The sequence below is a fragment of the Dermacentor andersoni genome, chromosome 10, assembly GCF_023375885.2.
Source record: "Dermacentor andersoni chromosome 10, qqDerAnde1_hic_scaffold, whole genome shotgun sequence".
NCBI lineage: Eukaryota > Metazoa > Arthropoda > Arachnida > Ixodida > Ixodidae > Dermacentor > Dermacentor andersoni.
The window spans coordinates 24,861,751-24,999,868 of NC_092823.1; the positions used below are offsets into that span (position 1 = coordinate 24,861,751).

At 47.4% G+C, this 138,118-nt stretch overlaps 2 protein-coding genes across 4 annotated transcripts in view; both read left to right on the forward strand.

Moving 5' to 3' along the window:
* The window catches only part of LOC126519155 (acetylcholinesterase-like), a 20,237-nt gene extending 7,763 nt beyond the window's left edge, over positions 1–12,474 (forward strand). Inside the window, exons 2-4 of the mRNA XM_050168763.3 lie at positions 6,547–6,828; positions 10,163–11,385; positions 12,242–12,474. Coding sequence (XP_050024720.1) covers positions 6,547–6,828; positions 10,163–11,385; positions 12,242–12,383 — 1,647 coding nt within the window. The 3' untranslated portion in view covers positions 12,384–12,474. The remainder of the gene's footprint in view (positions 1–6,546; positions 6,829–10,162; positions 11,386–12,241) is intronic.
* A 21,030-nt stretch (positions 12,475–33,504) lies between these two features.
* On the forward strand, positions 33,505–97,043 carry LOC126519157 (acetylcholinesterase-like). 3 transcript variants are annotated; one of them, XM_055065147.2, is made up of 4 exons: positions 33,505–33,656; positions 75,776–76,077; positions 91,007–92,220; positions 96,779–97,043. In XM_055065147.2, the coding sequence occupies exons 2-4, from the start codon at positions 75,817–75,819 to the stop codon at positions 96,918–96,920; spliced, it is 1,617 nt and encodes a 538-aa protein (XP_054921122.2). In that variant the 5' UTR covers positions 33,505–33,656; positions 75,776–75,816; the 3' UTR covers positions 96,921–97,043. The 3 variants fall into 3 exon arrangements, with proteins under 3 accessions (XP_054921122.2, XP_050024723.2, XP_050024724.2); XM_050168766.3 differs by lacking the exon at positions 33,505–33,656 and adding an exon at positions 35,831–35,914; XM_050168767.3 differs by lacking the exon at positions 33,505–33,656 and adding an exon at positions 53,015–53,117.
* The last annotated feature ends 41,075 nt before the right edge of the window (positions 97,044–138,118 follow it).

Below are 138,118 nucleotides of genomic sequence, written 5' to 3' on the forward strand. Positions count from 1 at the left end.
TACATTGCATCAGAAGCCGATTCATCCTATTCTTTCCCATGGATATAATGGTTGCGTTATCCCAATCTACGTGGGGACGATTGTGACTATGGACGTGCTCGGCAAGGGCGTTGAACGCTTTCATTCTGTTGCAGGTGTTCCTTAATGTTTCGTGTTTTCAGACCCGCCTCGCCGATGCTGTTGCAATAAAGCTTCGACTGGGGGGGGTGGGGGTGGGGGGGGCTAGTTGGTATGACATCGTTCTGCTTGCTGCGCTATACTGTTATACGAATAACAATAAAGAGACAGACACGCGTGTGGGCAGATGCGCACATGTGTGTCTGTCCCCCTTTTTTGCTATTCGTATAACAGTATAGCGCAGCAAGCAGAACGAAAAATTGCTGTTGCAGTCAGGTGCAGTACAGCAAACCGGGGTAATCGTTGCTCTCGAGCCGGTCTTTTACATTCACTTGTTGGTCGCTTCGTTCGCGGGATAGCACGTATGCGATTCGTAGATCGTATCTTAAACAGGCACGACTCCTTGCCTCGCTGACACGGCAGGTATACGTGCAGAATGTCATTGCGTCTTCAGAACGATTTCGCTATAGACAGTGGAGGACAGCAAACGCGGTGTTCAATACGAGCGACAATTTCTTAGGGCGCCCGTTTGTGCACAAGTCGTGGCGAATTGTCTTCATTTCATTCTCCACTTCGCCGTCGTTCGAGCAGATGCGAGTGGCCCGTGTCACGAGCGACGCGACAAGAGACTGTTTGTGTCACGCCGGGTGGCGCAATCCAAAATTCACATAACTGCCTGTATGAGTCCAGTCTTCCTTTGCCGAGGAAAGGAGAGCTCTGCATCGATCAGTGTACGAGGACCTCCAGGAAGCAAAGGTTTTTGTCACACTCGCCTCCGGTTTTGAATTGTATAGCCGCGTCTACTGAGTGGATGCAGAAAGCGTGGGACATGCTAGCAACCTGTCTGGGCACAACGCAGCTGCCTTTGTGTACAATAAGGACGAAAATATTTTGAGCAGGAGCAAGGTCAGCACCTCCTCCTTGACTTGATCAGTGAACGAAAATATTCATCAACAGAAAAATAATTTGCAACAGCTCGTCAAATGTCTTAAAAGGTGTACTTCCTTGGACGTTTTTTTTCTTTCCATGCATGTTTTTTTTTTGTTTAGTTTCTTTCAGCGAGTTATTCTAATGCATTACTGTTACTACAGTGTTATTCAAACACGGTGACGTAAATAAAGTCTCCAATTACTGGCCAATATCTGTACTACCAATGTTTTCCAAAGCACAAGAAAAAATATTTTCTACACGCCTAACAAAATTTCTAGACAAACATGACGTTATAACAAATTCGCAATTTCGCTTTAGAAGGGAAGATCTACGGAGACAGATCTTTTATCCTTGAAAGAAAATATTGTGTTAGTTACAGACCATGGGAATTTCGCCCTCGGGATTTTCAGACTTCAGCAAGGTGTTTGATTGCCTCAATCATAACATTCTTATAACTAAACTTTCTATGTCTGGAGTTCGCGGCGGTCCCCTCGCCTTGATGAATTCATACTTGAAAAATAGAACTCCATGTGTATGTATCGATAATGTCCAATCTTCTTTCTTGTCAACTAAAAACGGGGTGCCACAAGGAAGTGTTTTGGGCCCACTATTATTAATGTATACGTTAATGACTCAGCAAATATTGATGCTACAGTTGATTTCTTTATATATGTAGATGATAGCACTTTAGTCTTTACTGGAAAGGATGCGAACGAACTAATTATTAGGTGTAATGCATTGCTACGTAATCTGTCTGAGTTGTCACAGTTAAATGGAACAAGCACCCGCCGTGGTTGCTCAGTGGCTATTGTGTTGGGCTACTGAGCACGAGGTCGCGGGATCGAATCCCGGCCACGGCGGCCGCATTTCGATGGGGGTGAAAACACCCGTGTACTTAGATTTAGGTGCATGCTAAATAACCCCAGGTGGTCGAAATTTCCGGAGTCCTCCACTACGGCGTGCCTCATAAAAAGGAAGTGGTTTTGGCACGTAAAACCCTATAATTATACAAAAATAGAATCAGAATTAAGCCTGCTAAGACGAAAGCTGTTCTTTTTAGAGCAAGAAATAAAATTTTTGAACTGGAACATTCAATAACTTATTTAGATAACAATATTGAGCTAGTTAACCAACATAAAATACTTGGTATAACTTTTTCCTGTCATCTAAGTTGAGGTGATCATTTTAATTCACTTGGCAATAAATTTTCAGCAGTAGCAGGGGTGCTGGCTCGCTGTAGAGCTCTCGTGCCGGTAAAAACCAAGTTACGGATGTATCACGCATTGTTTACCTCCCAATTTAATTATTGTAGTTCCGTATGGGGGACACAACACAAACATGATTAAAATAATTACAGTACAAATGGCGCTCCTCCGACACATTGCCAGCACCAATCCCCTATCGACCACAAAAACGTCAGAGAAATACCAACTTATATGGGTAGACCGCTCTTACGAAAATCGTGTTTTACATATGTTTTATGTTGCAAAAAAAGTGTTAAGGAATTGGCTTACATCCATAGCGGCCTTGCAGCGGCATAATATACCAGTACATCTAAGAAACCCTGATCCTTGGTATGTACCACGTTTTCGCACTGAATACAAATTACAATCAATTAAACACAATTTACCAAAAAGTCCTTAATAATAACGCTGACACTGCTAATTTTTCTCGCATTGAATTGAAGATGTGTTTTGTTCACATGTAAACATATATATTTGATTGATAATGATTCTAACTATGTGGTGCCCTTGGATGATTTTTTCTTAATCTTATCAAATATCTTCGAATCTTGTTTTTTGTGTATCGCAAGGCAATTATCCTGTCAATAGGTTTATATTTTAAAATATTACAATTGTTTTTGTTTGATGTTATAAGTTTGATGTTATAAAGTAATCTTTGTTATCGCCCTGCCATGTACAACAACGTCTCTTCGGTCCAGTCAAGCTGCTTACGGCAGCTTTTAGCCCAGGAGGACGTTTCTAGCGTGTACTAGAAGAATGAATAAAGTTGAAGTCGAAGTTGAATGTTGCCGAATTTACGGTTGTAGCTGTCAACTAGATAGATACGCTGTTTTTAGTTTCTTTTTTTCATAATATGGTGGCTAGGCGAGAGTAGTGCTGGCCTATGTCTGCTTTTCGAGGCGCTTAGTTCTGAAGAGAAAGTCTGAAGATTCACGAAATCAGCCGCTTTGCGACTAATGCGGCTGTTTCCGACCATCGCTTTGTGACAAACTTCAGTGCGTGGTTTCTGCGTCTCGCTGGTGTGAATGCGATCTGAAAGAGAGTCATTCTATTCAGCAGCCAGCTTTCCTCTCGATGAATGTCAAAGTCGATGGCGGCCCGCCCGTGGTATCCCATGGGGAAGCGCGCCGTGTCTGGGCAAACTGCCATACATGCAAATGGAGCACTGAGCTCAGGCAGCACAAGCATTACGTAACTGGAAAAAAAAATGAAAAAAAGGAGGAGTAGACTACGTATTTTCCTCGTTTCCAGCTGGCTCAAGGACCCATGTCAGAAGAAGCTCAGTGTCTTGCTTTGCTTTATCTTATGAAGTCGCACGCCAGTTCCTTTTCAGTGGAGACAAACACTAAAACCTGCTTCAAAGTGAGCTTTAGCTAGGGAGCTTCAATCTAAATACATAGAAACGAAGAAATCGCTTTCTTCGGCAGTTACTTCATCAGTATTGATAAGGCTTGTTGCATTTAAGGAAGTTGAAATGTAGTAACTGCTCGTAGTAGATTTTCATTTGATGCCGTTCATTTCTAAAAAAAAAAAGAAACTAATGAGAATGGCAGAATTAAAAAAAATGTAAGCAGTGTCAACTATAGTTTACATCTCAGTAATTTAAATAAATGGCGGGGTTTTACGTGCCAAAACTACGATACGATTATTAGACACGCCGTATTGGGCGACTCCGCTAATTTGGACCGTCTGGGCTTCTTTATGGTGCACCTAAATCCCAGTACACGGTTGTCTTCGCATTTAGCCATCTAAGTAACGCGAAGCATTAGGCAGGTGTCATTCCCTAGGCGTTGTTTTTTGTTGTTGTGACTGTTTCGATACCCAGGGAACCAAGTTGGCATCCAGTGTATTTATCGAAGGGCGGCACATACCCACCTTGGTGTCGAAGGCTTCCTTTAAAGAGCTGCCAATACGCAGTGATGTTACTGGCAAGTCCCCAGTGACATATAGCCAGCGATAGAGGCGCGTGCGCAGTGGTACGCACCCACGAAATCATCAACCTTTCTAAATTCATTCCTCCATAAAAACTCATGATTAAGTGCTTTGGCGCTTTTTTACCATAACTGGCCCTTGCACCATTAAATCCCACGCATCATCATGAGATAAAGAGTTACACATACGAAGTGGACCCAGTGGCATTTACTCAAGTTGGCGACAGAGACATTTGTTGAAGAGTGACATACAGCGAGTGGTTGGCACATGCAAACGGGAGCAGCAAATAGTCTTGGGCTGCACGACCTTCCGGTTTGGCCCACGAAAACGACTTTACAGATAGTCGTTAGAGAAAAGTGGGTGGGACTGTTCAAGAGTGCTGCTAATTTAAACCTGAAGTACTAATCTGACGATTGTGAAATTCAGCACAAAAGAGCATGCCAGAATTTAGTGAACTCCACCTAAGAATACATCTCAAATGGGCAAGAATAATGTATTATGTAACGCTCTGAAATATGCCGCTAATTTGTGAGTAGCTTTCCGAAGCTTGGTAAAGATTTTAATAAACATTCTTAGACAACGTGGTTTTAGGGGGCCAAAAACACACGCAAGGGAGAAACACTGGCTCTCCTCATGTCTGTTTGTTTCTCTTGCGTGTGCCTCTTTAGTGCCCTAAAATCGTGTGTTGATAAGCATTGCAATAATTTTACGTAAGCTGTACATTTATGTATAACCTTTCTCCACTTGAGATGCTCTAACAGATGCAGATTATAAAACTGGGAGACGCTTTCGGCGCAGAGTTACAGAATTGTAGAGTTCGGGCTTCTAATTTTTTAAGCCTACCACTTTTGCGCAATTATCGTAAAACACTGGATATCGGAAATTAAAGTTCTCTTTTCGTTTCGTGAATATGAGTCACCATCAGTCGATCATTCAGTTTCGTACAGAAATGCTATTTTAATGCGTGACATCTCCGAGCGAACTGTAAGCAGTTCATTCCGAGAAAATAATATGCTCTACCTTCTCATAAGGAAACTTTCTTCTTTTGATGCTGTCAGAGCGCTACTATTTTCAGAACAGATGCACTTGCAGGAGAATACGCAGTTCTCTAAATGAGGCTCTTCGCTGATAAGCCGCACGAATGACCTTAAACGCCCATACAGGAGTCCAGGCCAGTCCCGTTTTTACTCTCTGTATTAGGGTTACTTCCTTGTGGGGAAGTGTCCTTACAGCGCAGGTCTCATGCGGCACTGCCCAACGTGGGCAAAAGAGGTGACTAAATGCTTCGTTAGGGAGAGCTATCACTGATGTATACCTTTATACTGCTTTATTAACAACAGCATAAGCTCCTTCGTTACCAGTAACACCAACGTGTGACGATATCCACACAGACGTCACTTTATTTCTCGTTTTATTTTCGACTTCCTTATCTAAGGCTAGCGACGCAAAGCCGAACTAGTGTGCGAATAGGCCACGATATAGTTGCTGAATTGCCCATTTCAAATCAGGGAATATGATTGCACTCTGCGTGGTTACACTCTTCAGTTCGTGAAGGGTGCCAGAAATAGCGGCACTCTCTACAATAGTCCAAGAGGCGGAACAGTCCAAATGGCCAGACCGTGCAGCGCCCAGGGATGGTATCAATTATGCAGCCGCACAGCTATGACTATTCGCGGAGACCGATCTCGGTTTCGCTCAACAATGTTGTTCAAGTAGGTAAAAAATGCGTTGGAAGCGGGAAAAGCTTGTGCCAACTATGTCTTTGCTGTTACTCGCCCTAGGTTCTGGCTAGTTTCACAACTAATAGCTTATGAATGCCGTTTTCTACAATATATATATTAAAAAGGCTATGAGAGGCACACAACACGACGGAAGTGATTAATCCTGGCCGCGTTTACACGTGTGCACTGTGCGCTTGTAGTCATGCAAGGTAGTTATACGCCTCAGTATAACGACACGACGTGATTAAGAAAGCAGTGAAAGTGGTATTCGTTTGTTTCGTCAATATTGTTATTTATCATTATCTGACCATTCGAGTGTGTGACGCCGAATGTATCCTGACTACCCCAAAAGAAGTATAAGTACTACCGGTGCTGATGTATATATATAATTTTGTTATTCGAAATAGGCGTGAATTGACTAGCTTATAGTCAAGAGGAGCGAATTAGGTGATCGTGTTAAGTTTTGTTGGCATATAGGATGACGTATTATGCTTATGCCTTTCAGATCGATTGATTCGGCGAATTGCGAATACAGAGTGCTTTCATTGATTCTCGAGTGAACGTGTGACCTTATTCTTACCGCTACTGTCAAACTCACGCAGATGGAGCTACCAGGAGGCATGGCGGTGAGAGCAGCGCTAGGCCTGCTTATAATAGTCGCGCTCACCACTGCGGCTGACGACATGCACGTGGAAAGGGTAACCACCGAGGGACGTGTCCGTGGGAAGGTGGTGCACGTCCTGGACAACAAGGCCGTCGAAGAGTACCGCGGCATTCCGTTTGCAGAGCCGCCCGTGGGAAAGCTTCGATTCAAGCCTCCTCAGCCAAAGACGCCTTGGCGAGACATCCTCGACGCGACCGCGGGATCCACGGCTTGCCCACAGGTGAGGAACACGCGGTGGGCGACTGCCGACGTGTGAAATGCGGAAGCGGCAGTGCTGCATTGGTAATCAGCAGAAATTCACTTCATTTATATTAAATTTTAACATACTGCAGTGATAAGCGGGCTGTGGCAGTAGCGGTAATCGTGGAAGATGCAGAAAGCAACAAAATAGGCACAGCTGCGAATATATAGTGGCCATTGTCAGAGTGAAACACGGCTATTATCAATTACCATCACCAAAAAGACGTGGTTGCTCGTCCTAGTTTACAATAAACGCCTAGGTAGCACGTGAAAAATGGAAGGACGATTCACAGGCTACAAAGAACGATGTTCAGTGCCCCTTTCTTGGATACTTTAAACCAATAACTTTAGGTTGGACTAGCACCCCTGCATGTAGCTAAATACATCGATCAGGAATGAAGTAGTTCTGTCATTACCGTAGAATTTGGCTTGTTTCAGCTATCTTAAAAGGTAAGTCAATCTAGATGGCAGAGATAGCATTCCTCTGCAGCAAATATAAGGGGCGTTCATTCGCCCCCCAGGAACCACAACGCTTACAAGTGGAGTAGGCTCTGACTTTGATATGGGTTTGATTGTGAAGAAGGGCATGCATAGTGATGTCAGTGCCATATTATATCTCTAGAATGACGTCTGTGATGCAAGGTTCGTGTACTCAAAGGTTTTAACGGTTCTCTTAGGCGGCGCCTCCGAGAACCTAAGTGAGGACAAAGCCGTTGGTTTCGAAAACACAGACACACTTTTAATGGAACTAGAAAGAGGCTTAAAATAAATAGAAGGGAATAGAAAGCATAAAATAAACACTCAAATAGACATCACGGCAATAAGAAACACTTGGGGCTAGTATGACGTTAAATAGTGCCCGTGTCCGGGCTTGCCACGACGGCAGGGACACATAACAGTCTCGACGCGGAGACGCGGCGACAAGTTGATGAAAGGAGTTGCGCCGGTCTCACCAAAGGTCGGGGTATGGGATGGTTGACCGGGCAACGGGAGCGCCCTTGCTAGCTTGAAGATAGAGGCAGGCGGCTAGGCGGCACGAGTACATGGCGGGGGCGTTCTCGCCGGGCAGCTGGGCGTAGAACTCGGGCCCGTAGCCCGACTGCTCTCGTCCTGCCCACGGGCACAGAAGCTCGAACGCCGGCCTCGGGCAGCAGGCGCCGCGACAGACGGGGGCGGCGTTCTGGCCGGGCAGCTGGGCGTAGAACTCGGGCCCGTAGCCCGACTGATCTCGTCCTGCCTACGGGCGCAGAAGCTCGCTGGCCTTGAGCAGCTGGCGGCACGCTCGGGTAGGCTGGCGACGCACTGGAACGGGCTGGCAGGAGGGCCCGGTCGGATGAAGTCCTGGTGGCTCGGGTCCGGAACCTGACGGCCCGTCTTCAACTCCCGGTCCGGTGGTTGACCTTCTCCTGGCGTCGCTTCCTGGAATTCTCCCGGCGACTCCCGGCGCCTCCCCCGCGTCTCCCGGCGTCTCCCCACTTCTGCCAGCGCGCCTCGCTTTTTCTCCCGCTCTGGCCGATTCGTCGTTTTCTCATTGGTTGACTGACGCCCCGTGGTCTTTCCTAATTGGCTGGCATTTCTTCTTTTAGTTCCTTATCTTGCGCCGCGCGTTCACGTGCCGGACGCTCGTCGGCGTTGTCGTTTTCTCCTTCCAGCACGGAATTCACCTCGGCGCGCGCACTCCTTGTCTGCGTCTGTCCGTCCCGACCACCGCACCATGTCGCGCACCACACACCTCACAATGTCTAAGGAACCCCTAGTTTGCCAGTACAGAATATTTAAAAAGCTAGCTCACTCAATTTATGATCGGGTTCACGCAATAACGTCTGTTATGACATGTCACGCAGTAGCATCCCAACTGCAGCGCGAGAAACGAGTACAAAAGCTCTATATCAAGACTTGCGAAATAATTTCTACTCAAGGTTCTGCCCCAGGCTTGTAATGCTGGAATCGGCATTAGAAATACGCTACAGCACGTCCAACCTTGCATTTACGTTTCACATGCTTCAAACATTTACATTGTCGCCCGTGCCATTGTCTATTACATTGTTCCCCCTTCCTCCCCGGCCAGTGCGATAACATCGGAAGGCGCTTGCTCGCGCCAGCTGCAAAATTCAATATAGCGGCCGGAGGCTCTTCTTTTTCTAAAAGATAACGAAAAAAAGAAAGGGTGGTCGTTGGCTGCTCAGAGAGTTATCAGAAACATTGCTGAATCAATGCCTTAATCGTTCTCAAATTTAAATGGGGTGTAGTCGGCCCACGGCAGACCAGAAGGCAGACGCTCCGTACGCGTTGTATTCAGGCGTCTTTTGACTATTGTTGGTAGCCTGGTGCTTAGAGACGCCAAAACGCTCCTTCCTCCTTTCAGTGTAGTGCCTGAAGGTGCCTGAGTTCCCTAGCTGGAGGCTTCTGGCTATGCGCCCAGCGTCTTAGAGATCAGTGATGCCTGTTAATAACAGCGCGCACTGCGCTACACTCTTGCTCAAAAAGGTCAAACAGGACGACGTCCACTTCACTGAAAAGTGGAGCGCCATTGCTGTACTTGCATGGGAACATTGCACTTGAAGAAGTTTTGTTGAACAAAGTATTCGAGGGTGTTGTCCCATTCATATTGCTAGAACATGTGTTTTGCAGTTCAGATTTATATGTGGAAGGTGTATGAAACATGGTGTAAGAAACCTTCCGCAGTGAATTCGGATCTGAATAAAATTAACTCCTGAACGTCTTAATACAATAATTGTACCGCTAGTGGGAAATCCTTCTTAAATTTATATCTAGTTATCTACATACGGAGTAGTTCTTATACCTTGCAAAACACAGCGCAGAAGTCTTGCGGAAGAAGGACACCAAGGCGGGAATGACGCTCATTTGCAGAAAGAGAATACTAAGAGAGGAAAGACCCTCTTGTTTGTGAGGACATTCGCGTTACATTCTATAGGTTTCACATGAAACCTAGTACGTGTTGCAACTGATCTGCAAGGACATTGGCAAAGAAAAGAAGGAGCAGCGAAACATAGTTGTCGTAAACAATGCATCTTAGCAAGCTAGGTACTTATATTTATCCAGGATTAATTGTGCTAGTTGGATTACTTCAGTGAAAGTAAGTGTAGGTATATAACTCGTTAGGAAAGAAGCATTTTCATTCTGAGGTTTAATGTATATTCAACTCGATTTTTTATCTTATTGACTTGTCTTCAATGTGCGATTACAAAAGTCCCTAACTTCATGGGTTTCTTCATCCAGAGGATCTTCATGGACTTGTTTCACGAAAGCTTTCTTTTCTAATTTGCCTAACGATTTTGATAATTCTCTTCCAGGTAGAGTTGCCGATGTACCCGATTGGCAACGTAACGTTCACAGAAGACTGCCTCTACCTCAACGTTTGGGTTCCCGAGATAGCCATGAACTCGGGCTCGCACCAACCCGTGCTGGTATGGTTCCATGGAGGCGGCTTCACTTTTGGCAGTGCCAATCAGTGGGAGTATAATGGCGCAGTGCTCGCCGCGACTACGGGCGTCCTCGTGGTATCCGCGAACTACCGTCTCAGCATTCTGGGCTTTCTGAGCGCTAACTCACCCGAGGCACCGGGCAACGCTGGTCTCCTGGACCAAGTCGCGGTCCTGAAGTGGGTGCAGCGGAACATCGAGTCCTTCGGAGGCGACCCGGATCGCGTGACTCTGTTCGGGGAAAGCGCGGGTGGAACCAGCGTGCACGCGCACGTCATGTCTCCGATGAGCGAGGGCCTCTTTAAGAGAGCCGTTTTGATGAGCGGCACCATGTACAACATTGACTTGTGGGACATGGTCCACGAGAGCATGGTCAAGGGCAACAAGGTGGCCAACATTGTGGGCTGCTCCAAGGGCAGCAACATTGACCTCTCGTCCAACGCGGAGGACATCATTGACTGCTTCCGGAAGAAGTCGGCCGACGAGCTCGTCAAAGCGGCCGCAGAGAGCGTCGCCCCCAAAATGCTCCCTTTCCTCCCGACCTACCACGACGCCTTCCTGCCAAAGATGCCGTTGGTGGCCATGAACCGCGGTTTCTTTGCGCCGGTCGACATTCTGGCTGGCGTCACTTCGGACGAGGGTGCAATAATCCTTCTGTTCCCGCCGCTACCAGATCTCCTGCCGGAAGACCTCGACGCGAATGGTCCCGATAACCTCGACCATTCCCTTCGCGCTGTTGTGTCCAAGTGGGTAAAGGAAAGCATACCGGATATCGAGGACAAGTACACCAATGATGCACCTGAAGGCGACAAGAACGCGCTCAGGCGTCAGCACCTGGACTATACGTCCGACCGGATGTTCAACTGCCCCATACTGTTCACTGCGGAGAAGCACAGTGAGAGGGGCAACAGGGTGTTCGCCTACGTCTTCGGGCACAAGTACGACGCCTTCAACTTGCCGGCCTGGATGGGAGCGCCTCACGGAACTGAGCTGCAGTTCGCGTTCGGTGTACCCTACGCCATGCAGCCAGACTCTCCGGATGGGCGCATGAGTGAGGCCTTCATGCGGATGCTGGCAAGCTTCGGTGAAAGCGGGTTCGTACCTTTCTCTGTCTTCTTTAATTACATATATCAGTCAATACTTCTGCAATGGTGTAGATAAACACAGTAGAGAGCTCAGCCAGTCGCTATGTGCGTAATTACAAAAAAACACAGTGCTGAACATGGTGCACAAAGGAAGCCATAAGATAAACAAAAGATCCTAAACATAAAGGTATTCAAAACAACCTATACGTCTTCTATTAGCCCCGAGAACGAACTATAGGGGCGCTGCGACCGCCGCTCGCGTGACGTCAGGGCACGGACTCGCGCCTGTTGTCTGCTACAGTTCGGGCGGTGTCCGGGCGCTTTCTGCGGTGTTTTCGCTTGTTCGCCGTCGTCCTCTTTGCTTGTATAATTATGGCGGTTGTCTCAAATATATTTTTACGACGTCTTCATTCGCGAAAATTCGCGATACCTGCTTACCTCAGCGCAGCAGCCCGATGTGCCACCCATAGACAGTGTGACCTAACTGGCAGGAAAGCAGTTACATTGGAATGCATTATGTAACCGCGCAAACGACAACGGTCGAAGAAGGAAACACACAGGGCTTCTTCTTCCGTTGCTGTTTGCGCGGTTACATGATGCATTCCAATATCGAGCATCAACTAGTCCGCCTCTCCCTGTTAAATAAGTAGTTACAGACAGACAGGTAGATAGCTCGCAAAAATTCTGTGAAGTATCCTAAAATGCTAATTGCATTAAAATAGTGCACGAGGCATGATTTATGCTAGGTTGCAGCTCACTTTGATTTGAAAGGGCGTGATGCTGCTTGCGTTTGTTCGTGTAATCACCTTGTATGTCTGATTGCTGGTTCTTCCCGTGTAACGTGAGACCCATTCTCTTCCAATAGGGTTCCCGAGCTGCCCAACAAGCAAAAGTGGCCGAAGTACACGAAGCGCTCACCCACTATGGTTCTCATGGATAACAACCACTTCAATGAGACAAAAGGATTCCGTGCGAAGCAGTGCGAGCGCTGGAGGTCACTATTTTAGGATGGTGAAATTAGTTGTATCTGTCTGCTGTTATATATTGCTTATGAAGCTGTACAGTGTTGCAGAATAAATGATTTTGTACGTATATAAAGTTTTTTTCCGAAAATTAGTACAGCGCGTGGCCCTCTACACTCAAATCAATACGACTTCATGTGTATCAGGCAGCTGGGAGAACGCCAAAATTATACAAATTCATAAAGAAATAGGACATTAAATAATTGAAGAATTATAGACACATTATTTGCTTTCAGAGCTACCGCACTCCGTGACAAATTACATAGACATCACCCAAATATACAGAAGCGGCAGATGTAGGCTTCCACGTCCGCATCCGCAACTCAGCCGAAGGCAGCAAACGATCGTGCGACGCACGCAAGCGGGGTCGCTTGCGCATCCCGTGCTCTTGCACAAGATGTTCCCAACAGAGTATGACACTTCATGCCCGTTTTGCAGGCGATCAGAAGGCACTCTAGCAGACATCCTTGGAGAGTGCACTAAGCTCAAGAACCGCCCACCATCCCTACCCCCCGCCTCCCCATCCCCAACCCCCCCGAGCGATGGGAGACCTTGTTATCCAGCGCCGACCTACCGACCCAGCTCGCGCTGGCGGCTAGGGGCCAGAAACTGCTGGACGCATATGGGACCTCAGAAGAAGGTTCGACCCGTCTGGTGCCAGCGTGCACCAACCTTTAATAAGGGCTCACTAAAAGTTTATTCTTTCTCTCTCTCGCTATTGTATGGTGAGCGCCCGTATAGTGAGTCCCCTTCTTAGCGTAACTGATCGCTAGCGCCACCTCGGGCGCCTTCTTTACGCATACACGACACCAGGCCCAAGCGAGGCTCAGGCTCGTAGGCTCGCTCTCTTTCTCTCTCCCTCTTTCCCTCCACCGGCACGGACGGACGAGTTTCGGCTGAGCAATGTAACAAACGTGTTCGGTTCGTTCGCGTGTTTGCCGCGCTAACGACCCTAGCCTTCACATGCAGCCCTCACATCTGGCGCAGTCGACGCCCGAGCCACTGCCCAGCCATTCAGCTACGCCAGTGCACCAAAGGCCCGGCAACCAAGCCCGCCTTCGCTAGTTTGTCTGTCATTAGACAGCTTTAGTATAGCGCAAGTGGCACCACGCCAAACACTAAAATATAGCGGGACCCCACGGCGCATGCGCAGAACAATACAGTAGCTTTGCGCATAGCGTGCCTCCGCTATTTTCGGAATTTAGCGGGAGACGGTAACGCTCGCAAAGCACGGACGCTAAGAAACAGCGTCGTCAAACATGGCGGCACCCATGGCTCCCGCTTCACCGTGAATTCTCGTGATGGCTACGCACTCGCTCTCGTTGATCGCCAATAACTATTGAAATGAGCTTTCACTTCCTGTAAACTCGCCTGAAACACCCGTTATGAGCGCATAGCGCATCGAATTTCTGAGATCGTTCGCCGATTCGGGTGTCCGTAGGCCGGACGAGACGCATCGGCATGGCAACGAAAGGATGGTTGCTAATGGATTATCTTGGCTTGGATACGCTTTTCACAAGGCACCAGAGAGCGCCCCGTATTTTAACGTAGCGTCCCGCAAAAGTGCTTGCGTTTAACGTGCGTAAGGCGACAAACGCTATTCTAGAACGGTCGATTAAGAAAAAGTGCTGTTTTGGCTGGCCTTAACTAGATGGTGAACCAATCCTATTAAGAGCTTTGACTACTCGCACATAGATGGCGTGGTGAAATTCTGCACTTTGCGGCGCGTCGTTATTTCACGCTGTACTAACACTCTTTCGAACAGCGTCCCGCAAAGGTTTAGCGTGCGGAACACGCTAACGCTAACGCAAGCATTTTACGTTATCCTAAAACTCTCTAATTCCTGGCCAAAGCTGTTCCCACCCTTCGCTCGGCTCTTACTGCGCTTCTGCGTGCGCTTCCCTGTGGAAGCGCTTATATCTAGGCCAAGACCATCATTTCTCGGTTTAATCCTTCGAGCGGTGGTGAATTTTCTCAAGCGCGAAGAAAGCCCACTGTGTTTTGTTAGTGAGCGCCTGCGTATAGCCGGCTGTGCGCAATAAGCTGCCGGCAATTGTCTGGAAGCATATCGACCCACTGACAATGTCGCGCGGCGGCATCGACCTCGTACGGAAAGAATTGGCACGTCGCCAGCGGGACATCACCGGTTCAAAAGCGGACCTAATCCAGCGATTGGAAGCTAACATTCGGCAGCACCGTGAACTGACCCCACCAGCGGAAACCAACGTGTCCACCACAACCGGTGCACGAGTGTTGGCCCTCGACCAAGTCTTGGTACAGAGTCTTGCCTTGAATTTTCAATAGCTACCTCGTCCAGCAGCAACGGTGACTAATTACACTACCGGATTTGTCATCTTCCATCCCGCAGTTTGATGGCTCACACAACCACATCATTAATATAATTTATGGCTTGATGAAGTGCGACGAGTACAGCAGCTTTCTTCATGAGATGTCACCACATGCCTGATAGCTACTAGCAAGCCGAAAGGTACTGCATGAACCTGGCTTCTTGCGTTTGCGAACTAGTACGCCACCTGGAACCACGTGGAGCGCGGTCCTCAACGACACTTTTTGCACAGAATTGTCCGGCATTGAGTGGCAAGAACAGGTTATGAACGCATCTAAGAGCCCATTAGAAAGCTGGAACCAGTGTGCCGTTGCACAGTACGGCGGTCCAGCTTTACGTAGTGCACATGACCTGGCTCAAGCTGTCTCCTACCAATGTCATGTCTCGGAGCATATGACATCCAAAGGCCTTACGCGTGCCAGCTGTTTACCACAGCCACTATCGTCAGCGACTCCGACGACATTCAAAGCAACGGCCTCCGGCCTTGCACAGTGTGCCCATTACGCTCGACGGCTCGTAGCAGCAGTGCCCCTTTTTCAACGGAGCTGTTATGGGAGCCGGTGAATGCAAAGTGTTTCCTGACTCTGGATCCAGAGTGACATCGATATCTAAAGCCTGTATACCTGTTAGCATGGTCATCCCGTAGACTGAGCCCCCTCTTGCTGTGGTCAGAGAAGGCACAGTGGTTGTTGTTGGTGCTGGATTTTTTAAAATATCAATTGGCCCAATCACAGGAGTTGTTAAAGCTGCTGTTCTGGAAGATGATGTTCTCCCTCACATTCTTGGTGAGGTCTGGTTGTCGGCAGCATTGGGACGTCTCATCTTCGAGCAACTGAATCTGACCCAGCTGCGGTATACAGCCACGAACGTCGCTATTGCCGCAAGCCGAAAATTGGTCCTAAGAATGGCAAACGCTGTAATCCCCCAGCTTGGTCAAGCCTTCTTTCTTAAGCTTAACCCAGTTCCAAAGACTTCTTGCGACGAGATTCCTTGCCTTTGCCAGAACCAACCCTTAGCAGTCAGTACGTTGCCCTTTAGTAGCCACCCCTGAGACGTCACATGCTCTCGCTTCCGACACCAGGCGCGTATGCATTCATCCCGGCATTCCACCAGGCAACATTGGCAGCCAACTCACTCTCAGACCACGGTCAGTTATATAGTGGCCGAGCACTATATGCCACGATGACGATCGTAGCAACTTCACAATGGATGTCCCTTTTATATCCACCAATCAACAGACTTTATCCGGTGACGTAGTGCGCACGACCCTCATGGTATAACTTTTCAAAAAAGGGATCGGAAGCCCCCAAGAAAACGACACTATTCTTTTTTTTTTTCTTTGACTTATTGAACCTGGTTTAGGAGGTCTTCTACATCTGCATGTTCTTGCACCGTCTTCAAGTTGGGAGAAACCATGTGCACATAAAACATAACGGCAAATCTTGTTCAGTTTTCTCTGGGAGCAGCTTTACTGGCTTGCCGACTGGAAGGTGAATTGCTGAGCAACGAGTCGGGCGACAAACAGAGGAATCTGGTGAGGGCTTCGCAGTTTTCATGACCCACAGCAACTTGAGCAAACTATGGCAACTAGCGACCCAGTGACTCATACGGAGACAACGCAGTAACGAGAAACATGGGAGGTGCTAGGGTTAAAATAATATTGCCGCGTGAGAAAACGTCTGGAGAACCCGACTTGTCTTTATTACAGCTATAACTGACATCAAGGCAAGAACTGGCCACGAGAAGCTACCGTGTTGAAACAATAGCTTCATAGGATGCGCTTCGTTTCTTGCAACGAAGGTGTTGATCGACACATGTCGCTTTCTGGCAGTGTTGCCACACCAGTGTTGCCGCACTGGATTTTGGCTTGAAATGTCAGTAGAAAGTAGTAGCATAATGATGCTTGCAAAAGCGGTATCTAACACGAGGATGTTTTCGCGGTACGGAACCAGTGTTTATTGTTAGTGATACGAAGCAATAACGGAATGCCATTACCGCCAAAGTTTTTGGTGAATTGTATGGTTTCAAATGCCACATGGCTCACACCTAATGTAGAACACCATAACTATTTGAAAGACGCCTTGTTCTAACATTCAAAACTGTTTTTGAAGGTGCTGAGGTGCCATCGGGAACCTCAAGTTTAAAATGTTCTCTCTGGTTGTGCACTTCAGTTCAAGAATAAATAAAGAACAAAGCGCTCATTGTACGTACGCAGTAAAAGCGTCATTCACAATAGCGCGGGTTGATTCGGCAGCGGCGGTTGGTGGGACGGAAAGTAGTTGCACTGACAATGAGGCCGGAAAGTTATGGATGCAGTCGGCTTTATTGACTATGCTGCTTCATCCAGCGTACCTTTAACTAGAACTGAGATTACTTGTGAAATCTAAGAATATCGTCTCATATACTCATCTGTTTTAGCTTCTTTTCATTGCTTCACGTCATTGAGCGATTCGATATGGATATGAAGCATCATAATATTTACCAGCAATGATTGAATCGTGTATGGCTTGTAGCTAAAGTAATCATTAATCTGTTGTTTCAATTACGTCACTGTGAGCTGCTTCAGTACTAGCTCCTTCATTCCTCGGAACAGCTAGGTCATCGTGAATCACACAGTGTGCCATAGGGACACTAACCTCGGATGCAAGAGGTCGTTGTTTACTCTGGGACGCTTTCTTGTCTTGTTGGTGGCAATAGAAGTATAGCACCACAGGGTTGCGTCGTTTATGGCGTAAATTCAGTGCAAAGCACCGAAGAACAGGAAGATACATGTGTGGTTAGTTCAAAGAGATTAGAGCACGAACACCTCTCTACGTGAACAACACACCGGTTCTTGCATTGGTCCTTTGGGCGGCATTAATGCCATGAAGCTAAACCAATTCGCCCAAAGCGCTATCCTAATTGAATGTACCTCAATAAAGGTCACGCTCATGCATCCTCTTGAAATATCTCGCCTAACATGAGACACACCTGTGTTGTGATTACTTTCATTAACTCTCTGTTGAATATTTCATTAAGTAACTGCTTCGGTAGAAAATTCGTGCTTTGTTGCCTGCTGGCTTCATCTGTACGTGATTAACAAAAACGTCGAGCTCATTTGTTTCCCCGTTCATTCATAGCGAAAGTCTCGAATTGTGCAGCTTTGATTCCATTTGGAAGAACACGACGGTTTATTAGCCACGTGCCTGCTATACTCGGTTGATCGCTGTAACTATTGGAGTGTATGTTTTAGAGCGCAGCTCTTTGGCGTCCGTCCCTGGGTTTCGCGTCGTCGTCGGCGTTGTCGTCGGCCTCGTAACCAGCTCCGCCCCCCTTTCATCCCCCCAGCGCTAGCAGCAACCGACTGATACCGCTGCATGCCGCTGACGCCGCTAGAGAGTCAAGATAACGTGACTGCATAGAACACCGTCGCCGCCATGCAGAAAGAGGAGGAAAGGGTCCCCCCCCCCTGTTCTTGTGTGGCGGATAGGGTGCTCTTCAGTTGCCGACGCGCCGGTTATTTCACGTAGGCCCCGGCACGTCGACGAATACGTGCCCACCTTCCCACGGCTAGACCTGGTTCTTAGCGCTGCGGAAGCGAGGGTATCATATTGTTTGTGTCGGCATCGGCGGCGTTGTCCCTGAAACCAACTCCGCAGCTGGGGTTGACTCACTATCGGCGTCAGCGGCATCAGTCAGTCGCTGCTATCTCTTCCCTCCTCCCTTTATCGTGTTGTCCGCTTGCTGCGCGCGCTTCTGCCCCCATCGTTTGCCGCTGGGTGTACACGCCGCCCCCCTCCCCCCTCTTCCTGCGAGTCTCCGGTTGTCAAAGCGCCGGCTCGAACTTAATTCCTTTCTTCGCTCCTCCTCCAATGCAACCCCTATGCGGTGGCAATCAGAGAGCCAGATCGGTGGCGGCGGATGTGTATATGTGCACCGCCCGAGCCGAAATTGCCGCTGCCGTTCGCCCTGTGCGGTGGCAATCAGAGAGCCAGATCGGTGGCGGCGGATCTGTATATGTGCACCGCCCGAGCCGAAATTGCCGCTGCCGTTCGCCACTGCGAAATTATCTTGCTGGTAGTAGCTGCCTACTTCGCCCCTACCGCACTCACGAAAGACGTCGTGCACTTCCTGCAACTCGCATTAACCGTCCATCGATCCACACCGATGTTAGTAGTGGGGGACTTTAATGTTGACATAAAGACAAACAGCAATTTCCTAACACTTATGCGGGAGAACATCGCGTTCCTCTCGCTTGTAACGCGTCCCACGGCTGTGACAACCTCGCGAGGCACTTGTATAGATCTCGTCTTTGAGAATCAAGCATTGGTGTACCAAGTCGAACATATATCAGTCTATTTCTCCGACCACAAAGCTTCCTTCATGACTGTCAAGAACTGTTAGTGGAGTCTTTGTTAAAGGAATACGTGTGAAAAATAAAAAAAAAATTCTGTGATACCGCATACATGTGTTGCTCGATTTCTTTGCCTCAATCTATCGAAAAGGTGAAACAGCTTATTTGCTGCGCTCAAATTTCGCATTAGGAAGTAACGTAATCGTCGGTAATTTTTTTTTATCATGCCTCAGACAGATGTACGGTTCGTCGACACGCACCACTGAATGTTCTTTTTTTGTCTCGCTTGTTTCCGCTCGTACGGTATTATTAATCGATGCGCGCAAAAATAAAATCTAAAGTTGAATGTAGCACTGTGTCTGTGTGTCTGTTTCTCTCTACGTCCTCGTTCAGTCGTGCTTGCACATATCAAGGATTCAAACGGACTAGCCCTCCAACGTGTCTTAAACGGACACTAAAGGCAAATACTAAGTCCACATGGACTGTCTCAGTACAATTCTCGAAACCTCTCAATGCTTGTTTCCATGCGAAGAAAAAACTTACAAGAAAGTTGCATGTGAAGGGTCCGAATAACTTTTTTGAAATTCAAATCTCCCGCCATGCAACCGGGGGAGTGGTGGCCGTGCGTACGCCATCGGCACCTTTTGCTGCCGTCGGCGAGTAAAATGGCGCCCGACAGACGGCGGTACCGAGTCAAGACTGAGCGGTGGATGCGCCGCTGTAGCTGCATTTTGGTCAAGTAGCTCAGACCGTTCGGCCATCCCGCGACATCACATGGAAGTTGAAGTCTCTGCTACTTGCAATTAGTGCGAGTATCGCGAGCCAGCAAAACCAGCGTAAGACTACGCGATCGCGAAAGTACTGAAACGCGAAAGTGTGGGCGTGCAGAGTCGAGCAAAAACGAAACTTTTCGACCGCCCGCGTCATTCTCAACGGCAATTTCAATGACTTCATTTTTTCTAAAATTTAAATAAAACTTGGCAAGTAGCATTTTATTTCATCTTGTAATACAATACAAGGATGTTTTTTGCAACGAGTCGGTAAGTACTAGGGACAGAATTTACCTGAGTAGTGCTTTCGTCATCCGGCAAGTGCTTGAATGTTCCGGGGGAGTCCTAACCCTGTCCTGCATTTACCTCAATTTCTGAATTATTAAAGTTTTGTGCGCGATAATATAGATGCTTTAGAGATTCTAGAGCACTAATCTATCACTGGAGCCTGACTTAGTATTTGCTTTTAGTGTCCCTTTACCCATGCTCTCCTAAGTTTCCTTCTTACGCGACGCTATCGAGCCAAAGTAGCATGTTCCACATCCGCCCGCCATCGTTCTGGGTCGCGCTGGCTAACACAGCCAGGGATAGATCGAGTACACATAAATACCATAGTTACTGAACAGGTTAATGGTCATCGCTGTACATTTGGCAATGCATCGCTAGCGTGAAACCCAGGTAGTGGGTTCGCTCCCCACTGGCGACAATTTTTTTCCTCCACCTTCATTTGCGCTTTTCTACATTTTCTACATTTCAATTTCAACCAGAACTTTCATAAGATTTCCTTGGCATCATTGCCTGCTATAGTATATTTCTTGTATTAACATGCAGAAATTTAACGTACAGGGTAATATACAGAAGAGGGTGCCAAATCAGAGGTGGGATCGCGACCCTCAACAGCAGTTATAATGAAAACGGAACAAGCAGCCTACAAATATTGAAAATCTGAATGTAGCATATTTTGTAATGCCAATATGTAGGGCGATTCACAAGAAAACTGAGGCTTCAGTGGATGCGGTACAATGGGAATACTGCTGCAGCAGCAGCATTTGCACATCTGTAGCCTATTGTTTCCGCTCTCCGCCGGAAGAGTATCACCTGGCGCATGATGACCTGCTATATTATATTTTTCTGAGGTCTATGACATCTCGCTCTCGTATTTAGAGTATATGGTCAGTTTATGTGCGTACACAGTTTCACTGCTACGTCCTTGGATTCACCTTCTCAGTAAATTTACATGAGTGGGACTTCGATGCTCCGGCAGCATTGTGTTTTTTTTTTGCGCTATTTAATTGCTCAAGAGTTGACTAGCGGGCTATACTTACACAAAACTTCGTCTGGCAATGAGGGGAAGGTAGACAATTGATCTTCAGCACTCTGTGAACGCTTTCGCAACTACTGCGTTAGCTCTTGGTTCCTTGGAGCAGATGCTAAATCATCGTACGTCAAAGTCTTAATGTATTCTCAGTATCCGGTCAAACCATAGAATCCAACGTGCCGAAACAACACACTACCCACGAGAGCCGGCGGGCCACGTAGCATTCTTGAACATGCACACAAATCGCAATTACCCGAACGTGCTTGCATTTTGCTTCTGTCAAAATGAGGCTAGCACAACACAACAGCTACTGCGGCATGGGCGCTCAGCGACCCGTCGTAAAAGCGAGTGGTTCTCTTAAACCATTATCTAGTCAGGCACTTGTAGGCGCCGTTGTGGCTGGAATCTCGGTTGTCAGACAAAAGTACTGCCATTTCGACTTTGTGTGGCAACGATCATTTCATGACGCACGCCGTAGTCGGGGACTCCAGATTTGTCTGGATTACCTGTCGATCTTAAAGAACACCTAAAGCTAAGTTCACAAGCGCTTTGCATTTCGCCCCCACAGAAATGCGGCGACCCAGCTGGGATCAAACCTACGACCTCAAGCTCAGCAGAGCAACGCCATAGCCATAACAAGCTTCGTTTTCGGACTGATGAGAACTGAGAAAAATACCGGCAGAACCCACCTCACGATGAATGTGGTCGTCAAAGCGAGAAACATTCAAGCTTTGTCGCGACACTCCGCATTGATGGAGACACCTTAATTTCGAATCTGTGGCGGTCATTATCAAAGCTCCATTACTTTGGATATTCACGACTCAAGTAAGTGCTTGTCACCTAGCGGCCGCGCCGAGAAACAGCCAACCCAGGTTCAGGCTTGAAGCGAAAGGGGGCCGCCTGTCATGGCACGTGCTGAATGCTTTGCAGTTCTCAAATTGTCGCGATGCCACCGCGCACAAGCGCAAGAATTAAAAAGACTGATGTCGAAAGATTGTTATTTACCATTATGCATGTGACCACGGTGGAAAGAAAGTAATGTATGATTTCAACGTTTTCCGAAAGAAGCAGACGACGCGCATTGGAGACCGACACGGATATGAATTTCAGCTTTGTAATAAGGTGACTGATAATATGCTGGTTTGTTAGCAACACTTTACTTGGCACTTCTTTATTCCCGGCAAGTACACCATTGCTTTCTAAAGCGAAGCTGTTTATGGCTAGGTTCTCCGTAGACATAGACCAACAATTTTTCATACGTGCACTCTAAAAATTTTAACACCCTTAGGTGTGTAAATTACTTGTCCCATGGGTGAAACCCTTTCTGGGTGTATTGCTACACCCCCAAAAGGGGTGTAAATTAACACCCCAGAAAGGAAACGGTGTTAATATGACCTCACCTTGCCTACGGGTGTAAAACAAACAACACCCTTTTTATATGGGCGTAACACAGACACCACCCTTTCCATATGGGTGTAGCATGGACAACACCCTTCCAAAATGGTGTTATCCCTGCAAGTATTTCAACGTTCACTAAAGCCATGTAGTTAATGGACAGACTAGCTGTTGTGAATGCTGCCTAGCCTTAGCTATGGTATTACCTTGTTGAGTATGAGCTAGAATGTGTGAGGCGTCTTCATATTGCGCTTCTGGTCCGTCAGGTGGTGGCATATATAACTTGCGACCCTTTCAGGCAAAAAATTCAAGTTTCACGATCGCAGCAATGCACATACCCTATGCTTTTCATAATCTTCCTCTGCAGTGACAGTACACTGCCGGCAGGATGCAAAGCGCAATAACAACGCGCGCTGCACTAAGGACATAGGATCTCCCGCACCTTGGTGCACCAGTACTTATCACTCCATGGAAACAGCACACAGCCAAAAGCATGATGTTACATGCATTTTAGAAATAATCGAAAACCTCCACTTTTCTCGGTCAAAAATTTTCGCAGCAACACCAGCTTGACCAGGAGGGAAAGACCCCACAGCTCGTTGTTGTAGCTCATATTGAATGCAATAAAGCGCAAGCAATGCATTGATGAGCGACGGTAACAAGTGCAGTACTCGAGAAGCATAGGTTTGCCTGTCAAGCAGTATTTTGCAGTTTTAAGCACATATTTTATACCTCTATTCATCAAAGTTGTCATTTATCTCCACGGGATGCTTCTACTAGTACCTTCACATATATAATGACTTAAAGGTAGCACTGAAAGCCAAACAACAAAGTGCAACAAAGCGCTTACACTTATAATAATGTTTCAGCATTTACAAAGAAAACTGCATGTGTAGCTGTGCATGCTGTTTTTTTGATAAGCATGCACTATTTCCTGAAATTTATGCATGCTCCATTTACCGCCAGTGACCTGCTTATACCCAATAATTTAGTTTATTTTTCACCATGTGTTTGTACTGAATATCTCACAGGCATTGTAAGTTAAGCTACCAGAATAAAAATCAGCTAGTCTAAGGTTACCTACTTAGCGAGGCAATCTCGGCACACTTCGCTCCGTTCAACATGCCGCACGAGACAGATTGTGCGCGCCAGCGAATATATCGCTAAATGAAAACACGTATAGAGCAGCGCTGAACTTTCGCATTAGAGAGTATCGTAATCGTCAGTGATCTTTTTTCCCCATCTCTCATTATTATTCGTCGCAACGAATGTCTTACACAGGCGATATTGCTGGGCGTTATCATTCAAGCCGATAATCAGTGGCGTGTGTGTAGTACACTGTGTATACATACAATGTGTAGTACACTGTTATAAAATTCTTGAATCTTAACTACATACCTTCGTAAAACTAATAATCCTGCATTAGCAATGCTTGAAAAGTATCCATTCCGCCAGTTTGGCCAATTGTGTATGGTCTACAGTGTGTTTGTGTGTGTGTGCGTGTGCGTTTGCTGCACCAGATTTTTTAAGGATAGTGTATAGCAGATAGCACAATTTTAACCCTTGAACAAAATCACTCGGTGAGGCGGTCATTACTTATAGGAGAAAGCTAAATGTTCAAGTTATTAATTACCGTAAAACACTAATTGACTTTTTAATTAAACACTTTACGCCACACATTTCCATCTACGAATTATAGCCACTGAGTTCGCACGGCGTATTCACTTGGAACGGATTCTCTGGACAGTACCAGTTCCGAGATATTAATTGGCAAAGTGCCCGTCGAAATGTATTGCTGTTCCAATGACTTTTGTACTTCAATGCATAAAGCAGCGGTTTCTTAAAAAAGTGAATGGAAGGCCACTGCATTTCGTCGGACACTTTCGAAATGAATATCTCAGAACTATTGCTGTCCGTAGAGCTTCTTCCAAGAGGATACGCCGTGCGAACTCAGCGGCTATAATTCGTAGATTCGAATATGTGGCGTAAATTAAACAATGAAAAAGTTAATCAGTATAACTACATTAATTATTCCATTAGACATTTTGATTTTTGGTAGAAGTGATGGCCGCCTCATAGAGTAATTTAGACCAAGGGTTAGAATTGTGCTACCTGCCTAGGCAACGTAAAAAAAATGTGTTGCAGCGAAAAAAAATAATAATAAACACCCTGTGTATCCGAAACGAATGCACAGCTGCTGCCACTATTTCGGGTTGAGTAGATTCGTCGCAAGAGCATAAAGCGAGCTCGTTACTGTCAATAAATAATGAAGCAAGTCAGCCCTGGGCCGGAAATACACCGCATTCATAGCCGGGTACCTTTACGCTTGTCTGGTGTAAGCACTTTGCGGATATGCGAACTGTAGTGTCCCATATTTAGGCGACGTCGGAAACATGTTGTACTAAGTGCCTTTCTTTTCGGGACGCAGTCACAGGGGCGTCAAGTTACTAAAATTATTGCTCTCTAAGATGGAGCCTCTCCGCCTGCACAATTAGGCATGGTAAACGCAATATGCAACAAGTGACGTGAAAAGCGCCTCGCTCAGTTCCCATGTGAGTACAGCACTTATCGGCGTTCTTGCCGGAAAGCTGTGCGCTCTCTAAATGAATGCTTATGCGCGCAGAGATTCCTCTAACAGCACATTATCGAACACAGACTATATGCATAACGAAGAGCATGAAACGCGAAATACCAGCTATCAAAATCGTCAGTAAGGGCCCCTCATAGCATATGGTCTCCCAGCTGCCGCTTTACTAGGGGCGTGAATGCCCAACGTGTGATTCGACGCTGCTCATGTATGCGCAAACCTACACATTTTGTCACAGTTTGACATCGTTTCATTTCAGTGGAGGGCGGTTTGGACTGTATTTGAAGCAACAGACTAGCAGTGAGCAGATGACAATCATTTAGCGAATATAAATTATTACAAATGCGCTTCCAAGTTTTCTGCCTATGAATGCATCACATTTTTAACGTTAAGAAATAACTGCGTCAAAAATAATTTACACTCTTAGGCAGATGAAGTAAAAGAAAATAGCTGGCCTTGGTAAAATATCAGTAAACATATTGTTAGGGACCATTATTCACGACGACGAAGAGGCCAGTGGTGTGAAGAGGACGACGACAACGTTTGGAGGCTAGGGCGGGCTGTTGCTTTTTGGCTAAGTGCAGCCTAGTCATTTGTAAATATACTTCTATACAGCGTCTCGTCTGTATCTTTCCGCATAACATCTTTGGTAGACGTAGACGTTCCCTGTCCTCGTCACGTAGTTTCGCATTGGATGGTACGTCGAGGCGATAGCTAGACTCAGCTGGCTCGGACCGCGGCTGCCACCCCGACGACTTACATCGCACTCTCTGCTTCCCGCAATCCTGGCGTATTATCGAGAAAAGATTGGGAAAACGTTGAGGACTGGATTATCCTGTACGAACTGGTGGGACCCTAGTGTCATGCTTGCAAACGTAGCATTTTATCTCGGTGGAACACCTGGAACACGAAGATGAGCTTAGGCGTACGCTCAAACAAAATCTTCGAGACTAGTTTGGCAGCCCTTGCGGTTACCAACTTGTCGCGAAGAAGGCGTTATCCAGCCGCTTGCAGACGTCCACAGAGCCCTACGTCACGTAACGTCGACTAAATAAATTTACAGACCATGGGATCTAAGAAACAGCTGAATATATCCGCAGCCTCATAACCCAGCCTGGTTTTCGTATGTCCAGCCTCTGTTAGTATATATGAACGACGTTCTGATAAAAAGTTTTACTAACTACTTATAGAAGCTACTCACAAATTCAACGTTTCCTGAAATTGACGCAGTAGTCCTGCGGTAGCCCGCAAGATGGAGGGAAGTAATTAATAAAGGGAAAATGAGATATCCACCCAAGCGTAACAATCGCTACAAAGGAAACTCACACGGGTTTCTTGCAAGAAAAGCCTCGAAGTTGATGAAAAATTCAACCTGGCCCGGGACTCAAGTCCAGGACCACCGCCTTTCCGGGGCAGCCGCTTTAGCATCTGAGCCAACCAGGCGGCTAGCGGATGGCAAGGCGAAGTCGAACTTATCAACAACTCGAAGCAAAGGAAATAGTTTCACGTAGTAGTTCTGCGGAAACCCGCAAGGTGGAGAGCAGTAACTAATAAAGGAAAAAAAGAGACATCTACGCACTCGTAGCAACTGCTACAAAGCAAACACATGCGGGTTCCTCGAAAGAAATACCTCGCAGTTAAAAAATTCTTCATTAGCTTTCAGAAATCCCATAGACCGCAAATTTTATTGGTCGACTGTACTTCCAAGAAGCCTTAACTCTGTGCTACAAAGTTGACGCGCGCATGAATGAGACTGACAAGGTTTCCCACATTCTCAAAGCTATCGCCGATGACGCTTTCAACAATGCGGCAATGGTGGACGCAATTATCAAAAGGTGCCGCGTCCTGGAACTCGCAAAAAGCCGACGTATTGACCAACAGTTTGCCCGTCTACCAAACACCACCACGAGAACTTCCTGTGCCGACGCTCCCCGTACCAGCAACACTGACGATGGTACCTAGATCGTGCGGCACGAGATTGAGGCTGCCTATCCGGCTGCCATCGAATCCAGCTCGTTCAACACGCCTGCAGTCACAGTTCCACTAATTTAGGCAGTTGTCCGCCAAGAGTTCGCCAACATGGGCCTTCACGCCGTCTGCTCGCCCTTACGCCCGCTTGAATTCTTCGATTCCTCCCCGTCCCACATCGTATTACCGACCACGTTTCCGCAACCCGTCTGAATGGCACTGTGCTGACGACAAGCCCATCTGTTTTCACTGCCGTCGAATCGAAAACATTTCTCGCCACTGCCACAGACGCTGGAATTGGCCCGCTCAGACCACCGATACTCATTACTCTCACCCAAGCGGCCTTTCTCGTCCCTAACCGCACGGTCCGATAATGCCACTGCTGAAACCCCTGCATCCAAGCAACCCGGTGGCTGTCGCCCCAACGGGGGCTTTCGCCCCAACGGGGACAATATCGCACGCCCATAGACTCGTCGCTAATAGTCCCCAACTGCCTATGAATGCTCCCAGCCGGAAAACTAGACGATGGAGCGCCTCGAGGATCAAGTGCATTTTGGCCGAATGAGTGCTGACCTTCGTAGCCACCTGAAGAAATAGTACCAGCCTTCACGACGCCTCTTGTCCGTATCGCCGACGGCGGGACAGCTCCCGTAATTGGCATGTGTGTCGCCCGAGTTTGCTTCGCCGATCACTCGACTATCGTTCTTTTCCCCATCATCGCCCACTGTCCCCACGACACCATTCTTGGCCTGGACTTCCTCTCCGCGCGTTCTGCTCTCATAGACTGTTCAGACAGTACACTCACCCTTGACATACCTGCTTTGGATCCCGCTGGGTCACCCCTCAGACGCCTCATTTCTGTAGACTTCATTCGCTTGCCATTTACGGCACTACGGCACTGACTTACGTTCACTTTGTATTATCGCCACCAGTGCCAGACGGTCACCATCGCGACTCCCATGCAAGTCGTTCTCATTACAAGTGGTAACACACTACCTCATGCAGTTTTACCTCTCATGGCGAATTGCGCCTCCTTGCCAGTGGTTACTTTTGTCTTGGCGACACAAGTACTGCCACGCGGAATGTCTCTGGCCCATCTTTGCTCATTCGAGGCGCACACAGTAGCATCTGTTGTAGGAAACGACAGTTCAACCGACCCGAATCTACCATCACAGTCTGCAGCTTGTGGTATCGCCGACTTACAGAAAATTATGGCACCCGACTTGGCGTCCGAGCACGCTCATGAGCTCTACCGCATTCAGTTTTCATACCGCGATATTGTTGACTTTAATGACCGTCGTTTGGTTCAAACTACAACTCTTAGGTCTCGCATAAATAGCTACGATGGCCCTCCTATTCATCGCCGCTCGTACGGAGTGTCGCGGGCTGAGGGATAAGTTATTCACGAAGAAGTTCGCAAAAGGCTTGCCAAGAACATTATTGAAACGTCGCGTAGTCCATGGGCGTCACCCGTCGTCTTACACAAAAATAAAGATGACTCATGACGCTTTTGAGTCGATTATCAGCACCTTAACAAAGTTGCAAAAAAGGACGTGTATCACTACCTCACATTGATGATGCCCTTGACTGCCTCCATGGTGCTCGCTATTTCTGTTTTATTGACCTTCGCTGCGGCTACTAGCAGAATGCCGCGGGCGATGCACACCGCGAGGAAACCACTTTTCTAACAGCTGACGGTCGTTATCAATACAAAGTGATGTTATTCTGTCTATGCAAAGCTCCGGTCACTTTTCGGTGCATGAAGGACTCCCTTCTTCATGATTTCAAATGGTCTACATACCTCTGCTACTTAGATAACGTAGCATTCTTCCCAGCATTCGCAACACACCTCGAGCGCCTCTCAGTCGTCCTGGACGTTTTCGTCGAGCCGGTCAGCAAGTCAACGCATCAAGTGCCATTTTGGCCGTCGCCAAATGACCATGCTTGGACATCTCGTTGATGCCGACAGAGTGCAACCAGACCCCGGTTAATTCCATGCTGTTACGCACTTCCTCGTACCGAAGTGCGTCAAGGATGTGCGCAGCTTCACCGGCCTTTGCTCGTACTTCCGCCGCTTCGCGAAAAATTTCGCGGTCATAGCACGACCACTAACCGAGCTTTTGAAGAAAGACGCCGCTTTCAAGTGAGGCGATAACAAGGTCTCTGCGTTCTCGCATCTAATCGACCTTCTCACAACGCCGCCCGTTCTAGACATCTTTGATTTTTCTGCACCGATGCCAGCGGCCACGGAATCGGCGCGGTACTTGCACAACGCCAGCACGGCAACGACCGTGTTACCGCTTAAGCCAGGAGGCTCCCTTCAACCTCCGAGCGCAACTATTCCATCACCGAGCGTGAGTGTATGGCCCTAGTTTTGGCGCTTGCGATGTTCCGCCCATACTTATATGGCGGGCCGTTTTCCGTTGTCACAGTCTATCACGCGCGCTGCTGGTTGTGCTCACTGAAAGATTCTACAGGACGACTTGGTTACTATATAGGTGTTGAGCCTACAAGAATATTCGTATTCTAGCATCTACATATATGGCCGTCTCCAAAATGACGCTGATTGCCTCTCTCGCAATCCGGTCGGTCAGCCTGACGCCGCCTACCATAGCGCCGCCGACGGCATTTTCTTTGTGTCTGCCTTCGCTAACATCGCCGATGAGCAGTGCCGGGACCTATTGGTATGAGCACTCATCGATCATCAGCACTTTTCACTTATCGATGCCTCTATTCACCGATATGTTCTTCAGGGGCGCATTCTGTACCGAAGGAACTTCCTCCCTGGCGGACCTGATCTCGTTGTTGTACTCAAGCGTCTACGAGGGACTCTGCCCTTTGAGCTTCATGACGCACCGACTGCAGGACGCCTTGGGGTATCTCGCACGTACGACCGCGTTCGCCGCCGCTTCTGCTGGCCCGGTCTAGCTCGTTCCGTCCGACGCCATGTTGCTGCCTATGATTCCTGTCAGCGTCGGTAAACACCTCAGGTGTTGCCTACCGGTGATCTCCTGCCGATAACCGTCCCTGTGGAATCGTTCTTCCGTGTCGCATTATATATCCTCGGCACCTTTACGAAGTCATCCTGAGGCAACAAAGGGTAGCCGTTGCAACTCATTACTCCATCCGATGCGCCATTGCACTGGCTGTCCCGACCACTCCCGCCACTGCCGTCGCGGACTTTCTCTTGCACAACGTCATCTTGTTTCATGGCGCCCCGCGAAAGCTGCTTACTGTCCGCGGTCCTCACATTTTGCTGAAAGTTATCGCGGACATTGTGCGTTTCTGCTCCACTCAACACAAGCTGACCACCTCATATCATCCTGACGAAGCGGTTGAACCGTACTCTGAGAGAAATGCTTTCCATGTACGTTTCGAAGGACCACCACAAATGGGACATTGCGCTTCGCTAGGTCTAATTTGCTTACAATCCTTCTCGTCATGACAACCGGATTTTCTTCATTTTATGTATTGCACGGCCAAGAACGAACCTTGCCCCTTTATACTGCACTTATTCCTGCGGCGACCTCAACAAGTCAGTATGCGTGCGACGCCATCGCACTGGGCGACCATGCATGCCAGCTTGCCCGTACTCGACTGACGGCCTCGCAAACCACTCGGCAGCGTATACTCTTAAGCAAAATTACACCGTTTTCCACACAACAATAATCGTCATCTGTCTTGCCCGCATATCCTTTATTTAACGTGGCGAGCCCGGTACTTCCAAGTCACGAACGGCATGCCCGTTATCAGCATGAGAGAGCATTCCCGACAGGAAAGTAGCGAGCGCAACGTTTTCAAGGAAGGAAACGCAAGCAAGACAGATGATTATTGTTGTGTGGCAAATATACATTCCAAAGGGTGTACATTTGTTTATGAGTGTATGTACAACGCCCGCCACCATGACGCACTGCTTTTGCTTGGTGCGCTCCTGCTTCTGTTGTCACCCGCTCGTCATGTGGTACTTTCAAAGAAGCTCTTTTCAGTATACACAGGCCTCTACCACGTGCTGCGCCAGGTTACGCCTGTGACCTATGAAATTGCCCCCGTCTCTTCTACCTCACCCTCTACTACGGCGTACAATGATCTCGTGCACGTCAATAAGCCCACTACACTGCTTCCGAGTGCGGCCTTTCGTTGCTTAGGGACAGTGCTTTGGCCGCCGGGGCCAGCATTACGGGCCATTATTTACGATGTTGAAGAGACCAGTGGTGCGAAGACGAGGACGTTTGTAGGCTAGCGCGGGCTGTTTCCTTTTGGCCAAGTGCAACGTTGTTATTCGTAGATATGCTGGCATATAGCTGCTCCTCTGCGTCTTGAGATGGAACACTATTAGAGAAATATCGAATTTTCATGGGTACTAGTAGGTAAGATTCAAAATAAGCTTTCATCTAGGGAGTTCATCCACAGCAGCTGAAGGCACTTGATGAGACCGCAATTTTGAAAAGGGGCGATCCGAATGAGCTATCCTACCGTTGTGCTATTGCAGTTCTTCATGTAAAAATGCCCTGTTTGAAAAGCTAATTGGAAAGGGAGTAGTATCAAGTATAGAAAAATTGTATAGGAACTCCGAAGCAACGCCGTTTTAGGAAGCATCACTTTGCCGTAACAGCCGCGCATGAATTAAAAGAAATAGTTAATCAAGCCTTGAACGGTAATAATTTTCTGTTACCAATTTTCCTTGAAATCAGAAAAAAGCATTGGACTCAACAAATCACAACATCCTTCAGTAAAACCTACAACGGTATGCTTTTCGGAGATATGCACTACTGTTCTTTCGCAGTTACATTATAAGCTGAACACCATATGTAAAAATTCGTGACAATATATTCAGACTCCTATTAGTCAGAACTGGCATCCCATGGGATCAGTTTTGGGTCCCATATTTTTTCTTTTTTTATTAATGATTACCTTATATGCTATCGAGCGTGCGGGAGATGTCGTGTGCGCGGAAGATTCTTCAGTGTTTAAATCAAACCACTCACTGCCCGTCGAAGTGCACAGCAAATGCTTAGGTACAATACACTTTAGAATAATTCAATGCAAATAACTATGCAATGAACACCATAGAAACAATTTTTTTTTCATCCAGCCAGAATAGCGGCGATGAAATAGGCACTTTGAGTATAAAAAGAACCAGCAGGAAAATGTAGAGACCTACAAGTACTTTAGTATAACTCTTAAATTCTTCGCTGCACTGGCATCCTCATGTGGCTAAGCCTAGTAAAGAACTTACTTTCGATTGTTTATACGGTAATTAAGAAACTACGACATTTGCGAAGATAATTACTTCGTGTTATGTACTTAAGTGTGTCTCGCTGTCATCTGATATACTGTATTAAATCGTGTGGCTTTACATACGAACCGTCACGCGCTGTAAGTTAGCGTTTGTTGGAGCTAGAATGTGGAATAACCTGCCAACTCGCACCAAAAGTAGCAGAGGTGACAGGACTCAACATTACTGAACATAAGGGTTCACTCAAGTGCGGCTGGGTCCAGACCATGCCATTGTCAAGTGACTTTCCTTACCTACAACATACCAATCACTGTATAACTGGTCTGAAGAGCAGCGACGCCACAGCATTAACAATAAGTTTTGACGGTAGTCCTGCAGTGATAAAATGTTGAGGGTGGCATGCTTTTGATAAGGAAATCGTCTTGCAACACACGTGGTTAGAGAAGCTGTCAAGTCTTTGTACTGCGCAATGGAAAGACGTCTGGCCTAGTGGCTTCATGCGCTGTTCTTTCCAAGCAGTAGATAAACACGTTCTCTGGGTCCTTCATAACTGTCGCATTTCTGGCTTCGACGCATTCATTGCCTCCAGGAGATTATCCCCGAAAAGCAATGTGGAGCAATAGAGCTTCAGCCTACTCGAATGGCCCATCGCATTGCCTAAATAATTTTTTGGGCTCGCAAGGAAGTTATACATACATTGAACCACTCGTGCGTAATTATTTGGACTGAGCATACACGGCAACTTTCGTTTAGGTGTCGCTTTATATCAATACTAATCGCGTATGTATGTTGTCAGCGATTACGGACATAATCTTATTTGCATTACGTATACACCTGCCACTTGTTCCAAAGGTAGTTGGCAAAAATTCAACCAAGAAAAGTTTTATTGTAGTCTTAAGGTAGAAGAAGGGACGGTGCGCAGTCAGTCCGTCCAGCTGTCTATAGTTAGCACAAATAGTTAATAGGATGCACTGTGAGTAAAGTTTAAGTTCCACTCTATTCCATATGCCTTCAGCTGACACCGTAAAGAAAAGACCTGCAAAATCGACGTGACATGGGATCACGCGCTGCTTCTGTTTTGGGCGGCAGCCAGCGGCAGCCATGCGTACGACGTGGAGAAAACGACTCGTCTGGGGAGAGTCAGAGGAAACCAGCTCCAGCTGCTGGGTGGAAAGCTCGAAGAGTACCGCTGCATCCCGTACGCGCAGCCACCCGTGGGCCAACTGCGATTTCTTCCACCAAAGCCCGTGAACCCTTGGGAGGGAACGCTGGACGCAACGAGCAGACGGACTACCTGCCCGCAGGTAACCTTTAACTTTTTTGACTTCATTTCATTTCCATTTCAGCATTCTTTTTTACAACAGAAAAAGAATGCGAGGTCAAGAACGAAAAGGTGCAAAACTGCAGTTTGACTAGGGCCTTGCGCCTTTTCTTGGCAACACACACATATTCATGCATACATTCAGAGTACACATAATATACGTATACACACGCATACCAGAAACCTTCCTGCTATAGGTTGTCAATGAGAGAGAGAGAAAAGAAGAAGTGCGCACATATACACCAATAAAAACTACATAAGTACATATATAGCACTTTTTTGAAACATTGTTCTTGAAACATTCTTACAACATTCAGATTTCTCAAACTTGCCATTGTAACTCATACAGCCCCTCACGCAAGGGTACAATTAGTACAATAACATGCTTTCGTACAAAGGGCCTTCATCAAGATATGTAAGCAAAATGCCGTCAAATAAAGCATTTCAATCAAATCGCACAACCGCTTATGTCACCGGTGCCCCACACAAGCGCCGTATTCGGAAAGTTATGCTGTCAAAGTACGCTGAGAAATATTATTTAGGATTATATCAATATTCTGTAAGGAGTTTAGTCACTTCGGTACGTGATATTATAATCTAGTGAATCTGTAATTTCTTCTTGAAAATGGCGGTAGCCAAGCATACTTTTGCCTCATATTGTACGGTACATGTGTGGGAAAAGTTAATTTCTATAAATCTAAGAAGCCTATATTGTACAGAAGACTGCTTTGCACTTTAAGACAAGGCTTGTTTCGTACAAGTGTTGTACGGGTATCACATTGAGGGAGCGAAATATCGCAGTTGTATTAGCATTGTAAGATGCATTCGTAATTTTGCGAACGGCTTCTTTCTCCAGGACTAGTAGCTTATGAAGATTCGTCTGGGAAGTGGTTCCTCATATGGGGCTGCAATAATTTAAATGAGGAGCAAAAAGGCTGTTGTACTTTAAAAGTTTAATTTCAGAGGGTAAAACATGCCTGAATTTGCATAGCATGCTATAAACCCTGGCCAAAGGCGTTGAAACTCGGGCGACGTGATCATCCCACAATAAATGCCCATTAAAAACGACTCCTAAAATCTTCACTGTGCTAACAAGCTGTACCCTCTCAGCGCGAAGCTTTAACATTATGTTCATATAATTTTTTTTCTGTGGTGGAGCAAACAGAATAGCTTTTGTTTTCGTAGTATTTATTTCCAAGGAGTTAATTCTGGTCCATTTAAGTAAACTGCTGTTAGCTTCACAACTCTGCAATAACCAAACGCCAACCCGCACGAAAGGAAATTACAACTTAGACACGTTTATATTTAGCGATTGAGCGTACATTCCTACGAAAAGCGAAAACAATATGTCACTGTGTATATATTCACACAGTGACATTCACACCTGAGCTTATATTCAAGAAATGACGAGATACGGATGGCTACACCCTCTTGATTTCCACATAACCTCTGAGGGTGTCCGAAACATGCCATGGGAAACAAAATAAATTTTTATTCACCAATGATAGATACATTTCGGGCAGACAAATGAAGGAAAAATGTTGCCCGAGGAAAAAGAAAATTGATTCTATCTTATTATAATGTATTTTCAAAGCTTCTAGCTGTAAAATGGATTCTTGACAAACAGGGATCTTGAAAGAGGCATTGTGTTGTGCTACGCGCTCTTCAAATTGCATTTAAAGTTTTTTTTCAGCTCTGTCCTACTATGGCACTCAGTGACGATTCTCAGTTAACTGTCCAATAGACTTGTGAATGAACTCAAGGTTTCTATGTCTTATGACGTACACGTATCGCGAGAAATTGCTCGGGCTTTGTTTCTTCGGGTGGTGGGCCATTTTATTGCCGTGTAATACAGCTTATTCTCACTGGGTTCTTTCGTGTACATTCCTTGCTTTTCTCATTCGTCTCTTGAAAATAAGCACGCCGAAGTTACCTGGTACGGCCCCCTTTTCCAGCAGCGGCGTTTTTGCTATCAGCGTTGTTGTGATAGATAGGGGAGCACTCGTCGGGGCAACAACGAGACATCTTCATAATGAGCCAGCTATTACCATGGCAGGAAAAAGCTCTTGCCTGGCTGTATATACACGCGGGCTTCTTATCTTTTCTGAAGAGGCTCTCAGATACAGATATCCGAACATGTTATCTCGACGACAAAGTTGACTCCTTAAGTAGCTGCTACAGGGCTCACTCGATGGCATTCTGGCCGTTTGGCAACAGTTTGTCGCTCCGGCTGCAGAGAAGGTGAGTGCGCAATTGATCCAGGAGCTATTGCGTTTTTTTACAGCGAACTTTTCACCCGCAGTACGCTTAACCAGTTTTGCCCTGCCTGTAATCATTTGTTCAGACACAAATATAGGCTATGCTGCGATGCCTACAAGAACAAAACGCTGGGTTTAAAAATATTGTTGGTGAATTCGAGAAAGAGCTGCGCTAAAGAAAAGCGCTATTAGGTAAAAATACAGCTAGGCGTAATTGAAAAAAAAAAAACTTTATGAAATGCCGCCAACAGGGAGAATCTCAGGATGACGAGTCCGTAGACCTAAAATTTTTGAGTGTACTAAACTCAGCTTTCATGTTCAGCTTTCCCTGAGACTATGTAGGAACGGTATCTGTTCAACACAGAGCGTAGTTTTCAGAATGATAGCTTCACTTGCTCGATAGTGTAGTTCATAAGAAATGCTTATTCAATGACATTGTTAGCTTCCTCAAACTTCACAGTGGGCTATGTGCGACGCCGTAGCGGTGGGTTCCGCATTATTTAAACTATTCAGCTTCTTTTACCGCGTACCCACAACCCGGCTAAACAGTGTCCCTGCATTATGGCCCGGATTGTCGATGCCAAAACTGGGAATCGGACAACCAACCTTGCGGTTAACAAGACAGCGCCACAGGACATGGGCCACCACGGCGAATGACAATAGAGAGTGCAATTGAATTGAATCGAAATAAACTGCGGTTTGGTCTGGGGAGCCCAACACATGATCCTTTTATAAAGCAAGCCATAGGTTGGTGTTGGGGTTAATATTGAAAACCTCAGGCTTCCTTAACATGCTCATAAATCAATATAAAAAAGCGTTTTTGCATTTCCCCCTCATGCGAATGCCGCCACCGCAGCAAGGATCTAATAGAAACTGAACTTTGCGGGCTACGTATGGACAGTATGCTCAGGAAAATCAATCAAAAGGCTTTGACGGATGTGCACGTGAAATTGTACAAGTCAGTACCTCTTCAGTATTTCGGCCCGGTAACATGCCGATAATGGGCGTTACGACCAGTGTTGCTATGCAAACGCCAGAAGGATCGTAGGTCGAACAGTCGACTCTTCGATGGCCTTGACAGTATTGGAGATGAATGCATTGCTACGCCTACAAAGATTACAAGTTTCGAAATGGCGTTCAAAAGAATTCGTTCTCTATTTTCTTGTAGAAGCAGAAATATGATGAGCAGTTTATATCATAAGCCTTCTTTCGTCACTTTAAACTCAGGAGATGTCTTGCTCCTTTTCTGTGTAGTTTTTATGGTTGGTGCAACTAATATAAAAAAAAATATGCCTATCGCGAAATATTGTCATTTATGTATAAAATTAGTTTCAACATCCTTCTTGTTTTCCCGGGTTATTGGACTGTGGAATTCACTGGCCGATATTATTGCATTTCGCAAGCACCACTAAAAATTTTGTCATATGCTCACCAAGCCCTCTTAACACTAAAACTTCTTCACCGCAAGCAAAGAGCTTTTCTGAGTATTACTATTTTTGATTAGTTTGTTTATTGTCCTACTTCATTACCTGCGCGTTGGCGAACTCTAGTTAGACAAATTGTTTGTCTCCCTAGAGTTAAATTTGTATGTTAAGATCCTTGTTTTGTATTAGTAGTGGACGAATACGAACTTTTCTTTGTGCAAATAGAATACGAAAAGGAAATGTTGAATTTAGTACCCAATAAATAAACGCGGGCCATATACAATAGTTAAAGAAAGACAGAGATTGAGCCTCTGAAACGTTACAGCAAAGGTGTTAAAGGGACATTAAAGGCTAAAACTAAGTCGACGTGGACTGTTTAAATATCATTCCAGAAACCTCGCAACGCTTGTTTTGTGCCAAGGAAAAACTTAGTTTACGAGAAAGATCCATCGGAAGAGTGCGAATACTCTTTTCGAAATAGAAATATCCCGAAGCCCAACCGGTGGATGGGTTACGTTGCATAAGCCAGCAACGCCCTTTGCTGCCGTTGGTGAGTAAAACGGCGCCCGACAGAAGGCGGTACCGAGCCAAGACAGATGAAGTCAGAGTGGCGAATTCTTTGCTGCAGCTGCTTTTTGGCCTAGTGGTGTAGACCGTTCGGGCATCCCACGACATCACATGGAAGTTGCATTCTCTGTTATTTGCAGTTTGTGCGAGATTAGCGAGCCAGCAAAACCAGCGCAGCACAACGTGATAACTACTGAAACGCGAAAGAGCGGGCGGCGCGTAGTCGAGAGAAAACGAAACCGTTCGAACGCGCGCGTCGTTGTCAAGGGTAATCTCAATTAGTTCTTTTGTCTAAACATGAACTAGACCTGGACAAGCAGCATCTTCTTTCGTCTTATTATACAATACAAGCATCGTTTGCGCAACGAGGAGTTGAGTACTACTGACAGAATTGAATTGAGGAGTGCTTTCGTCATCAGGCCAGAACTTGAATTTCCCGGGTAGTCTCTAACCATGTCATGCATTTACTTATATTTCTCGACTACTAAGGCTCTGGTCGTGATACTAATGACGCCTTAGAGATTCTCAAGCACTAATATGTCACTTTAGCTTTACTTAATATTTGCCTTTAGGGTCCCTTTAAGGCTACTTTTCTGACTATAGTGTGCGCGTGTTGATAAAAAATCCGGAAGGTAGTGCAATGCCGTGTCGACCCACGGCGGAGGAGACGCAGGCGTTAAGCATTCTCTATACGTGGGCCGATTCCGAAGATAGTCAAATACCGGGCCCACCCGCGGCGTAAGTGACGCAGGCGTGAAGCCCTCCCCATACGTGGGTTGATCCCGAAGATTGTGAAATACAGGGCCGGACCGTGGCGGAGGTGAAGTAGGCGTTAAGCACTCTCCATACGTGGTCCCATACCGAAGGCAGTGCAATACAGGGCCGACCCCCGGTGGAGGTGAAACAGGCGTTAAGCATTCTCCATACGTGGGTCGATCCCCAAGATGGTGCAATACCGGCCCCACCCACGGCGGAGGTGAAGTAGGCGTTAAGCACTCTCCATACGCGGGCCGATCCCCACAATAGCGCAATACAGGGCGGACCCGTGGTGGAGGTGAAGCAGGCCTTAAGCACTCTCCATACGTGGATCGATCCCGAAGCCTGTGCAATACAGGGCCGACTCGCGGCGGAGGTGAAGCAGGCGTTAAGCACTCTCCATACTTGGGCCGATCCCGAAGCCCGTGAAATACAGGGCCGACCCGCGGCGGAGGTGAAGCATGCGTTAAGCACTCTCCATACGTGGGCCCATCCCGAAGCCAGTGCCTACAGGGCCGACCCGCGACGGAGGTGAAGTAGGCGTTAAGGGCTCTCCATACGCGGGCCGATCCCGAAAACAGTGCACTACAGGGCCGACCCGCGACGGAGGTGAAGCAGGCGTTAAGCCCTTTCCATACGTGGGCCGATCCCGAAGAGAGGGCAATACAGGGCCGACCCGTGGCGGAGGTGAAGGAGGCGTTAAGCACTCTCTATATGTGGGCCGATCCCGAAGCCAGTGCAATACAGGGCCAACCCGCGGCGGAGGTGAAGCATCCGTTAAGCACTCTCCATACGAGCCCATCCCGAAGCCAGTGCAATAGAGGGCCGACCCACCGCGGAGGTGAAGAAGGCGTTAAGCACTCTCCACACGTGGGCCGATCCCGAAGCCAGTGCAATACAGGGCCGACCCGCGGCGGAGGTGAAGCAGGCCTTAAGCACTTAAGCATTCACGCACTTAAGCACTTTCCATACGTGGGCTGGTACCGAAGATAGTGCAATGCCGGACCGACCCGCGGCGTCGGTGCAGTTCATCATTAAGGGGCCCGCATACACAGCTTCGCTGGTCATCATTCTTCACAGAGTGGAACGGCACTGATATTTTATTCATAAAATTGTATCGCCCCTTTACTGCTTTCTATATGCCCAAGGTAGGCGAAGTGCGCGCGTCCCGCCGTTTCTACCAAACCTAGACAGAATAAAAGGAACCATCTCTTGAGACCTACTTCAAATTCATCTCCATTGTCTAACCTACAGCGTGGTTCATGCCATAGCATGTCCTTTTTTTATAGTGACATGCCTAAGGAAGTCTGAGGCAAGGGTATTGTTGGGATGCTTCGGCGAACGCAAGAATTAAGGTCCTTCCTTTGACATGGAACAAGAGATGGAACCAGGCGTGGCTACCCGCCGTGGTTGCTTAGTGACTATGGTGTTAGGCTGCTAAGCACGAAGTCACGGGTTCAAGTCCACGGCTACGAACTTAGACTTAGGTGCCCGTTAAAGAACCCAAGGCGGTCCAAATTTCCAGAGTCCCCCACTATGCCGTGTCGCATATTCAGAAAGCGGTTTTGGCACGTAAAACCCTATAATTAATTTTATTTTATTTTTCAGGCGTGGCTAGGACACTGGAGGCAATTGTTAGGTAGGTGACAACAGATGGCCTGACTTATGTTGTCTATGCTCTGTGGAAACGGTGGGACGCGTTCATATTATCTAATGGGGAGCATATGGAAAGGTATCAAGTGCCAATGAATATTGTTCAAAATTAAAGATTGCAGACCATCCGTCTATCAGAAGTGAATAACCCCTATATGTATGTTTAAAGCAGGAATATTAGTTTCTACATTATCAGGTACCGCACTTGTACTACCTAGTGAAAAAAGAATATAACTATCCGGGACAAGGGATAAGTTTTGAACAAACTGGGGCTTATTATTAAAAAGGTAAGTCACAAATAGCCTCACAGCAATTTCAGAGCACGGTTGCAAACAAGCTTTATAACAAGTAGTGGCGATTTTATGAGTATATCTTTCCAGACAATGAGGTTATTTCCGATGAGAAGTCTAAAGTAGTGCGCGAAAAATTTGGTGAAGGTCTTTTGGGCTGCTGACAGGCGTAAAAGGGACGGTTGCAAGGGAAAAACCACAAGTTGTAGCATAAAAAATGAAACTGCTGCATGACCAGCCTTCCAAAAACATTAAATGGTACACTATGAGCAGTGAATTCGTCCTGAATCCACGCTGAAAAGGTGGCTGGACAGCGACGCTGTAAACGACAATTAGAATGATTACTCTTTGCGACGTAACTTGAAATTGTTTACATGAGGACATCACACGCACTTTATCTAATTGATATAGCCTAAGAGGTTTCAACGGCCTCTGCCGCTACTTCGTGCACCTACAAAGAGTGGACCAGGGAGAATAGAAATACGCTAAACCACACTTGTGCCGCGCTTCTTAGGCAGGCTGCTCTTCAGGAGTCCCCATTATAGGTGGTCTTGCCGTAGCGATGTCAAAACACAAATCATATGCTAGGCAGGTTATTCTTTCACATACAAAATTGTAGGTACGTCACTCCCCACTTCGTATGCTACGTTTGCCGCTGCCCGGTAACTGCAGCTTATGCAACCGTAATATTTATTTCGAAACGCTTGCGGAGAACGCTATGCGTGAAGGCGACCTTTCTGGTTTTCTCTCTCCCCCCAACCCCGCACGGCTTGCGCAACCAGTGCCGAGGATGCGCGCGCCATCTGGTGTTCCTGCAAGGAACCCAGCAACGCACGTGGCGGGCACCTCCCGCTGATTCGTTCAGTTTTTTGCCTGCGGACACGACAGACCCTTTGGGAGGTACACATATATAGGTTCGCTGTAAAATCCCAAACTCGGATACCGCAATGCCCCCGCCCTCCCAACCGCCGTCGGCGGCTGCGCGCGCGCAATGAGGCACCTTAATAATGGACGACAGCGAGAAGCGCACAGGACAGAACGCTACATTTCAACCGTCTAGCGTTCTGTGCTGTGTTCTCGCTGTTGTCCAACGTCTTTTTAGCGTTAGTTAATGGCTCAAGTCTGTTCGCGCTGAGCCGGGCTCCCTCAAGGGCTGCAGAAGGCAGTTCCAACCTTTCCCTTCTTTATAAATAACCACTTCTATCTCTTTCAAGTCTTTCATAAGCACCCACTACCCCAATGGCTTTCCATATTTTTCTATTTACCTTGTATTGCTACTTATACCTGTAGGGGATCCGGTTGTATCAATCTTCTCCCTAGTTTTTCTGTACCACTACTTTAAACGTATGTTGCTTACATCGACTGCTTACCGGTTGATGTTTACGTCCACTTTGATTTCAAGCGCTTCTGGAAGGTGTAGAGTACTTACGGGCCTCATTATATGAATCGATTCGCATGCCATTAGGATGTGTTAAGTGGTATCCGGATTTCCTTCTGCAGCATACACGTCTCATCTTGTTGCGAACATTTGCCCCCGTATGTTTTTGTTCTTAGATCACCAGATCGAGGCTCAAATAGCAAGGCACTGCTGTTTGTGTTATCGTACAGACTTTCCATCTACCTTCTTTCTTAAATCTTAAATCTGTACTGTAAATCTCCATGGACTTTTTAGTTTCCATTTTCTTGCATCTGATTCGCTGTCTCAGTTTCTCTCATTTTCTTTCTGATGACTCCTGCTATATCTACAGTTCCATTTACCCTGTGTATGGGTGGCAGCTATCTTGACCACTTTCTCCATTCTGTGTCAATGCTTTTCAGGTACAGATCTATGTTCCCGAGTCTTCCTTCACAACAAATTTTTGTTTGCTCTGCGCTTCTCTTACTTCGAAAGAGGCCCAACCAGTGTCACTATGCCATGTCTCATTTATGGTTTTACGGTGGGCTGCCAAAGCCAACTGGCCTACAGACATTTGGTCAACTTTCAACCGTGGAAAGATATCCGAATTGAAGTACAGAATGGCTTGTGCGAACTTTAGCACTGGCACCATTAGTTCCTTCCAGATTACACGCACCACCTATTTGTTTTGGCGCCACAATGCTCTAAGTTTCATTATTGGTGCACTCCGCTTCCACTTTATTTTCAGGTTATCTTGGTGGGTGCATGAATAAGTTTCTGATTCGTTTATGTGTACGCCGAGGTATTTATATTGCTTGACTATCGGTATGACTTGCTGTTGAATTGAGACCGTGTAATTACCCATCCGTTCATTAACGACCATTGTTCCCGATTTCTCTGTGCTAGACTTGAAGCCTAGATTTGTCGCTAGGTTGCCACATATATTCGCGAGTGTCTGTATATCTCTTGCATTGTCCGCTATGAGCCCTATGTCGACCGCATGCATCAGTCCGGCGGCCTTATGTTGCGCCATTTCGCCGTTAGGCATGTAGGATAAATCAAACCCTAATTCGCTGTTTTCGAGTCGTCTCTCTATGCCCTTACAATAAAGTGTGAACAATAGTCGGAGATGGAGGACAACCTTGTTTCAGTCCTCGGAGAATTCCCGCCATTTCATTACCTTTTAGACCTTTCAATACGATGTGTAATCGGTTATCTCTCTATATATATATCCCTACGAAATCCTCCTGTATCCTTTCGTGCTTAAGAATATCCCTAACAGTTCCCTGTCGGTGTTGTCGCAGGCTCCTTTTAAATCTATACATGCTATTGATAAAGGTCTATAATTAGCTACAGAAATCTCTATGTACTGAGCTAGTACAAACATATTATCCTCTAAACGTCTGCCGGGCCTGAACCCATTCTGTAGTTTCCCCAGTCGATCAGTTTTTCCACCCACTTCAGCTGTTCTAACATTATCGCATGCATTGTCACTCTATATATCACCTAGGTTACCGTAAGTGGCCTGTATGACCTCGTCTTATCGTTATCGCCTTTGCACTTGTAGATGAGGCTCAGCTTGCATTGACGCTATTCACCCGGACCTTTCTCCTTTCTAATCACTTGCTCTATGGCACTAGTGAGCAGTGCCTCGCTCTTTGGACCCAGGGTTTTGATTAGAAGTGTTCGGATTTCATCGGCTGCCACAGCCGTGTTATTAGGAACATTTCTTCTTTTTTTCCACGAAAAGGGGTCTATGCAAAACTTTGATCTCTTGAGACTTCTTTGTTGTTGCTGGATCTGTTTGAGTCTGAACTATGCTTTCTGTTGTGCTGAAGCTATCCCTAAAAGTGTCTCTGATGTACCGCAGTGCCTCGTCTCGTTCGAAGATGTTACCATATTGATCCCTTATAGCCGTTGGCGAATTTTCCGTTGGCGCATCAAGTGCTCTTGCATGGTTCAAATATCCTTTAGAGCGCTGCTCTTTAAGGCCAGTTCCTTGCGTTGAGCGTCGGAGTACCTCGGCGGTACGCCGAGAGGAGGAAAGTTGAGGAGGATGATACACTGGAAGCGTGAGGCGGAAAGCAGAAGAACGGAGGGGTGACGGCCTGCGCATTCGATGAGTTGCCGGCGGCCACGGCATTCGCAACCGCGTGGGCGATCTCATCTACGCTTTCGGATCGGGAGGGGAGGGTGGATCGGGCAGGTGGGCGTGTGGTGGGAAGGGCTTCGCTCGTCCGCGGCTTTCGCTGCTGAGGTCAGTTCGCGGTACCAGCGTGTACGACGGGGATCATTGCTTCTGCAAGGGGTAGATGGTGGGCGGCTACGAGTAAGCTTCAGTGTGATGCTCGTTTGGGTGTTGTCACTGATAACACACTGGCAGGACGAAGGGCTGCTGTCGTCGTTGGTGGAACGTAAGCGTGAGAAAAAAAAAATTGTAGTCAGGGAGCCTACGAACCAGGAGAACCGAGAATTCTCCGTGAATTTGAATAGTCTAAAATTACTCAGACAAAACTCAGGAAATTTGTGCTTGTATCAGGGAAATTTAGGTGTAATTTTATTGAAAAGGAACGAAAGTCACGTCAATGGTGGCTCCATTAACAGAGGAATCGCTACGAATTGTCACTGAGGCCGTATAATCGGCTCGAGGTGTTGCCAGAGTACAAGTGACGACCGATTTTCCAGACGACCAAGTTTTCGGACATGCCCACTATTTCGCACGACTTCGCGGCACCACCATGCACCCCATAGATTCAAGGTATAAGAATGCCTGAAATTTAGGACGCAAGAACACTTCGCCGTCCGATATTTCGGACTTTTTGCTCTCGCGGCAGGTCCGAAGTGGCATTAATAAAAGCCACGACCGCCGCCATTTTGATAATGTCTCCGTCTCGAACCGGCGCTCTCGCACCCAGATCCGCTGGCAGCCATAGCTACCACCGCGGCTACGCAAGGCGTAGCTGCTTCTATGCTTGCTGTTAAGGTTCTTGCCGTGTGGTTCCGTGTTTTTCATGAAAGAATTTGCCGCTCTCAGTAAGGGCACCGACTCCTCCTTTGTAATCCACGCGATTGGCGTCGACGCTCGGAAAGCACAGAGCGTTTCGTAGTGCCCGTTTCCGAAAGTAAGCTTTGCCTCAGTACAGGATTGATACGTGGTGACGCATACGCAACGTATTGCGTGAAGCTTAACAAGCGTGGGAAGGGGCAATTGTCACGGGACAGAGTGCGTATTCCTTAATTATACAAGCGTGCGCCCACATCGCCTGTCACATTACGAGCACTGATATGCCTAATAAGTGTACTGGCAGGCTTCAAGAGCTTTTTTGGACATGCCTGTGGCAGTTCGAGACTTTAAGGGCAGTTAAACAGATCCATCAATTTTTTTTCGCACTGTCCGATTTTTCGGACGTTTTCGCGGCCCTTAGGGAGTGCAAAAAATCGGACGTTGATTGTACAACTGACCAAGAGGATGCTTCAAATGATCCATGGAGCGAACGCGTGGCGGAAGGAAGGAGAAACAGAAATGACCGTCGCATTGAAGAATGAACGGGACAGGAAGCATACCGCCTCCTCTTTGAAGGAGCTTGAGCTCAAAAAACAATGTGTTGGCTCACGCTGAGATGCAGGTGCCCCTCATCCAAACCAAAATAAACTCTTTAAAGCGGTTAAACCCAACACTGATATGTTGTGTGCGTGTTGAGAGTATGTCTGGACAGTTGAGGTTGACTTTCCAAGGCTGAGATAGAATCTTAGTTGTGACAAAGTTCAGGCCTCATACCGATGAGCTTGCTATCAGTAGGTAGAAATAGCTCATATTGGAAAATATTTGCTGCTGCATGCATCTCCTTCTCATTCGTATTTAAAAATGTTCGACTGGAGTTGGAATAGGTTTTACATTTCTTTCGAATATATTTTATTCGCTGTGCATTTCAGTAACGCCTTCACTCTGTTTTTGAATACAATTAATATGCTGCTTACTATTCAAACTGGATTTAGTCATTCTTTCTTTCGACATCCTTGCAAGAGAGTAACAGCCTCGGACAACATGGTGTCGGCCCGTCTTCACATAAAACAAAGTTTTGTCTCATTCAGGTAATTTTGCGAACGCGTTCAGGGAAAACCTGGAAGACTTGGGGAATTTGGAAATGTCAACTTGGTAGACACCGTGCTTATTGCCGCGCAAGACGCGCTGTGCAGCGGCGATGGCTACGATATCGTGCCAGAGTAGCGTGCGTGTTCCGTATGGAAAGAAAGCGCTGCATGATCAGAGGCCTGTCTGCGGTGGCTACTGCAAATCGAGACCGCGCGTCACCCACGCGCTGCCTCTGGCAATCCAGCGATTGGCGAGGCAATCGCACCACATTTCGCTCCGTTTGCAATGTGCTTCACGGGACAGATTGGCCGCGCCTGCAGCGCTACTCATGGTGTTCCCTTCCTAATATAAACCGTGTACCTAATAATCATATTGACACGTGTGCTTATCTTTATCGGCCGACCACGTTTCGCCGCTTAACAACTGTAATCGCACAGCGAGGGACGCGCCTGCATGTATCCGACGTTTCTGGAAAGTTATCGATGCTTCTACCCGGCTGTCTGTTGTCACCGAACCTTGTGTTATCTGATTTCATCGCGTGACTCGAATGTTGTAGAACTCTGTGGAAGGCATGCGGGTCCCAACGATTAGTCTGGAACATTCGACGACTGTTGTATAAAAGCCGACGCGCTTGACCCGCTGATCAGATTTTCGACGATCGCCGAGCGTGTTCGCCGCTATCGTTGTGCTATAAGTGTAGCCTGTTTTGTGGGCACAGGTTCGCCCAATAAAAGTTTGTTTTGTCGTTCACAGTATTGCTACTGTGTTAGTCAACGTCACCACCACGTGACATCTGGTGGAGGTGCTTTCCGTTCATGTACCGGACGCCCCCGACAAGCCGTGATCCAAGCCCGGACCGCAAAGAGAACACCAACGTAGTCCCGGAGCATCGAGCAATCCGCCGTCTTCAACAGCTGCCCCCGGAGCACGGACTTCTACCTGAGAAGACCAAGAAGATTGTGGACAAGGCAACCCCAATGGCAGCCCCAGCGTCCCCCATCGTGCTGCAGCAGCCCAGGGAACCTCCGACGTTCCGCGGATCAACATTCGAGGACCCGGAAACCTGGCTCGAAACGTATGAGAGGGTCGCTAAGTTTAACAGTTGGGACAGCGACGACAAGCTGCGGCGTGTCTATTTCGCATTGGAAGACGCCGCCAGGACGTGGTTCGAGAATCGGGAAGCCACCTTAACGACGTGGGACCTTTTCCGAAGCGGCTTCTTGCACACGTTTACAAGCGCCGTGCGAAAAGAGCGAGCCCAAGCTCTACTAGAAACCAGAGTGCAGCTGCTGCCAAACGAGACGATCGCGATCTTCACGGAGGAGATGGCCCGTCTTTTCCGGCACGCCGACCCGGAAATGTCGGAGGAGAAAAAAGTTCGCTTCCTGATGCGCGGCGTCAAGCAAGACCTTTTCGCCGGACTTATTCGTAACCCACCGAAGACTGTGGCTGAGTTTTCTGCAGAGGCATCGACGATCGAGAAAACTCTGGAGATGCGCACCCGGCAATATAACCACCAGGGGCACACGCCGCAGTATGCCATCCAAGGACTGGGTTCGGACGACCTTCAAGAGACTATCAGGGCCATTGTGCGCGAAGAACTGCGCAAGGTCCTGCCTTTGTCGCAGCCTCAAGTAGCTTCGATCGCTGACATTGTGAAAGATGAGGTTCAGCGATCGCTTGGGGTTCCTGAGGTGCAACCTCAATTACCGCAGCCCCAGCCAGAAGCGATGACCTACGCCGCCGTCGCACGCCGTCAAGGTCCCCCTCCGCGACCACGCCAGGGCCCTGCAACGACGCAATTCCGTCGTCCGCCGCCGCCGCCGCCAGCACGCCCACCCGTCGCCCAGCGCACCTACGCGAGGAAGACGGACATTTGGTGAGCCCCCGACCACCGTCCGCTCTGCTATCACTCCGGAGAAGCCGGCCATGTGTATCGCCGATGCCCATACCGGGAGATGGGACTGCGAGGTTTCGCCGTCAATGCTCCGCGCCCGCAGCGAGGTGAACGCCCTCGCGATATCGCCGACTACCTCGCCGCTACTCAGTGGAGCTCTCGACGACCGTCGCGTTCGCCATCACCAGGCCGCTACCTGTCGCCGCAGCGCCGACCATACACTGGCCCAGCCTGGGGCCGGTCAGCGAGCCCGTATCCGGAAAACTAAAAGCAGCAACCGATGGAGGTGCGGTTGCTGTTCGTCGAACTGACGAAGATCCTCCGCCGCCGACGAAGACGACGAAGAAACCATCTCGACGACCTAATGACGACACGCCGCCGTCCCGACGAAGTCAGGAAGCCAAGACTACACCGACGAAAGACGACTTGACGACGCGACGTTCCAGCTTCAGTTCAACACGACGCAGCCGCGATCCGAGGCCGAGACCTAACTGTAACGCAAGACAAAAAACCACCGACCTCGACGTGCTTCTCGACGGCCACGCAGTCACCGCCTTAGTAGACAAAGGAGCCGATTACTCCGTCATGAGTGGGCCCATCGCCGCCCAGTTGAGGAAAGTTAAGACTTCATGGGAAGGCCCTCAAATACGCACCGCTGGAGGACACCTGATTACGCCGACTGGGATCTGCACGGCAAGAATTACCGTTCATGACCGGACTTACCCTGCCACCTTCGTTGTCCTCCAACAGTGTTCACGAGACGTCATTCTCGGCATGGACTTCCTGAATCAACATGGCGCAGTCATCGACCTGAAGTCGAAATCGATAACCACGCCTTGAGTCACCACGCCTTGAGTGTGCTCGAAGATCAAGTGAGCATCCCGCCGCGCGCCAGCATTATTATTTCCGTCGGCACTGAAACACCCGCTGACGTAGAAGGTGTCATCGAGGGCGACCAACATCTACTGCTCGACCGTGAAATTTGCGTCGCAAGAGGGATCGCTCGACTCCACGGAGGGCAAGTGGAAGTTATGCTAACCAACTTCAGCCAAGAGTTCAAGCACATCAACAAGGGCACGACAATCGCATACATCGAGGAAATGGTGGAAACCAGCAATGCCTTTGTCCTCTCGGATTCAGCCGCATCTACCCCGATGAGCATTGTCCTCGAACCAGACTTCGACGTGAATCCAAGTCTTCCTATGAGCAAGCAGCAAGAGATCAGAAGTCTTCTCCGACGATACAAAGACTGCTTTTCGACGTCATCGAGGATTCGACAAACACCAGTTGCAAAGCATCGCATAATAACCGAAGAGAGCGCTCGACCACTCCGCCAGAGCCCTTACCGAGTTTCGACGCGAGAACGTGAAGCTATTAGGCAACAAGTCGACGAAATGCTGCGCGACGACATCATCCAGCCGTCGAAAAGCCCGTGGGCCTCTCCTGTAGTCCTGGTAAAGAAAAAGGACGGAACCCTACGCTTCTGCGTCGATTATCGTCGACTGAACAAGATCACGAAGAAGGATGTGTACCCCCTTCCACGGATAGACGACGCATTGGATCGGCTCTGCAACGCCAAATACTTCTCGTCGATGGACCTCAAGTCTGGCTACTGGCAAATAGAAGTCGACGAGAGAGATCGCGAAAAGACTGCCTTCATCACGCCAGACGGCCTCTACGAGTTCAAGGTCATGCCATTCGGACTGTGCTCGGCGCCTGCAACGTTTCAGCGCGTCATGGACACGGTGTTAGCCGGACTGAAGTGGCAGACGTGCCTTGTTTACCTGGATGACGTCGTTGCCTTCGCCGGAAATTTCGACGATCACCTTAGGCGGCTTGCGACAGTGTTAGAAGCCATCAAGTGATCAGGGCTCACTCTGAAGCCGGAAAAGTGCCGCTTCGCTTACGACGAACTTTTGTTCCTAGGCCACGTGATCAGCAAATCAGGAGTACGCCCCGACCCACAGAAGACAGCTGCCATCGCAAAGTTCCCGCAGCCAACCGACAAGAAGGCAGTGCGCAGATTTCTTGGCATGTGTGCCTACTATAGGCGCTTTGTCAAGGACTTCTCACGAATCGCGGAGCCGCTAACACATCTAACCAAATGTGATGTCGCGTTAAAGTGGGAAACGCCGCAGGCCAAGGCATTTCAAGAACTCAAACGACGCATGCAGTCGCCGCCAGTACTTGCACACTTCGACGAGGACGCCGATACCGAAATCCACACTGACGCCAGTAGCCTAGGCCTCGGTGCCGTCCTAGTCCAGAGGAAAGAAGGACTTGAAAGGGTGATATCGTATGCTAGCCGGTCGCTGTCAAAAGCGGAAAGCAACTATTCTACGACTGAAAAGGAATGCCTCGCCATCATTTGGGCTATAGCTAAATTCCGCCCTTACCTCTATGGCAGGCCATTCAAAGTCGTCAGTGACCATCATGCATTGTGTTGGCTAGCTAACTTAAAGGACCCTTCAGGACGGCTGGCGCGGTGGAGCCTCAGACTACAAGAATATGACGTCACGGTAATATACAAGTCCGGAAGAAAACACTCCGACGCCGACTGCTTATCGCGCGCCCCCATCGATCCCCCGCCGCAAGACGACGAGGACGACGACGCCTTCCTTGGGATAATAAGCGCGGAAGACTTCACTAAACAGCAACGAGCAGACCCGGAGCTAAAAGGCCTCGTCGAGTATTTGGAAGGAAACACCGACGTTGTCCCTCGGGCATTTAAGCGCGGGTTGTCGTCGTTCACGCTACAAAACAACCTGCTCGTGAAGAAGAACTACTCACCAGTCCGCGCCAGCTACCTTCTTGTTGTACTGTCAGCGCTGCGTCTAGAAATACTGCACGCCCTTCACGACGATCCAACCGCTGGGCACCTCGGATTCTCCCGGACGCTGTCGAGAATACAGGAAAGGTATTACTGGCCGCGTCTGACCGCCGACGTCGCCCGTTACGTCAAGACATGCCGAGACTGTCAACGACGCAAGACACCACCGACAAGGCCAGCAGGATTACTACAGCCGATCGAACCTCCTCGCCGACCATTCCAGCAGATTGGGATAGATTTGTTGGGGCATCAACATCCGGGAATAAGTGGATCGTCGTGGCGACGGACTATCTCACCCGCTTTGCTGAAACTAAAGCTCTACCAAAAGGCAGCGCAGCCGAAGTGGCGAAATTTTTCATCGAGAACATCCTGCTGCGACATGGTGCCCCAGAAGTCCTCATCACCGACAGAGGAACGCCTTTTACAGCAGAGCTCACCCAAGCCATTCTGCAGTACAGCCAGACAAGCCACAGGAGGACAACTGCCTACCATCCGCAGACGAATGGTCTCACGGAGCGCCTGAACAAGACCCTCGCCGACATGCTAGCAATGTACGTCGACGTCGAACACAAGACGTGGGACGCGATCCTGCCGTACGTAACCTTTGCGTACAACACGGCGGTGCAAGAAACAACACAGATCACGCCGTTTAAGCTGGTTTACGGCAGGAACCCGACGACGACGCTTGACGCCATGCTGCCGCACGTAACTGACGAAGAGAATGTTGACGTCGCTAGCTATCTCCAACGCGCCGAAGAAGCCCGGCAGCTCGCCCGCCTGCGAATCAAGAGCCAGCAGAGGACCTACAGCCGACACTACAACCACCGACGACGCTTCGTCGAGTACCAGCCTGGCGACCGTGTTTGGGTCTGGACCCCGATACGCCGACGAGGACTTAGTGAGAAACTACTCCGACGCTATTTCGGACCCTACAAGGTCATCCGACGTATTTGCGCTCTGGACTATGAGGTCGTGCCAGACGGCATTTCGCATTCACAGCGGCGCCGCGCACGATCTGAAGTGGTCCACGTGGTGCGCCTCAAACCCTTTTACGGACGCTGACGAACTTCGTTATTTTTGTTCTTTTCTTTGCTACGAGTGCTTTTGTTTATTAACTTCGTTTGTTTGCAGCATCGGGTCGATGCTTTTTAAGAGGGGGGTATTGACACGTGTGCTTATCTTTATCGGCCGACCACGTTTCGCCGCTTAACAACTGTAATCGCACAGCGAGGGACGCGCCTGCATGTATCCGACGTTTCTGGAAAGTTATCGATGCTTCTACCCGGCTGTCTGTTGTCGCCGAACCTTGTGTTATCTGATTTCATCGCGTGACTCGAATGTTGTAGAACTTTGTGCAAGGCATGCGGGTCCCAACGATTAGTCTGGAACATTCGACGACTGTTGTATAAAAGCCGACGCGCTTGACCCGCTGATCAGATTTTCGACGATCGCCGAGCGTGTTCGCCGCTATCGTTGTGCTATAAGTGTAGCCTGTTTTGTGGGCACAGGTTCGCCCAATAAAAGTTTGTTTTGTCGTTCACAGTATTGCTACGGTGTTAGTCAACGTCTCCACCACGTGACAATATTACAAAATATTGACACGTGAAATGAAAACACGTCTAGAACAGCATTTAAAGTGCGCATTAGGGAGTATCGTAATCATGGGTGAATTTTTTTTTTGGTGCGCCTTTGTATCTTTTGCGAATGTTGTGCATCCAACGTTCACCTTTGCATTTAATTTTTTCGTCCACGAGTTCAAACGCCAGCCTTCTATCCTCTCGTTACTTATTCAGTTTAAGGAGTACCACTTCTTTGTGCAATCCGAACTTTTATTGTCATTGAAATTATATGGACATCCCAGGGGCATTTCGGCAGTAGGCGTCGCCGTGAGCCTCAGTATAAATTCCACGGGCTATGAAGTCCTCAGCGCGCGTCGTATGCTGTATGTGCGAGTGAAAGCGTGCGAGGGTGAGCTGACAACAGCGGCTCAATCGCGCGCCCGCAACGTCGGGAAGCGGGGACGAATCGCGCCGCCTTCCATCGCGCGCAAGGCTTCGGGGAGGAGGGAAGGGAGAGGGAGGGGTCCAGGCGGCTGCGCGCCTCCGGCCGGGCCTCTGTATCTTGAAAGCGATCTGCGATAGGTACAGAATCCGCGCTGCGCTATGTGTTCAAGGCCTAGTTCGCGTTGATGCGAGCGGCTGCACGAAGCTGAATTTGCTCGCTTCAGTGGCCGCGTTTCTTCACTGCAGCGTTTGGACGGCGACTTTCGGCGGTCATCGGGTAAGATATGTTCACGTTGGCTTGCACGCGCGTGTCACCGAGCTTGTTAATTTAGTTGTACTCGCGGACGACGTTCTGCAGCTATGAACGGAAAGCTCTGCAGGCAAAGCGCGCGCAAGTGAGAGTGCTTCTGAAAAGGGATTAACTTTTGTTAATCCACGTTAGTTTAAGCTAAGGAAGACAAAACATAAACACCTTGTAAGCTTTGTCGAGTTACATAGGACAGAGCACACCACTAAATATAAGGGTTTACTTATTTCGTGGCTTTTCCCTTCGGCGTCTGGAGAAGCGCGAAGCCGTCGCACGTAAAAGCAGCGTCGATTCAACGTCTGTTCCGAGCAACCATGATCATCATCAGCCTGGTTACGCCCAATGCAGGGCAAAGGCCTCTCCCATACCTCTCCAACAACCCCGGTCATGTACTAATTGTGGCCATGTCGTCCCTGCGAACTTCTTAATCTCTTCCGCCCACCTAACTCTCTGCCGCCCCCTGCTACGCTTCCCTTCCCTTGGAATCCAGTCCGTAACCCTTAATGACCATCGGTTACCTTCCCTCCTCATTACATGTCCTGCCCGAGCAACCAAACCCACTGCCAAACTCTGCCCGACTATTTGGCTCGTTAGCACATGTGCAGCAGTCAAGCGCCCGTTCGAATTTCCCTTTACAGCCGCATAAAGGTGTCCGCGAGCATAGTATGCCTACGTTTACAGGTTTATACGACCGATAAAACTACTATCCTTCGTATAGATGTCCACCAATTTGCTATCGCAATCCATGCTTCTTCTACGGCGCGAAGTTTCGGGCAAAGCCGCAGTTTTAGAATCTTCGACTTCATTGGCTTCTCGATGAACCCTTGACGCCTGCTTACGCTCTTCTATAGCTCGCTGTTCATTCATTGTTCCGCCACTTCCCTAACAAAAATTTTTGTTGTGTTTTTAGAAAGCCTTTTGAATTTTTTTTCTCTACAACACTATTGTGTTTATTTTGATTGCCTATATAACTTTCCTGTAGAGTTCCAAAAGTTACTTGGCCACCGCATTCTTATAGGAATTCTAAAGAGACATTTCTATAGAACGTTTCTATCGAGTTGCTTTAGAGATGCTAAAGAGAAATTTCTATAGAATACTTCTATCGAGTTGCTTTAGAGTTTCTAAAGGCAAATTTCTATAGAACATTTCTATCGAGTTGCTTTAGAGGTCCTGAAGACAAATTTCTATAGAATACTTCTATCGAGTTGCTTTAGAGATGCTAAAGACAAATTTTTATAGAATATTTCTATTGAGTTGCTTTAGAGATGCTAAAGACATATTTCTATAGAATATTTTTATGGAGTTGGTTTAGATATGCTAAAGACAACTTTCTATAGAATGTTTCTATGCAGTTGCTTTCGAGTCCCTACAAGCAAATGCCTATAGAAGCTAGGCCGATGTGTGTAAAGTGCTTGCAATTAACCAAAGTTCTACTGTAGGCAATAAGGACTGCAGTAAATGCAGTGGCAAAAAATTGGTGCTACAAGCACAAAGTATTCAGTTTGAAATGTTTATTGCACTTCAGACTAGATACATGCTTCAAATATGTTACATACACGCTTCAGACTAGAACTTGCTACACACGAACTGTAGCTGCCAAGCTTCTCGGGTCAAGCTGGTGGTGCAAACACACGAAACATGAGGTAAAAAAATCAGTGGCAGACTTGATTACAGTTGACACCTGGCAATAATAGGCTTGATTAGGACAAGAAACCTTACCATTAAAACTCCCAAAGGAGTGCCTGTTCCAACAGTGCACATTAAATGGTAGGATACTAAAGCGTGAAAATAGACTGATATGGATGTGAACTGCAATGTTGTGTCGGGCTGACGAAACTAACAGCATTTTAGTCTGTTTAAGTGCAAAAATAACACTGGCAGTCCCTGCAAAAGTGTGGCAAAAGTGGCCTTCATAGATAAGTACACCAAATGCCGAAACCACACAGCATTTTAGTCTATGTTTATGTGTAAAATTAACACTGCCATTCCTTGCAAAAATGTGGCAAACAGTGGTTTTCATAGAGAAGTACACCATATATCTTGCAAAGTTCAAAAGCTTGAATTTCGTTGTAAGGGAAACAAATTTGAGATCAGAGCCAATATTCTAAAATTAGGGTGAGAAATACAAACCAGATATACACGCAATACCTAAAAAGAGATTTAGCTCGGGAGCTCCTATGTAATGCACATGAACAGTAAAATCATTTTTCTCTGCAACTATGGGACCAAATTTGATGAGGTTTGATACATTTTAAAATATTTAAATCATAGTTTTTACGCTAACGCCATCAATCCTTATAAAAAATTGCTTAAAATAGCAAACTTGAAGGAAAAGAACTTACTCAGTTTGCAACTGTAAATAATAAAAAAAGACTTAGCACAAGTCCGTCAATTCTGTAAATTTTCCTACTCAAATACATTCAACATACAGAAATACTTTTGAGACAACCACAGGACTAATATGAATGGAGTTTGTGGCATTTGAGAATTCTACTCGTTGCAGGAAGAACTATTTGGCAGGTTTATGAAAAATAGCACCATGAAGCTTAATAATCCACGTCTCTGTGCCAGAATTAGATATCGCAGTTCTGCAGACTCCATCTGCTATGTCTTAAGTCAACAAATTTGATATATGAATTTACAGCTTACATGAAATTGTTGCAATGTTTGAGAGTTTCGTGCACCTACTCATAAATTAGGTATTGTATATTAGAGCAGCAAGTGGTATCTCATTTTTGCCAGATTAAATTATGGTATTAGGTCCAATAGAAATGTTATCTCACTTTTTACTGATGAGTAAGATTTGTTAACCTTACGGCTTTGTTTCTTCAAAATTTGCAGTTTTTATGAAATCGTATCGAAAGCAGACTAGCTGTCTAAAAACCTTTCATCATGGTACTGTGCTACGTGAATTATGCTTTTTCGGTTAATATGTTTACTTTGATGCAACAATATTTATTTTTGTCTGATTCCTTGCCACTGTACAGCATTCATAAAATATGAATAAATAAATATTAACTGAATAAGTAAACAAATAAATATTGCGGTTTTTCTTAGCATTCCATCACCAGCATGACCTGTATGGAGCTTTGGCTACTGCTCACATGTTGCGAGTTCATTCTTACATGATCACCTGCTATTTCGCTTCCCAGGAAAGGAGCGAGGAAAGGCTAGTTTTTGGCCTCCTTTGGTCCGCCTAGTAATCGGCGACGGTGAAGCTTGGAAGATACAACTGAAATTAATTTTCAAAAGGCGTAATGAACATTTAGCTATAACGTATTAGCAGGCACAAACATGCCACAAATATCTATATAGTTGTAGCACTATGCTTAGTTTCATTTCAGTAATAATTATAACAGAAAAGCGGCAGAACGCCCCACATCCCTCACCACTCTGCCAAACAGCGGCAGTTCGTTTGAGAATCACTTTTGAGAATATTTTTACTTTCCCAAGATTCTGTACCATCAGTTCTGGGCCAATGTGTTTGGCACTAGAATATCATTGCTAATGACAAAAAGTACCTCCAAACGACAACAGCCTAGTCACACATTAATCTCATCTTGCAATGACAACACATTCCCATTTATACCAGCAGCAAGCAGGAACACCCATGAGTTCAGAGTCCTATACAAACGTCACACTATTGATAGCAAAATTTTTTTTTGAAAAGAAGGGAATTACCTACTGGTTTCTATTGTTGAGCAGTAGACAAAATTAATATTCCATCCGCTGTTAGCCATAGTTGGTATGTACTATGCTTAATATGTCAATAATAAAGTTCTCACATGGAGCTTGAGATTGAGCAATCATGATGATACATGTAAGTATCCATTGTATGGGGACCAATAATCTTTTAAGTTGTTTTTGCAAATTATGTTGGATAACTGCCAATTTGTGGTACTTGGAACACAATCGCAGTGTCACTGTCGGAGAGAATGGGCACAGTATATTCGTGCTTTTTGAATTATTGAAACAATTAGTTTCCAATCTAGTATGTGTATGTACACTGATATGTATCCTAAATGCAATGATAAGACTTCCCAATTGTAATTGAAAAGTTAATTCAGTTTTACTTAAATATGGTCCTTCTTGCAACATAGCATGTGGAAAACAGAAAACAAGAATTATAGTAATTACGTTACTTTGAAAATTGATTGCATAACTGTTCTATAGGTCAAGCAGAAGATCTGACAAGAAATAAGGTGCTTGAAACTAGTAGCAACAAATTTGTTACTGCTGAGGTTGCGGACAATTCAGTAAACCGATTGTGATCCAGTCTTTTTATGTGACATTCCTCAGCGATCTTGTGGGTCAATTGGTTGCCGTAGGTGAACAAAACAGATTATCAGTCTAAATCTGGCGCGCAGCCCCAGTCCCATAGGTGTATGGTCAAGTGGGACGAACATACTGGTCCGGTAAGTGAATTATGGTGCTCTCTTAGGCACGTGTTGAGACACGGGCCAATCGGCTGCATGTACATTTGACCAAATATACACAAGATCACATGAATTGACTACGATACCCCTGACAGACACAGGACAAGTTAGTGGTATCTTTAAGCAAGCTTTCTTGTCAGGGAGCCTACAAAATTCAGCGAAAAAGAAAGTATGCCGCATATGCACAGCAGTGCGCAAGGGGATTTAGAAAGGCAAGCAGGCTAGCGAGGTTTGCTCGGTGAAAGATACCACCAAATTTGTCGTGTGTGTCACAGACAGTGTATTGTAACCCTTTCATATGTGGTCAAGAGTACATAGGGCAAACTGGCCGGTATCTTATGTGTATAAGAGATCACCATATTTCATTCAAAAGACCAGTATGGTCGTCCACCTTGGCCGTACATATCCATAACGGGGCTTCATGTTGAATTGCAATCGTTCATCTGTTTTCATCTACCGTAAAAATTGACAAGTGAAATCGGTGAAGCATATCACATATATAGCAAGACATGTGGGCGAGCCCCCATTTGTAATGCAACAAAAAAAGAAAGGCATCCTGTGTGGGTCACAAGGGATCCATATCAGTCTGTGCCTATGTACTACTGAAGTAAATGAAGTATAGAAAATACTGACCTTCATATTAATTTTCAAGAAACTCAAGCTCATCAAATGTGTATTTGCCAGTGGCTGTTACTATGGGAACAGAGAAGTAACTGTAAAGATATCAATGATAAACAATCGTGTGCACACTACGTGCTTAGACCTGTGACATATATAGCCCACTACACTTCGAATTCCTACATGCATGAGATTGTAGCACAAACAGAAAAACAACTCAAATAAGGGGTACATCATAGGAAATAGTTTTCAAATAATAAAACCACAATGAAAAGTGATAAATATACTACGTACAAAGCAAAAATAATATTTAACTAGCAGGTAAGCAACTTATTCAAAAGAAACACTAAACATCAAGAAAGGTTAGGTATTTTGTTATACAGAACGCAATGATGTGTGCATAATGGCTATGCATACAAATAGGTAGCAAGTTCAATAAAGTTGCATAAATATTCAGTCTCTCTAGTAAGCTGCGTTAAATAATGTGTTGATAAACTTCACCATGAATGATACCAAGCCCACTTTTTGGAACACGTACATTTCATACACACCTGACATGACCATCCATATCACACGCCATGCTGCTGCAGCCATATATCCACGGGGTCTGCATTTCTGGGGGCTCCTCGATGTTGTGGTTTATGTTGCGGGTCACGGCCTCACCACTACAAAATGAGTTCTATGTCGGCTAGTAGCAGTGACACAATAAAGCTGTGATATTGTGAAAACACGCGATCAGCAGCTAAAATAGTCATGAAAACAATGGCTGCACTAATGTGGAAAGAGAGTAAATGCTTAAATTCGTCGAATTTCGTGATAATAGGGACCTCTACAACAAATAAAATTTTGGACATGCCGCAGCAACAGATTACAATTTAATCTTATTATTTTTTCTATTGCTTAGTATAACCAACTTTCCGCTGTCATGTTAAGTCAGTTATGTCAACACATCGTTTCTTGAAAATAAAGCTGTACTAGAAGCAAGCTGTGATTGGCTGACATTTTTTCCCTAGAACTGTTCGTTAACCAAAAACCTCGTAAGCAGAGATTGTGCACAACGTCGAAGCATTTGTAAGTGAGGAAACGTCATTGAAGAAAGAACCGATGAAGAGGTAGACGGGTCGTTACCATGCAACTTTAGCAGACACGGGAGTTCACGCACCGCTGCACAAGGTGAACACGATTTCCGAAACCTTTCTCAGCGGAAGGACACGCTTATCAGGATTATCAATTCCGCACTGTGGCAATAGAGTTGCGTACACAATTCTTACAACCAGCGCGCAGCAAGTATCAGCACAGGTTTCACTGTTGTCGAGGGTGTTCCACTTGCTACGTTCGGAAGGCACTTTATGCACACACGGGAAGCACACACCACACGCATGAACGCACGCGTAGCTGGCGAGCCCGACTGCTTACCGTTTCACCAGTACGGCGAGGTCGAAAGGCGCTCTGCAAATTTCCAGTGCTGCGTCCGCAATGTTGCTTGCAGCGTACAAGCCGTTGCGTAGTGGACGAGCTGAGGCACGCTAATAATACGCATTACTTCTTTGCGACGTCCACCAAACTTTGCGCGACAACCAGCGGAGACAAAGGGAACGCACTCGACGGCATGAAAATCGCTGGTTTACATTTAGCTGGCGCGCTACGCATACTGCGTGTTTACAGCGAGACGCAAGCCATCCTCTGGCACTCTCGTGCTCGCGAACTACGTCTCATTTCATTACAGCAAACCTAATAACACACAATCAAACAAACGCATCAAAGCAGCTCGCACTACCGATTGAAGACGGAGCAATGGAGAGATTTAGGTTAGGGGACGCAAGCGGCTTAAGAACTAAGGGCGATGGTAGTGCGCATGCGCAGACACCTACGTCTGGGTCTGGGCATGCGCAGCACTGTCGCCCCTAGTTCTCGCGTACGCAAGCCGCTTGCGTCCCCTAAACTAAAACACTCTAATAACAACAACACGCCGTATCTTCGTATTCTACCGGTCGCGTAGAATACGAAAATACCGGCGCCGCCAGCGCCATCTGTATAATAGTGCGGCCGTTGTGGCCACCGTGATTCATACAATAATAACCACTGCAGCAGGTTTTGTGCCATATCGGGCCGAACTACATACATATGTTGCGAGACAAGAAGAAACATTGAGATGCTCATATTGTGTGCTATAGTTTAGGACAGAAATAAATTACATGCAGTAGTCCTGCTTTTGAATCGCTTATGCCGCATGCAGTCAGCAAAAGGATGCCCCTCCAGATCTGAACAATTTACCCTGAGAAAGCTATCGCTGGGGTGCGATTTTAACGATTTCAACTTCGTTCACTGGCCTTAAAGCCTTAAATGACGTTATGCGCAGCCATTACCTACAGTACCTGCGTCATCACTTCGTTTCTCATTGAAATAACTTCCTGCTGTCGTTTAAATGTAGCCCAGAAATTGTCGAAACAACCTCGGAGGTACACGTGTGTAGTGTGTGATGCTTCCGTGCGTTTTCTAACTGTGCCCGTCGCACAGCGACATACGATGATTTTTTTTTTACCCGTGAGGCAAAGGCGACGCTTATGTCTTCCGTACCTTGCTTTTGTGGCGGTGTGCTTACCGTGCGCGGATCGCGCTCATGTCGTCCGTGCCTTCTCTGTGCATTGTGTGACCCACGAAGATTCCACGAAAAAAAAAAAAGAACTTCGTTTCTGCAGCGTGCATTTGTCGCAGTTGAGCGGTGCGTGCCAGAAATGTGCGGCGGCGTTCGATGTGTCCCCACCCCAAGTGCTGCAGTCACTGTATGCCAGCAAATAGATATGAGGCGGCTGCTAACGCGCAGTTTCGCTTAGTGTTTTTTGGTATATATCTTTGTGATTTACCTGCATATGCGATAGGAACCACAATGCGCGCTTCCATTATATTACTTTGGTTTTTCTAATTTCGATTAGTGGGATTTTCGCCTTCATCAATGCGTGTCTTTTTAAAGACGCTGTTGCCTGATAGTAAAAAACCTCTGAAATGCCTATCGCAAAAACCAGCGTCTTCCAGTGCCTTCCAATGTGAAACCAGTGCGTTTTTGGCACTGGATCGCACTAGGTACGCTGGCGCTCGCTGGCACTCACTGGGACACCAGTGAGAACGCTTGATAAGAGCTGGGTGACACTGGAAGAGACGCTGGTTCCATTGCCATGACGCTAGGGCGCACTGGTTTGTGCCGTACAGGCACTGGTTCGCACTGGAAACTGCGCTGATTGTGTTTGTGCCGCTCTGGTTCCATTACGCAAGGAGGAGCGCTGCTGAATATTAAATGCTTTATACAATTCCATCGCTTGATACTAGCCTCTTGTCCTAAATGAGACTATATCTTGGGGTCATAAAACTCTATTTCGTGTCGCGGCATGGAATGAAGGTGCGTGAGCTGCCTTGTTTATTCGTCCTCATTTGACACTAAAGATCACTTTCGTTTTTTGCATTTTCCTTTTTGACAGGGCGCATAGTTAAATTCTTGAACGAAACCACGCAAACGCATAGCACGCCGCGTTTTTTACTAGTTCGCACGTAACATATGACTAGGAGGTGCCGTTGTCGCAGTGTTGTGGAGTGGACATGAAATCCAGAAGTCGTTCAGACGCGCTCGAACGGACCCAGAGTTCGAAGCTTACCGCTGACTTATATTATCGCACCGATAACAAAGCTGAGGCGATTTGTGCGCTTCCGCTTTCCCTAGTGTACTCAAAAGAGTTCTGAGGCTCAAATACACACATTTTAGCTTTCGCCAGCTACCCGCGCCAAGATCGGTCCCCAGTGAAGCTTAGGCCTAGCGTATCCGCCGAGTCCGTCTGCACGCTATCGGCGTGTGTAGGCTCAGAAGTCAAGAAGTCCAACAAGGATCAATCCCTCTATATTTCAGATTTCGCATAGGTGTTTTTAAATAAACCATTTTTTCATGCCTACAGTGCCAGCAAAGGTAGCGATCAGCCCCGATGTGACGTGTCATAAACGCAGGTATATGTGCTATCGCCGAAGGCTCCCAGCACTATAGCCTGCGCTTCTCTCACGAAGATATACGACTAGACAGACGTGTAGAGTGAAAGGCATCACTGAACTAGGAAAACGTAGCATAACCCTCACGGGAAGAACAAGAAGCGGCTATCGAAATCGGCAGTAACAGCCCATGCAGCGTCCCGGGTCGGCGGTTCATTTAGGACTTTCTTCGAAGTTGAAATATCAATAGCAAGCAGAAATCGATGTTACGGCACTTCAGAGCCCTCTATTGAATACGGACAGCAAATGTTTCTTTGGGGTACAGGCTTAAGCTTTAGTTGCTCTGCGATAGCCCATCTACCATGTCTGTGCGAGACGTCTCTCTGTGAAACTAAAACTGCTTCTCGATTTTGACATGGCAAATTATCCGTTCATGCTCGTCTGCTGGTGTGGCGTAGCGGAAATGAGCCGAGCTTGGGATCTGTAGGTGCGACGATCGAATTCCTGGTCGGAGCATTTTTTCGACAGGACTATGATGCATACGTCATATAACTTCCTCATATTTATAGAGTAGGCCTGATATGATTCCCATGCGCATTGAGTGCTGAAAAACAGGGGAGGTATTGCACATCGGATTCTGCTATGGCTAGTGACATATACGCCGAACAAATAGGCGTGTCAACGATGCTATGTTGGTGGCAGGTACGTAGGGAGGCAGGGAACAGGGCACTTGGCTGATGATTGCAAGAGGTGCCCGCATTCTCGGATTGTTTGATACATGCATCCTTGGGGTTTCTAAGACGCAGACAGAATGGGTCTTCCTAACATGGGCAGTCCTCTGTCTTCGCATCTGTACTTCCCTTCAGCCTGCTTGTGACAACTGCGGTGTGAGGTGACGATCAGGCATCTTTTCTGTGCCTGCCCACAATACAGTGGGCACCCAAAACACTCTCGGCTGTGTTAAAATCGGCGAACAATTGCCCCTTGTGGTAGGAGAGAATCCGGAGGCACTGCCTCAAACCGTCGTCAGCACTGAAGACGTCAACGCGTTTATCTGCTTTGTGAGGACGTATCGTTTTGGCATACTGAATATTCACGTGCTGTGTCGCCATTCGTGCACGAATTTGTTGCTGTTTCACGCATAAGCATAACTGGCCAATTCTTCAAACCGGTAGTGTCCCTCTGAAGCCAAGAAGCAAGAGAACAAGGAACGTGCCTGGAGGTGAAGAGATTCGCGCACCGGGGAAAGTACTAACTCCGTATACTCCGCGCACGACAATGTAACGCCACCTAGGGGAATGTGTTGGTAACTTTAGGTAGGCGGAGCCGCCCGGGTTGACCTGCTGTGGCAAAGCGCACTTCTCGTTTTCTGGTGCTGCCCTCTGCCGCACGCCGCTGGAAGCACTTTGGAAGGGTGCCGCGGCATTTCCCGGTTAGTTTGTGTACCTGCGCTCACGTTGAGTGTGGTTGTGCGTTTCGTGGATCCCTAATCACTACTGATTGCTCCTCCGGGACGGCATTTCATTCCTGGAAGCCATGTAGCACTCGCCTACTACTGGGTTAGCTGCCCTGAGTGCGCTCTTCTGCACACAGTGCGGCCGATGAGGGCACGCCGAGTTACGTGTGCCGATACGGCTGCCGTGGAGTTTGTTGTCGGGGATTTCTGCACTTGGACAATCTTTTTGCAGTCTTTTCACACATTATTTACACATTTCGCATATTCAAGAAGTCTTCGAGCGCCGTCTTCCGCGTCGGATTTATCAAAGCGGTGCACTTGTTTCCATCGACATCTACAGCCACAAATCATTGTTAGCGTCAAATATCTGAAAACACGCATCGTTGATATGAAATATTCTCAAAACGTAGCAAAGCATACATATCTGCGCATATGTATCGTGTTGTTCCACCCTGAGACGAGTCAATATGAGCGGCGGAACCACTTCAACAAAGGCAATAGTAATCCAGGTATTACAGGCTGGTAATTTATTACTGATTTGGACTTTTCCTTAACGCCATCATACATGCAGTTTGCGCGTGCCGTAAAGCATTATTAGAGAAAACTGTGCTTGCATAAGGGCTCATTTATAGTCCGTGTTGTTCTCTCGCGAAAACGCGGATGACATCACTGAGCGAGACGGTTGTCTTCTGCTGTATACCGAATGCACCGTCTTTTGTTTCGCGTTTGGCGGCGAGTTAAACAGCGAATCCGTAGAATTGACATCAGTGTCAGTATAATAACAGGCACAAACCCGCCCATCTCTGTGACGAATGCGACGGGCAGCTTACGGGTACGGTGACGTGCAAATGTTGGCACTGCGCTATGTCGCCGCTTGCTGCTTATGGTGTACGCGCCGTGCGAAGTGAAGTGTAGTTGATCTCAAATTGCTAAGGCCAGAAATGAACTAGAAAAGCAGTTTCCTTCGACATAACTGCTGACATTTCAGTTCAGGACCGCCGGCAGCGGGCGCACAAGCTCGACGGCGCCCGGCTTAAGTTTCGCTGAACAGGATCAACATTTGCTCAAATTTCGTGTGCGTCGCTTGAGAGGGTTGAAACTTCTACATTTCAAATGGGTAATCATGTTTAACTCATTTTGAGCGCGATTAATTATATATACCGAGAGCATTATTTTACCCCTTCATCTTCTTCATCTGTTTATATTCATCATCTTGGCCAGCGTTATCGTCTTCAGCGCGCGACCTGCGAAATAAACTGTTCAGGCTTAACAGCTGTCTCGCAAGTGGTGGAGGCTGCTTTCGATCGCTTGGTCCTCTACGCCTTCGAGTTTCTCTGGAGCTTCGTTGAGGCCGCCGCTTGCTCCGCCTTTCCGCCAGGATGCCCCAAGAAGATCCTCCAGGAGCCTCCGGCGTCACCGTCTCTGCCCCACCGGCCGTTCCTTCATGGACCGTCAGCACGCGGCAGCGCGATCCCACCACGTTCGCTGGCCTTCGTAGTGTCGACGCTGATGACTGGCCGGACAATAACGACCGCGTCAGTGAGTCTAACCGGTGGGATAATATGCACAAGCTTCGCAACGTCGCATCCTACCTCGCTGACGTTGCGAGGACTTAGTTTCTCAACCACGAGAGCACTTTGCCTGACTGGGCGGCATTCAAACACCAGCTTCGGCAGATTTTTGGCGCTATCAACGTCTGCTCTGAGGTCGCTAAGAAAAAGCTTGATGGACGCACGCAACTTCCCGGGGAAACATACACCTCTTATATCGAGGACGTCCTCGCCCTTTGTCGCCGTGTTGACGCCACCATGACGGAATCTGATCGTATTCGTCATATCCTAAATGGCATTGACCACGTCGCATTCAACGCAGTGGCGATCAAAAATCCAAATACCGTTAACGATGTGATCGCGACTTGGCAACACGCTCTCACAAGCAAACACGCTCTCGTTATTGCGTTGTGTATTCGACGGCCGATCGCGAAGAATTAGGTCGAACGATGGTCGTCACGCTGATTCTGTCGGTGCCGTCCACATGAAAGCCCGTCGCAGCACGACAACTCGCGCTCGTCGGTTACGTTGTATAGAATTGCGTCGTGGTCGGCCGGTTATGATGGTTTCAGTGACGCACTGTACTGAATAGTTGGTCAATCGTTGGCGTGAGCGCCTTGTCGGTCGCGTATCGCCCCACAGTGTTACCGTGCCTTAAACGAGTACGTGAAGTCAGGCACGCGCTGCCACCACCAGCAAGTGAGGGTCCACGCTGCAAGAAGAGTTCGACAACAACGTGATGTTTTTAAGTGTCACCCAAGCGTAACGCACGGATTTTTTGTTATATTCGCTAGCTATCAATGAAAGGCGGCAACCCCTCGCTCACGGTTCAGTCCGGAGCACTCAGACGAAGCCCTGGCCGCGTTCTGTTTTAAAATAGAGCTAAAGTCTTACGCTACACGCGTTTTCGGCAACGTAACGACGCCGCGCTACTAGTTGAGTTTGAACGTGGTACATGGCACGAGTGTTTTGGAACAGCGCGCGTCCGAACACTTATTCTTGGAGGGGGGGGGGGAGGAAGCGGGGGACTCTCCCGCGCGAGGGCACGTGCGCGACCCTTCCAAAACGCCAGAGTTCATGGCGTAAAGAGTTCGTCGCATCCCATCATTATCCTCGCGCCCCGTACGCTGTTCGTGCGAGACAAAGCCTGCAGCCGCGAGCAGACGATGGCGGCTCAATCCCGTGTGCACAAGGGGAGGAAGCGCGCATTATTCCCTCGCGCGCATGTCACCGGAGCAGGGCAGGGAGGTGGGGAGTCGTGGTACATCGGCCGCGCGCGGTCAAGCGGGCTCCATCTTGAAAGCGATATGCTTTGGGTGCGCAGTCTAGGTGGGCCTACAGCTCTGCGTGCGCTGTATTCTGACAGCTCAGTTCGCGTTGGAGCGATAGACAGCTACCGCTGAAGCGAGGGAAGCGCAAGGGCCACTTCGCTCGCTGCTGCTACCGCGATTCCTCACGTAAGCGTTTTGACAGCGAGTGTCCGCTGCCATCCAGTGTGAAGTGCGAATGTTTACTTGTGCGACCATGTAGGTAATTTAGATAGTAATCGAATGTTTACAACGGGGCATTCTACTCCGGCGGCTACTGTGTTTGGGGCGACCTCACGAGCCCTGTCTTGAATACGATTAGCGGTACGGACAGCATAGGCGTCTAGACAGCCACCGAGGGCCGATAGCGTGGGGTGCGCCAGAGCAACCATACGCTTGCGTATCACACGAGTTCACGAAGTGAAATACTACTGCAAATTTTTAAAGCCAAGCTGATATGGCTAGCCGATTCATCCGTCCGTCTGTCGGTCGCCTGTACTGCGAAAATTCCTCCGGCGCAACCCCATGCGCATGCGCGAAAGAAAAAATAAAGAGAGGAAGTATGGCGCGCGATTAGCCAACACCACAAGGCCTGTTTACTCCGATCCATGATGTCACTCTACCTGGTCCGAAGTTCCCATTAGCACGGCTGGCGTAACGAAAGCGGCGACGTCAAAATCACTGTTGCCTACTCGGGAGCATCCCCGTTAGATTCCGTGGCAGTAGACTCAGATAACATGACGTCATTGCCCGTAGTGAAAAGGCCTTGTGCTATCTACGTGGTGTTAGATTAGCACTGCCAGTAGTGACGTCGTTGCTCTCTGTCGCAGCCGAGCGCGCGCAGCAGTTTCTTTCCGGCCACGAAATGGGTAGGCCGCGTGCCATATCCACTTCTGAAAAGTTGGCAGCTTTCGATCAGCAACGCAGCAAGCAGAACGGGGAACGAGCTCGTCTACGCCGTGGCGGTGCTGCAGCCCGGGCAGAAAGACCATGCTCGTACAGCCGAGCGCAAGCAGTAACTGCGTACAGAGGATGCGACAGCCTAGCAAGCCGCCGTTTAATGAACCGTCAGGATTAACACAGTGATAAGCACTGGGGCCGCACGTTTCAGCTTCGCTGGCTAACAATCCGTACGGAGTGCTTGAGTGGTGATTTTATGTCTTTATTTATTTGGCAGAAAGATCTATACAGCAATTGCTGTTGTGAACCAACCATACTAATCCATGTTGTGAAAGCAGTGAGTTACTATACCACTGTATTCTCTGGCGTGTGCCGAGGACGATGGACTTGCCAGGAAACTAGGTATTTTAAGAAATGGGAACGACTTTTGTGATAGAAGCAAAGACATTTGCCCTCGTGCCAAGGTCGGATGAAGAAAACAGTGATAATGAGTTACCCTTGGTAACAACAAGGCTATTGTCATTGGCTTGCGTTAGTAAGAACCCGTGAATTTTCTTTGAATAGGACGTTTTGTCGCCGGCGACACCATGTCGAACATGTCCGGTAACGGATCCAGTATCGGCGTTTCTTACAGCGAGTTCTACTTTCTTGCTATGAATACACACTGAAAGTTGACAGCACTGCCACGTGATTTGCTTGCTCGAGTGTGTTTACCGTTTCTTTACCGTCGGTTCACTGGAGACTTTGACCAAAAAGAGCGATAAGTGATATCTCAACAAGCTATTGCAGTGCACTTACTCTTCTGGCGCCTCAACAGTACAACGGTCATATCCGGCAAGATAGGCATGGGCGAACACATTTACGTAAGTGTGCATGTGCATAATCAGATAAATATATTTGTGAACTTTAAGTTGCTCCTCTGCTTTTAACGTATAGTTGTCGCTCCTTTGGCGATATTTACATGTGTATCTAGGCATCAAATCATGGGTGTCCGTACGCTACACAGAATGGTTGAATAACTCGGTACTGCTTTGGCGGGCTGATAAAATATTTGATTTGTATGTTTCATGTTCTAATAAAGAAAGAAGAAGAACAACTGCGCAGGATGTAACATTAGCCGCTCAATTCATCGTGCGCGCATGCTGCATTTGAGAAACTACTTGCAGATTGCGTTGCATTAGGCACAATTCTGAATTGAAATAATTCAGATGAAAGAGATCCATTTCTTTTTATATTTTACGTAATAACGGGCGCAACGCTTTACGAAATCGATGTAAATGCGTAGTGGTGCGATAAATAAGAAGCTAACAATCAAGTTAAAATGAAAGCAATGGTTTCAAGAATATACAAGGTAGTTCCCAGAAAGTAGCTGAACTGTATGTCCAGGACCACACTTAGTCTATTGAAATACCATGTTTATTCTTCGAATGGCTCTAGTAACATAGACAGTTGGAAAGGCAATGATTTATACTCCTACTGGAGTAAACGAATTCTACATTTTCTGCCATATTATAAATATATTTAAAATATATCAATGGGATGACAGTAACATAGTTCAACCCCACTTTCTTTAATATTTCTTTTCTTTTAAGTGCACGAACCACAATTTGACCATGAGGCACGCCATAGTGGGGTTGTGCAAATACCCTTTGACCACCTGGGCTTCTTTAACCTGCACACAGTGCGCGGTACACGCTTTTTTCCATTCTGGCCCCTCCTGAATGCGGTAGTCTGGTTCAAAAGTGAACCCTCGACATCGTGCTTAGCAGTGCAATGCTACAGAAATTAAGTTACCTCGGCGGGTACTTGAATTGCTAGAGTTCCATAAAGCATCGTTCCTCGAAAACAGGCACTTCATTGCAGCTTAAATTTATGCTTGTTTTCGCTACATTATATCGATATAAGCATTAATTGCTATAGGAATTACATGGGCAGTCCAGGCAAATTGTCGGCGTCGCCGTGACGTCCCGTTCAAAGTCCAAGTGCGATAACATCGCAGCCGCACTCCGCTTGCTGTAGATGCGAGAGAAGGCATCCGAGGGTGAGCAGAAAAGGACGGAGGCTCGGCGCGCCGGTGTCTGTTTAGCACGCGCAACGGAGGACGGCGGGGAGAGTGAGCGCTGACTTGTGGCGCGGGTAAGAGGGAGGGGGAGCGGAGAAGCGTGCGCACGCTAGGAATGGTGGGGGGGTGAGGGTCAGCGTAGCGCACGTCTCCGGTTCTACTGCGGCCGCGGCTGCGCATGGCTTCACTGAACGCACCCGTGTGATTTCTAGGAGGTGATCAGCGACGGGTCAGAAGACTAGCCGAGCCGCAATATCTCATGGCTTCGTGTGCGCTGGGGTCTCAGGCGCCTAGTTCGTATTGAAAGGAGAAGCAGGGCGTATGAGAAGTCGCTCGCATGTGCTACCGCTCTTCATCGCACCACCATACCAGCAGTAGGTATCCGCGGTGATCGCGTGAAGTGTGTTGATATCGGTGCGTGTGGGAAACCGTGCTCGTTATTTAGTAAGTGAGCGAATGTTTACGACAGTTCAGCTGACGAAACATCTAACCTTACCCCGTAGAGCTGTCTAATAATTTGCTGTCGCAATCAGTCCTTCGTTTCTGTGGCGAAACAGCGACTTTTTTGCAACGCTATGATAATCATTCATTTTAAAGAAATTGCTGATTTGTGTAATACAGTTTTAAAGAAATGGCCGGTTGCTCTTTTTATGTTTTCAAAATTACATGATATTACAGTAGACGTTGGCACCTTTGTGTGGCACCGGGTACTCCTCGCTTCAAGGCAAACAAACTGTAGCACTGATGACCACAGTGTATATTTACAGGGCACGAACGCATATGATGGTCGGAACGCTAGTCTCAGAGGCCACTGAAAATATCTTGGGAGCGCGCACGAACATGTGCAAAGTACAAACAAAGAATGAGACACATCTAAAGATGGTAGTCAAAACACAGTGTTCATCATTCTGCAGACAAGTGGTTCATTTTCTTTAAACTACCGATAACCTTCACATCCATGCATCGATATATGAGCTTTGTTTGTGTCGGAAGCTTCTTGGATGTGTTGATATTTTGGGAGATTGTCTTTGATTATATCGGATCATATAATTGCCTCTCTTTTGAAATTGTTATGGCAATATTGCTGTTCTTGCCCATGTGCAAGGGGCACACTTTTTATCAGCGGTAACAGCCCTTGTCCTGTGGCTATACATACGTTAGTTGCAATACTCTGCCTAGGAAATTGTCGCTTTTGGTGCTCAAAGAAGTCAGATTATGTAAAGTTGCTATCACATGCTGATGCAACAAAAATAATTCTGAGACAGCGATATTTCCCGCGGAACTGTAACGCGAATTTTGGAAAGGTCTATGTAACGTATTTTTTCATCACAAGCACGTGAAAAAATTACAAGGTCTGCTTCAACGCGCCGCGATTTTAGCATGGAACCATTGCGCATGTCTTTAGGCTGGGAGATAGAGCTGTCAGCAAGGTACTAAATATGGTGCGCGTTGGCGAGAATTCTTTATGCGCCGTCTCAATACTGCCACTAAGTCATATTGCGAACGTTTTTATATGAACCAAGGCATATTCCAGGCTTGGCCCACAGAGAATAGTGCATAATTTGAGCAAAAAATCACAGTTTCTAAAACCACTAGACAGCTAACAAATAGCGCCTGAGGATCTCAGAGCGCATAGCGTGCTCTTCGTTGAACTCGTTCACCAGGGGCCGTTTAACGGACAACTATTCCAATATGTTTTTATTCCAATCTCTTTACGTCAAATTTGCGTAAGCGGCGACGTAAACATCGGGCGGTCACCCGCAGGGTTGTCTGAACAAACTAATCAATTTCTCCCCTCGTTCACAGGAGGTCACTTTTGTTTTCTTGACAAACGAATACAGTGCCTGCACTGAGCGGCTTGTCTTATCTCATTGGCTCGCAAGGGGCGAGGAGCATGCTCAAGTGGAGAGGGATTCGATGGGGCCGAGCCGCTGCACTGAATATCAGTAACCGGATGAAGAGGGTGGTGCCGGCGTCTGCGATTGGTCCGCTTTCTCTTACTTAGCTTGCGTTCACTCGTCGACAATCGCGGCGGCATGCAACGGAAGCTTAAGAATGACGCTAAAACGGATCAGCCCTCCGCGATTGGTCAAAATCTTTTTTGGACCACCCCCACTTCACCGGTCTGTCACACCACGTCATGAAAACCGCGATAGTTTCCCGTCTGATATGACGTGAACACAGTGATTATGCATGATTTGACCGAACAAAATAAAAATAGTTATTTTTGATTCGACGCCTTTTTGCCATTAACACTCGGCTATTGGTCAAAAGTTTTCGGGCGTCACCCACTTCACCTGCCTGTCACGCGACGTCACAAAACCACGAGAACTCACCACGTCAGTGACATCTACGCGTTACCGACGCACTAATGCGCCGAACAAAACTGATTTTCTTTCTGAATAGCCGCAGGTTGCCCCATTCCTAAATGAATAAAAGATGGCTGCCGCCGACCGCTCAGACACTGGCTACTCGCACCTGCCGGACGGCATGCGTTTATTTGCGTACAATTAACCTTTGTGTCCAGGCTAATTCGAGTTCTTACCATCCTGTGGTCACTGCAGCGCACCTTGCCGAGCACGTCCACATCTTGTATGATGCCAGGGTTAACGCAGAGCATGAAGTCTATTTCATTTCTGAGGAGGGAACGGAAGAAACTAGGTACATAAGAAGCCGATCAATGAGTTAGCGGTAAGAGGGAAAATAGAGGAATTCCAGATCAAGCTACAGAACAGGTACTCGGCTTTAACTCAGGAAGAGGACCTTAGTGTTGAAGCCATGAAAGACAATATCGTGGGCATCATTAAGGAGTGTGCAATGGAAGTCGGTGGTAACTCCGTTAGGCAGGATACCAGTAAACTATCACAGGAGACGAAAGATCTGATCAAGAAACGCCAATGTATGAAAGCCTCTAACCCTACAGCTAGAATAGAACTGCTGGAACTTTCGAAGTTAATCAACAAGCATAAGACAGCTGACATGAGGAAGTATAATATGGGTAGAATTGAACATGCTCTCAGGAACGGAGGAAGCCTAAAAGCAGGGAAGAAGAAACTAGGAATTGGCAAGAATCAGGTGTATGCGTTAAGAGACAAAGCCGGCAATATCATTACTAATATGGATGAGATAGTTCAACTGGCTGAGGAGTTCTATAGAGATTTATACAGTAGCAGTGGCACCCCCGACGATAATGAAAGAGAAAATAGTCTAGAGGAATTCGAAATCCCACAGGTAACGCCGGAAGAAGTAAAGAAAGCCTTGGGAGATATGCAAAGGGGGAAGACAGCTGGGGAAGATCAGGTAACAGCAGATTTGTTGAAGGATGGTGGACAGATTGTTCTAGAGAAACTGGCCACCCTGCATACGCAATGCCTCATGACCTCGAGCGTACCGGAATCTTGAAAGAATGCTAAAACAATCCTAATCCATAAGAAACGGGACGCCAAAGACTTGAAAAATCATAGACCGATCAGCTTACTGTCAGTTGCCTAGAAACTATTTACTAAGGTAATCGCAAATAGAATCAGGAACACCTCAGACTTCTGTCAAGCAAAAGACCAGGCAAGATTCCGTAAAGGCTACTCAACAATAGACCATATTCACACTATCAATCAGGTGATAGAGAAATGTGCGGAATATCACCAACCCTCATATATAGCTTTCATTGATTACGAGAAAGCGCTTGATTCTGTCAAAACCTCAGCAGTCATGGAGGCATTACGGAACCAGGGTGTAAACGAGCCGTATGTAAAAATACTGAAAGGTATCTATAGCGGCTCCCCAGCCACCGTAGTCCTCCATAAAGAAAACAACAAAATCCCAATAAAGAAAGGTGTCAGGCAGGGAGATACCATCTCTCCAATGCTATTCACAGCGTCTCTACTGGAGGTATTCAGAGACCTGGATTGGGAACAACTGGGGATAAAAGTTAATGCAGAATACCTTAGTAACTTGCGATTCGCTGATGATATTGCCTTGCTTAGTAACTCAGGGGACCAATTGCAATACATGTTCATTGACCTGGAGAGGCAAAGCAGAAGAGTGGGTCTAAATATTAATCTGCAGAAAACTAAAGTAATGTTTAACAGTCTTGGAAGAGAACAGCAATTTACAATAGATAGGGAGGCACTGGAAGTGGTAAGGGACTACATCTACTTAGGGCAGGTAGTGACGGCGGATTCGGATGATGAGACGGAAATAATCAGAAGAATAGGAATGGGCTGTAGTGCGTTTGGCAGGTATTCTGACATCATGAACAGCAGGTTGCCATTATCTCTCAAGAGAAAAGTGTATAATAGCTGTGTCTTACCCGTACTCACCTACGGGGCAGAAACCTGGAGGCTTACGAAAAGGGTTCTACTCAAATTGAGGACGACGCAAGGAGCTATGGAAAGAAGAATGATAGGTGTAACGTTAAGGGATAAGAAAAGAGCAGATTGGGTGAGGGAACAAACGCGAGTTAATGACGTCTTAGTTGAAATCAAGAAAAAGAAATGGGCATGGGCAGGACATGTAACGAGAAGGAAAGATAACTGACGGTCATTAAGGGTTACGGACTGAATTCCAAGGGAAGGGAAGCGTAACAGGGGGCGGCAGAATGTTAGGTGGGCGGATGAGATTGAGAAGTTTGCAGGGACGACATGGCCACAATTAGTACATGACCGGGGTTGTTGGAGAAGTATGAAAAAGGCTTTTGCCCTGCAGTGGGCGTAACTAGGCTGATGATGATGATGATGAACCTTTCTGTGTGGCCATGAAAGGTTTTCAAGCACTTTCGGCACGTTTACGACCGCGCTCTGCCAACTCTTCTTTCCTGAGGATCCATTTTAGCGGCATTCTTAACCTTCCGTTGCATGACACCGCGATTTTCGACCAGCCACCGCAAGCTAAGTAAGGGAAAGTGGACCAATCGCAGACGCCAGCACCACCCACTTCATCCGGTTATCGATTTTCAGTGCACTGGCTCTGCCCCATCGAAACCCTCTCCACTTAGGCGCGCTCCTCGCCTCTTGTCAGCCAATCAGATAAGACAAGCCACTCACTGTAGGCAATGTTATTCGTTTTTAAAGCAACCAAAAGTGGCCTCCTATCAACGAGGAGAGCGTTTGATTGGTCGGTTGAGGTAACCCTGCAGGTCACCGCTCTATGCTTTCGTCGTCGGATACGCAAACTGGACGTCAAGAGATAGAATTAAGAAGACATTGGAATAGTTTTACGTTATAGCGCCCTTGGAATCGAAAAGTTTGTAATAGTTTTATGTTATAGCGCCTCAGGCAAAGCAACGTTTTCAATGGTTTAAACAAACAGAAGTGTCTGTGTCTTGTACGTGTAGAATAATACAACTGTTTTTGCTAAATTAAACACATCATTACGTGACTGTGACGACGTCTGCCTGAAAGCAGCGCAATCGCTGGCACTGACAACTGACGAAAATATCTTCAAATCTTCGCATAAACAAGGAGGAGGGCTTCATCACTGTGATTACACCATTGACGATTATTGAAAATAGAAAAGGTGCCAGAACTGAACAGAGGGGTATAGCGAAGTATGGATGGATTCTCAACATTACAAAGCCATGTGGCTGCCCTTAGCTCGGTCATGCTTGCCCCTGCACAAATATACTACGAAAAAACGAGTGAAGTCAGACAGAAAATGATGATTTTCACACGCAACATCTTTTGCACTGATAAGGAGGTGTAGACGGCGTACTCTCGATAAGAAAATAGTGTTGCGAAACATATGTTTAGAATTGTTGCGAAATTTTTGCGATTTGCAACAGATGAATGTCTGGCTTAATAGGTCTATTGAATTGCCCTCTGGGAAGCAGGATAGATAACCGTACAGTCTTCTTGTGTCGCTGACGATATTCGCAATTCTTGGTGGTGAAATATTCATTACTTGTAGTAGCTTAGCGCGAGTGCGAATATGGAACGATAGAAAGTCAGCCTCATACAATAGTTTATGGAATTGCCAAAATCTTTTGTCGATCGGCCTAGACAGTTCCGATATACATTGAACCACTAATCTGTTTTCGTTAAAAATAGGCATGTACTATCACATTCAATTGATTTAGAAAATGTTGATGCATTTACATTTTCGCTGACTGCAATTGCACAAATAATCGGCGAGGTTGTGTTGCGTGTCGATTATAGACCCTTGTTCGATACATAGTCCATGCAAATAAGACCTAAAGTAGTTTCAGAGGAGTACTTAAGTAGAAGAAGGAAGGTTTTTCATGCATAATCAATTCTTGTGGATAAGAATGCTCTCGACAGTGGCACGAAATTTTAGGATGAAGTACTGAGCGTTTTGCGTTTCTCACTATTGCAGCTGTTCACGGCGCACTCCATAAAGAACAGACCTCCGGCGAAATGTGCGTGACACGGTGTTACGTGCTTCTGCTGTTGGTTGCGGCGGCAAGCTGCGGCCGTGCGTACGATGTGGAGAGAGTGACTCGCCTAGGGAGAGTCGGAGGAAACCGGCTGGAGCTGTTGGGGCGAAAAGTCGAAGAGTACCGCGGCATCCCATTCGCGCAGCCACCCGTGGGTCGGCTTCGATTCCTGCCACCCCAGCCGGCGAAGCCTTGGGAGGGAATCCTGGATGCAACGAGCCGGAGGACTGCCTGCCCGCAGGTACAAACACCCTCTTTCCGCCATCTCGATCAGCCTACTTATCTAAACTGAAGCGCGGAGCCTTCTACCAATGGTGACCACTTCTGTTCTGTCACGCACGAAATCTGATAATTTAGAGTCAGTATAAATCTCACTAGCAATATATTCAGATAAGAATCGGTGATGACATTTACGACATATATGACTCCTCTAGCGATATGTAACAGCGCAACAGCTGTTTAGCCGGTGAAAAAACTGAACCGGAAAAGATGCCAATGTCCGTGTATATATATATATATATATATATATATAACCAGATTTTTTTTTCAAGGGAATTTTCCACGTCTCAGTAATTTCTCTCGTCGTATTCGAGTGCTGATTGCCGTGTTATAGTTTGTTAACGAAGCTTTCCCTCAAGTCTAAATATTTTAAGGCAGTTTTCCTAGCCTCTAAAGCCGCTCGAGTTGGCTCTTCTCCTTGAGCGGCCATTTTTCCTAGAAAGTATGCCTTCCAACTACTCCGCCCTTAAACTGGCTCTCTCAACTACTACACGCAGAGACAAAGCAACAGCGCGCGCATTAGATCCCATAGATGAGATAAATATTTACAATTAGTATTAGGGTTATAATTATATTCGAGTGCTGATTGCCGTGCTATCGTTTGCTAACGAAGCTTTCCCTCAAGTCTAAATATTTTAAGGCAGTTTGTCGTGTGCGTATCATGGCTACGCACGCTTATATCGCATTCCGTTTCTCTACCACGGGTGCGCTTTAAAACCACGGCGCTGCAGTTTTTGCTTTTCTCTTCTTTCTTCTTCTCCGCCCTTAAACTGGCTCTCTCAACTACTACACGCAGAGACAAAGCAACAGCGCGCGCATTAGATCCCATAGATGAGATGAATATTTACAATTAGTATTAGGGTTATAATTATATTCGAGTGCTGATTGCCGTGCTATCGTTTGCTAACGAAGCTTTCCCTCAAGTCTAAATATTTTAAGGCAGTTTGTCGTGTGCGTATCATGGCTACGCACGCTTATATCGCATTCCGTTTCTCTACCACGGGTGCGCTTTAAAACCAAGGCGCTGCAGTTTTTGCTTTTCTCTTCTTTCTTCTTCTCCGCCCTTAAACTGGCTCTCTCAACTACTACACGCAGAGACAAAGCAACAGCGCGCGCATTAGATCCCATAGATGAGATGAATATTTACAATTAGTATTAGGGTTATAATTATATTCGAGTGCTGATTGCCGTGCTATCGTTTGCTGAGGAAGCTTTCCCTGAAGTCTAAATGTTTTAAGGCAGTTTGTCGTGTGCGTATCATGGCTACGCACGCTTATATCGCATTCCGTTTCTCTACCACGGGTGCGCTTTAAAACCACGGCGCTGCAGTTTTTGCTTTTCTCTTCTTTCTTCTTCTCCGCCCTTAAACTGGCTCTCTTCACTGTACTACACGCAGAGACAAAGAAACAGCGCGCGCATGCGATCCCATAGATGAGATGAATATATATATATATATATATATATATATATATATATATATATAGAGAGAGAGAAAACTATCAGTCATAGCTCTCGTAGTATAGCCCTCTGGGCCGTTTCCTTTTTTTTTCGAAAGTAGTCCTATTAGGGTTATTATAATTACACGAAGGTATTTCGCCCTCATCAGCAGCAGTCCTTGGTATAGTTATTCTGGCGGCTAGCTTCCCACGCTATGCGTGCCGCCATCGCACCTGGTTAAGCTTTTCCTAGACGCTAGAGTTAGGCTTTGTCCGCGCAACCTTGAGCGATCGGAAAGCGCGTTTCCCCCTCTTGGCCGGCGGAGAAGGGAAGCTTCGTTCCGGCCGCGAAGCTCTCCACATCTCTGTAAGGTGCCTTGGGGATGTCTCGTGCCGAAGATGCCCTCTCGGTGAGCGCATATTTCACCCCTCATCTTTTAAGAGGTTCAATACATACAAGCATTTGCCTAGCAAACCAGATTTTTTTTTCAAGGGAATTTTCCACGTCTCAGTAATTTCTCTCGTCGTATTCGAGTGCTGATTGCCGTGTTATAGTTTGTTAACGAAGCTTTCCCTCAAGTCTAAATATTTTAAGGCAGTTTTCCTAGCCTCTAAAGCCGCTCGAGTTGGCTCTTCTCCTTGAGCGGCCATTTTTCCTAGAAAGTATGCCTTCCAACTACTCCGCCCTTAAACTGGCTCTCTCAACTACTACACGCAGAGACAAAGCAACAGCGCGCGCATTAGATCCCATAGATGAGATAAATATTTACAATTAGTATTAGGGTTATAATTATATTCGAGTGCTGATTGCCGTGCTATCGTTTGCTAACGAAGCTTTCCCTCAAGTCTAAATATTTTAAGGCAGTTTGTCGTGTGCGTATCATGGCTACGCACGCTTATATCGCATTCCGTTTCTCTACCACGGGTGCGCTTTAAAACCACGGCGCTGCAGTTTTTGCTTTTCTCTTCTTTCTTCTTCTCCGCCCTTAAACTGGCTCTCTCAACTACTACACGCAGAGACAAAGCAACAGCGCGCGCATTAGATCCCATAGATGAGATGAATATTTACAATTAGTATTAGGGTTATAATTATATTCGAGTGCTGATTGCCGTGCTATCGTTTGCTAACGAAGCTTTCCCTCAAGTCTAAATATTTTAAGGCAGTTTGTCGTGTGCGTATCATGGCTACGCACGCTTATATCGCATTCCGTTTCTCTACCACGGGTGCGCTTTAAAACCACGGCGCTGCAGTTTTTGCTTTTCTCTTCTTTCTTCTTCTCCGCCCTTAAACTGGCTCTCTCAACTACTACACGCAGAGACAAAGCAACAGCGCGCGCATTAGATCCCATAGATGAGATGAATATTTACAATTAGTATTAGGGTTATAATTATATTCGAGTGCTGATTGCCGTGCTATCGTTTGCTGAGGAAGCTTTCCCTGAAGTCTAAATGTTTTAAGGCAGTTTGTCGTGTGCGTATCATGGCTACGCACGCTTATATCGCATTCCGTTTCTCTACCACGGGTGCGCTTTAAAACCACGGCGCTGCAGTTTTTGCTTTTCTCTTCTTTCTTCTTCTCCGCCCTTAAACTGGCTCTCTTCACTGTACTACACGCAGAGACAAAGAAACAGCGCGCGCATGCGATCCCATAGATGAGATGAATATATATATATATATATATAGAGAGAGAGAGAGAGAAAACTATCAGTCATAGCTCTCGTAGTATAGCCCTCTGGGCCGTTTCCTTTTTTTTTCGAAAGTAGTCCTATTAGGGTTATTATAATTACACGAAGGTATTTCGCCCTCATCAGCAGCAGTCCTTGGTATAGTTATTCTGGCGGCTAGCTTCCCACGCTATGCGTGCCGCCATCGCACCTGGTTAAGCTTTTCCTAGACGCTAGAGTTAGGCTTTGTCCGCGCAACCTTGAGCGATCGGAAAGCGCGTTTCCCCCTCTTGGCCGGCGGAGAAGGGAAGCTTCGTTCCGGCCGCGAAGCTCTCCACATCTCTGTAAGGTGCCTTGGGGATGTCTCGTGCCGAAGATGCCCTCTCGGTGAGCGCATATTTCACCCCTCATCTTTTAAGAGGTTCAATACATACAAGCATTTGCCTAGCAAACCAGATTTTTTTTTCAAGGGAATTTTCCACGTCTCAGTAATTTCTCTCGTCGTATTCGAGTGCTGATTGCCGTGTTATAGTTTGTTAACGAAGCTTTCCCTCAAGTCTAAATATTTTAAGGCAGTTTTCCTAGCCTCTAAAGCCGCTCGAGTTGGCTCTTCTCCTTGAGCGGCCATTTTTCCTAGAAAGTATGCCTTCCAACTACTCCGCCCTTAAACTGGCTCTCTCAACTACTACACGCAGAGACAAAGCAACAGCGCGCGCATTAGATCCCATAGATGAGATAAATATTTACAATTAGTATTAGGGTTATAATTATATTCGAGTGCTGATTGCCGTGCTATCGTTTGCTAACGAAGCTTTCCCTCAAGTCTAAATATTTTAAGGCAGTTTGTCGTGTGCGTATCATGGCTACGCACGCTTATATCGCATTCCGTTTCTCTACCACGGGTGCGCTTTAAAACCACGGCGCTGCAGTTTTTGCTTTTCTCTTCTTTCTTCTTCTCCGCCCTTAAACTGGCTCTCTCAACTACTACACGCAGAGACAAAGCAACAGCGCGCGCATTAGATCCCATAGATGAGATGAATATTTACAATTAGTATTAGGGTTATAATTATATTCGAGTGCTGATTGCCGTGCTATCCGACTACCGACTATCGCGGACAACATGAGTCTCTTTCCACGTAAGTGTGAGGCTTGGAGCAGGAGCTGTGGCGCTTGAAAGTAGCCTGGGGCCTGACGAACCAACCGACTGAGCTATCTTTCTGGGCAACATCGAAGGGTCATGAGTTCAAATCACCTGTTATGTTCCTTTTTTTTTCTGCCCCTTTTTCTTTCTTTTTTTTTTCTTTTTTTTTCTTTCTTTTAATGTCTTTTCCTTTATTTTATCACTGTACGGGAACCCTCCTAAAAAAAAATATATATATATATATATTTATATAGATCTTCAAATATTTATGGCCTCACACTCACATGTGCAGGTCATAAATACCAGGTTCTCTAGCCGAGTGCCATCCATGCGGTATAACCGAGCTCAGATTGGTCCACCTTGACTGACCAAGTAGGGCACCACTGTAGGTTAAATGAGGCGTACAACTCCTGCGGGACCCGCCGTGGTTGCTCAGTGGTTATGGTGTTAGACTGCTGAGCACGAGGTCGCGGGATCGGACCCCGACCACGGCGGCCGCATTTCGATGGGGGCGAAATGCGAAAACACCCGTGTACTTAGAATTAGGTGCACGTTAAAGAACCCCAGGTGGTCGAAATTTTCGGAGTCCTCCACTACGGCGTGCATAATCAGAAAGTGGTTTTGTCACGTAAAACCCCATAAATTAATTTTTAATTTAACTCCTACGAGGACGGTAGAGTATCCGTCTCCAGTGCAAGAGGACCGTGATTCAAATCCCGGTGCCGCGCTATTCTCCACCGGAAAATACAAAAAAAAAAAAAAAAAACGTGTGTTGAGAAAATTGCACAAACAGGCCTGGAGTGCGGCCTGATCCCGGTGACCAGAACCGGTAACGCACTCTCTCACCAGAGCAGGATTGGCCACCCTGGTGCAGTACTTGGCCACAACCTCCTATATGAATACAACAATCAAACCCCGGCCCTCAGTCCCCAGCAGCCGCGAAGCAACTGACCACGGCGGCGGTCAGATCTGTGACGCTGCAGAGGGTGCTAAGAATACCTGGCTCCGGACAGGCCGCCATTGGAATCTGAACCTGGCAACGTTTAACGTTAGAACGCTATCTAGTGAGGCGAGTCTAGCAGTGTTATTGGAGGAACTAGAGGGTAGTAAATGGGATATAATAGGGCTCAGTGAGGTTAGGAGGACAAAAGAAGCATATACAGTGCTAAAAAGCGGGCATGTACTGTGCTACCGGGGCTTAGCGGAGAGACGAGAACTAGGAGTCGGATTCCTGATTAATAAGGAAATAGCTGGTAACATACAGGAATTCTATAGCATTAACGAGAGGGTGGCATGTCTTGTTGTGAAACTTAATAAGAGGTACAAAATGAAGGTTGTTCAAGTCTACGCTCCTACATCTAGTCATGATGACCAGGAAGTCGAAAGCTTTTATGAAGACGTAGAATCGGCGATGGGTAAAGTCAAAACAAAATACACTATACTGATGGGCGACTTCAATGCCAGGGTAGGCAAGAAGCAGGCTGGAGACAAGTCAGTGGGGGAATATGGCATAGGCTCTAGGAATAGCAGAGGAGAATTATTAGTAGAGTTTGCAGAACAGAATAATATGCGTATAATGAATACCTTTTTCCGCAAGCGGGTTAGCCGAAAGTGGACGTGGAGGAGCCCGAATGGTGAGACTAGAAATGAAATCGACTTCATACTCTGCGCGAACCCTGGCATCATTCAAGATGTAGACGTGCTCGGCAAGGTACGCTGCAGTGACCACAGGATGGTAAGAACTCGAATTAGCCTAGACTTGAGGAGGGAACGAAAGAAACTGGTACACAAGAAGCCAATCAATGAGTTAGCGGTAAGAGGGAAACTAGAGGAATTCCGGATCAAACTACAGAACAGGTATTCGGCTTTAACTCAGGAAGAGGACCTTAGTGTTGAAGCAATGAACGACAATCTCATGGGCATCATTAAGGAGTGCGCAATAGAAGTCGGTGGTAACGCCGTTAGACAGGAAACCAGTAAGCTATCGCAGGAGACGAAAGATCTGATCAAGAAACGCCAATGTATGAAAGCCTCTAATCCTACAGCTAGAATAGAACTGGCAGAACTTTCTAAGTTAATCAACAAGCGTAAGACAGCGGACATCAGGAACTATAATATGGATAGAATTGAACAGGCTCTCAGGAACGGAGGAAGCCTAAAAACAGTGAAGAAGAAACTAGGAATAGGCAAGAATCAGATGTGTGCGTTAAGAGACAAAGCCGGCAATATCGTTACTAATATGGACGAGATAGTTCAAGTGGCTGAGGAGTTCTATAGAGATTTATACAGTACCAGTGGCACCCACGACGATAGTGGAAGAGAGAATAGCCTAGAGGAATTCGAAATCCCACAGGTAACGCCAGAAGAAGTAAAGAAAGCCTTAGGAGCTATGCAAAAGGGGAAGGCAGCTGGGGAGGATCAGGTAACAGCAGATTTGTTGAAGGATGGTGGTCAGATTGTTCTAGAGAAACTGGCCACCCTGTATACGCAATGCCTCATAACCTCGAGCGTACCGGAATCTTGGAAGAACGCTAACATAATCCTAATCCATAAGAAAGGGGACGCCAAAGACTTGAAAAATTATAGACCGATCAGCTTACTGTCCGTTGCCTACAAAGTATTTACTAAGGTAATCGCAAATAGAATCAGGAACACCTTAGACTTCTGTCAGCCAAAGGACCAGGCAGGATTCCGTAAAGGCTACTCAACAATAGACCATATTCACACTATCAATCAAGTGATAGAGAAATGTGCAGAATATAACCAACCCTTATATATAGCTTTCATTGATTACGAGAAAGCGTTTGATTCAGTCGAAACCTCAGCAGTCATGGAGGCATTACGGAATCAGGGTGTAGATGAGCCATATGTAAAAATACTGGAAGATATCTATAGCGGCTCCACAGCCACCGTAGTCCTCCACAAAGAAAGCAACAAAATCCCTATAAAGAAAGGCGTCAGACAGGGAGATACGATATCTCCAATGCTATTCACAGCATGTTTACAGGAGGTATTCAGAGGCCTGGAGTGGGAAGAATTGGGGATAAAAGTCGATGGAGAATACCTTAGCAACTTGCGATTCGCTGATGATATTGCCTTGCTTAGTAACTCAGGAGACCAATTGCAATGCATGCTCACTGACCTGGAGAGGCAAAGCAGAAGGGTGGGTCTGAAAATTAATCTGCAGAAAACTAAAGTACTGTTTAACAGTCTCGGAAGAGAACAGCAGTTTACGATAGGTAGAGAAACACTGGAAGTGGTAAGGGAATACATCTATTTAGGGCAGGTAGTGACCACGGATCCGGATCATGAGACTGAAATAACCAGAAGAATAAGAATGGGTTGGGGTGCGTTTGGCAGGCATTCTCAAATCATGAACAGTAGGTTGCCACTATCCCTCAAAAGGAAAGTGTACAACAGCTGTGTGTTACCAGTACTCACATATGGGGCAGAAACCTGGAGGCTTACGAAAAGGGTTCTGCTGAAATTGAGAACGACGCAACGAGCTATGGAAAGAAGAATGATGGGTGTAACGTTAAGGGATAAGAAAAGAGCAGATTGGGTGAGGCAACAAACGCGGGTAAACGACATCTTAGTTGAAATCAAGAAAAAGAAATGGGCATGGGCCGGACATGTAATGAGGAGGGAAGATAACCGATGGTCACTAAGAGCTACGGACTGGATTCCAAGAGAAGGGAAGCGTAGCAGGGGGCGGCAGAGAGTTAGGTGGGCAGATGACATTAAGACGTTTGCAGGGACAACATGGCCACAATTAGTACATGACCGGGGTAGTTGGAGAAGTATGGGAGAGGCCTTTGCCCTGCAGTGGGCGTAACTAGGCTGATGATGATGATGATGATGATATTGCAATGGGGGGTGTTCGCCTAGCAGAAGGGTAACTAGATATAGGTTGTAGCACTAGGCGTAAACAGGTCGGCGCTATATCGTAACGGGGAAGCAAGCACTTCTCGTCATCTTCACTTGCACCAGCACACCAGCACCATGCCCACTGCCCAGTGCCTTCAGTACAATCACTCCCCACCGAAAGAGTAGCCATCCTGGCGACTTAAGGACAGGAGAACACAGGGGGGTCATGGCACTGCTTGAGCCGGGAGACGTGGACAATTTCCTGGCCCCGACGACGCTGGTCGGAAGGCGTTTCCAGTGGCTCGATGAGGTAGTTGACCGCGGATGTTTGTTTCAGTACCCGATAAGGACCGTGGTACTTGGAGAGCAGCTTGGAGGAAAGGCCTGGAGGAGTAGAGGGCACCCACAACCAGACCAGCGAGCCAGGCGCAAAGCACGGAGCCGTAGTGGATGAATCGTGGCGAAGCTTTTGGCGCCACTGGTCCTGGGATGTGAACGAACGAGCGAGCTGGCGACATTCTTCGGCGTAAGCAGCCGCTCTAGAAACAGTCGTACACTCCGAAGCATCTGGCCGGTAAGGTAGAATCGTGTCCATAGTGCATGAAGGCTCGTGTCCGTAAAGGCGAAAGAAAGGGGAGAACCCAGTGGTGCTTTGCGTGGCGGTATTGTAAGCGTAGGTGACGAAAGGTAGAATGCGATCCCAATTCGAGTGGTCAGATGAAGCATACATGGCCATCATGTCACCAAGGGTGCGGTTGAAACGTTCGGTCATCCCATTAGTTTGAGGATGATATGCTGTGGTAGTGCGGTGAATGATTCGACACTCCTTTAGCAATGCTGAAAGGACGTCAGAGAGGAAAACGCGACCGCGGTCGCTCAGTAATTCTCGAGGTGCTCCATGGCGTAAAATCAGATTTTGAAGGATAAAACTGGCGACGTCTTTTGCTGTGGCAGATGCTAGGGCTGAAGTTTCAGCGTACCGCGTGAAGTGGTCGATAGCAACAATAACCCAGCGGTTGCCGCTTGGAGTGTTGGGAAGCGGACCGTATAGGTCAATGCCGACGTGGTCGAACGCGCGCGCGGGGCATGGTAAAGGTTGCAAGGGGCCGGTGGCATGTTGAGGTGGCGTCTTGCGTCGTTGGCATATGTGGCATGAGCGGACATACTGGCGAACGAAGCGGTACATACCGCGCCAGTAGTACCGAAGCTGCAGGCGAGAGTATGTCTTTAATACACCAGCGTGGCCGCATTGTGGGTCGTCGTGGAACGTGGCGCAGATGTCGGAGCGGAGGTGTCGGGGTATAACAAGCAACCACTTACGGCCGCTGGAATTGTAGTTGCGGCGGTACAGCAGGTTATCCCGAATGATGAAGTGCGTGGCTTGGCGACGAAGCGTCCGAGAGATCGGTGCTGGCGACTGGCTGGACAGGAAGTCAATAAGCGAAGAGATCCACGGGTCTTTGCGCTGCTCTGATGGCATGTCGGAAATGTTGAGGGCGAAGGCACCGCAGGTAGAAATAGACGAGTGGACAGGGCCAGAGGGCAGGGGTGACCGGGATAGAGCGTCTGCGTCTGAATGCTTTCGGCCTGAGCGATAAACAACGCGGATGTCGTATTCTTGCAGGCGCAATGCCCAACGGGCAAGCCGACCAGTTGGATCTTTTAGTGAAGATAACAAGCATAGGGCATGATGGTCGGTCACGATGTCAAATGGACGCCCGTACACATAAGGACGAAATTTGCCGATAGCCCAAATGATGGCCAGACATTCCTTCTCAGTAACTGAGTAGTTCGCCTCGGCTTTGGTAAGGGTGCGGCTGGCATACGCGACGACGTACTCTTCGAAGCCATCCTTGCGTTGTGCAAGAACAGCGCCGAGCCCGACACCACTAGCGTCCGTATGGATCTCAGTTGGAGCAGAGGGATCGAAGTGTCGCAGTACTGGAGGCGAGGTGAGAACGCGTCGTAGTTCTTGGAATGCGTCGTCGCACGCCGAGGACCAGGCTGATAGGTCAGAACGGCCGGTGAGAAGCTGCGTCAAGGGGGCAATGACAGAGGCAAAGTTACGGATGAAGCGTCGGAAATAGGAGCACAGGCCGATGAAGCTGCGAAGCTCTTTCATGGTGGTTGGTTTAGGGAACTCGGATACGGCGCTAAGTTTTGTGGGGTCCGGAAGGATACCGTCTTTTGAAACCACATGGCTGAGAATAGTAAGTGTACGAGCGCCGAAGTGGCATTTCTTCAAATTTAGTTGCAGTCCTGCAGTGGAGAGGCACGCAAGTACTTGCTCGAGGCGGTTGAGGTGCGACCCAAAGTCGGTGGAAAAAACCACAATATCATCTAAATAACAGAGGCACGTTTTCCACTTCAGCCCTCGAAGAATGGTGTCCATCATTCGCTCGAAAGTGGCAGGCGCGTTGCAGAGGCCGAACGGCATGACAGTGAATTCATATAGCCCATCAGGCGTTACGAAGGCTGTCTTTTGACGATCGGCCTCTGCCATTTGCACTTGCCAGTACCCGGAGCGCAAATCGAGCGACGAAAAGAATTCCGCTCCCTGCAGACAGTCCAAAGCATCGTCGATGCGCGGCAGAGGATAGACAGCTTTGCGCGTTATTCGGTTAAGGCGGCGATAGTCGACGCAGAACCGAATGGAGCCATCTTTTTTTTTAAGGAGGACAACCGGAGATGCCCAGGGACTGTTAGAGGGCTGGATGATGCCACGCTCCAGCATGTCGTCAACGTGCTGGTCGATGATACGGCGTTCAGCAGCCGACACACGATAGGGACGCTGGCGCAATGGTGTTTGCTGACCGGTGTCGATACGGTGAACGACTGCGGACGCTCGACCCAAGGATGGTTGGTCAATGTCAAATGAGGAACGAAAACGTTGGAGGAGTTTGATGGTTTCTGTTTGCTGCGCAGGTGTGAGTTCTGCGTCGACGGCGCGAGCGAAGACGTCTACAGGGGCATCAGTCGCGGCAGGATTAGTGACGGAACAAATCGGAAGTGATGCCGTGTCGCCAAACATGGTGGCCGGGAGAACGCTATCGAAAGCTTCAGCGGTACCCAGGCACTCGCCGCGGAGTAGGGATGATGGGCAGGCGGACGGATTGCACACGTAAAGGGCAGCAGAACCGTCGCAAAAAGTGACGACAGCAAACGGAAGTAGAAAGTTCCGGCGGCGCGCACAAGTGGCCGACGGTGTAAACAGAACAGATGAGTTCGCAACAGAGTTACATGACACAGGAACCAGAGCGGCGGAGAAAGGTGCGATATCGATGTCAGAGGCGGCAACAACTTTAGGAGAAGAATGGTCGTCATGGTCGCAGCACGGCACGGATAACGTAAGTTCGGCACGAGCGCAGTCGATAAGAGCTTGATTGACAGATAAGAAATTCCATCCAAGAATAACGTCGTGTGAGGAACGAGGTAGGACGACAAATACTATAACATACATAACGCTTTGATTGACAACCCGGGCTGTGCACGACGCTGAAGGCTGAATGCGATGCGAGGTTGCCGTACGCAGAGAAAGAGAGGTAAGGGGAATGGTCACTTTGTTCAAATTGCGGCAAAGCTTCTCACTAATAATAGAAACGGCGGCTCCGGTGTCGATAAGTGCGTGTACGGTGACGCCGTCTACGGACAGTTCAATTTCGTTCACCGGGTTAGAATGAGGCCTTGAAATGTTCGACGTAAACGCAGTTCTTGCCTCTGGAACTGCGACTGTTAGTTTTCCTCACGGGCCGGGCTGGGTCGGCGAACCATCGGGGAAATGGATCGGCGACGTGGGGAAGGTGACCGGCGTGCATCGAAAGGGAGGCGACTGTAAGATGAGTCCGGAGGAAGGCTAGATGGGTCCTGACGCGGAAGTCGAGCAGGCCTGTAGCTTGAGGCGCCCCCACTGGCAGGTAAACGGGGGCTGCGACGGCGGCAGAATCGTGCTACGTGGCCCGGAAAATGGCAGAAATAGCATATTGGCCGGTTGTCAGATGTACGCCACGGGTTGACGACAGGGGCTCCAGCGGCCGAGTAAGGGACGACCATCGGGCGTGAAGGTGGCGGCGGCACATGGAAGATGCCAGTGGCCCGGTAGGCATCAGGAGCCGGAGGAGCGTAAGGCCGGGCAACAACGTCAGCGTAAGTGAGCGGTCCAGCTGCAGGCTGCGGAGGAGGGGCAGATGGCAGCGCCGCGGCAACTTGGGTCTGAATGATGTGGCGAAGCGAGGGAGCCAAGGTTGTCGACGGCTCGGGTGTGCTGTTCGCCAGAGAGAGTTGGCGTGCCACTTCCTGACGGATGAACTGCTTTATCTCCGGCATTAAGGCAGAGATATCGGCAGCGTCGCGGCCGAAATCCAACGGAGATAGATCCGTGGTGTCCTGATGAGCAGCGCGCGTTGATGCACGCTGCTTGCGCAGCTCGTCGTAGTGCTGACAGAGCTGTACGACCTCGGCAATCGTCCGCGGACTCTTCGCGACGAGCATCTGGAAGGCTTGGTCATCGATGCCTTTCATGACGTGCTTAATCTTGTCAGCTTCGTCCATAGATGAGTTGACGCGCTTGCATAGCGAGAGCACGTCTTCAATATAACTAGTGAAGGTCTCTTCCTGGCGTTGAACTCGACCATGCAAGCGCTGCTCAGCGCGAAGCCGGCGAACGGCGGGACGGCCGAAGACCTCCGCCAAAGTTGCCGTGAAAGCCGACCAGGTGGTAAAATCGGCTTCATGATTGCGGAACCATAGGTTTGCCACGTCAGTCAAGTAAAAGATGACATTTGTGAGCTTGGCGCGGTCGTCCCACTTATTATCGGCGCTTACACGGTCATATTCGGCGAGCCAGTCTTCCACGTCGTGGTCGTCTGTGCCGCTAAATATAGCCGGATCGCGCTGCCGGATGACGCCAGAACAGACGATGGCGGGGGGCACGGGAGCGGCAGCCTGGGACGGTCCCGGTTCATCCATTGCAACAGCTGGTGGTAGCGTTCGGCTGCGGAGTTCCAGGATGTCGAAGAGAAACCCCGCACCTCCACCAAATGCAATGGGGGTGTTCGCCTAGCAGAAGGGTAACTAGATATAGGTTGTAGCGCTAGGCGTAAACAGGTCGGCGCTATATCGTAACGGGGAAGCAAGCACTTCTCGTCGTCTTCTCTTGCACCAGCACACCAGCACCATGCCCACTGCCCAGTGCCTTCAGTACAATATATATATATATATATATTCACCTACCAGATGTAGCAGGGCAGCATATATATAATACTGTTTATACAGTTCGTCGCGGTCCGTCGAACTACCCAGTATAAAAATTTGGAGCCATATCCAGGTTCCATTACACCAGACCCATTTCGTCTGAGGGAATTCTCCTTAAGTTGCACAGATAATTTGTAGCACTTTTTTTATCCGATACGGCTGTTTGCGCAGTTTACCTATTTTGTCTTTCAAAGCACTGTGTCCAAAATGACATGCAGTGAGTGATTTGCAGAACCTAAGTTATCTAGTTTCTTTATATATTAAATAAAAACGTTTCTGCCGATAGTGACTTGCAATGAACATCATATAGCGTGAATGTTATCTAAGCTCGTTCTTTCTTCGTGTCGCCCTTATTCCTTTGATATGTAAGTGCTCTTGCTGCCAACCACGCGGAATTAACGAGGAAGCACACTCGGCCGCTGAGCCGCGCCGTCTCCTGCATTCAAGAGGAGTTAAGTTATGGAGTTTTACGTGCCAAAACAACTTTCTGATTATGAGGCACGCCGTAGTGTAGGACTCCGGAAATTTTCATCACCTGAGCTCTTTAACCTGCACCTACTCTAAGTACACGGCTGCTTTCGCCTAGATCGAAATGCAGTCGCCGTGGCCGGGATTCGATCCCGCGACCTCGTGCTCAGCAGCCCAACACCATAGCCACTAAGCAACCACAGAGGGTTTCAAGAGGAGTCGCTTCGCTACCTAATAAGCCTGCGTCGGCAGCAAGATCGTGGACCTGCGCGCAACGCAGCTTTCGTAGGGAGTATGCACACAGTAACTCTAGCAAGCATAAGCTCGTTTCACCGCCTGCCGGCAGCTACAGAAACTACAGCTACAGATTTGAATGCTTCCCCAAGTCGTGGGATCTTAAAAGTTTCAGTACATGAAGAAGTGATCAAGGCAAACATCTATATTTCGCTTTTTTTTACCACGGTGTTGTGGCAGTATGCACAAAACAAATCATAAAGAATAGAACTCGAAGTGTAAACACAAAAACTGTGGGCCGATTAATGCTCCTGGTTATCAGGCACACCTCGTTGTACTTGCAGATATGACACCTTGCGCAGTCCTGCACCACGATAGCGTTGCGTTAGAATTAGAACAGATTTATTCCTTTCTCACAATGGTTCGTTTGAAAATCCTTTTGTTTTAACTTATTCGCCTTCCCTCATATCGCTATTCAATCAGCCTGTTAATTAATCCTCGTAACTCTATGAAAATCAGAACTGCTACATGAATTCTTGAATATGCGCAGTGGGGCTATTCGCACAATTTGGGTACTTTGCGTTTGAGCCTATTATTGCTCAGTGTCTAAATATTTCGGTGGCAAAACTTAACTTTAATAAAAAGCTAGCCGAGAAACCACGCTGAGCCAATACGTTAATTTTCGTGCGGGGTATTCGGTTAGGTCCGTTACTGCCGGTGTTCGGGGTATAGTGCCACATTGTCATGGCCTGTGGCGCGTTGCTAATAGTAGGTTAGTTTTTACTGCGTCCACAAAATTAATCCATATCTGGCTACTGTCTCTCTTTGCAGGTTGTGTTCAGCAACTTCTTGGCCGGTGAGATTGAATATACAGAAGACTGCCTGCACCTGAACGTCTGGAGCCAAGTTGCACGCGACGAAGACCTTGCGCCAGTAGTTGTGTGGATTCACGGAGGCGGATTTACGCAGGGCTCCGCCAGCTACGACAACTACACCGGGGCAGCCCTTGCTGCCAAGACTGGCCTCGTTGTGGTCACGGTTAATTATCGCCTTGGACTTTTGGGTTTCCTGGACGCCAACAGCCCAGAAGCGCCGGGAAACATGGGTCTTTTAGATCAGAACTTGGCTCTCAAGTGGATTCAAGAGAACATCCGCGAGTTCGGTGGAGACCCGTCTAGAGTGACTATATTTGGAGAAAGTGCTGGCGGAATGAGTGTCCACGCGCACATGCTGTCTCCCATGAGCCGCGGTCTTTTCCAAAGGGTGTACATGATGAGCGGAACTCTGCACACTCTAGATTTCTTTGATGGCGCACACGAGAGCATCATCAAAGGTGATACTGTTGCCGCAGTTGTAGGCTGTTCGGGTGGAGATCGTAGCTTGGCTTCCAACCCTGAGGCTGTGATCGACTGCTTGAGAACCAAGACCGCCGACGAAATCCTACTGGCGGCAAGCGAAGCACTGGCGCCCAAGATATTTACGTTCTTGCCAACCTACCACAATGAATTCCTGCCGAAGGTGCCTACCGTGGCAATCAGCAAGGGATTCTTCAATGCCGCGGACATCGTCCTTGGAGTCACCGAGGACGAAGGAGTGCTAGCGCTCATGTATCCTCTTAGAAGTGAGCTGTTGCCGGATGACGTGGAAGGTTTGGAAGACAAAATGTTTAAGCACTCGCTGCACGAGGGCATATTTTCGTGGCTAAAGATGAACTTTCCGGAGATGCTGGAAAAGTACACAGCTGATGCCCAGGACAAAGCGTCTTTGAGGCGCGGCTATGTTGACTACATTTCTGACTCTACATTCGTCTGCCCGATGCACTTCACGGCAGAAAAACATGCGGAGCGTGGTCAGAACGTATACGCGTACGTCTTTGGCCACAAGTCATCAAAAAACCCTCTTCCTTCTTGGATGGGGACGCCGCACGCTTTCGACATGAACTACATATTCGGTGTTCCTCTTATTGACCAGGACCGCTTCGATGCCGAAGATGCTGATGTGTCTGAAGTTGTGCTTACGGCGCTGAAGACCTTCGCTGAGACAGGGTGAGTGAGGCGTTATCTTAGGGTTCCCATTTTCAGTATTTGTAGCTTCGTGGAGTATGTCAGCAATGCGGTAGTGGTAGTAACAGTACTTGTAAATGAGTTTTATTTGTGTTTTAAACATATCGACATAGTAAAGCCGTATACAGAGAGAAGTCCCAGCGTATAATACAGGATACTTAAGTTATAAATCTTGCTATTAAATGCACGAAAACTGAGAATGTAGAAGCATAAAAAGAGGTACGGTAACAATAACGGTTATATGAAAATAAGTGAAACATGAAATGGAGGAAAAAACTAGATGTCTGATGCATGAGGATGTATTACCTATGTGCTTGGGGACATTTCGTGCTTTAGCAAGGTTTTAGTTCCTGCTAGCTGACCACTATTCATGCAGATAATTGAAATTTGCCATTCACGTGTGTGAGGAACGTCCTGGGCAAATTTTTCCAGGATGTGATGAAAATTCAGCGGTGCTAGTATGTCAGAAAGCCTTATTCGCATCATGCCCACTCGATGACTAGTCTGCGAGGTTAACCAATTGGAACTCCTTCCTAAACCGATGCATAGGTGCAAACTCGTCCAAGAACATCTACTGTATTAAAAAAAATCTGCTTCCAATTTCTACGGTGCGGGGCTCTATATGATTCTTCGTGACATCGCTAGATAAATACCGAGCCGTATTCGTCTCAAGAATAACAGAGTAAATAAGAAATATATGTTCAAGGCTTGCAGCACCAGCATTATATCCCGTACTGTGACCAAGCACAAATGACACTGCAAACATCCAGACGATACCTTTGACTTAGCGGCCTTGAATGTTCTGATGAGTTGTCCTTGTAGAAGGTTGTCGGTACCAATGCAGACCGGTGAATTTGCTGCGGCAAAGATGACATTATATTAAACAATCATTAAAAAATCTGGTGCAGTCAAACGAGACAGTCCTAAAGCCGCACACACACCAAAATTCTAAGTGTACACTAAAACGCAACGGGACCACTACTGTGGTAACGTTGCCTGGGCTCTAGTAGTGGTATTGTAGATAATGTTGAGGGCGTCCGAATTCACATTTGCCCCCGTCACTGTGGCTTCCACTTCTGATGTCGTTCGGAAGCTACCTTTTTGAAAGCAGGCAAGCGAGACTTACCCCCGTATTCAGAAATGCATCTTAACTTGAAGCTCATGCTTTACTTGATCTAAACGACGCCTGATATGAACTCGCCCAATACGCTCACTGCGTTTCCTTTGGTGCGTTCACGACAGGGGTCATTGAAATCAAGTCAAGCGCCGTCTTCCACATCAAATGCATTTCTGAACAGGGGTAAGGAACCTCCTCCGAAAAGGTGCGTTGTCCGAATAGAAGGCTACAAGCTCCGAAGCCGATGTCTTTACTAGAGGGCACGAAACGCTGGCGAACACCTTTCTTTTTATTCCCATTCCGAACCATTCTTCTTCTCCTCTATTACTGTTTTCTCTGTGGCTCTCTTATTCGTCGAGTTCTTCTCTTTTTTTTTTCTTTCGTGCTATCCCATCAGCCCAATGAAAAGCATCAGGCCGGGAAAGAAATGCGTCAGGCAGAGATATACTATCTCTCCAATGCTATTCACAGCGTGTTTACAGGAGGTATTCAGAGACTTGTATTGGGACGAATTGGGGATAAGAGTTAATGGAGAATACCTTAGTAGCTTGCGATTCCTTGATGATATTGCCTGTAACTCAGGGGACCAATTGCAATGCATACTCACTGACTTGGAGAGGCTAAGCAGAAAGGTGGGTCTAGAATTTAATCCGCCGAAAACTAAAGTAATGTTTAACAGTCTCAAAAGAGTACAGCAGTTTACGATAGGTATCGAGGCAGTGGAAGTGGTAAGGGAATACATCTACTTAGGGCAGGTAGGGACCGCGGATCCGGATCATCAGACGGAAATAATCAGCAGAATAAGAATGGGCTGCAGTGCATTCTCAGATCATGAACAGCAGGTTGCCATTATCCCTCAAGAGAAAAGTGTATAACAGCTGTGTCTTACCAGTACTCACGTACGGGACAGAAACCTGGAGGCTTACGCAAAGAGTTCTACTTAAATTGAGGACGACGCAACGAGCTATGGAAAGAATAATGATGGGTATAACGTTAAGCGGTAAGAGCAGATAGGGTGAGGGAACAAACACGAGGTAATGACAGCTTAGTTGAAATCAAGAAAAAGAAATGGGCATGGATAAGACATGTAATGAAAAGGAAGATAACCGATGGTCATTAAGGGTTACGGACTGGATTCCAAGGAAGGGAAGCGTAGTAGCGGGCGGCAGAAAGTTAGGGGGGCGGATGAGATTAAGAAGTTTGCAGGGACAGCATGGCCACAATTAGTACATGACCGGGGTAGTTGGAGATGTATGGGAGGAGCCTTTGTCCTGCAATGGGCGTAAGCAGTCTGATGATGATGATGATGATCCCATCAGCAGTAGCTTGCCAGGTCTGTCACTAGACGAACAAGATATCATTGTGTTTTTCTTCTTATTTGTATTTGTGCGGCCGTGCCACCTTTCTTCGTCATTGCGCTGTTAAGTCAATTATCGTGTGTTTTCTAGTGCGTTTGTTGCATTATATTTTTTTCTGTAACATAGTTGCGTTTTTTGCTTGAGAGAACCAGAGCTCCTAGAAGTTGATTTGGGTGTGCTTGTGCATTGAGTGTGGGAATCTACGTTATTCAGAATTATGCATAGCGAATAACTATTGTGATGAAAGAAGAAAATTACGGCCGCCTTTCACAAGCGATCACTGTCGACGGCAATGCGATTAGCCTTGAGAAATTTACCAGCACGCCGGATTGCTTCAGTCAATTTATTTAACATCTGTGCTGGTCATTGCGAGACTAAGAATGCTAAGGCATTAAAATTACTAAAGAACCCATCTTACGACCACTGCCGATCGTAATGTGATTAGCATGCAAGCAATGCAGTGGCACACTATGCCGGAGTCAGGCTAACAAAATCTGAGACCCGTTGCTTGACAAACAATGACATAAACGTGTCGCAATAGTCTGGACCATAGGGTTTCCTACAATAATTACTAGAACAAATTTTTTCGCTGCGACTGTTCAGCCACCATGGGAATGATGGTGATTACATGGATTATTTCAATCTTCGTGTTTGTCGCTTAAGACGTTTTTATGGCTTTATTTATTTTGCTTTATAGACCTTCAATCTGCAAAATTTTGATGCAATATATACTTGTATAGATGCAAAAGACCCTATGAGCAGGCATCATCAATACTAATTGCCTGTCGAGGCAGTCAGTCAAAACGCACAATACGAATCAACGCGCTTCCTTGCCAGCAACCAATTCATAAAGGCGTTTTATGCCCCTTTTCGATGTATGCGTCCATGCCCTTTCTACGCAACATGAGGTATTTCGCAATAAACAGAGATGATAGGCTTCCCTATGATTTAAATATATTTAGGGGCCTCCACTGTTCGCGGCGCTCCAAAATGGCGTGCTAATATTTTGATTCGGGTGCAAAATCAGTTCGTATTCACTTTCTAGAATGTATGGAATGGTTTATTTAGTAAAAGAAACAACTTTCCTGCGTGGGTAAACAGGGTGTGACCTTTAGCCCTGGTAAGGAGATATTTAATGACAGCGTAACGCCTCGAGGCAGACACAGGTAATGTAGATTATACCATTCTTCAAGACAGTTGTTTGAGTCTGGCCTCTAATGAGCATTTGGAAGCGTAAGAAGTCTAGCACCGGTAATAAAGACGAAAAAATAGCGTCCGTGGCCTAATGGTTTCACTATCGGGTTTTTTACTAGACGTCCTGTGTTCAAATCCTGCCATCGAACAGCGTGTCTCATTATATGCTCTTTTCGTTTGACGTCATTGGCCTGGCCATTGTAGGGATAACAAAAACAAAGTTCTTGTTGGCTGCAACGCCTTCATCGTGTCACTGAGTCGGGGTCTGCCTTAGTGACAATAAACTTTTCCAAAAGCCTTCGTTAGTAACGCGCACAGACATGCTCCCATTCTCTGATTTTCTGCAGCTAGTAACTGCATTGCCAGGATTAGAGGAGAATGACGAAATATTAGGGACTGGTCATGCTAGTGCATGTGAGTAGTCCAAAAAAAATGCAAAGCGTACCGTAAAAACGGGAATACAGGGCGAACTTAAAGAGCCGACGCCCGTCTTTATACTGGTTATTTTTTACCGGTTTTTACCATTTTTTTTCCTTCATGATTTACGAATTCAAGTGGTGGGAGAGGGGGGGGAGGTTTACCTATATTCCGTGTTTTACGGTACACAAAGCGGATAAATATTGACAATACAGAAGAAACGTTCTGTTTCTTTTAGTACATTGTTTGTTCCTTTTGGCTCACATGCCCTGTTACGATGCAGATGCGCGTGATGAAACGTATTTCTTAAAGGCTAAAATAAGAAAAAGAAGCCATAAATATGAGATACGCATGACCTCAGGCTTTACGCAATAAATTAGTTTATAATATATTCCAAGATGAAATTGCTCTGAATAATATGGAAAAATGTGTTTCAAACCTCTCGTTCTCACAGGGTACCGGAGCTACCTATGCAAACTCCATGGCCCAAGTATGCCATCGACAGTCCTGTTTCTGTGTACATCGACTACAGAAACACCACCACTATCAAGGGCTTTCGCAAAGAACAGTGTGAATCCTGGAGATCTTACCTCTAAGGTTGTCAAGACGTTGAAGAATATCACCGAATGGTTACTGTTTTACATCACTGCTGGCGCTTTACCTCATTGTGTTTAAAGACGCCCTGTAAATCTCTGGAATGAAATTATTTGTACGACAAATTCGAAGCTCTCTTTTTAAAGTGTTATTTGGTACACGTCTTGCAGGCGGTATATCTAGCAGGGATTGCTGATTAGTGAACCTGTTGAAAAGTATGAGTCATTACTTCACAGCCCTATGCCTTTTTAAGCATTACATAATAGATACGCATTAGAAGAAATCAACTCTTCAAATTTCACTCTTCGATAGCATTCTCGCAGATTAAAGATGCAAAAGGAGTACTAATAACGACACTAATTGTACATAAGCGTACATGTTCACACAGTATGGCTAGTGCGCAACCTTGACATCGACATGCTGACTGTTGCCCGAAACACCAGCCTTGCATCCGCACATACGAATGGGGAAATATTTACGCGGGCTCTTATGTTATCCGTAAGACGAATTGAAGGCGAAAGCCCAAGTGCCAATGCATTGAACAGGATACATGACTGTAAGTACGGCTCGCGTTACCGTTCTGGGACGTAGCGCGGCACAACCAAAATGTCGAATATCCGTGGTTGCACCAAAGATGCAAAAGGAGTACTAATAACGACACTAATTGTACATAAGCGTACATGTTCACACAGTATGGCTAGTGCGCAACCATGACGTCGACATGCTGACTGTTGCCCGAAACACCAGCCTCGCATCCGCGCATACGAATGGGGAAATATTCACCCGGGCTCTTATGTTGTCCGTAAGACGAATTGAAGGCGAAAGCCCAAGTGCCAATGCATTGAAAAGGATACATGACTGTAAGTACGGCTCGCGTTACCGTTCTGGGATGTAGCGCGGCACACCCAAAATGTCGAATATCCGTGGTTGCACCAAAGATGCAAAAGGAGTACTAATAACGACACCAATTGTACATAAGCGTACATGTTCACACAGTATGGCTAGTGCGCAACCTTGACGTCGACATGCTGACTGTTGCCCGAAACACCAGCCTTGCATCCGCACATACGAATGGGGAAATATTTACGCGGGCTCTTATGTTATCCGTAAGACGAATTGAAGGCGAAAGCCCAAGTGCCAATGCATTGAAAAGGACACATGACTGTAAGTACGGCTCGCGTTACCGTTCTGGGACGTAGCGCGGCACACCCAAAATGTCGAATATCCGTGGTTGCACCAAAGATGCAAAAGGAGTACTAATAACGACACTAATTGTACATAAGCGTACATGTTCACACAGTATGGCTAGTGCACAACCTTGACGTCGACATGCTGACTGTTGCCCGAAACACCAGCCTTGCATCCGCACATACGAATGGGGAAATATTTACGCGGGCTCTTATGTTAGCCGTAAGACGAATTGAAGGCGAAAGCCCAAGTGCCAATGCATTGAACAGGATACATGACTGTAAGTACGGCTCGCGTTACCGTTCTGGGACGTAGCGCGGCACACCCAAAATGTCGAATATCCGTGGTTGCACCAAAGATGCAAAAGGAGTACTAATAACGACACTAATTGTACATAAGCGTACATGTTCACACAGTATGGCTAGTGCGCAACCTTGACGTCGACATGCTGACTGTTGCCCGAAACACCAGCCTCGCATCCGCGCATACGAATGGGGAAATATTCACCCGGGCTCTTATGTTGTCCGTAAGACGAATTGAAGGCGAAAGCCCAAGTGCCAATGCATTGAAAAGGATACATGACTGTAAGTACGGCTCGCGTTACCGTTCTGGGACGTAGCGCGGCACACCCAAAATGTCGAATATCCGTGGTTGCACCAAAGATGCAAAAGGAGTACTAATAACGACACCAATTGTACATAAGCGTACATGTTCACACAGTATGGCTAGTGCGCAACCTTGACGTCGAAATGCTGACTGTTGCCCGAAACACCAGCCTCGCATCCGCACATACGAATGGGGAAATATTTACGCGGGCTCTTATGTTATCCGTAAGACGAATTGAAGGCGAAAGCCCAAGTGCCAATGCATTGAAAACGATACATGACTGTAAGTACGGCTCGCGTTACCGTTCTGGGATGTAGCGCGGCACACCCAAAATGTCGAATATCCGTGGTTGCACCAAAGATGCAAAAGGAGTACTAATAACGACACTAATTGTACATAAGCGTACATGTTCACACAGTATGGCTAGTGCGCAACCTTGACATCGACATGCTGACTGTTGCCCGAAACACCAGCCTTGCATCCGCACATACGAATGGGGAAATATTTACGCGGGCTCTTATGTTATCCGTAAGACGAATTGAAGGCGAAAGCCCAAGTGCCAATGCATTGAAAAGGATACATGACTGTAAGTACGGCTCGCGTTACCGTTCTGGGATGTAGCGCGGCACACCCAAAATGTCGAATATCCGTGGTTGCACCAAAGATGCAAAAGGAGTACTAATAACGACACCAATTGTACATAAGCGTACATGTTCACACAGTATGGCTAGTGCGCAACCTTGACGTCGACATGCTGACTGTTGCCCGAAACACCAGCCTCGCATCCGCACATACGAATGGGGAAATATTTACGCGGGCTCTTATGTTATCCGTAAGACGAATTGAAGGCGAAAGCCCAAGTGCCAATGCATTGAAAAGGATACATGACTGTAAGTACGGCTCGCGTTACCGTTCTGGGATGTAGCGCGGCACACCCAAAATGTCGAATATCCGTGGTTGCACCAAAGATGCAAAAGGAGTACTAATAACGGCACCAATTGTACATAAGCGTACATGTTCACACAGTATGGCTAGTGCGCAACCTTGACGTCGACATGCTGACTGTTGCCCGAAACACCAGCCTCGCATCCGCACATACGAATGGGGAAATATTTACGCGGGCTCTTATGTTATCCGTAAGACGAATTGAAGGCGAAAGCCCAAGTGCCAATGCATTGAAAAGGATACATGACTGTAAGTACGGCTCGCGTTACCGTTCTGGGATGTAGCGCGGCACACCCAAAATGTCGAATATCCGTGGTTGCACCAAAGATGCAAAAGGACTACTAATAACGACACCAATTGTACATAAGCGTACATGTTCGCACAGCATGGCTAGTGCGCAACCTTGACGTCGATATGCTGACTGTTGCCCGAAACACCAGCCTCGCATCCGCACATACGAATGGGGAAATATTTACGCGGGCTCAGATGTTATCCGTAAGACGAATTGAAGGCGAAAGCCCAAGTGCCAATGCATTGAAAAGGATACATGACTGTAAGTACGGCTCGCGTTACCGTTCTGGGATGTAGCGCGGCACACCCAAAATGTCGAATATCCGTGGTTGCACCAAAGATGCAAAAGGATTACTAATAACGACACCAATTGTACATAAGCGTACATGTTCACACAGTATGGCTAGTGCGCAACCTTGACGTCGACATGCTGACTGTTGCCCGAAACACCAGCCTCGCATCCGCGCATACGAATGGGGAAATATTCACCCGGGCTCTTATGTTATCCGTAAGACGAATTGAAGGCGAAAGCCCAAGTGCCAATGCATTGAAAAGGATACATGACTGTAAGTACGGCTCGCGTTACCGTTCTGGGATGTAGCGCGGCACACCCAAAATGTCGAATATCCGTGGTTGCACCAAAGATGCAAAAGGAGTACTAATAACGACACTAATTGTACATAAGCGTACATGTTCGCACAGTATGGCTAGTGCGCAACCTTGACGTCGACATGCTGACTGTTGCCCGAAACACCAGCCTCGCATCCGCGCATACGAATGGGGAAATATTTACGCGGGCTCTTATGTTATCCGTAAGACGAATTGAAGGCGAAAGCCCAAGTGCCAATGCATTGAAAAGGATACATGACTGTAAGTACGGCTCGCGTTACCGTTCTGGGATGTAGCGCGGCACACCCAAAATGTCGAATATCCGTTGTTGCTCCAAAGATGCTAAAGGAGTACTAATAACGACACTAATTGTACATAAGCGTACATGTTCACACAGTATGGCTAGTGGGCAACCTGACAGGGAAGCCAGCCGGTATTTACACTGGCTAACCTCCCTGTCTTTCCTTCCCTTTTGTGTCTCTCTCTCCTTGACATCGACATGCTGACAGTTGCCCGAAACACCAGCCTCGCATCCGCACATACGAATAGGGAAATATTCACCCGGGCTCTTATGTTATCTGTAAGACGAATTCAAGGCGAAAGCCCAAGTGCCAATGCATTGAAAAGGATACATGACTGTAAGTGCGGATCGCGTTACCGTTCTGGGATGTAGCGCGGCACACCCAAAATTTCGAATATCCGTGGTTGCTGCAAAGAATCTACAGGAGTACTAATCAAGACACTAATTCTACATAAGCGTAGATGATCACACAGTACGGCTAGTGCGCAACCTTGACATCGACATGCTGACAGTTGCCTGAAACACCAGCCTCGCATCCGCACATACGAATGGGGAAATATTCACCCGGGCTCTTATCTTAACCGTAAGACGAATTGAAGGTGAAAGCCCAAGTGCCAATGCATTGAACAGGATACATGATTGTAAATGCGGCTCACGCTACCGTTTTGAAATGTAGCGCTGGGCACTCAAAATTTCGAACATCCGTTGTTGCTCCAAAGAATCTACAGGAGTACTAATCACGACACTAATCGTACATAAGTGTAGATGTTCACACAGTACGGGTAGTGCGCAACCTTGACATCGACATGCTGACAGTTGCCCGAAACACCAGCCTTGCATCCGCACATACGAATGGGGAAATATTTACGCGGGCTCTTATGTTATCCGTAAGACGAATTGAAGGCGAAAGCCCAAGTGCCAATGCATTGAAAAGGATACATGACTGTAAGTACGGCTCGCGTTACCGTTCTGGGATGTAGCGCGGCACACCCAAAATGTCGAATATCCGTGGTTGCACCAAAGATGCAAAAGGAGTACTAATAACGACACCAATTGTACATAAGCGTACATGTTCACACAGTATGGCTAGTGCGCAACCTTGACGTCGACATGCTGACTGTTGCCCGAAACACCAGCCTCGCATCCGCACATACGAATGGGGAAATATTTACGCGGGCTCTTATGTTATCCGTAAGACGAATTGAAGGTGAAAGCCCAAGTGCCAATGCATTGAAAAGGATACATGACTGTAAGTACGGCTCGCGTTACAGTTCTGGGATGTAGCGCGGCACACCCAAAATGTCGAATATCCGTGGTTGCACCAAAGATGCAAAAGGAGTACTAATAACGACACCAATTGTACATAAGCGTACATGTTCACACAGTATGGCTAGTGCGCAACCTTGACATCGACATGCTGACTGTTGCCCGAAACACCAGCCTCGCATCCGCACATACGAATGGGGAAATCTTTACGCGGGCTCTTATGTTATCCGTAAGACGAATTGAAGGCGAAAGCCCAAGTGCCAATGCATTGAAAAGGATACATGACTGTAAGTACGGCTCGCGTTACCGTTCTGGGATGTAGCGCGGCACACCCAAAATGTCGAATATCCGTGGTTGCACCAAAGATGCAAAAGGAGTACTAATAACGACACCAATTGTACATAAGCGTACATGTTCGCACAGCATGGCTAGTGCGCAACCTTGACGTCGACATGCTGACTGTTGCCCGAAACACCAGCCTCGCATCCGCACATACGAATGGGGAAATATTTACGCGGGCTCTTATGTTATCCGTAAGACGAATTGAAGGCGAAAGCCCAAGTGCCAATGCATTGAAAAGGATACATGACTGTAAGTACGGCTCGCGTTACCGTTCTGGGATGTAGCGCGGCACACCCAAAATGTCGAATATCCGTGGTTGCACCAAAGATGCAAAAGGAGTACTAATAACGACACTAATTGTACATAAGCGTACATGTTCACACAGTATAGCTAGTGCGCAACCTTGACATCGACATGCTGACTGTTGCCCGAAACACCAGCCTTGCATCCGCACATACGAATGGGGAAATATTTACGCGGGCTCTTATGTTATCCGTAAGACGAATTGAAGGCGAAAGCCCAAGTGCCAATGCATTGAACAGGATACATGACTGTAAGTACGGCTCGCGTTACCGTTCTGGGATGTAGCGCGGCACACCCAAAATGTCGAATATCCGTGGTTGCACCAAAGATGCAAAAGGAGTACTAATAACGACACCAATTGTACATAAGCGTACATGTTCGCACAGCATGGCTAGTGCGCAACCTTGACGTCGACATGCTGACTGTTGCCCGAAACACCAGCCTCGCATCCGCACATACGAATGGGGAAATATTTACGCGGGCTCTTATGTTATCCGTAAGACGAATTGAAGGCGAAAGCCCAAGTGCCAATGCATTGAAAAGGATACATGACTGTAAGTACGGCTCGCGTTACCGTTCTGGGATGTAGCGCGGCACACCCAAAATGTCGAATATCCATGGTTGCACCAAAGATGCAAAAGGAGTACTAATAACGACACCAATTGTACATAAGCGTACATGTTCACACAGTATGGCTAGTGCGCAACCTTGACGTCGACATGCTGACTGTTGCCCGAAACACCAGCCTCGCATCCGCGCATACGAATGGGGAAATATTCACCCGGGCTCTTATGTTATCCGTAAGACGAATTGAAGGCGAAAGCCCAAGTGCCAATGCATTGAAAAGGATACATGACTGTAAGTACGGCTCGCGTTACCGTTCTGGGATGTAGCGCGGCACACCCAAAATGTCGAATATCCGTGGTTGCACCAAAGATGCAAAAGGAGTACTAATAACGACACTAATTGTACATAAGCGTACATGTTCGCACAGTATGGCTAGTGCGCAACCTTGACGTCGACATGCTGACTGTTGCCCGAAACACCAGCCTCGCATCCGCACATACGAATGGGGAAATATTTACGCGGGCTCTTATGTTATCCGTAAGACGAATTGAAGGCGAAAGCCCAAGTGCCAATGCATTGAAAAGGATACATGACTGTAAGTACGGCTCGCGTTACCGTTCTGGGATGTAGCGCGGCACACCCAAAATGTCGAATATACGTGGTTGCACCAAAGATGCAAAAGGAGTACTAATAACGACACTAATTGTACATAAGCGTACATGTTCACACAGTATGGCTAGTGCGCAACCTTGACATCGACATGCTGACTGTTGCCCGAAACACCAGCCTTGCATCCGCACATACGAATGGGGAAATATTTACGCGGGCTCTTATGTTATCCGTAAGACGAATTGAAGGCGAAAGCCCAAGTGCCAATGCATTGAAAAGGATACATGACTGTAAGTACGGCTCGCGTTACCGTTCTGGGATGTAGCGCGGCACACCCAAAATGTCGAATATCCGTTGTTGCTCCAAAGATGCTAAAGGAGTACTAATAACGACACTAATTGTACATAAGCGTACATGTTCACACAGTATGGCTAGTGCGCAACCTGACAGGGAAGCCAGCCGGTATTTACACTGGCTAACCTCCCTGTCTTTCCTTCCCTTTTGTGTCTCTCTCTCCTTGACATCGACATGCTGACAGTTGCCCGAAACACCAGCCTCGCATCCGCACATACGAATAAGGAAATATTCACCCGGGCTGTTATGTTATCTGTAAGACGAATTCAAGGCGAAAGCCCAAGTGCCAATGCATTGAAAAGGATACATGACTGTAAGTGCGGATCGCGTTACCGTTCTGGGATGTAGCGCGGCACACCCAAAATTTCGAATATTCGTGGTTGCTGCAAAGAATCTACAGGAGTACTAGTCAAGACACTAATTCTACATAAGCGTAGATGATCACACAGTACGGCTAGTGCGCAACCTTGACATCGACATGCTGACAGTTGCCCGAAACACCAGCCTCGCATCCGCACATACGAATGGGGAAATATTCACCCGGGCTCTTATGTTAACCGTAAGACGAATTGAAGGTGAAAGCCCAAGTGCCAATGCATTGAACAGGATACATGATTGTAAATGCGGCTCACGCTACCGTTTTGAAATGTAGCGCTGGGCACTCAAAATTTCGAACATCCGTTGTTGCTCCAAAGAATCTACAGGAGTACTAATCACGACACTAATTGTACATAAGCGTAGATGTTCACACAGTACGGGTAGTGCGCAACCTTGACATCGACATGCTGACAGTTGCCCGAAACACCAGCCTTGCATCCGCACATACGAATGGGGAAATATTTACGCGGGCTCTTATGTTATCCGTAAGACGAATTGAAGGCGAAAGCCCAAGTGCCAATGCATTGAAAAGGATACATGACTGTAAGTACGGCTCGCGTTACCGTTCTGGGATGTAGCGCGGCACACCCAAAATGTCGAATATCCGTGGTTGCACCAAAGACGCAAAAGGAGTACTAATAACGACACTAATTGTACATAAGCGTACATGTTCACACAGTATGGCTAGTGCGCAACCTTGACGTCGACATGCTGACTGTTGCCCGAAACACCAGCCTCGCATCCGCGCATACGAATGGGGAAATATTCACCCGGGCTCTTATGTTGTCCGTAAGACGAATTGAAGGCGAAAGCCCAAGTGCCAATGCATTGAAAAGGATACATGACTGTAAGTACGGCTCGCGTTACCGTTCTGGGACGTAGCGCGGCACACCCAAAATGTCGAATATCCGTGGTTGCACCAAAGATGCAAAAGGAGTACTAATAACGACACCAATTGTACATAAGCGTACATGTTCACACAGTATGGCTAGTGCGCAACCTTGACGTCGAAATGCTGACTGTTGCCCGAAACACCAGCCTTGCATCCGCACATACGAATGGGGAAATATTTACGCGGGCTCTTATGTTATCCGTAAGACGAATTGAAGGCGAAAGCCCAAGTGCCAATGCATTGAACAGGATACATGACTGTAAGTACGGCTCGCGTTACCGTTCTGGGACGTAGCGCGGCACACCCAAAATGTCAAATATCCGTGGTTGCACCAAAGATGCAACAGGAGTACTAATAACGACACTAATTGTACATAAGCGTACATGTTCACACAGTATGGCTAGTGCGCAACCTTGACGTCGACATGCTGACTGTTGCCCGAAACACCAGCCTCGCATCCGCGCATACGAATGGGGAAATATTCACCCGGGCTCTTATGTTGTCCGTAAGACGAATTGAAGGCGAAAGCCCAAGTGCCAATGCATTGAAAAGGATACATGACTGTAAGTACGGCTCGCGTTACCGTTCGGGGATGTAGCGCGGCACACCCAAAATGTCGAATATCCGTGGTTGCACCAAAGATGCAAAAGGAGTACTAATAACGACACCAATTGTACATAAGCGTACATGTTCACACAGTATGGCTAGTGCGCAACCTTGACGTCGACATGCTGACTGTTGCCCGAAACACCAGCCTCGCATCCGCACATACGAATGGGGAAATATTTACGCGGGCTCTTATGTTATCCGTAAGACGAATTGAAGGCGAAAGCCCAAGTGCCAATGCATTGAAAAGGACACATGACTGTAAGTACGGCTCGCGTTACCGTTCTGGGACGTAGCGCGGCACACCCAAAATGTCGAATATCCGTGGTTGCACCAAAGATGCAAAAGGAGTACTAATAACGACACTAATTGTACATAAGCGTACATGTTCACACAGTATGGCTAGTGCGCAACCTTGACGTCGACATGCTGACTGTTGCCCGAAACACCAGCCTTGCATCCGCACATACGAATGGGGAAATATTTACGCGGGCTCTTATGTTAGCCGTAAGACGAATTGAAGGCGAAAGCCCAAGTGCCAATGCATTGAACAGGATACATGACTGTAAGTACGGCTCGCGTTACCGTTCTGGGACGTAGCGCGGCACACCCAAAATGTCGAATATCCGTGGTTGCACCAAAGATGCAAAAGGAGTACTAATAACGACACTAATTGTACATAAGCGTACATGTTCACACAGTATGGCTAGTGCGCAACCTTGACGTCGACATGCTGACTGTTGCCCGAAACACCAGCCTCGCATCCGCGCATACGAATGGGGAAATATTCACCCGGGCTCTTATGTTGTCCGTAAGACGAATTGAAGGCGAAAGCCCAAGTGCCAATGCATTGAAAAGGATACATGACTGTAAGTACGGCTCGCGTTACCGTTCTGGGACGTAGCGCGGCACACCCAAAATGTCGAATATCCGTGGTTGCACCAAAGATGCAAAAGGAGTACTAATAACGACACCAATTGTACATAAGCGTACATGTTCACACAGTATGGCTAGTGCGCAACCTTGACGTCGACATGCTGACTGTTGCCCGAAACACCAGCCTCGCATCCGCGCATACGAATGGGGAAATATTCACCCGGGCTCTTATGTTGTCCGTAAGACGAATTGAAGGCGAAAGCCCAAGTGCCAATGCATTGAAAAGGATACATGACTGTAAGTACGGCTCGCGTTACCGTTCGGGGATGTAGCGCGGCACACCCAAAATGTCGAATATCCGTGGTTGCACCAAAGATGCAAAAGGAGTACTAATAACGACACCAATTGTACATAAGCGTACATGTTCACACAGTATGGCTAGTGCGCAACCTTGACGTCGACATGCTGACTGTTGCCCGAAACACCAGCCTCGCATCCGCACATACGAATGGGGAAATATTTACGCGGGCTCTTATGTTATCCGTAAGACGAATTGAAGGCGAAAGCCCAAGTGCCAATGCATTGAAAAGGACACATGACTGTAAGTACGGCTCGCGTTACCGTTCTGGGACGTAGCGCGGCACACCCAAAATGTCGAATATCCGTGGTTGCACCAAAGATGCAAAAGGAGTACTAATAACGACACTAATTGTACATAAGCGTACATGTTCACACAGTATGGCTAGTGCGCAACCTTGACGTCGACATGCTGACTGTTGCCCGAAACACCAGCCTTGCATCCGCACATACGAATGGGGAAATATTTACGCGGGCTCTTATGTTAGCCGTAAGACGAATTGAAGGCGAAAGCCCAAGTGCCAATGCATTGAACAGGATACATGACTGTAAGTACTGCTCGCGTTACCGTTCTGGGACGTAGCGCGGCACACCCAAAATGTCGAATATCCGTGGTTGCACCAAAGATGCAAAAGGAGTACTAATAACGACACTAATTGTACATAAGCGTACATGTTCACACAGTATGGCTAGTGCGCAACCTTGACGTCGACATGCTGACTGTTGCCCGAAACACCAGCCTCGCATCCGCGCATACGAATGGGGAAATATTCACCCGGGCTCTTATGTTGTCCGTAAGACGAATTGAAGGCGAAAGCCCAAGTGCCAATGCATTGAAAAGGATACATGACTGTAAGTACGGCTCGCGTTACCGTTCTGGGACGTAGCGCGGCACACCGAAAATGTCGAATATCCGTGGTTGCACCAAAGATGCAAAAGGAGTACTAATAACGACACCAATTGTACATAAGCGTACATGTTCACACAGTATGGCTAGTGCGCAACCTTGACGTCGAAATGCTGACTGTTGCCCGAAACACCAGCCTCGCATCCGCACATACGAATGGGGAAATATTTACGCGGGCTCTTATGTTATCCGTAAGACGAATTGAAGGCGAAAGCCCAAGTGCCAATGCATTGAAAACGATACATGACTGTAAGTACGGCTCGCGTTACCGTTCTGGGATGTAGCGCGGCACACCCAAAATGTCGAATATCCGTGGTTGCACCAAAGATGCAAAAGGAGTACTAATAACGACACTAATTGTACATAAGCGTACATGTTCACACAGTATGGCTAGTGCGCAACCTTGACATCGACATGCTGACTGTTGCCCGAAACACCAGCCTTGCATCCGCACATACGAATGGGGAAATATTTACGCGGGCTCTTATGTTATCCGTAAGACGAATTGAAGGCGAAAGCCCAAGTGCCAATGCATTGAAAAGGATACATGACTGTAAGTACGGCTCGCGTTACCGTTCTGGGATGTAGCGCGGCACACCCAAAATGTCGAATATCCGTGGTTGCACCAAAGATGCAAAAGGAGTACTAATAACGACACCAATTGTACATAAGCGTACATGTTCACACAGTATGGCTAGTGCGCAACCTTGACGTCGACATGCTGACTGTTGCCCGAAACACCAGCCTCGCATCCGCACATACGAATGGGGAAATATTTACGCGGGCTCTTATGTTATCCGTAAGACGAATTGAAGGCGAAAGCCCAAGTGCCAATGCATTGAAAAGGATACATGACTGTAAGTACGGCTCGCGTTACCGTTCTGGGATGTAGCGCGGCACACCCAAAATGTCGAATATCCGTGGTTGCACCAAAGATGCAAAAGGAGTACTAATAACGGCACCAATTGTACATAAGCGTACATGTTCACACAGTATGGCTAGTGCGCAACCTTGACGTCGACATGCTGACTGTTGCCCGAAACACCAGCCTCGCATCCGCACATACGAATGGGGAAATATTTACGCGGGCTCTTATGTTATCCGTAAGACGAATTGAAGGCGAAAGCCCAAGTGCCAATGCATTGAAAAGGATACATGACTGTAAGTACGGCTCGCGTTACCGTTCTGGGATGTAGCGCGGCACACCCAAAATGTCGAATATATGTGGTTGCACCAAAGATGCAAAAGGACTACTAATAACGACACCAATTGTACATAAGCGTACATGTTCGCACAGCATGGCTAGTGCGCAACCTTGACGTCGATATGCTGACTGTTGCCCGAAACACCAGCCTCGCATCCGCACATACGAATGGGGAAATATTTACGCGGGCTCAGATGTTATCCGTAAGACGAATTGAAGGCGAAAGCCCAAGTGCCAATGCATTGAAAAGGATACATGACTGTAAGTACGGCTCGCGTTACCGTTCTGGGATGTAGCGCGGCACACCCAAAATGTCGAATATCCGTGGTTGCACCAAAGATGCAAAAGGAGTACTAATAACGACACCAATTGTACATAAGCGTACATGTTCACACAGTATGGCTAGTGCGCAACCTTGACGTCGACATGCTGACTGTTGCCCGAAACACCAGCCTCGCATCCGCGCATACGAATGGGGAAATATTCACCCGGGCTCTTATGTTATCCGTAAGACGAATTGAAGGCGAAAGCCCAAGTGCCAATGCATTGAAAAGGATACATGACTGTAAGTACGGCTCGCGTTACCGTTCTGGGATGTAGCGCGGCACACCCAAAATGTCGAATATCCGTGGTTGCACCAAAGATGCAAAAGGAGTACTAATAACGACACTAATTGTACATAAGCGTACATGTTCGCACAGTATGGCTAGTGCGCAACCTTGACGTCGACATGCTGACTGTTGCCCGAAACACCAGCCTCGCATCCGCGCATACGAATGGGGAAATATTTACGCGGGCTCTTATGTTATCCGTAAGACGAATTGAAGGCGAAAGCCCAAGTGCCAATGCATTGAAAAGGATACATGACTGTAAGTACGGCTCGCGTTACCGTTCTGGGATGTAGCGCGGCACACCCAAAATGTCGAATATCCGTGGTTGCACCAAAGACGCAAAAGGAGTACTAATAACGACACCAATTGTACATAAGCGTACATGTTCACACAGTATGGCTAGTGCGCAACCTTGACGTCGACATGCTGACTGTTGCCCGAAACACCAGCCTCGCATCCGCGCACACGAATGGGGAAATATTCACCCGGGCTCTTATGTTATCCGTAAGACGAATTGAAGGCGAAAGCCCAAGTGCCAATGCATTGAAAAGGATACATGACTGTAAGTACGGCTCGCGTTACCGTTCTGGGATGTAGCGCGGCACACCCAAAATGTCGAATATCCGTTGTTGCTCCAAAGATGCTAAAGGAGTACTAATAACGACACTAATTGTACATAAGCGTACATGTTCACACAGTATGGCTAGTGGGCAACCTGACAGGGAAGCCAGCCGGTATTTACACTGGCTAACCTCCCTGTCTTTCCTTCCCTTTTGTGTCTCTCTCTCCTTGACATCGACATGCTGACAGTTGCCCGAAACACCAGCCTCGCATCCGCACATACGAATAGGGAAATATTCACCCGGGCTCTTATGTTATCTGTAAGACGAATTCAAGGCGAAAGCCCAAGTGCCAATGCATTGAAAAGGATACATGACTGTAAGTGCGGATCGCGTTACCGTTCTGGGATGTAGCGCGGCACACCCAAAATTTCGAATATCCGTGGTTGCTGCAAAGAATCTACAGGAGTACTAATCAAGACACTAATTCTACATAAGCGTAGATGATCACACAGTACGGCTAGTGCGCAACCTTGACATCGACATGCTGACAGTTGCCTGAAACACCAGCCTCGCATCCGCACATACGAATGGGGAAATATTCACCCGGGCTCTTATCTTAACCGTAAGACGAATTGAAGGTGAAAGCCCAAGTGCCAATGCATTGAACAGGATACATGATTGTAAATGCGGCTCACGCTACCGTTTTGAAATGTAGCGCTGGGCACTCAAAATTTCGAACATCCGTTGTTGCTCCAAAGAATCTACAGGAGTACTAATCACGACACTAATCGTACATAAGTGTAGATGTTCACACAGTACGGGTAGTGCGCAACCTTGACATCGACATGCTGACAGTTGCCCGAAACACCAGCCTTGCATCCGCACATACGAATGGGGAAATATTTACGCGGGCTCTTATGTTATCCGTAAGACGAATTGAAGGCGAAAGCCCAAGTGCCAATGCATTGAAAAGGATACATGACTGTAAGTACGGCTCGCGTTACCATTCTGGGATGTAGCGCGGCACACCCAAAATGTCGAATATCCGTGGTTGCACCAAAGATGCAAAAGGAGTACTAATAACGACACCAATTGTACATAAGCGTACATGTTCACACAGTATGGCTAGTGCGCAACCTTGACGTCGACATGCTGACTGTTGCCCGAAACACCAGCCTCGCATCCGCACATACGAATGGGGAAATATTTACGCGGGCTCTTATGTTATCCGTAAGACGAATTGAAGGCGAAAGCCCAAGTGCCAATGCATTGAAAAGGATACATGACTGTAAGTACGGCTCGCGTTACAGTTCTGGGATGTAGCGCGGCACACCCAAAATGTCGAATATCCGTGGTTGCACCAAAGATGCAAAAGGAGTACTAATAACGACACCAATTGTACATAAGCGTACATGTTCACACAGTATGGCTAGTGCGCAACCTTGACATCGACATGCTGACTGTTGCCCGAAACACCAGCCTCGCATCCGCACATACGAATGGGGAAATCTTTACGCGGGCTCTTATGTTATCCGTAAGACGAATTGAAGGCGAAAGCCCAAGTGCCAATGCATTGAAAAGGATACATGACTGTAAGTACGGCTCGCGTTACCGTTCTGGGATGTAGCGCGGCACACCCAAAATGTCGAATATCCGTGGTTGCACCAAAGATGCAAAAGGAGTACTAATAACGACACCAATTGTACATAAGCGTACATGTTCGCACAGCATGGCTAGTGCGCAACCTTGACGTCGACATGCTGACTGTTGCCCGAAACACCAGCCTCGCATCCGCACATACGAATGGGGAAATATTTACGCGGGCTCTTATGTTATCCGTAAGACGAATTGAAGGCGAAAGCCCAAGTGCCAATGCATTGAAAAGGATACATGACTGTAAGTACGGCTCGCGTTACCGTTCTGGGATGTAGCGCGGCACACCCAAAATGTCGAATATCCGTGGTTGCACCAAAGATGCAAAAGGAGTACTAATAACGACACTAATTGTACATAAGCGTACATGTTCACACAGTATAGCTAGTGCGCAACCTTGACATCGACATGCTGACTGTTGCCCGAAACACCAGCCTTGCATCCGCACATACGAATGGGGAAATATTTACGCGGGCTCTTATGTTATCCGTAAGACGAATTGAAGGCGAAAGCCCAAGTGCCAATGCATTGAACAGGATACATGACTGTAAGTACGGCTCGCGTTACCGTTCTGGGATGTAGCGCGGCACACCCAAAATGTCGAATATCCGTGGTTGCACCAAAGATGCAAAAGGAGTACTAATAACGACACCAATTGTACATAAGCGTACATGTTCGCACAGCATGGCTAGTGCGCAACCTTGACGTCGACATGCTGACTGTTGCCCGAAACACCAGCCTCGCATCCGCACATACGAATGGGGAAATATTTACGCGGGCTCTTATGTTATCCGTAAGACGAATTGAAGGCGAAAGCCCAAGTGCCAATGCATTGAAAAGGATACATGACTGTAAGTACGGCTCGCGTTACCGTTCTGGGATGTAGCGCGGCACACCCAAAATGTCGAATATCCGTGGTTGCACCAAAGATGCAAAAGGAGTACTAATAACGACACCAATTGTACATAAGCGTACATGTTCACACAGTATGGCTAGTGCGCAACCTTGACGTCGACATGCTGACTGTTGCCCGAAACACCAGCCTCGCATCCGCGCATACGAATGGGGAAATATTCACCCGGGCTCTTATGTTATCCGTAAGACGAATTGAAGGCGAAAGCCCAAGTGCCAATGCATTGAAAAGGATACATGACTGTAAGTACGGCTCGCGTTACCGTTCTGGGATGTAGCGCGGCACACCCAAAATGTCGAATATCCGTGGTTGCACCAAAGATGCAAAAGGAGTACTAATAACGACACTAATTGTACATAAGCGTACATGTTCGCACAGTATGGCTAGTGCGCAACCTTGACGTCGACATGCTGACTGTTGCCCGAAACACCAGCCTCGCATCCGCACATACGAATGGGGAAATATTTACGCGGGCTCTTATGTTATCCGTAAGACGAATTGAAGGCGAAAGCCCAAGTGCCAATGCATTGAAAAGGATACATGACTGTAAGTACGGCTCGCGTTACCGTTCTGGGATGTAGCGCGGCACACCCAAAATGTCGAATATACGTGGTTGCACCAAAGATGCAAAAGGAGTACTAATAACGACACTAATTGTACATAAGCGTACATGTTCACACAGTATGGCTAGTGCGCAACCTTGACATCGACATGCTGACTGTTGCCCGAAACACCAGCCTTGCATCCGCACATACGAATGGGGAAATATTTACGCGGGCTCTTATGTTATCCGTAAGACGAATTGAAGGCGAAAGCCCAAGTGCCAATGCATTGAAAAGGATACATGACTGTAAGTACGGCTCGCGTTACCGTTCTGGGATGTAGCGCGGCACACCCAAAATGTCGAATATCCGTTGTTGCTCCAAAGATGCTAAAGGAGTACTAATAACGACACTAATTGTACATAAGCGTACATGTTCACACAGTATGGCTAGTGCGCAACCTGACAGGGAAGCCAGCCGGTATTTACACTGGCTAACCTCCCTGTCTTTCCTTCCCTTTTGTGTCTCTCTCTCCTTGACATCGACATGCTGACAGTTGCCCGAAACACCAGCCTCGCATCCGCACATACGAATAAGGAAATATTCACCCGGGCTGTTATGTTATCTGTAAGAGGAATTCAAGGCGAAAGCCCAAGTGCCAATGCATTGAAAAGGATACATGACTGTAAGTGCGGATCGCGTTACCGTTCTGGGATGTAGCGCGGCACACCCAAAATTTCGAATATTCGTGGTTGCTGCAAAGAATCTACAGGAGTACTAGTCAAGACACTAATTCTACATAAGCGTAGATGATCACACAGTACGGCTAGTGCGCAACCTTGACATCGACATGCTGACAGTTGCCCGAAACACCAGCCTCGCATCCGCACATACGAAAGGGGAAATATTCACCCGGGCTCTTATGTTAACCGTAAGACGAATTGAAGGTGAAAGCCCAAGTGCCAATGCATTGAACAGGATACATGATTGTAAATGCGGCTCACGCTACCGTTTTGAAATGTAGCGCTGGGCACTCAAAATTTCGAACATCCGTTGTTGCTCCAAAGAATCTACAGGAGTACTAATCACGACACTAATTGTACATAAGCGTAGATGTTCACACAGTACGGGTAGTGCGCAACCTTGACATCGACATGCTGACAGTTGCCCGAAACACCAGCCTTGCATCCGCACATACGAATGGGGAAATATTTACGCGGGCTCTTATGTTATCCGTAAGACGAATTGAAGGCGAAAGCCCAAGTGCCAATGCATTGAAAAGGATACATGACTGTAAGTACGGCTCGCGTTACCGTTCTGGGATGTAGCGCGGCACACCCAAAATGTCGAATATCCGTGGTTGCACCAAAGACGCAAAAGGAGTACTAATAACGACACCAATTGTACATAAGCGTACATGTTCACACAGTATGGCTAGTGCGCAACCTTGACGTCGACATGCTGACTGTTGCCCGAAACACCAGCCTCGCATCCGCGCATACGAATGGGGAAATATTCACCCGGGCTCTTATGTTATCCGTAAGACGAATTGAAGGCGAAAGCCCAAGTGCCAATGCATTGAAAAGGATACATGACTGTAAGTACGGCTCGCGTTACCGTTCTGGGATGTAGCGCGGCACACCCAAAATGTCGAATATCCGTTGTTGCTCCAAAGATGCTAAAGGAGTACTAATAACGACACTAATTGTACATAAGCGTACATGTTCACACAGTATGGCTAGTGGGCAACCTGACAGGGAAGCCAGCCGGTATTTACACTGGCTAACCTCCCTGTCTTTCCTTCCCTTTTGTGTCTCTCTCTCCTTGACATCGACATGCTGACAGTTGCCCGAAACACCAGCCTCGCATCCGTACATACGAATAGGGAAATATTCACCGAGGCTCTTATGTTATCTGTAAGACGAATTCAAGGCGAAAGCCCAAGTGCCAATGCATTGAAAAGGATACATGACTGTAAGTGCGGATCGCGTTACCGTTCTGGGATGTAGCGCGGCACACCCAAAATTTCGAATATCCGTGGTTGCTGCAAAGAATCTACAGGAGTACTAATCAAGACACTAATTCTACATAAGCGTAGATGATCACACAGTACGGCTAGTGCGCAACCTTGACATCGACATGCTGACAGTTGCCTGAAACACCAGCCTCGCATCCGCACATACGAATGGGGAAATATTCACCCGGGCTCTTATGTTAACCGTAAGACGAATTGAAGGTGAAAGCCCAAGTGCCAATGCATTGAACAGGATACATGATTGTAAATGCGGCTCACGCTACCGTTTTGAAATGTAGCGCTGGGCACTCAAAATTTCGAACATCCGTTGTTGCTCCAAAGAATCTACAGGAGTACTAATCACGACACTAATCGTACATAAGTGTAGATGTTCACACAGTACGGGTAGTGCGCAACCTTGACATCGACATGCTGACAGTTGCCCGAAACACCAGCCTTGCATCCGCACATACGAATGGGGAAATATTTACGCGGGCTCTTATGTTATCCGTAAGACGAATTGAAGGCGAAAGAAAGCCCAAGTGCCAATGCATTGAAAAGGATACATGACTGTAAGTACGGCTCGCGTTACCGTTCTGGGATGTAGCGCGGCACACCCAAAATGTCGAATATCCGTGGTTGCACCAAAGATGCAAAAGGAGTACTAATAACGACACCAATTGTACATAAGCGTACATGTTCACACAGTATGGCTAGTGCGCAACCTTGACGTCGACATGCTGACTGTTGCCCGAAACACCAGCCTCGCATCCGCGCATACGAATGGGGAAATATTCACCCGGGCTCTTATGTTATCCGTAAGACGAATTGAAGGCGAAAGCCCAAGTGCCAATGCATTGAAAAGGATACATGACTGTAAGTACGGCTCGCGTTACCGTTCTGGGATGTAGCGCGGCACACCCAAAATGTCGAATATCCGTTGTTGCTCCAAAGATGCTAAAGGAGTACTAATAACGACACTAATTGTACATAAGCGTACATGTTCACACAGTATGGCTAGTGGGCAACCTGACAGGGAAGCCAGCCGGTATTTACACTGGCTAACCTCCCTGTCTTTCCTTCCCTTTTGTGTCTCTCTCTCCTTGACATCGACATGCTGACAGTTGCCCGAAACACCAGCCTCGCATCCGCACATACGAATAGGGAAATATTCACCCGGGCTCTTATGTTATCTGTAAGACGAATTCAAGGCGAAAGCCCAAGTGCCAATGCATTGAAAAGGATACATGACTGTAAGTGCGGATCGCGTTACCGTTCTGGGATGTAGCGCGGCACACCCAAAATTTCGAATATCCGTGGTTGCTGCAAAGAATCTACAGGAGTACTAATCAAGACACTAATTCTACATAAGCGTAGATGATCACACAGTACGGCTAGTGCGCAACCTTGACATCGACATGCTGACAGTTGCCGGAAACACCAGCCTCGCATCCGCACATACGAATGGGGAAATATTCACCCGGGCTCTTATGTTAACCGTAAGACGAATTGAAGGTGAAAGCCCAAGTGCCAATGCATTGAACAGGATACATGATTGTAAATGCGGCTCACGCTACCGTTTTGAAATGTAGCGCTGGGCACTCAAAATTTCGAACATCCGTTGTTGCTCCAAAGAATCTACAGGAGTACTAATCACGACACTAATCGTACATAAGTGTAGATGTTCACACAGTACGGGTAGTGCGCAACCTTGACATCGACATGCTGACAGTTGCCCGAAACACCAGCCTTGCATTCGCACATACGAATGGGGAAATATTTACGCGGGCTCTTATGTTATCCGTAAGACGAATTGAAGGCGAAAGCCCAAGTGCCAATGCATTGAAAAGGATACATGACTGTAAGTACGGCTCGCGTTACCGTTCTGGGATGTAGCGCGGCACACCCAAAATGTCGAATATCCGTGGTTGCACCAAAGATGCAAAAGGAGTACTAATAACGACACCAATTGTACATAAGCGTACATGTTCACACAGTATGGCTAGTGCGCAACCTTGACGTCGACATGCTGACTGTTGCCCGAAACACCAGCCTCGCATCCGCACATACGAATGGGGAAATATTTACGCGGGCTCTTATGTTATCCGTAAGACGAATTGAAGGCGAAAGCCCAAGTGCCAATGCATTGAAAAGGATACATGACTGTAAGTACGGCTCGCGTTACAGTTCTGGGATGTAGCGCGGCACACCCAAAATGTCGAATATCCGTGGTTGCACCAAAGATGCAAAAGGAGTACTAATAACGACACTAATTGTACATAAGCGTACATGTTCACACAGTATGGCTAGTGCGCAACCTTGACATCGACATGCTGACTGTTGCCCGAAACACCAGCCTTGCATCCGCACATACGAATGGGGAAATATTTACGCGGGCTCTTATGTTATCCGTAAGACGAATTGAAGGCGAAAGCCCAAGTGCCAATGCATTGAAAAGGATACATGACTGTAAGTACGGCTCGCGTTACCGTTCTGGGATGTAGCGCGGCACACCCAAAATGTCGAATATCCGTGGTTGCACCAAAGATGCAAAAGGAGTACTAATAACGACACCAATTGTACATAAGCGTACATGTTCACACAGTATGGCTAGTGCGCAACCTTGACGTCGACATGCTGACTGTTGCCCGAAACACCAGCCTCGCATCCGCACATACGAATGGGGAAATCTTTACGCGGGCTCTTATGTTATCCGTAAGACGAATTGAAGGCGAAAGCCCAAGTGCCAATGCATTGAAAAGGATACATGACTGTAAGTACGGCTCGCGTTACCGTTCTGGGATGTAGCGCGGCACACCCAAAATGTCGAATATCCGTGGTTGCACCAAAGATGCAAAAGGAGTACTAATAACGACACCAATTGTACATAAGCGTACATGTTCGCACAGCATGGCTAGTGCGCAACCTTGACGTCGACATGCTGACTGTTGCCCGAAACACCAGCCTCGCATCCGCACATACGAATGGGGAAATATTTACGCGGGCTCTTATGTTATCCGTAAGACGAATTGAAGGCGAAAGCCCAAGTGCCAATGCATTGAAAAGGATACATGACTGTAAGTACGGCTCGCGTTACCGTTCTGGGATGTAGCGCGGCACACCCAAAATGTCGAATATCCGTGGTTGCACCAAAGATGCAAAAGGAGTACTAATAACGACACTAATTGTACATAAGCGTACATGTTCACACAGTATAGCTAGTGCGCAACCTTGACATCGACATGCTGACTGTTGCCCGAAACACCAGCCTTGCATCCGCACATACGAATGGGGAAATATTTACGCGGGCTCTTATGTTATCCGTAAGACGAATTGAAGGCGAAAGCCCAAGTGCCAATGCATTGAAAAGGATACATGACTGTAAGTACGGCTCGCGTTACCGTTCTGGGATGTAGCGCGGCACACCCAAAATGTCGAATATCCGTTGTTGCTCCAAAGATGCTAAAGGAGTACTAATAACGACACTAATTGTACATAAGCGTACATGTTCACACAGTATGGCTAGTGGGCAACCTGACAGGGAAGCCAGCCGGTATTTACACTGGCTAACCTCCCTGTCTTTCCTTCCCTTTTGTGTCTCTCTCTCCTTGACATCGACATGCTGACAGTTGCCCGAAACACCAGCCTCGCATCCGCACATACGAATAGGGAAATATTCACCCGGGCTCTTATGTTATCTGTAAGACGAATTCAAGGCGAAAGCCCAAGTGCCAATGCATTGAAAAGGATACATGACTGTAAGTGCGGATCGCGTTACCGTTCTGGGATGTAGCGCGGCACACCCAAAATTTCGAATATCCGTGGTTGCTGCAAAGAATCTACAGGAGTACTAATCAAGACACTAATTCTACATAAGCGTAGATGATCACACAGTACGGCTAATGCGCAACCTTGACATTGACATGCTGACAGTTGCCTGAAACACCAGCCTCGCATCCGCACATACGAATGGGGAAATATTCACCCGGGCTCTTATGTTAACCGTAAGACGAATTGAAGGTGAAAGCCCAAGTGCCAATGCATTGAACAGGATACATGATTGTAAATGCGGCTCACGCTACCGTTTTGAAATGTAGCGCTGGGCACTCAAAATTTCGAACATCCGTTGTTGCTCCAAAGAATCTACAGGAGTACTAATCACGACACTAATCGTACATAAGTGTAGATGTTCACACAGTACGGGTAGTGCGCAACCTTGACATCGACATGCTGACAGTTGCCCGAAACACCAGCCTTGCATCCGCACATACGAATGGGGAAATATTTACGCGGGCTCTTATGTTATCCGTAAGACGAATTGAAGGCGAAAGCCCAAGTGCCAATGCATTGAAAAGGATACATGACTGTAAGTACGGCTCGCGTTACCGTTCTGGGATGTAGCGCGGCACACCCAAAATGTCGAATATCCGTGGTTGCACCAAAGATGCAAAAGGAGTACTAATAACGACACCAATTGTACATAAGCGTACATGTTCACACAGTATGGCTAGTGCGCAACCTTGACGTCGACATGCTGACTGTTGCCCGAAACACCAGCCTCGCATCCGCGCATACGAATGGGGAAATATTCACCCGGGCTCTTATGTTATCCGTAAGACGAATTGAAGGCGAAAGCCCAAGTGCCAATGCATTGAAAAGGATACATGACTGTAAGTACGGCTCGCGTTACCGTTCTGGGATGTAGCGCGGCACACCCAAAATGTCGAATATCCGTTGTTGCTCCAAAGATGCTAAAGCAGTACTAATAACGACACTAATTGTACATAAGCGTACATGTTCACACAGTATGGCTAGTGGGCAACCTGACCGGGAAGCCAGCCGGTATTTACACTGGCTAACCTCCCTGTCTTTCCTTCCCTTTTGTGTCTCTCTCTCCTTGACATCGACATGCTGACAGTTGCCCGAAACACCAGCCTCGCATCCGCACATACGAATAGGGAAATATTCACCCGGGCTCTTATGTTATCTGTAAGACGAATTCAAGGCGAAAGCCCAAGTGCCAATGCATTGAAAAGGATACATGACTGTAAGTGCGGATCGCGTTACCGTTCTGGGATGTAGCGCGGCACACCCAAAATTTCGAATATCCGTGGTTGCTGCAAAGAATCTACAGGAGTACTAATCAAGACACTAATTTTACATAAGCGTAGATGATCACACAGTACGGCTAGTGCGCAGCCTTGACATCGATATGCTGACAGTTGCCTGAAACACCAGCCTCGCATCCGCACATACGAATGGGGAAATATTCACCCGGGCTCTTATGTTAACCGTAAGACGAATTGAAGGTGAAAGCCCAAGTGCCAATGCATTGAACAGGATACATGATTGTAAATGCGGCTCACGCTACCGTTTTGAAATGTAGCGCTGGGCACTCAAAATTTCGAACATCCGTTGTTGCTCCAAAGAATCTACAGGAGTACTAATCACGACACTAATCGTACATAAGTGTAGATGTTCACACAGTACGGGTAGTGCGCAACCTTGACATCGACATGCTGACAGTTGCCCGAAACACCAGCCTTGCATCCGCACATACGAATGGGGAAATATTTACGCGGGCTCTTATGTTATCCGTAAGACGAATTGAAGGCGAAAGCCCAAGTGCCAATGCATTGAAAACGATACATGACTGTAAGTACGGCTCGCGTTACCGTTCTGGGATGTAGCGCGGCACACCCAAAATGTCGAATATCCGTGGTTGCACCAAAGATGCAAAAGGAGTACTAATAACGACACCAATTGTACATAAGCGTACATGTTCACACAGTATGGCTAGTGCGCAACCTTGACGTCGACATGCTGACTGTTGCCCGAAACACCAGCCTCGCATCCGCACATAGGAATGGGGAAATATTTACGCGGGCTCTTATGTTATCCGTAAGACGAATTGAAGGCGAAAGCCCAAGTGCCAATGCATTGAAAAGGATACATGACTGTAAGTACGGCTCGCGTTACAGTTCTGGGATGTAGCGCGGCACACCCAAAATGTCGAATATCCGTGGTTGCACCAAAGATGCAAAAGGAGTACTAATAACGACACTAATTGTACATAAGCGTACATGTTCACACAGTATGGCTAGTGCGCAACCTTGACATCGACATGCTGACTGTTGCCCGAAACACCAGCCTTGCATCCGCACATACGAATGGGGAAATATTTACGCGGGCTCTTATGTTATCCGTAAGACGAATTGAAGGCGAAAGCCCAAGTGCCAATGCATTGAAAAGGATACATGACTGTAAGTACGGCTCGCGTTACCGTTCTGGGATGTAGTGCGGCACACCCAAAATGTCGAATATCCGTGGTTGCACCAAAGATGCAAAAGGAGTACTAATAACGACACCAATTGTACATAAGCGTACATGTTCACACAGTATGGCTAGTGCGCAACCTTGACGTCGACATGCTGACTGTTGCCCGAAACACCAGCCTCGCATCCGCACATACGAATGGGGAAATCTTTACGCGGGCTCTTATGTTATCCGTAAGACGAATTGAAGGCGAAAGCCCAAGTGCCAATGCATTGAAAAGGATACATGACTGTAAGTACGGCTCGCGTTACCGTTCTGGGATGTAGCGCGGCACACCCAAAATGTCGAATATCCGTGGTTGCACCAAAGATGCAAAAGGAGTACTAATAACGACACCAATTGTACATAAGCGTACATGTTCGCACAGCATGGCTAGTGCGCAACCTTGACGTCGACATGCTGACTGTTGCCCGAAACACCAGCCTCGCATCCGCACATACGAATGGGGAAATATTTACGCGGGCTCTTATGTTATCCGTAAGACGAATTGAAGGCGAAAGCCCAAGTGCCAATGCATTGAAAAGGATACATGACTGTAAGTACGGCTCGCGTTACCGTTCTGGGATGTAGCGCGGCACACCCAAAATGTCGAATATCCGTGGTTGCACCAAAGATGCAAAAGGAGTACTAATAACGACACTAATTGTACATAAGCGTACATGTTCACACAGTATAGCTAGTGCGCAACCTTGACATCGACATGCTGACTGTTGCCCGAAACACCAGCCTTGCATCCGCACATACGAATGGGGAAATATTTACGCGGGCTCTTATGTTATCCGTAAGACGAATTGAAGGCGAAAGCCCAAGTGCCAATGCATTGAACAGGATACATGACTGTAAGTACGGCTCGCGTTACCGTTCTGGGATGTAGCGCGGCACACCCAAAATGTCGAATATCCGTGGTTGCACCAAAGATGCAAAAGGAGTACTAATAACGACACCAATTGTACATAAGCGTACATGTTCGCACAGCATGGCTAGTGCGCAACCTTGACGTCGACATGCTGACTGTTGCCCGAAACACCAGCCTCGCATCCGCACATACGAATGGGGAAATATTTACGCGGGCTCTTATGTTATCCGTAAGACGAATTGAAGGCGAAAGCCCAAGTGCCAATGCATTGAAAAGGATACATGACTGTAAGTACGGCTCGCGTTACCGTTCTGGGATGTAGCGCGGCACACCCAATATGTCGAATATCCGTGGTTGCACCAAAGATGCAAAAGGAGTACTAATAACGACACTAATTGTACATAAGCGTACATGTTCACACAGTATGGCTAGTGCGCAACCTTGACATCGACATGCTGACTGTTGCCCGAAACACCAGCCTTGCATCCGCACATACGAATGGGGAAATATTTACGCGGGCTCTTATGTTATCCGTAAGACGAATTGAAGGCGAAAGCCCAAGTGCCAATGCATTGAACAGGATACATGACTGTAAGTACGGCTCGCGTTACCGTTCTGGGATGTAGCGCGGCACACCCAAAATGTCGAATATCCGTGGTTGCACCAAAGATGCAAAAGGAGTAGTAATAACGACACCAATTGTACATAAGCGTACATGTTCGCACAGCATGGCTAGTGCGCAACCTTGACGTCGACATGCTGACTGTTGCCCGAAACACCAGCCTCGCATCCGCACATACGAATGGGGAAATATTTACGCGGGCTCTTATGTTATCCGTAAGACGAATTGAAGGCGAAAGCCCAAGTGCCAATGCATTGAAAAGGATACATGACTGTAAGTACGGCTCGCGTTACCGTTCTGGGATGTAGCGCGGCACACCCAAAATGTCGAATATCCGTTGTTGCTCCAAAGATGCTAAAGGAGTACTAATAACGACACTAATTGTACATAAGCGTACATGTTCACACAGTATGGCTAGTGGGCAACCTGACAGGGAAGCCAGCCGGTATTTACACTGGCTAACCTCCCTGTCTTTCCTTCCCTTTTGTGTCTCTCTCTCCTTGACATCGACATGCTGACAGTTGCCCGAAACACCAGCCTCGCATCCGCACATACGAATAGGGAAATATTCACCCGGGCTCTTATGTTATCTGTAAGACGAATTCAAGGCGAAAGCCCAAGTGCCAATGCATTGAAAAGGATACATGACTGTAAGTGCGGATCGCGTTACCGTTCTGGGATGTAGCGCGGCACACCCAAAATTTCGAATATCCGTGGTTGCTGCAAAGAATCTACAGGAGTACTAATCAAGACACTAATTCTACATAAGCGTAGATGATCACACAGTACGGCTAGTGCGCAACCTTGACATCGACATGCTGACAGTTGCCTGAAACACCAGCCTCGCATCCGCACATACGAATGGGGAAATATTCACCCGGGCTCTTATGTTAACCGTAAGACGAATTGAAGGTGAAAGCCCAAGTGCCAATGCATTGAACAGGATACATGATTGTAAATGCGGCTCACGCTACCGTTTTGAAATGTAGCGCTGGGCACTCAAAATTTCGAACATCCGTTGTTGCTCCAAAGAATCTACAGGAGTACTAATCACGACACTAATCGTACATAAGTGTACATGTTCACACAGTATAGCTAGTGCGCAACCTTGACATCGACATGCTGACTGTTGCCCGAAACACCAGCCTTGCATCCGCACATACGAATGGGGAAATATTTACGCGGGCTCTTATGTTATCCGTAAGACGAATTGAAGGCGAAAGCCCAAGTGCCAATGCATTGAACAGGATACATGACTGTAAGTACGGCTCGCGTTACCGTTCTGGGATGTAGCGCGGCACACCCAAAATGTCGAATATCCGTGGTTGCACCAAAGATGCAAAAGGAGTACTAATAACGACACCAATTGTACATAAGCGTACATGTTCGCACAGCATGGCTAGTGCGCAACCTTGACGTCGACATGCTGACTGTTGCCCGAAACACCAGCCTCGCATCCGCACATACGAATGGGGAAATATTTACGCGGGCTCTTATGTTATCCGTAAGACGAATTGAAGGCGAAAGCCCAAGTGCCAATGCATTGAAAAGGATACATGACTGTAAGTACGGCTCGCGTTACCGTTCTGGGATGTAGCGCGGCACACCCAAAATGTCGAATATCCGTGGTTGCACCAAAGATGCAAAAGGAGTACTAATAACGACACTAATTGTACATAAGCGTACATGTTCACACAGTATGGCTAGTGCGCAACCTTGACATCGACATGCTGACTGTTGCCCGAAACACCAGCCTTGCATCCGCACATACGAATGGGGAAATATTTACGCGGGCTCTTATGTTATCCGTAAGACGAATTGAAGGCGAAAGCCCAAGTGCCAATGCATTGAACAGGATACATGACTGTAAGTACGGCTCGCGTTACCGTTCTGGGATGTAGCGCGGCACACCCAAAATGTCGAATATCCGTGGTTGCACCAAAGATGCAAAAGGAGTAGTAATAACGACACCAATTGTACATAAGCGTACATGTTCGCACAGCATGGCTAGTGCGCAACCTTGACGTCGACATGCTGACTGTTGCCCGAAACACCAGCCTCGCATCCGCACATACGAATGGGGAAATATTTACGCGGGCTCTTATGTTATCCGTAAGACGAATTGAAGGCGAAAGCCCAAGTGCCAATGCATTGAAAAGGATACATGACTGTAAGTACGGCTCGCGTTACCGTTCTGGGATGTAGCGCGGCACACCCAAAATGTCGAATATCCGTTGTTGCTCCAAAGATGCTAAAGGAGTACTAATAACGACACTAATTGTACATAAGCGTACATGTTCACACAGTATGGCTAGTGGGCAACCTGACAGGGAAGCCAGCCGGTATTTACACTGGCTAACCTCCCTGTCTTTCCTTCCCTTTTGTGTCTCTCTCTCCTTGACATCGACATGCTGACAGTTGCCCGAAACACCAGCCTCGCATCCGCACATACGAATAGGGAAATATTCACCCGGGCTCTTATGTTATCTGTAAGACGAATTCAAGGCGAAAGCCCAAGTGCCAATGCATTGAAAAGGATACATGACTGTAAGTGCGGATCGCGTTACCGTTCTGGGATGTAGCGCGGCACACCCAAAATTTCGAATATCCGTGGTTGCTGCAAAGAATCTACAGGAGTACTAATCAAGACACTAATTCTACATAAGCGTAGATGATCACACAGTACGGCTAGTGCGCAACCTTGACATCGACATGCTGACAGTTGCCTGAAACACCAGCCTCGCATCCGCACATACGAATGGGGAAATATTCACCCGGGCTCTTATGTTAACCGTAAGACGAATTGAAGGTGAAAGCCCAAGTGCCAATGCATTGAACAGGATACATGATTGTAAATGCGGCTCACGCTACCGTTTTGAAATGTAGCGCTGGGCACTCAAAATTTCGAACATCCGTTGTTGCTCCAAAGAATCTACAGGAGTACTAATCACGACACTAATCGTACATAAGTGTAGATGTTCACACAGTACGGGTAGTGCGCAACCTTGACATCGACATGCTGACAGTTGCCCGAAACACCAGCCTTGCATCCGCACATACGAATGGGGAAATATTTACGCGGGCTCTTATGTTATCCGTAAGACGAATTGAAGGCGAAAGCCCAAGTGCCAATGCATTGAAAAGGATACATGACTGTAAGTACGGCTCGCGTTACCGTTCTGGGATGTAGCGCGGCACACCCAAAATGTCGAATATCCGTGGTTGCACCAAAGATGCAAAAGGAGTACTAATAACGACACCAATTGTACATAAGCGTACATGTTCACACAGTATGGCTAGTGCGCAACCTTGACGTCGACATGCTGACTGTTGCCCGAAACACCAGCCTCGCATCCGCGCATACGAATGGGGAAATATTCACCCGGGCTCTTATGTTATCCGTAAGACGAATTGAAGGCGAAAGCCCAAGTGCCAATGCATTGAAAAGGATACATGACTGTAAGTACGGCTCGCGTTACCGTTCTGGGATGTAGCGCGGCACACCCAAAATGTCGAATATCCGTTGTTGCTCCAAAGATGCTAAAGGAGTACTAATAACGACACTAATTGTACATAAGCGTACATGTTCACACAGTATGGCTAGTGGGCAACCTGACAGGGAAGCCAGCCGGTATTTACACTGGCTAACCTCCCTGTCTTTCCTTCCCTTTTGTGTCTCTCTCTCCTTGACATCGACATGCTGACAGTTGCCCGAAACACCAGCCTCGCATCCGCACATACGAATAGGGAAATATTCACCCGGGCTCTTATGTTATCTGTAAGACGAATTCAAGGCGAAAGCCCAAGTGCCAATGCATTGAAAAGGATACATGACTGTAAGTGCGGATCGCGTTACCGTTCTGGGATGTAGCGCGGCACACCCAAAATTTCGAATATCCGTGGTTGCTGCAAAGAATCTACAGGAGTACTAATCAAGACACTAATTCTACATAAGCGTAGATGATCACACAGTACGGCTAGTGCGCAACCTTGACATCGACATGCTGACAGTTGCCTGAAACACCAGCCTCGCATCCGCACATACGAATGGGGAAATATTCACCCGGGCTCTTATGTTAACCGTAAGACGAATTGAAGGTGAAAGCCCAAGTGCCAATGCATTGAACAGGATACATGATTGTAAATGCGACTCACGCTACCGTTTTGAAATGTAGCGCTGGGCACTCAAAATTTCGAACATCCGTTGTTGCTCCAAAGAATCTACAGGAGTACTAATCACGACACTAATCGTACATAAGTGTAGATGTTCACACAGTACGGGTAGTGCGCAACCTTGACATCGACATGCTGACAGTTGCCCGAAACACCAGCCTTGCATCCGCACATACGAATGGGGAAATATTTACGCGGGCTCTTATGTTATCCGTAAGACGAATTGAAGGCGAAAGCCCAAGTGCCAATGCATTGAAAAGGATACATGACTGTAAGTACGGCTCGCGTTACCGTTCTGGGATGTAGCGCGGCACACCCAAAATGTCGAATATCCGTGGTTGCACCAAAGATGCAAAAGGAGTACTAATAACGACACCAATTGTACATAAGCGTACATGTTCACACAGTATGGCTAGTGCGCAACCTTGACGTCGACATGCTGACTGTTGCCCGAAACACCAGCCTCGCATCCGCACATACGAATGGGGAAATATTTACGCGGGCTCTTATGTTATCCGTAAGACGAATTGAAGGCGAAAGCCCAAGTGCCAATGCATTGAAAAGGATACATGACTGTAAGTACGGCTCGCGTTACAGTTCTGGGATGTAGCGCGGCACACCCAAAATGTCGAATATCCGTGGTTGCACCAAAGATGCAAAAGGAGTACTAATAACGACACTAATTGTACATAAGCGTACATGTTCACACAGTATGGCTAGTGCGCAACCTTGACATCGACATGCTGACTGTTGCCCGAAACACCAGCCTTGCATCCGCACATACGAATGGGGAAATATTTACGCGGGCTCTTATGTTATCCGTAAGACGAATTGAAGGCGAAAGCCCAAGTGCCAATGCATTGAAAAGGATACATGACTGTAAGTACGGCTCGCGTTACCGTTCTGGGATGTAGCGCGGCACACCCAAAATGTCGAATATCCGTGGTTGCACCAAAGATGCAAAAGGAGTACTAATAACGACACCAATTGTACATAAGCGTACATGTTCACACAGTATGGCTAGTGCGCAACCTTGACGTCGACATGCTGACTGTTGCCCGAAACACCAGCCTCGCATCCGCACATACGAATGGGGAAATCTTTACGCGGGCTCTTATGTTATCCGTAAGACGAATTGAAGGCGAAAGCCCAAGTGCCAATGCATTGAAAAGGATACATGACTGTAAGTACGGCTCGCGTTACCGTTCTGGGATGTAGCGCGGCACACCCAAAATGTCGAATATCCGTGGTTGCACCAAAGATGCAAAAGGAGTACTAATAACGACACCAATTGTACATAAGCGTACATGTTCGCACAGCATGGCTAGTGCGCAACCTTGACGTCGACATGCTGACTGTTGCCCGAAACACCAGCCTCGCATCCGCACATACGAATGGGGAAATATTTACGCGGGCTCTTATGTTATCCGTAAGACGAATTGAAGGCGAAAGCCCAAGTGCCAATGCATTGAAAAGGATACATGACTGTAAGTACGGCTCGCGTTACCGTTCTGGGATGTAGCGCGGCACACCCAAAATGTCGAATATCCGTGGTTGCACCAAAGATGCAAAAGGAGTACTAATAACGACACTAATTGTACATAAGCGTACATGTTCACACAGTATAGCTAGTGCGCAACCTTGACATCGACATGCTGACTGTTGCCCGAAACACCAGCCTTGCATCCGCACATACGAATGGGGAAATATTTACGCGGGCTCTTATGTTATCCGTAAGACGAATTGAAGGCGGAAGCCCAAGTGCCAATGCATTGAACAGGATACATGACTGTAAGTACGGCTCGCGTTACCGTTCTGGGATGTAGCGCGGCACACCCAAAATGTCGAATATCCGTGGTTGCACCAAAGATGCAAAAGGAGTACTAATAACGACACCAATTGTACATAAGCGTACATGTTCGCACAGCATGGCTAGTGCGCAACCTTGACGTCGACATGCTGACTGTTGCCCGAAACACCAGCCTCGCATCCGCACATACGAATGGGGAAATATTTACGCGGGCTCTTATGTTATCCGTAAGACGAATTGAAGGCGAAAGCCCAAGTGCCAATGCATTGAAAAGGATACATGACTGTAAGTACGGCTCGCGTTACCGTTCTGGGATGTAGCGCGGCACACCCAAAATGTCGAATATCCGTGGTTGCACCGAAGATGCAAAAGGAGTACTAATAACGACACTAATTGTACATAAGCGTACATGTTCACACAGTATGGCTAGTGCGCAACCTTGACATCGACATGCTGACTGTTGCCCGAAACACCAGCCTTGCATCCGCACATACGAATGGGGAAATATTTACGCGGGCTCTTATGTTATCCGTAAGACGAATTGAAGGCGAAAGCCCAAGTGCCAATGCATTGAAAAGGATACATGACTGTAAGTACGGCTCGCGTTACCGTTCTGGGATGTAGCGCGGCACACCCAAAATGTCGAATATCCGTGGTTGCACCAAAGATGCAAAAGGAGTACTAATAACGACACCAATTGTACATAAGCGTACATGTTCACACAGTATGGCTAGTGCGCAACCTTGACGTCGACATGCTGACTGTTGCCCGAAACACCAGCCTCGCATCCGCACATACGAATGGGGAAATCTTTACGCGGGCTCTTATGTTATCCGTAAGACGAATTGAAGGCGAAAGCCCAAGTGCCAATGCATTGAAAAGGATACATGACTGTAAGTACGGCTCGCGTTACCGTTCTGGGATGTAGCGCGGCACACCCAAAATGTCGAATATCCGTGGTTGCACCAAAGATGCAAAAGGAGTACTAATAACGACACCAATTGTACATAAGCGTACATGTTCGCACAGCATGGCTAGTGCGCAACCTTGACGTCGACATGCTGACTGTTGCCCGAAACACCAGCCTCGCATCCGCACATACGAATGGGGAAATATTTACGCGGGCTCTTATGTTATCCGTAAGACGAATTGAAGGCGAAAGCCCAAGTGCCAATGCATTGAAAAGGATACATGACTGTAAGTACGGCTCGCGTTACCGTTCTGGGATGTAGCGCGGCACACCCAAAATGTCGAATATCCGTGGTTGCACCAAAGATGCAAAAGGAGTACTAATAACGACACTAATTGTACATAAGCGTACATGTTCACACAGTATAGCTAGTGCGCAACCTTGACATCGACATGCTGACTGTTGCCCGAAACACCAGCCTTGCATCCGCACATACGAATGGGGAAATATTTACGCGGGCTCTTATGTTATCCGTAAGACGAATTGAAGGCGGAAGCCCAAGTGCCAATGCATTGAACAGGATACATGACTGTAAGTACGGCTCGCGTTACCGTTCTGGGATGTAGCGCGGCACACCCAAAATGTCGAATATCCGTGGTTGCACCAAAGATGCAAAAGGAGTACTAATAACGACACCAATTGTACATAAGCGTACATGTTCGCACAGCATGGCTAGTGCGCAACCTTGACGTCGACATGCTGACTGTTGCCCGAAACACCAGCCTCGCATCCGCACATACGAATGGGGAAATATTTACGCGGGCTCTTATGTTATCCGTAAGACGAATTGAAGGCGAAAGCCCAAGTGCCAATGCATTGAAAAGGATACATGACTGTAAGTACGGCTCGCGTTACCGTTCTGGGATGTAGCGCGGCACACCCAAAATGTCGAATATCCGTGGTTGCACCAAAGATGCAAAAGGAGTACTAATAACGACACTAATTGTACATAAGCGTACATGTTCACACAGTATGGCTAGTGCGCAACCTTGACATCGACATGCTGACTGTTGCCCGAAACACCAGCCTTGCATCCGCACATACGAATGGGGAAATATTTACGCGGGCTCTTATGTTATCCGTAAGACGAATTGAAGGCGGAAGCCCAAGTGCCAATGCATTGAAAAGGATACATGACTGTAAGTACGGCTCGCGTTACCGTTCTGGGATGTAGCGCGGCACACCCAAAATGTCGAATATCCGTTGTTGCTCCAAAGATGCTAAAGGAGTACTAATAACGACACTAATTGTACATAAGCGTACATGTTCACACAGTATGGCTAGTGCGCAACCTGACAGGGAAGCCAGCCGGTATTTACACTGGCTAACCTCCCTGTCTTTCCTTCCCTTTTTTGTCTCTCTCTCCTTGACATCGACATGCTGACAGTTGCCCGAAACACCAGCCTCGCATCCGCACATACGAATAAGGAAATATTCACCCGGGCTCTTACGTTATCTGTAAGACGAATTCAAGGCGAAAGCCCAAGTGCCAATGCATTGAAAAGGATACATGACTGTAAGTGCGGATCGCGTTACCGTTCTGGGATGTAGCGCGGCACACCCAAAATTTCGAATATTCGTGGTTGCTGCAAAGAATCTACAGGAGTACTAGTCAAGACACTAATTCTACATAAGCGTAGATGATCACACAGTACGGCTAGTGCGCAACCTTGACATCGACATGCTGACAGTTGCCCGAAACACCAGCCTCGCATCCGCACATACGAATGGGGAAATATTCACCCGGGCTCTTATGTTAACCGTAAGACGAATTGAAGGTGAAAGCCCAAGTGCCAATGCATTGAACAGGATACATGATTGTAAATGCGGCTCACGCTACCGTTTTGAAATGTAGCGCTGGGCACTCAAAATTTCGAACATCCGTGGTTGCACCAAAGATGCAAAAGGAGTACTAATAACGACACTAATTGTACATAAGCGTACATGTTCACACAGTATGGCTAGTGCGCAACCTTGACGTCGACATGCTGACTGTTGCCCGAAACACCAGCCTCGCATCCGCACATACGAATGGGGAAATATTTACGCGGGCTCTTATGTTATCCGTAAGACGAATTGAAGGCGAAAGCCCAAGTGCCAATGCATTGAAAAGGATACATGACTGTAAGTACGGCTCGCGTTACCGTTCTGGGATGTAGCGCGGCACACCCAAAATTTCGAATATCCGTGGTTGCTGCAAAGAATCTACAGGAGTACTAATCAAGACACTAATTCTACATAAGCGTAGATGATCACACAGTACGGCTAGTGCGCAACCTTGACATCGACATGCTGACAGTTGCCTGAAACACCAGCCTCGCATCCGCACATACGAATGGGGAAATATTCACCCGGGCTCTTATGTTAACCGTAAGACGAATTGAAGGTGAAAGCCCAAGTGCCAATGCATTGAACAGGATACATGATTGTAAATGCGGCTCACGCTACCGTTTTGAAATGTAGCGCTGGGCACTCAAAATTTCGAACATCCGTTGTTGCTCCAAAGAATCTACAGGAGTACTAATCACGACACTAATCGTACATAAGTGTAGATGTTCACACAGTACGGGTAGTGCGCAACCTTGACATCGACATGCTGACTGTTGCCCGAAACACCAGCCTCGCTTCCGCACATACGAATGGGGAAATATTTACGCGGGCTCTTATGTTATCCGTAAGACGAATTGAAGGCGAAAGCCCAAGTGCCAATGCATTGAAAAGGATACATGACTGTAAGTACGTCTCGCGTTACCGTTCTGGGATGTAGCGCGGCACACCCAAAATGTCGAATATCCGTGGTTGCACCAAAGATGCAAAAGGAGTACTAATAACGACACTAATTGTACATAAGCGTACATGTTCGCACAGTATGGCTAGTGCGCAACCTTGACGTCGAGATGCTGACTGTTGCCCGATACACCAGCCTCGCATCCGCGCATACGAATGGGGAAATATTCACCCGGGCTCTTATGTTATCCGTAAGACGAATTGAAGGCGAAAGCCCAAGTGCCAATGCATTGAAAAGGATACATGACTGTAAGTACGGCTCGCGTTACCGTTCTGGGATGTAGCGCGGCACACCCAAAATTTCGAATATCCGTGGTTGCTGCAAAGAATCTACAGGAGTACTAATCAAGACACTAATTCTACATAAGCGTAGATGATCACACAGTACGGCTAGTGCGCAACCTTGACATCCACATGCTGACAGTTGCCTGAAACACCAGCCTCGCATCCGCACATACGAATGGGGAAATATTCACCCGGGCTCTTATGTTAACCGTAAGACGAATTGAAGGTGAAAGCCCAAGTGCCAATGCATTGAACAGGATACATGATTGTAAATGCGGCTCACGCTACCGTTTTGAAATGTAGCGCTGGGCACTCAAAATTTCGAACATCCGTTGTTGCTCCAAAGAATCTACAGGAGTACTAATCACGACACTAATCGTACATAAGTGTAGATGTTCACACAGTACGGGTAGTGCGCAACCTTGACATCGACATGCTGACTGTTGCCCGAAACACCAGCCTCGCATCCGCACATACGAATGGGGAAATATTTACGCGGGCTCTTATGTTATCCGTAAGACGAATTGAAGGCGAAAGCCCAAGTGCCAATGCATTGAAAAGGATACATGACTGTAAGTACGTCTCGCGTTACCGTTCTGGGATGTAGCGCGGCACACCCAAAATGTCGAATATCCGTGGTTGCACCAAAGATGCAAAAGGAGTACTAATAACGACACTAATTGTACATAAGCGTACATGTTCGCACAGTATGGCTAGTGCGCAACCTTGACGTCGACATGCTGACTGTTGCCCGAAACACCAGCCTCGCATCCGCACATACGAATGGGGAAATATTTACGCGGGCTCTTATGTTATCCGTAAGACGAATTGAAGGCGAAAGCCCAAGTGCCAATGCATTGAAAAGGATACATGACTGTAAGTACGGCTCGCGTTACCGTTCTGGGATGTAGCGCGGCACACCCAAAATGTCGAATATCCGTGGTTGCACCAAAGATGCAAAAGGAGTACTAATAACGACACCAATTGTACATAAGCGTACATGTTCACACAGTATGGCTAGTGCGCAACCTTGACGTCGACATGCTGACTGTTGCCCGAAACACCAGCCTCGCATCCGCGCATACGAATGGGGAAATATTCACCCGGGCTCTTATGTTATCCGTAAGACGAATTGAAGGTGAAAGCCCAAGTGCCAATGCATTGAACAGGATACATGATTGTAAATGCGGCTCACGCTACCGTTTTGAAATGTAGCGCTGGGCACTCAAAATTTCGAACATCCGTGGTTGCACCAAAGATGCAAAAGGAGTACTAATAACGACACTAATTGTACATAAGCGTACATGTTCACACAGTATGGCTAGTGCGCAACCTTGACGTCGACATGCTGACTGTTGCCCGAAACACCAGCCTCGCATCCGCACATACGAATGGGGAAATATTTACGCGGGCTCTTATGTTATCCGTAAGACGAATTGAAGGCGAAAGCCCAAGTGCCAATGCATTGAAAAGGATACATGACTGTAAGTACGGCTCGCGTTACCGTTCTGGGATGTAGCGCGGCACACCCAAAATTTCGAATATCCGTGGTTGCTGCAAAGAATCTACAGGAGTACTAATCAAGACACTAATTCTACATAAGCGTAGATGATCACACAGTACGGCTAGTGCGCAACCTTGACATCGACATGCTGACAGTTGCCTGAAACACCAGCCTCGCATCCGCACATACGAATGGGGAAATATTCACCCGGGCTCTTATGTTAACCGTAAGACGAATTGAAGGTGAAAGCCCAAGTGCCAATGCATTGAAAAGGATACATGACTGTAAGTACGTCTCGCGTTACCGTTCTGGGATGTAGCGCGGCACACCCAAAATGTCGAATATCCGTGGTTGCACCAAAGATGCAAAAGGAGTACTAATAACGACACTAATTGTACATAAGCGTACATGTTCGCACAGTATGGCTAGTGCGCAACCTTGACGTCGACATGCTGACTGTTGCCCGAAACACCAGCCTCGCATCCGCACATACGAATGGGGAAATATTTACGCGGGCTCTTATGTTATCCGTAAAACGAATTGAAGGCGAAAGCCCAAGTGCCAATGCATTGAAAAGGATACATGACTGTAAGTACGGCTCGCGTTACCGTTCTGGGATGTAGCGCGGCACACCCAAAATGTCGAATATCCGTGGTTGCACCAAAGATGCAAAAGGAGTACTAATAACGACACCAATTGTACATAAGCGTACATGTTCACACAGTATGGCTAGTGCGCAACCTTGACATCCACATGCTGACAGTTGCCTGAAACACCAGCCTCGCATCCGCACATACGAATGGGGAAATATTCACCCGGGCTCTTATGTTAACCGTAAGACGAATTGAAGGTGAAAGCCCAAGTGCCAATGCATTGAACAGGATACATGATTGTAAATGCGGCTCACGCTACCGTTTTGAAATGTAGCGCTGGGCACTCAAAATTTCGAACATCCGTTGTTGCTCCAAAGAATCTACAGGAGTACTAATCACGACACTAATCGTACATAAGTGTAGATGTTCACACAGTACGGGTAGTGCGCAACCTTGACATCGACATGCTGACTGTTGCCCGAAACACCAGCCTCGCATCCGCACATACGAATGGGGAAATATTTACGCGGGCTCTTATGTTATCCGTAAGACGAATTGAAGGCGAAAGCCCAAGTGCCAATGCATTGAAAAGGATACATGACTGTAAGTACGTCTCGCGTTACCGTTCTGGGATGTAGCGCGGCACACCCAAAATGTCGAATATCCGTGGTTGCACCAAAGATGCAAAAGGAGTACTAATAACGACACTAATTGTACATAAGCGTACATGTTCGCACAGTATGGCTAGTGCGCAACCTTGACGTCGACATGCTGACTGTTGCCCGAAACACCAGCCTCGCATCCGCACATACGAATGGGGAAATATTTACGCGGGCTCTTATGTTATCCGTAAGACGAATTGAAGGCGAAAGCCCAAGTGCCAATGCATTGAAAAGGATACATGACTGTAAGTACGGCTCGCGTTACCGTTCTGGGATGTAGCGCGGCACACCCAAAATGTCGAATATCCGTGGTTGCACCAAAGATGCAAAAGGAGTACTAATAACGACACCAATTGTACATAAGCGTACATGTTCACACAGTATGGCTAGTGCGCAACCTTGACGTCGACATGCTGACTGTTGCCCGAAACACCAGCCTCGCATCCGCGCATACGAATGGGGAAATATTCACCCGGGCTCTTATGTTATCCGTAAGACGAATTGAAGGTGAAAGCCCAAGTGCCAATGCATTGAACAGGATACATGATTGTAAATGCGGCTCACGCTACCGTTTTGAAATGTAGCGCTGGGCACTCAAAATTTCGAACATCCGTGGTTGCACCAAAGATGCAAAAGGAGTACTAATAACGACACTAATTGTACATAAGCGTACATGTTCACACAGTATGGCTAGTGCGCAACCTTGACGTCGACATGCTGACTGTTGCCCGAAACACCAGCCTCGCATCCGCACATACGAATGGGGAAATATTTACGCGGGCTCTTATGTTATCCGTAAGACGAATTGAAGGCGAAAGCCCAAGTGCCAATGCATTGAAAAGGATACATGACTGTAAGTACGGCTCGCGTTACCGTTCTGGGATGTAGCGCGGCACACCCAAAATTTCGAATATCCGTGGTTGCTGCAAAGAATCTACAGGAGTACTAATCAAGACACTAATTCTACATAAGCGTAGATGATCACACAGTACGGCTAGTGCGCAACCTTGACATCGACATGCTGACAGTTGCCTGAAACACCAGCCTCGCATCCGCACATACGAATGGGGAAATATTCACCCGGGCTCTTATGTTAACCGTAAGACGAATTGAAGGTGAAAGCCCAAGTGCCAATGCATTGAACAGGATACATGATTGTAAATGCGGCTCACGCTACTGTTTTGAAATGTAGCGCTGGGCACTCAAAATTTCGAACATCCGTTGTTGCTCCAAAGAATCTACAGGAGTACTAATCACGACACTAATCGTACATAAGTGTAGATGTTCACACAGTACGGGTAGTGCGCAACCTTGACATCGACATGCTGACTGTTGCCCGAAACACCAGCCTCGCTTCCGCACATACGAATGGGGAAATATTTACGCGGGCTCTTATGTTATCCGTAAGACGAATTGAAGGCGAAAGCCCAAGTGCCAATGCATTGAAAAGGATACATGACTGTAAGTACGTCTCGCGTTACCGTTCTGGGATGTAGCGCGGCACACCCAAAATGTCGAATATCCGTGGTTGCACCAAAGATGCAAAAGGAGTACTAATAACGACACTAATTGTACATAAGCGTACATGTTCGCACAGTATGGCTAGTGCGCAACCTTGACGTCGACATGCTGACTGTTGCCCGAAACACCAGCCTCGCATCCGCACATACGAATGGGGAAATATTTACGCGGGCTCTTATGTTAT

Coding starts and splice junctions, on each gene's coding strand:
- LOC126519157 (XM_055065147.2), top strand. CDS start 75,817: ATGTGCGTGACACGGTGTTACGTGCTTCTGCTGTTGGTTGCGGCGGCA. Junction 76,078..91,006: donor GGAGGACTGCCTGCCCGCAG/GTACAAACACCC, acceptor CTCTCTTTGCAG/GTTGTGTTCAGCAACTTCTT. Junction 92,221..96,778: donor AAGACCTTCGCTGAGACAGG/GTGAGTGAGGCG, acceptor TCGTTCTCACAG/GGTACCGGAGCTACCTATGC.